The sequence below is a fragment of the Hibiscus syriacus genome, unplaced genomic scaffold (genome assembly GCF_006381635.1).
Source record: "Hibiscus syriacus cultivar Baekdansim isolate YM2019G1 unplaced genomic scaffold, ASM638163v2 tig00110783_pilon, whole genome shotgun sequence".
Lineage (NCBI taxonomy): Eukaryota > Viridiplantae > Streptophyta > Magnoliopsida > Malvales > Malvaceae > Hibiscus > Hibiscus syriacus.
Genome location: NW_024062861.1, coordinates 2,006,054 through 2,127,673, shown reverse-complemented (window position 1 = coordinate 2,127,673; position 121,620 = coordinate 2,006,054). Strand labels below are relative to the sequence as shown.

General features: G+C 33.2%; 9 protein-coding genes and 1 long non-coding RNA gene across 13 annotated transcripts; 2 read left to right on the top strand and 8 right to left on the bottom strand.

Moving 5' to 3' along the window:
* Nucleotides 1–20,405: 20,405 nt before the first annotated feature.
* Nucleotides 20,406–39,618, bottom strand: LOC120140286. The gene is made up of 3 exons (XR_005517716.1): nucleotides 39,469–39,618; nucleotides 36,031–36,033; nucleotides 20,406–20,415 (listed from the first exon to the last, which is right to left on the bottom strand). It is a non-coding gene; the product is annotated as an uncharacterized LOC120140286 (long non-coding RNA).
* On the top strand, nucleotides 36,416–41,373 carry LOC120140285 (cyclic nucleotide-gated ion channel 2-like). The gene is made up of 8 exons (XM_039155286.1): nucleotides 36,416–36,522; nucleotides 36,606–37,266; nucleotides 39,137–39,352; nucleotides 39,557–39,873; nucleotides 39,966–40,077; nucleotides 40,240–40,476; nucleotides 40,599–40,685; nucleotides 40,774–41,373. Exons 1-8 carry the CDS (start codon nucleotides 36,491–36,493, stop codon nucleotides 41,260–41,262), a joined length of 2,151 nt encoding a protein of 716 aa, XP_039011217.1. The 5' UTR covers nucleotides 36,416–36,490; the 3' UTR covers nucleotides 41,263–41,373.
* A 2,261-nt stretch (nucleotides 41,374–43,634) lies between these two features.
* LOC120140328 lies at nucleotides 43,635–53,778 on the bottom strand. The gene is made up of 2 exons (XM_039155312.1): nucleotides 53,300–53,778; nucleotides 43,635–46,461 (listed from the first exon to the last, which is right to left on the bottom strand). The coding sequence occupies exons 1-2, from the start codon at nucleotides 53,776–53,778 to the stop codon at nucleotides 43,635–43,637; spliced, it is 3,306 nt and encodes a 1,101-aa protein (XP_039011243.1).
* Nucleotides 53,779–55,074: 1,296 nt separating this feature from the next.
* Nucleotides 55,075–61,739, top strand: LOC120140268 (probable ubiquitin conjugation factor E4). The gene is made up of 17 exons (XM_039155265.1): nucleotides 55,075–55,097; nucleotides 55,252–56,142; nucleotides 57,472–57,676; nucleotides 57,875–58,026; nucleotides 58,145–58,427; nucleotides 58,511–58,663; nucleotides 59,147–59,350; nucleotides 59,453–59,565; nucleotides 59,653–59,767; nucleotides 59,857–59,946; nucleotides 60,060–60,263; nucleotides 60,363–60,458; nucleotides 60,592–60,714; nucleotides 60,847–60,939; nucleotides 61,069–61,233; nucleotides 61,347–61,436; nucleotides 61,518–61,739. The coding sequence occupies exons 2-17, from the start codon at nucleotides 55,271–55,273 to the stop codon at nucleotides 61,626–61,628; spliced, it is 3,069 nt and encodes a 1,022-aa protein (XP_039011196.1). The 5' UTR covers nucleotides 55,075–55,097; nucleotides 55,252–55,270; the 3' UTR covers nucleotides 61,629–61,739.
* Nucleotides 61,740–62,067: 328 nt separating this feature from the next.
* LOC120140374 (UPF0301 protein Plut_0637-like) lies at nucleotides 62,068–63,384 on the bottom strand. The gene is made up of 2 exons (XM_039155363.1): nucleotides 63,216–63,384; nucleotides 62,068–62,833 (listed from the first exon to the last, which is right to left on the bottom strand). Exons 1-2 carry the CDS (start codon nucleotides 63,358–63,360, stop codon nucleotides 62,103–62,105), a joined length of 876 nt encoding a protein of 291 aa, XP_039011294.1. The 5' UTR covers nucleotides 63,361–63,384; the 3' UTR covers nucleotides 62,068–62,102.
* Nucleotides 63,385–65,403: 2,019 nt separating this feature from the next.
* On the bottom strand, nucleotides 65,404–67,271 carry LOC120140372 (pentatricopeptide repeat-containing protein At3g29230-like). Its single transcript, XM_039155359.1, has one exon. The coding sequence runs from the start codon at nucleotides 67,269–67,271 to the stop codon at nucleotides 65,469–65,471; it is 1,803 nt and encodes a 600-aa protein (XP_039011290.1). The 3' UTR covers nucleotides 65,404–65,468.
* Nucleotides 67,272–71,861: 4,590 nt separating this feature from the next.
* LOC120140327 (protein IMPAIRED IN BABA-INDUCED STERILITY 1-like) lies at nucleotides 71,862–75,599 on the bottom strand. Its single transcript, XM_039155311.1, has 9 exons — nucleotides 74,974–75,599; nucleotides 74,563–74,847; nucleotides 74,066–74,383; nucleotides 73,766–73,993; nucleotides 73,521–73,618; nucleotides 73,297–73,409; nucleotides 72,766–73,208; nucleotides 72,539–72,653; nucleotides 71,862–71,869 (listed from the first exon to the last, which is right to left on the bottom strand). Exons 1-9 carry the CDS (start codon nucleotides 75,367–75,369, stop codon nucleotides 71,862–71,864), a joined length of 2,004 nt encoding a protein of 667 aa, XP_039011242.1. The 5' UTR covers nucleotides 75,370–75,599.
* Nucleotides 75,600–79,737: 4,138 nt separating this feature from the next.
* Nucleotides 79,738–82,936, bottom strand: LOC120140373 (probable WRKY transcription factor 3). Of its 3 annotated transcripts, XM_039155360.1 has the most exons (5): nucleotides 82,877–82,936; nucleotides 82,337–82,806; nucleotides 80,978–81,681; nucleotides 80,733–80,888; nucleotides 79,849–80,131 (listed from the first exon to the last, which is right to left on the bottom strand). In XM_039155360.1, exons 2-5 carry the CDS (start codon nucleotides 82,742–82,744, stop codon nucleotides 79,849–79,851), a joined length of 1,551 nt encoding a protein of 516 aa, XP_039011291.1. In that variant the 5' UTR covers nucleotides 82,745–82,806; nucleotides 82,877–82,936. The 3 variants fall into 3 exon arrangements, with proteins under 3 accessions (XP_039011292.1, XP_039011291.1, XP_039011293.1); XM_039155361.1 differs by lacking the exon at nucleotides 82,877–82,936 and having other exon boundaries at nucleotides 79,738–80,131; nucleotides 82,337–82,744; XM_039155362.1 differs by lacking the exons at nucleotides 79,849–80,131; nucleotides 82,877–82,936 and adding an exon at nucleotides 80,221–80,324 and having other exon boundaries at nucleotides 80,704–80,888; nucleotides 82,337–82,848.
* Nucleotides 82,937–94,341: 11,405 nt separating this feature from the next.
* On the bottom strand, nucleotides 94,342–95,552 carry LOC120140326. Its single transcript, XM_039155310.1, has 5 exons — nucleotides 95,544–95,552; nucleotides 95,342–95,470; nucleotides 95,043–95,237; nucleotides 94,675–94,797; nucleotides 94,342–94,543 (listed from the first exon to the last, which is right to left on the bottom strand). The coding sequence occupies exons 1-5, from the start codon at nucleotides 95,550–95,552 to the stop codon at nucleotides 94,418–94,420; spliced, it is 582 nt and encodes a 193-aa protein (XP_039011241.1). The 3' UTR covers nucleotides 94,342–94,417.
* Nucleotides 95,553–105,904: 10,352 nt separating this feature from the next.
* LOC120140195 (SNF1-related protein kinase catalytic subunit alpha KIN10-like) lies at nucleotides 105,905–110,184 on the bottom strand. Of its 2 annotated transcripts, none has more exons than XM_039155209.1 (11): nucleotides 110,046–110,184; nucleotides 109,758–109,964; nucleotides 108,772–108,956; nucleotides 108,516–108,698; nucleotides 108,244–108,375; nucleotides 107,853–108,038; nucleotides 107,312–107,401; nucleotides 107,129–107,212; nucleotides 106,815–106,946; nucleotides 106,280–106,522; nucleotides 105,905–106,158 (listed from the first exon to the last, which is right to left on the bottom strand). In XM_039155209.1, the coding sequence occupies exons 2-11, from the start codon at nucleotides 109,945–109,947 to the stop codon at nucleotides 106,045–106,047; spliced, it is 1,539 nt and encodes a 512-aa protein (XP_039011140.1). In that variant the 5' UTR covers nucleotides 109,948–109,964; nucleotides 110,046–110,184; the 3' UTR covers nucleotides 105,905–106,044. The 2 variants fall into 2 exon arrangements, with proteins under 2 accessions (XP_039011140.1, XP_039011139.1); XM_039155208.1 differs by having other exon boundaries at nucleotides 109,758–109,978; nucleotides 110,046–110,179.
* Nucleotides 110,185–121,620: the final 11,436 nt, after the last annotated feature.

The window sequence follows — 121,620 nt, the reverse complement described above, 5'->3', positions numbered from 1 at the left end:
TTTTAAGCCATACAAGCTCTTCTTCAACCTACATACCAGGTTTTTCTTGCCTGCCTCAATGAAGCCTTCTAGTTGTCTCATATAGATTTCTTCTTCCAAATCACCATGAAGGAATGCTGTCTTTACATCTAACTGCTCAAGATGTAAATTCTCTGCAGTTACAATTTTCAACACCAGTCTGATTGTAGACAGTTTCACGATTGGAGAGAAAATTTCATTGTAGTCAATACCTTCTTTTTGCTGAAAGCCTTTGACAACCAATCTTGCTTTGTAGCGTTTGCTCCTATAGTGCTCTTATTTGATCCTTTAAATCCACTTGTTATGGAGCGCTTTCTTGTCTGGTGGTAATTCATCTAATTCTCACGTCTGATTTGACATAAGCGAGTCCATCTCATCTTTCATGGAAGACTCCCACTTGACTAAATCCTCCACCTGCATTGCTTCATCATAACACTCTGGTTCACCATTGTCAGTCAGCAACAAGTAGTGCAAAGAAGGCGAATAACGCTGAGTTGGTTTAGGAATTCTGGAGGAACGTCTCAATTCTGGTGTGTCTGGTTCTTCTTGAACTGCTATAGGACTGATTTGAACATTATTTTCAGAAATCTCCTAAAACTTAGTAAATTCCTTTGTTTCAACTTTGGTATTGGTGCTACTTGATTCTATGGTTTCCCTGTCTTTGTACATCACATTCTCATTGAAAATAACATCTCTGCTTCTGATGATCTTCCGATTTTCATAGTCCCAAAATCGGTAACCGAACTCATCACCACCATAACCAACAAAGACACGTTTGTTGGACTTGGCATCAAGTTTACTTCTTTCAGCATAATCTATGTGTACATAAGAAATACAACCAAACACTCTTAAGTGTGAAAGGTTTATTTCTTTCTTGCTCTAAACTTCCTCTGGTATTCTGTCAACCAAAGGAACTGAGGGCCCATGGTTGATCAGGTAAGCTGCAGTGTTGATAGCTTCAGCCCATAGAAATTTGGGTAATCCGACATGTATCCTCATGCTTCTGGCACGTTCATTCAGAGTTTTGTTCATGCGCTCTACTACGCCATTCTACTGCGGTGTTATGGGAACTGTTGTCTCCATCTTGATCCCATTGTTTGCGCAGAAATCTCTGAATCTACGATTTCTGTACTCTTTTCCATTGTCAGACCTCAACCGCTTGACTTTCAGACCAGTCTCATTTTCCACCATGGCCTTCCATTTTCTGAAGTTATCAAAGACTTCTGATTTCTTCTTCAGAAAATAAACCCACGCCTTCCTTGTAGAATCATCGATGAAGGTGACATAATATAATGAGCCTACAATAGTTGGAACTGGAGATGATCCCCATACATCAGTATGAACCAACACTAACTTTTCAGCCTTGGGTGTCTTACCAATCTTTGCAAAGCTGACTTTCTTTTGTTTGCCAAAGATGCAATCCTCGCATAGTCCGACATCTACATTCTTTAGATCCGACAGCTTCCCTTTTGACAAAAGTGACTTCATCCCTTTCTCTCTCATATGACAAAGCCTTTGGTGCCATAGGTTTGATTTTCCATCAGCATCTGCTGCAACAATGATATTCTCTAAATTTGAGGTTACATAGAAAGTACCAGTCTTCTTACCATGAGCAATGACGAGTGCTCCTTTGGTAATCTTCCATTCACGGCCTGAAAAGGTTGTACTATAACCTTCTCCATCAAGTTGTCCTACAGAAATCAAATTTCTTTTGAGGCCAGGAATATGTCTCACTCCTATTAGCTTCCAGGTGGTCTGGTTTGACAACTTTAGTCAGATGTCTCCTTTTCCGACGATCTTCAAGGTTTCATCATCAGCTAGATGAACCTTCCCAAAATCACCACTGACATAGTTCTCCATGATTTCTCGGCATGAGGTGGAGTGGAAAGATGCCCCTGAATCCAAGATCCATGATTCAATCAGACTGTTAACGCTTAAAATCATGGCATCGTCTGTCTCCTCTATCACGTTGACAGATTCCTGTACGCCGGTATTTTTCTTCGGTGCTCGGCAATCTATTTTAAAGTGACCCTTCTTGCCGCAATTATAACAGGTAAAATCTTTCTTCCCCGTTCTTGATTTTTACCTTCTGGATTTGGATCTGCCACGATTTGAATTTCTTTCTGAAGTTCTCCCTCTATACTCCGTGTGCAAGGCTGAGGAGGTTGATGTTTCATTCGATTCTCTCCGTCGAATTTCTTCGCTCAGTACTAGATCCCGAACATCGTCGAATTTTAATTTATTGTTTCCTGACGAGCTGCTGATTGTTGTAACAGTAGCATTCCAATTGTCTGGTAGAGATGATAAGATAATTAAAGCTCGAACTTCATCATCGAATTCAATTTCCACTGAACTCAACTGGGATGTGATTGTGTTGAGTTCATTTAGGTGTTGAGCCACTGATGCCCCTTCGGTCATCCGTAAATTGAATAATCGCCTCATCAAATGAACTTTGTTTGAGGCCGATGGCTTCTCATACATACTGGAAAGAGCCGACATAAGACCCGCCATGGTCTTTTCTTTTGCTATGTTGAAAGCAACATTACGGCATAACGTCAGTCGGATAACTCCGATGGCTTGTATGTCGAGAAAGGCTCAGTCTTCATTCTTCATGCCCTCTGGTTGTTTTCCTGATAGAGGTTGATATAGATTTTTCTGGTACAGAAAATCTTCAATCTGCATCTTCTAAAAGCCAAAGTCCGCACCATCGAACTTTTCAATTTTTACCTTCCCTTCGTCTGCAGCCATCGCTCCCACTCGAATCTGGCTTCTTTGGATCGTTTCTGACAATTTGTGCAAACCACCGTGTATTATAACGCCTCCGTCGACAAACTCGTATCGCCGACAAAATTTTTACTATTCACGAAATTCACTATTCATGTGAATAGTAATGAATAGTAACGTAGCAAAAAATTGACAAAATTCACAACCAAAAGCTCTGATTACCAGTTGTTGGGAAATAAACCTAGTACAAGTAATTTTCCTATAACCAGATTAGTGAGAATGTAAAATAAAAGCGGAAAAATAATACCCGAAATTGATAACGGAGTTCAAACAATTTTTGCCTACGTCTCCGGACTGCTGCAGATCTTTTACTAAAGATAGAAAATTTACAGGTGTTTACAAAACACTCACTACTCACAAGAGAACTCTCTAAACTCTTTAGTATTGGGAGAAAGAAATTGATTTTGGGATGATTTTGAAACTAAATGGGTTAGGGTATTTATAGTTGAAGCTTAAGGGCTAATCTTGTAAATACCCTAAAATTCAATAATTTAATTTTGTAGTTATCCCTATTACAAAATAATAAAAAAATTAACAGCCCAAACTTGAAATTCAACACAGCCACCGGCTGCTTTGAATGCTTTTAATTTTCAACACAAGGCACGAACTTGAATGAAATAAGATAACATGGGTATGATTTGTAATGTGAGTTTGTATATACACACGTACATATGTATGTACATACGTACGTACATACATACATATATATATATATATATATAAGCTTCTAAGTTAGACTTAAGCCTAATCAATGCTGTGAAGGATGCAAGGTACAAAAAAGACGATGGCCTGAATGAAACAAGATGCAATATGTATACGTGTATGTTTTTTTGTACGTGTGTATACATACATACCTACATACATATATACGCTTAAGATAATGTAATTATGTTAGTGAAATCTTAAGATATATAATTACAACACTAGATTTACATACAAATTTGGGATGAAGATCAGAGTTCAAGTTCAATTTATCCTTTCATCATAAAACATCATTTTATATCAAATCTTTAGATGCCGGAGATTTCAAACAAATACCCAATTCCTGAAAATGGCAAATCATCTTAAATCGCATATTGAATATACCTCTTCCAGAATCATAAATCAATGTTTCTTGATCATTTTGAGGAACAACTAGAACTGAGATTGACAACTGATAAATATGAGAACCAAAATTATCTACACATTGAATCAGTATCCAATATATGTGTGTAGATAAAGAGATATAGAAATAGAAAGATATATGCAAGAAGAAGAAAAAACCCAGAAATGAAACACTTCAAATAAACATTTAACGTAAAATATAACGATCTTGGCAATTAAAAGCACCTTTGAACAGTGAATAATAGGAAAAGAAAATATAGAAATATGAAAATATGATCTTACAGAGTATTGGGTATACGATGATAACATAGAATTTCACCTCTCTTTTCCTCTATGGTTATTTTACTTTTCTTTTTCCAATGACTACAGAAACTGGAATAATGCTAAAAATTGGGTTTTCAGACTGTGTCGATGTAGATTTGTATTTAAAGAAAGCAAAAGAAAATAAAGGATCGTGGAACATGTAATTTTATTTTGGAAAGGGACTACGTTCGAGCGTAGCCTATTTCCAATCAGGAAAGACGTGGGCTTTTTCTTGATCTCTGGCATTCGAATCTATTTAGAGATTTTGATTATAAGTTTGGGTCATTTTGTGGAGGGTTGTAGTTAAAGATCGATCCATTTCGAGTCTTATCCAATCAGTCATAGGATCATCATATAACGGTCTGTAGAATCATCATTACTGCCGGTAACTATCAATTTACTCCATTTGTATAGATACAATAATAAAGGGATTGTCTCAGAAAATGAAACTAATATACTGTTAATATATAGTATTATCAGATATATTAAAAGATATTTAAAAAATTTGATTTAGCGCTATTTATTATGTTGACAGATTAATAATGTTTTAGGTAGAAAACATGAAAAACTATTAAAAAATTTGGTAACCGGTAAACTTTGGTTATCGGTAATTATCGGTACATATATATATAAGTGTTCATACTTATTTCACTGTGGAAAACATTAATTTAAGGTTATTTTTTAGTGAGTTTTAAGATATTAATTTAGTAATTATACACGTCTAATTGTTTATTTTTATATTACGATATATATTATTATTAAATTAAAAATAATAAACATAGATATTACATATTTATTATTAATTTTGGTTAAAATTGTTAAATTTAAATTCTAAATAATATTTTATAAAATATCAAAACAATCAAATAATTTTTTGTGTAAATGAAATTATTAAATTAATATTGTAGTTGGAAAACATGAAATACTATTAAAAATTTTTGAAACATAAATTACATAACTTTCAACAAAGTTATAATAGGTACCGCTTATATAATGTAATAGGTAGCGCTTATATAATATAATAGGCAGCGCTTATATAATAGAATAGGTTAATTACTGGAAACATTATCAAGCACTTCAACATATCCGGTAAATTTTATCGGCTTTGTCATAATGAAACTGGTTTTGCCATATTTTTACTTGTTATATTGTAAAGTATTAATATATTTTTATAAAGTATCGATATTTTATAGGCGCTATTACTGCTTTTCTTTTAAATTCTAAAAGTGTCGATACTTATTTAAATGGAATCGACACTTTCAACATATCTGGTAGGTAGTTTAATGTAATAGGTAGCGCCTATTTTTTTTACCGTTTACATTATTATACTTGATAATATTTCCAGTAAATAACCGGTTATGTTATCCTTGGTAATTCCAAAAGTATCGATACTTATTTAAATGGAATCGACACTTTCAACATATCTGGTAGGTAGTTTAATGTAATAGGTAGCGCCTATTTTTTTTACCGTTTATATTATTATACTTGATAATGTTTCCAGTAAATAACCGGTTATATTATCCTTGGTAATATTTTAGGAGTTTACCTATAATATATTGTAATAACAAATTAAATTATTAACATATTTTATTATATAAGCACTACCTATTACTTTATATAAGTGCTACATAATATGTTATTGTGCTTGATAATGTTTCCAGTAATTAACCTATTTTATTATATAAGCGCTACATATTATATTATATAAGTTTTACCTAATATGTTATTGTGCTTGATAATTGTCGCGACCGTCTTTCGGGTGGGCCTGGAATTTGGCTTCGACTTAAATAAAATATAGGAGTCACCACCGATCATTTATTTTTCGTAAAAAATTTGGTTGATCGGATACCATCTTACCTAATCTACGTTTTACCAGAAATATATCGAATTTGAGAGTCGGTTACAGTCAAGGAAGGATTAGCACCCTTGAATTGCCCTTTCGGTATCATTTAATTTGTCAGTTGTTTTAATTGCGAAAATTGAAATTAAAATTAAAATTTAGAGATTCGATTCAAATTACTTACCTTTGATTAATTAAAATTATCCTAAAAGATCATAAATAAAGTAAGAAAATAAAAAAAAAACAAACACAAAGAGTTAGTATTAATAAAAAGAGTAAATAAAAGAAATGAAAAAAATTCAAATTAAAAATTAAATTGGAAATAACTAAAATTTATGGATCGAATTAATTTTAGGAACGAGCTGCAAGAGAAAAACAGAAACTTAAGGGATTAAATAGCAAAAAAATAAAGTACTAAAATAATACAAACAGAAATTTAAAGGATTAAAATAGTATTAACATAAATTAGAAGGACAGTAGCTAAATTCAAATAAAAACATACCAATTTAATGACTAAATTAAAAATAAGTAAAATATAGAGTTCAAAATAAAAATAGGTACACATAATGACCATAATATTAAAACATGGCTAGACTAGGGGGATTTAGGGTGATTTGACCCTAAATCTAATGACTTAAATGTAACACATGGGAAAGAAAGGGATCTAAATAGGATTAAACTAAAATTAGTGACTAGAATGCAAAAAACTATGAAATAAGGAGGAGCTAAAGTGTGGTTTTCAAATAAAAGCAATTCCCTTTTCCCTTTTTATTCTTCTACCCGTAGATTTCTAGAACCCCATCTTCATTTTTTTCTTGCTCTGCTCAATACCTCATGGCAAACGACCAAATATCTTGGTGAATTCGAGAACCACACCGATCACTCGACTCTAGATCCGACGACGACGACACCCTTACTTCGACGAACACTGAAGCAAGGTAACCTAACTCCCTATATCTATTTTTATTATTTTTTAGAACTCATGGAATTTTCGTTAACTACGAACAAAATTACAAACTAAAATTCTTATTATTAGTTGCATTCGAATTGAACCAATAAATTAAAGAAACTGAAATACAAACTGAAGTACCTTATGATTGCTGGAAAAAAAATCTCTGTATTTTTATTGCCTCCCCTGAAAAACGAGAGTATGCCCTCCCTTACAATTGTTTCCCTTCGTCCTTGTTTCCCCTCTCTCTCTAAATTCATTCGGCTATTTATAACCATTTTCTTACATAGCTTTTACATAAAAAAATAGCAATTTGCAATGTGATCATACTTTGGATTAGATCTCACATGCATCTGTAGGTATTGGTAGGAAACAAGCATTAATGCTCTGGGGCAGCGATGGAAGCAAGTTGCTTAGAGTAGGGCCAGGGCGAAATGAAGTGTCTACAGTTGCCATTCTTTGCTCATTATCGTGTAACGAAAATAGGGCAAATATTAAAAGGCACAAATTTCGTCCATATCGAATATCCTTTGTCTTAGAGTTGAAATACAATGTTAAAACTGATTTATAATTACGAAATGATTCACTTATCATGAGGTTGAGTTGAACTAGTGCACGATATCCTTTGTTGCGAAGTTGAAACCGAACTCAAAGTTTTTGCAAGTATCTCTATGTATTGTCTTCTAGCTCAAGATACTTTTTCATGAAGCTGAAACTTGACATGAAGACTTCGATGTTGTTGTGATACAGATAACTCCTTCGTCGTGAAGTTGGGTCAATCTCTTGGGTACGATATCCTTCGTCGTGAAGTTGAAATCGTAGAGTGACTCCTTCGCTTTTAAGTTGAGCTTTAAATTGAATATCCTTCGTCGTGAAGTTGAAATCCAATCTAAAGATAAATGTGGGCACGATATCCTTTGTCGTGAAGTTGAAATCGTGAATGACCCCTTCGTTGTGAAGTTGAGCCTAGAAATTGGATATCCTTCTTCGTGAAGTTGAAATCCAATCTAAAGATGAATATTGTTTCGAGTCCAATATCCTTCGCCGTGAAGTTGAAATCCAAGCTTGTGCTATTTTGAGTCCAATATCCTTCGCCGTGAAGTTGAAATTGGCTCTGAAACTGGAAAGTTTATTGACAGACACTCATTCTTTGAGTTGGATGTCGTGAAGTTGAAATCCAATCTAGAGATGGATGTTGCTTGTGTATACGATTCCCTTCGTCGTGAAGTTGAAACCGTGGTTGTGTGGGCACGATATTCTCTGTTGTGGAGTTGAAATCATGGGTGACCCCTTCGTCGTGAAGTTGAGCCTTGACTTGAATATCCTTCGTCGTGAAGTTGAAATCCAAGTTATGGGTGGACACGATTCCCTTTATCGTGAAGTTGAAACTGTGGTTGTGTGGGCACGATATCTTCTGTCGTGGAGTTAAAATCGTGGATCCGTTGGTACGATATCCTCTGTCGTGGAGTTGAAATCGTGGATGTCCCATTCGTCGTGAAGTTGAGCCTTGACTTGAATATCCTTCATCGTGAAGTTGAAATCCAAGTATTGTATGTTGCGGGTGAACACGATTCCCTTCGTCGTGAAGTTGAAACCATGGATGACCCTTTCGTTGTGAAGTTTGGCTTCGAGTTAGATATCATTCGTCGTGAAGTTAAAATCTACTCTCGAGAATTTTGTCGTTTTGAGTTCAATATGCTTCAATGTGAAGTTAAAATTAACTCTGAAAGTTGGAAAGTTGTTTGTTGAGTCCAATATCCTTCGCTGTGAAGTTGAAATTGACTCTGAATGAAACTGGGAAGCCCTTTCGCTGTGAAGTTGAGCTTTGAGTTGGATATCCTTCATCGTGAAGTTGAAATCCAATCTTTTGCAAGTTGTTTCGAGTCCAATATCCTTTGCTGTAAAGTTTAAATGGGCTCTGAATGAAATTGAAAAGTTGTTTGTTGACAGACACTCCTTCGCTGTGAAGTTGAGCAACCATCATCAATTTCTGAATGTACTTTTGAATCGAGTATCTTTCTTCTTGAAGTTGAAACTTGACTCTAAAAGCTGCAAAAAATATGTATAAAAAATGATGAATGCGATGCTCTTAAGTATGTCTAAGATGCATACAACATGAATTAATTCCTGTTTTATCTCTTAAATGGGGCCTCATTCTTTGTTCCTGCTTATGGAGGAAAGTCCTTCAGAAGGTCTGATTGTTCGCATCAGGATGTTGAATCCCCAAAGATGCCCCAATATTTGATGTTGAATCTCGGAAGATGCCCCAACATTTGATATTGAATCTTTAAAGATGTTCTCTATTGCTTTAGCGCTGATTTTAAACATGAGCTTTGCGTCTGAGAACCACATATCAAATACCAAGATCCATTGTAGAGAGATTGTCTTGTTTGAAAAAGAATTTTCTTCTTTTATTTTCAAAAGTTCTGAAAATATCAATTAGAAGAATTTTGAAAAATGTTTAATCAAAAGTTTTTAAAAATATTGCCCCTTTCTTGGTTTCATAATTGAGACGAATCATAAAACTAGAGTTTATTGGACATCAAAGAATTAATTACACTGTTAATGCTTCAATAAATTATAGTTATTTGACAAGTGTCAAGATCAAAGCTATCTTTGGGAAATGGTTAAGAAAGGAAATAATAAGAAAGTCTCAGGTTATTGTGTTTGGTCAATGGTTTGGCCTTCTTATTTCTTTGATGTTCGCTGATCTGATGGGGTAGCTTGTATGCTCGTCTACTGGAAGTGTTCACCGGCTCCCAGCTCGCATGGTCACGCATTGTGTAATGCCTTATCAAGGAATTTGTGCGATCGCCTCAGCTGCACAATTTTTATATTCAAGCCGCCTTTTCAGGTTTTCAACTCGAATCCTCCTTTGGTTTCAAGACGTCATTCAGAATTTACGTCTTGAGCCCCCTTTATTATTTTTCTCTATCATGCATTAAATATTTTAGAAAACCTTTTGCAAATAAAGATTAATCCTGATGGGCGGAATGAAATCTGAAGATAATCTCTTTTGTTTAGAAATCCATGTATGATTAGAAGGGACTTTTTAAGGCACGTAATGTAGGCCATCGTTCATGGTTATGAAAGAAAATGATAAATAGGCCCAAACAAGTGTTTCAAGGTATTGAACCAAGGATCAATTCATTCTGATGCTTTCAATCCCGTCTTGCTCAATTTGAATATGTCCGTATGCCTCTCTCTCGATGCTCCATGAACTTTGTGTGAAGTGATTCTGGAATAATTGTGCTTGATCAATCTCATAATTTGAAGATTGGTGCGCCATTTGAGTCGATTATCATTTTTTTTCTTTTTTTTTCGATTAGATCGTCACACTTGGCATTTGGTTCTCCTTTAGATATCTCCTCTGATTTTATGTCTTCACTCATATGAGCAGATTTCTTCCACTTTTCCCCCCAGTATGGGGGTGATCCTTGGTTAGGGTTGAATCAGAAGAAAAAATATTATAGGCTCAAAAGGGGACAACAAGGGATATATATATACATATATAGATAAATGAAACAAATCAATTCATCATCTCTTACACAAAATTCCTCGCATAAGAGGTATCCCCAGGGGGATATATTTTCAGGATTAATTTTATTCACATGAAAAAATGCAATTAATCCTTTCTGCTTCTTGTTCCCAGCATGCCTCAATTGTACAAGCTCCTCTTCAGAAAATTGATACGAGATGCCCCAAGTTGTGTCTTCTGGTAAGAAGGTTCATGTTCAAGTAAACATCTTGTACTCGATGCCTTAGGTTTTATTGCTAAAAATTGTTGGGTTTACGTCTAAAAGAATGATGGTGTGACTTTATTGACTTAAAGGTATCGTTATGACTCTCCATGGATTATTCTGGGTAAAGAATCGAGGGATTTTTTTGTTTTTTTAACAGGATAAGAAAGGTATGATCTTGCCATATGTCAAAAATCTATAATTCTTTAAGAATTAAAACAATATTTAATTCATTTAATATTCAAAGAACTAAAGATTAAAATTTGCAATTATTTAACCTTAGAAGGTAGCATAAATTCAATCGTTTAAAGGATTAAGCAAACATGAAAGATCAAAAATCCCTTTAAGCAAACATGAAAGATCAAAATGTGTTCAAACAAAACAATGCTCTCAGTGCAAATGGTAGATGCAATGCCCCATTCTTCGATTGTCCATGCTCCTAAATCCATCAAGTTTTAAATCTTGCGCTTTAGTATCTTACAGTTCTTAGAGGAATGTCTGGAGCTTCCTATGTGGTAAGTGTACACAGCTTCAACATCATAGCCCTTAGAATATGGGGACTCTTTTCTCAGATTATCCTGGCAGGCTTGGCCATACAATCAGCTGATCAGGCTCCCACTGTACTGATTTCAGTTTTAATTGTTAAAATCTTTCTTCCATATGGTGTCACGTGATTAAGAACACTACATCGAATCCTCCATGAAGAAATTTCATGTTTATGAAAATGCTTAAAAATGAAATGTAGATGCAAAAATGCATGAAATGCTCGAGGCATTGATCCGAAAACATGTTTGTTATTATAAATAATCTTTATTAGGGACAAAAGTGTTTTATCTTTTAAGAAACAAAAATATCCTGACAGTTTCTAACTGGTTGACTAGCCTTCTACCTTCATCTGTCACCGGTTGAATAACCTGTTGAACCGCTCCGGTTTCTCTGGATGAATTGTGCAAATATTGAGTTACTTTTTGGTCCAAGAAGTCTCGAATGACTACATCTCTGGCATTTATCTTTTGTTGAACTTGTTCCCAACGAATACGTCATTGGAGCCCTCAATTGATAGGAATTATGTGAAGTTCATTTGTTTGTTTCTTGAATTTGTCAACAATGGTCTCCAATTTCATCCATCGTTTTGCCATTGTTTTCTTTGAAAGGACTCACAAGATCAGTAACCTTCATCTTGCCCTTGCAACCTCTGCCAGTCAGTTCTTCAAAGATAGACTTTTATTGTGCTTGATGTAGATATGGTTCATTCTGAGTCCTTTATAATACAACATAGTGATATACACTTCAATTGTGGGCACCACGTCTTCTGGATTGAATGTGACACATAGTCGCCTTGTAGACTATCCTCTGCATTTTCATCTATTGTATTACAACCCCATTGTCCATTAATGCAAATTATTTAGGTTTAACAAACACGTTTTAGTGGATCAATACCCCTTTTGAATGATGTAAATGATAAAAAATAAAATAGAATAATACAAAAAGGAAAATGAAATGAGAAAAAAAATTAGTGAGATAAGAATAATAAAATAATAATAATGAAAATAAAAAGTCTTACCCCACATGATATCTACCTCACATGCTTAGTATTCCTACTCGAATATGATCTATATCCCGCAAGTTGATTTTGAACAAGTCCTAACCGCATAAATTTCTAGTTCACATGTTTTAAACATAAAATAAGGCAGAAAATGAACTCAAAATAGCCTAGGGTTTGAAATGAGGTTTTGGGGTGACTATAATTTTATTTAGTCTCCCAGTTTAGGTTCTAAAAAGGTACTCGAGTTCTCCTTGCAGGTGCCCTCTTGAGCTTGCCAGACCCTTAGTCCTAAGCTCATTACAAGCTTGTGTGGACTAAGTTAAACTCGAGAGGATATATTCCCTTATGTCTGTGCGGTGAATAAATTCACACGAAGACATAAGATATATGAATCCCGAAGGTTACTTGCTAGGCCTGTGAGGAGAATAAATTCTCACGAAGGTGTCGCTTTCACCCCCACTTAAAATGGTCGGAGCTCGGTTATAGAGCCAGAGATAAAAACTTTTCAAAAATCTGAAATCATTGAAAGAATGTTAGTACAATTATTTATTTGAAAAATAATCAAAGGTAAATAATTGAAATCGAATAAATAAATTTAAATTTACTATTTTCGCATAAAAAAACAACCGAAAAATAATTCTGACCTGACTCACTTACATGTCCCCAGCGGAGTCACCAAGCTGTCGCGACCGTCTTTCGGGTGGGCCCGAAATTTAGCTTCGACTTAAATAAAATATAGGAGTCGCCATCGATCATTTATTTTTCATAAAAAATTTGGTTGATCGGATACCATCTTACCTGATCTACGTTTTACCAGAAATATGTCGAATTCGAGAGTCGGTTACAGTCAATGAAGGATTAGCACACTTGAATTGCCCTTTCGGTACCATTTAATTTGTCGGTTGTCTTAATTGTGAAAATTGAAATTAAAATTAAAATTTAGAGATTCGATTCAAAGTACTTACATTTGATTGATTAAAATTATCCTAAAAGATCATAAATAAAGTAAGAAAATAAAACAAACAAACACAAAGAGATAGTATTAATAAAAAGAGTAAATAAAAGAAATGAAAGAAAATTCAAATTAAAAATTAAATTGGAAATAACTAAAATTTATGTATCGAATTAATTTTAGGAACGAGCTGCAAGAGAAAAGAAACTTAAGGGATTAAATAGCAAAAAAAAAATAAAGTACTAAAATAATACAAACAGAAATTTAAAGGATTAAAATAGTATTAACATAAATTAGAAAGACAGTAGCTAAATTCAAATAAAAACATACCAATTTAATGACTAAATTAAAAATAAGTAAAATATAGAGTTCAAAATAAAAACAGGTACACATAATAATGACCATAATATTAAAACATGGCTAGACTAGGGAGATTTAGGGGTGATTTGACCCTAAATCTAATGACTTAAATGTAACACATGGGAAATAAAGGGATCTAAATAGGATTAAACTAAAATTAGTGACTAGAATGCAAAATACTATGAAATAAGGAGGAGCTAAAGTGTGGTTTTCCCAAATTTAAAATAAAAGCAATTCTCTTTGCCTTTTTCTTCTTCTACCCGTAGATTTCCAGAACTCCATCTTCATTTTTTTCTTGCTCTGCTTAATACCTCACGGCAAACGACCAAATATGTTATTATACTTGATAATGTTTCCGGTTAAATGATATAACATAACCGGTCTAAATTTTAACCGATCACTTATTTAACCGATCACGCCGTTTTTTAAACGCCGCACCGCATAACTTCCCAATAATCAATCATCAAAATTGATTGTCAAAATCACGTTAAAAACTAGTGAAGGGGAGCTCCTGGTGATCATTTGACTAGGGTGGTTCCTGATGTGGCTTATCGTTTCTACAAGGTGTTTGAGGGTTCTATTTGGTTGGGGATTTGGGTAGTAATTTTTGGACATATACTACCTTGTATAAGGGAGTGCAAAAAGATCTGATTTGATCCGTCAATCTGATCCGATAATTCGGATATCCCATCTATTTTCTTATTTTTGGATAATTCAGATCGAAAATATGAAAAAAAAATTAAATAATTGGATCGGATACGAATCTAATAAATAATAATTTCGGATTATCTAAAAATTTGGAAAAAAAAATTAGGCCTTTAGATTTTAGATAGTCATTAGCTCAAGTCCAATAAAAAATTAGGATATTTAATTATTTATTGTGTGTGAATAATTAAATGTATATAATATAGTAGAGACATCGAATAAGTTGCATTAAGTCTCAAAATGTAAAGTTTAAAATTAATTTTTTTGTCAAATTAAATTTTATATTCATTCTGGATATTCAGATATTTGATTTTTTTCGGATCGGATACTATCATTGTTTTAGGTATTTGAAATTTCGGATCAGATCAAATTCGATATCCGAATTTGCACACCCCTAAACTTATAATCATCATAACTATTCAAAAAAGAGTCTTAATCGGTAATTAGCAATATTTTTAAAACTGGACCGGACCTTAAACCGGTGAAGGTACTGGTTCACTGGTTCAACCGTAGTTTAACCGGGTTGAACCGGTTTATATAAAATAATATTTTTTTGAAATTTTACATAATTTTCAAAGCAATATTAATATATACATCACTACAGAAAAACGTCTAAAGAGCATAGAAGAGCAAAAATAGGAGAACAAAACAATCTCACGTGGCTAAGAAACATAGAAGAGCATCCCAAAAGTCTAAAGAGTAAAAATAGGAGAACAAAACGATCTCAAATAGCTAAGAAACATAGTAGAGCGTCCCAACTGACTTCTATAAATAATAGAGGTAATTTTGCATTCAAAATCACAGAGCCTTGTGGTGAGCACAGAGCGAACTATTCTTTCGCTTCAATCGAGCTCGAGTTTTGGGCTTCAATTGAGCTTCTGAAATTTTTTTGAGTTTGAGACTTTTCGAGTTTGAGTTTCAATATTATATTTTGAGTTCGAGTTGAGTTTGATAATTTTTAGCTCGCAAGTTTTTTAGTTGAGTTGAGCTTACTTTTAAAGTTTTCGAGTTCGAGCTCAGCAATACTCGAGTTTGACTTGGCTCGTTTAACAAACGATGTCGTTTGGTTTCATTTTTTAGAAAAAATAAAAGAGAAGCGGTGGTTCACATTGGTTTTGCCGGTTTTCAGCCGGTTCACACTGGTTTTATCGGTTCTCAGCCGGTGCTACCGGTTTTCAATCGGTTCATTGCAAAACTGGTTTTGGAAGTTGACTGGACCGGATAGGCCACTGGTTTCCGGTTCAACCGGCTGAACCGACCGGTCCGGTCCGGTTTTGATAACCATGGTAATTAGTTTCTATTCACAATTAGTGGCTTGATTGAAATTATTTTAATAGTTTAGTAACATAATTGAAAAATATCATAGTTTAGTGTCAAAATAGAAATGTACTAATAGTTTAGTTACCCATATGATAGTTTACCCAAAACAATTAGGTACCAAATTAAACCTTAAAGCCAAGGTCAAGTACTTAACTAGCCGGATCCAGACGGTCAAGGTTATTAACCAAAGTAACTCCGGTTCTCATGTAGTTCTTAATATGTTTTTTTAAAATAATTTATGATGATTACAAGATATTATTTATTTAGAATTTTTTTAATTTATTGATAAGGAAATCGATATTATCTTTTACTACTAAGACTACTTATTAATATGTTTATATGTGTTCGACTTATTAATCTATAGTATTTTTTGCATGCTTAATGTCTTAAACACATATATTCATAATTTTTCTTAATTATTAACAATGCACACACCCTTGTTGGATTCAAAAAGAGAATAAACTTTTTTAACAACCTTCGTAAATAGGTATAGGATTCGGATCAATTCTATTTGGTCCAAAGTATTATTTAATCATTTACAAAATATTATTATAAAATATTTTTTATTATTTTTATATACTTTAATATTTTTATATACTCAATTTTATTATCGAATCTACGATATAAAAATAATAAGGGTAAACTACACGTTTAATATCTAAATTATTATTTTATTTTGTTTTAGTATTGTATTTTGTTTAAACCATAAGTAACTTTTAGTTTAAGTTTTAATTTGATACTTCGTCGTCAAAAAATTAACAGATTTGCTGACATACACATTTTTAAAAATTTTGTGGGCACGTAGTATTATCTTATAGTAATACGTCAACATCACTGTTAAGTTTTTAGCAACAATGTACCAAATTGAAACATAAAGTAAATGTTACTTATAGTTTTGACAAAAAACAAAGTACTAAAACGGAACAGAAGTGATAATTTAAGTACTGAACATATAATTTACCCTAATAATAATAATAATAATATCATTTAAATAAAAACTCAGCCGACAGTCGATACTGAAGCTTAATTTTGGTTTAAAATGTTTCTTTCCCATCTTTATCTCCAATTTCGGCATTCACTATGAGGCCAAGACAACATTGATAGCAACCCTAAATGTTGTCCTTCACCGTCCTTCCAAGTAACTTTCGAAATCCTAAATAAAGTTTGTCTTTACCCCATTGCAATCGAGTTCGTTCCATTCCGTACAATTCAATCAACATCACCGAGAAAAATAATTATTTTCAATTTCTTTTAACCATTTTTATTTAGACGATGAGAATAAGACTTTTACTCTTGATAAGTGTTGAACCCATCAAATTAGAAAAAAGAGAGGTGTTAACTAAAATTTTTTAACCATATGTTATAGAAATTATTGACCACTATGTTTTAGTTTTCATATCGTCATCAAACATTATTTCGTAATTGTCATCATCAACTATATGTTAAAAGAACTTTTGAATATATTATATTCAAATCCATATTTTACAAATTCAAAACGATTAAATTAAGATGAGCAAGTAAATTTGATCTGTTAGGTAACCTATTTATCTTTATCTTCTCGTATTTCTTTAAGTTATGAATTCAAAACTTACTAAAAAAACATTCTCTTTCCTTATCCTAAAACCCCTTTTTCTCTCCTAAATAAAATTAGAATGAGACATTTATAACAAAAAGCGATTAAATTTAAATTAGACCTATAAATAAAATTCGGATCTTAAAATCGGATCATAATTGAAACCCGAGAGAACCAAATTCTCACCCTACACATTGTCCGCCTTAATTATAGGGGGCAGCAAATATATTATCTTTGAACAAGCCGTGATGTACTGTACATCTTTGATTACGACCTATACAGGGGTAGTTCTGTTGCGCGATGGTTAAAAAATAGTTAAAAAATAACGTGATTGGTTAAATAAATAACTGATTAAAATTTAGACCGGTTATATTATATCATTTAACCGAAAATATTATCAAGTAAAATAACAAATTAGGTAGTGTTTATATAATGTAATAGGTAGCGCTTATATAATAAAATAGGTTAATTACTATAAACATTATCAAGCTCAATAACATATTAGGTAGCGTTTATATAATGTAATAGGTAACGCTTATATAATAAAATAGGTTAATTACTGTAAATATTATCAAGTACAATAACATATTAGATAATGTTTATATAATGTAATAGGTAGCGCTTATATTGACATATTCTATCATAAAATCGGTATATTTATACCAGTAATATTACAAATTTACCTATTACATTATAATTATCTGTTTCGATGTTTTTGGGATCGATATAATTTTAAATGTATCGACACTTTATGCGTGCACCTCGTTGGGCATTCATTTTGGAAAAAAATATCGACACAAACTTAAAACGTGTTGATACATTATGTAGACCTATTTTCTCATAAAACCGATATATTTCTATCGGGTACATTGCAAATTTACCTATTACATTGTAATTATCGGTTTGGATTTTTTGGGATCGATACTTTTAATAAATGTATCGACACTTTATGTGTGCACCTCGTTGGACATTCATTCTGGGAAAAAGTATCGACACAAACTTAAAATGTGTCGATACATTATGTAGACCTATTTTCTCATAAAATCGATATATTTCTATCGAGTACATTGTAAATTTACCTATTACATTGTAATTATCGGTTTCTATGTTTTTGGGATCGATACTTTTAATAAATGTATCGACACTTTATACGTGCACCTCGTTTGGCATTCATTCTGGACAAAATGTATCGACACTTTTTAAATTTGTGTCGATACATTATGTAGACATATTCTCTCATAAAACCAGCATATTTATACTGGTTAGATTGTAAATTTACTTATTACATTATAATTATCGGTTTCGATGTAACATATGTGTCGATACTTTTAGAAAATGTATAGACACATATGTTTAGTTATTCTCTCATTATAATATAATTAATGATATATTATTCTTATTATAATAAATAATAAATATAATTTATAATAATTTTAATTTAATAAAATATAATAATCATAATTTTTTATTTATAAAATTATAGATATACTATTTTAATAATAATATTAACATAAATAATATTAAATAAATTATTCTAATATTTTAAAAATAATATTATTATTCTGTTAATAAATAATATTATTTTATTGTATTTGATGTTTATAATTATATTGTAATTATGATTATTTTTCATCATTTCATTATGATTATTTTTTAAAATTATATTGTAATTATATATATATATATATTATTTTATTATTTGAAAGTTAATATCGAAATAGAAATACCGTGTCCTTTTTTTCATTAGTTATATTGTGGCAACTTACAAACTAAAAAATTAAAATTAATTTGTATAATTTGTGTTTACTAATTTTATCATTAAAAAGTCTATTTTTACCGGTTTTGTTATTGTTGGGCATAACAAAACCGGTAAAAATTACCTAAAACATTATTATTTCTACCTAAAACATCAATGCTTTTTAACATTTTCGGTAAAATGCCCAACAATAACAAAACCAGTAAAAAAAATAACAAAACCGGTAGCACTTTACCAGTTTATTAAAATAATGATGTTTTCGGTAATTTTTACCTGTTTTGTTATTGTTGTATACAAGTTACATTGTAAATTTACCTATTACATTATAATTATAACATTCGTGTTGATACTTTTAGAAAATGTATCGACACATATGTTTAACTATTCTCTCATTATAATATAATTAATGATATATTATTCTTATTATAAAAAATAAAAAATATAATTTATAATAATTTTATTTTAATAAAATATAATAATCATATTTTTTTATTTAAAAAATTATAGATATAATATTTTAATAATAATATTGACATAAATAATATTAAATAAATTATTGTAATATTTTAAAAATAATAATATTATTTTGTTAATAAATAATATTATTTTATTGTATTTGATTTTTTATAATTATATTGTAATTATGATTATTTTTCATCAATTCATTATGATTATTTTTTAAAATTATATTGTAATTATATATATATATATATATGTATTTTTATTTTTTATTTGAAAGTTAATATCTAAATAGAAATACTGTGTCCTTTTTTTCCATTAGTTATATTGTGGCAACTTACAAACTAAAAAATTAAAATTAATTTGTATAATTTGTGTTTACTAATTTTATCATTAAAAGGTCTATTTTTACCGGTTTTGTTATTGTTGGGCATAACAAAACCGGTAAAAATGACCTAAAACATTATTATTTCTACCTAAAACATCAATGTTTTTTAATATTTTCAGTAAAATGCCCAACAATAACAAAACCGGTAAAAAAATAACAAAACCGCTAGCGTTTTACATTTTTTGTTAAAATAATGATGTTTTCGGTAATTTTTACTTGTTTTGTTATTGTTGTATACTAGTTACATTGTAAATTTACCTATTACATTATAATTATAACATATGTGTTGATACTTTTAGAAAATGTATCGACACATATGTTTAACTATTATCTCATTATAATATAATTAATGATATATTATTCTTATTATAAAAAATAAAATAAAAATATAATTTATAATAATTTTATTTTAATAAAATATAATAATCATAATTTTTTATTTATAAAATTATAGATATAATATTTTAATAATAATATTGACATAAATAATATTAAATAAATTATTCTAATATTTTAAAAATAAAAATATTATTTTGTTAATAAATAATATTGTTTTATTGTATTTGATGTTTATAGGCACTATTACTGCTTTTCTTTTCAATTTCAAAAGTATCGATACTTGTTTAAATGAAATCGATACTTTTAACATATCTAGTAGGTAGTTTAATGTAATACCTAGCGCCTATTTTTTTTACCGTTTACATTATTATACTTGATAATGTTTCTAGTAAATAATCGGTTATGTTATCATTGGTAATATTTTAGGCGTTTACCTAATATATTGTAATAAAAAATTAAATAATTAACCTATTTTATTATATAAGCGCTACCTATTACGTTATATAAGGGTTACCTAATATGTTATTGTGCTTGATAATGTTTTCAGTAATTAACCTATTTTATTATATAAGCGCTACCTATTACATTATATAAGCGCTACTTAATATGTTATTGTGTTTGATAATGTTTTCAGTAATTAACCTATTTTATTATATAAGCGCTACTTATTACATTATATAAGTGTTACCTATTACATTATATAAGCGATACCTATTACATTATATAAGCGGTACCTAATATGTTATTGTGCTTGATAATGTTTCCAGTAATTAACCTATTTTATTATATAAGTGCTACCTATTACATTATATAAGCGCTACCTATTACATTATATAAGCGCTACTTATTACATTATATAAGCGCTACCTATTACATCATATTTTTACCTTTTATATTGTAAAGTATCGATCCTTTTTATAAAAAGGATCGATACTTTCAACATATCAGGTAACATTATGATAAAACCGGTAAAATTTACTTGATATGTTGAAAGTATATATACTTTTTATAAAAATGTATCGATACTTTGTTGAAAGTTATGTAATCTATGTTTCAAAATTTTTTAATAGTGCTTCTTGTTTTCCACCTACAATATTAATTTAATAATTTCATTTACACAAAAAATTATTTGATTGTTTTGATATTTTATAAAATATTATCTAGAATTTAAATTTAATAATTTTAACATAAGATAATAATAAATATGTAATATCTATGTTTATTATTTTTAATTTAATAATAATATATACCGTAACATAAAAGTAAACCATTAGACGTGTATAATTACTAAATTAATATATTAAAACTCACTAAAAAACCCTTAAATTAATATTTTTTACAGTGAAATAAGTATGGACACTTATATATATGTATCGATACTTACCGATAATTAAAGTTTACCGGTTACTAAATTTTTTAATAGTTTTTCATGTTTTCTACCTAAAACATTATTAGTCTGTCAACATAATATGTAGCGCTAAACCGAATTTATTAAATATCTTTTAATATATCCGGTAATACCGTATATTAACCGTATATTAATCGTATTTCCTGAGACAATCTCCCTATGCAGCTATATATAGTACATTGCCGAAGTGATGTTTTATTTTTGGGTAAACTAAACATTTAGCATTTAAATTTTTACTTTTGTTCTATTTTAGTACCTAAATTTTATTTTTTTTCAAAATTATATCTAACGTTTAGTTTATGTTTCAATTTGATACTCCATTGTTAAAAAATTAACAAAACTGTTGACTTTCTATTTTTATTTTTTCAATAATGACATGATATTACCTTATGGTGACACATCGACACCACCGTTAAGTTTTTAAAGGAGTGATACAAAAATGAAACTTGAACTAAACGTTAGGTATGATTTTAAAATAAAATAATATTTAGGTAACGAAACGGAAAAAATAATAATTTAGGCATTGAACTTGTAGTTTTCCCTTAATATTTTTTTGTTGCAATCACCTGTAAATCACAATTCTTTTCTAAATTTTATGTTTGAAAGCGGAAGGTTCCTTCAAAGCTTAAAACAACCGTACATATCCTTCTTGTTTGTTTGCATATACTTGGTTTGATTGGAGTTGCTATAAGTTATTTTATTTTCTCTTTTAATATTCTAAGATAATAGGTGTTCAAAAAAATTTAATTATTGAAAACGCACTCTATTAAAAATTAAATTCCAATTTTAATATATTTCTGCTTTTTGCCCTTTTTCATATATATAATATGTTAATTTATTTTTAATTAAAATTAATAGGTTTCTTTTGAATCTCGTTGTGGATTCAACTTCTCCATAAATTTAAAACACGTGCATACATATTTAACAATGTTTACATGCCGGGTTAATCATGAAATGATTGATTTAAAGGAGAATACGACCGTATGTTGAAAATCTCAAAGGTCCAGAGCCTGTGATGAACCAATACCAATGGTGTTGTTTTCCTTAAGGGTTCAAGTTGTTGAGTATTCCCCAACTTTAGAATTTGGCCTCGGTTGGTGGAGGCGTCGGAATAAAAGCGCCACCGTGTGAAGGGGAAGGATTCGAGGGAATCTATTTTATAAATGAAATTTAAAGTTTAATGCATATTATATAAAGTGTTAATTACGTCATATATACTTAAACTACAACTTTCATTTTAAATTGATCCTTAAACTTTTTAATATCTCAATTTTATCCCCAAACTATGACTCTCATTCTATTAGTTCTTAAACTTTTGAAAATTCTAATTTCATGCCTAAACTATGGACCACTTTCTAAATTAGTCCCCAAACTTTTGAATATTCCAAAATCATCCAAATATGTAATTAGTTTCAACCATAATATAACCTGAATTTTGTTTTTTTCTCAAACATATAATGATATAACTTGGCCTAATGATTTTATTAACAAGAGATGTGATTAGTGCATACATATAGTTTGGGATGAAATTGAAATGTTCAAAAGTTTAAGGATTAATTTAGAATGATAGTCATGTTTAGGGATAAAAGTAGAATATTAAAAGTTTAGGGGCGAAATTAAAATAAGGGTCATACTTTTTTTTTAAAAAAAATTCTCAAAGTTTAGTGTGAATTTTTTTTTTTTGCCTTTCTGATTCCCCAAGGCTCTGTCCTGACTAATCTAGATTGACTTATGTTGCACACGTAGTTTTGGTGGGTGAGTCTCCCAGCGTTGCATATACATCGAGACCTTTTTAAGTGATACTAAGGTGCTTACCACTTGAACCAACTGTTGATGTGTAAAAAATATTTTAATATAGTTTAATGACTATTTAAGAATTTTATCCTATAAAATTAGTGGTGTATATCAATAAATGATATTCATTTTAGAATTTTCCAACCGAACATGTTAGATTTAGAGTACACTATACGTTTAGTACCTAAACTATTACTTCTGTTTCGTTTTGATATCAAAATTTTATATTTTTCAAAATCATACCTAACGTTTAGGTTATGTTTCGTTTTGGTACCTCATCGTTAAAAACTTAACAATGATATTGACGTATTACCATAAGGTAATACCACATAATCATTAAAAAATAAAAAAGTATCGCATCAGTTTACCCGTGCATTTATAAACTTTTAAAATATCACTAAAATAGTGATACTATATAAATTAAGATTTAATGGACATATTTAATTTTGTTTTAAAATGATTCTTTTCATCTTTATCTTCAGTTTCTACATTCACTATCAAATCAAGACAACATTGATAGCAACCCCAAGTGTTGTTCTTTACCATCTTTCCAACTGACTTTCTAAACCCTAAATGAAGCTTTATCCATCCCATTGCAATCAAATTCCTTCTCCATCGTACGATTCAATCATCGCCAAAAGTAAAATAATTGTTTTAAAATTTTCTATGTTGTTATCTTGTAATCGTCGTTATCGCTATTGTTATCACGACAAAAAGTGAGATAAAGATTTGAATTTGCCAAATTCCGATTTATCTTTTTTAAATTCGAGTCGAATAAATTTAGATCAAACTTATAAATAAAAAATCCGATGATAATCAAGACGGGAGACAAGTAAAATCTCTCCCAAATTATGGGGGCCAGAAAGTATATTATCTTTTGAACAAGACGTGATATACTACACATCTTTGATTACGACCTACGCAGATATACATAGTACATCACCGTTGTGATGCTTTTAATCACAAATTTCTCTCTTTCTTTTTTACTTTTGTGTTTGAAAGTGGAAGGTTCCTTCGAAGCTTAAAACAACCGTAAATATCCTTCTTGTTTGTTTGCAAATACATCATTTTTCAAATTCTCATATGATTATCATATCAACATGGACGAAGTTAGTGTGAGGTATTACTGTATCCTAATTGTTTATCATGTATAAGAATAAATACCTATTTACACCTTCAAATTTTGATTTGTTTTCATTTTTTATTGTAGTTTATACCTAGTTCCTTGAATCAGAATCCTTGTTCCGTCCTTGCATATGAATATATATATATGACTTGACTGAAGTTGCTATCTAAAATTCAAAGAAAATTCAGTTTACATTTTTAACAGATAACCCAGATTCAGAATTGTCACCAATTTGATCATGAATGATTTTTAACTGGAATTTCAACCAAGAAGCTTTTATTCCTTTGAACACGTAGATTAGATTTAAAAAGTTTGAGGGATACAAAATAGAAAAGTTTCGGTTTATCATGATATTTAGATTATTATCAAAATTTACAAAATGTTTCAGAATTTACCATACAAAGGTTATCCACTGATTGCATCAACTACAACATTTTATTTTTTTGGATGATAATCGATTATTAAGTCATATTCTTTTAAAAGTTAAATCCAACATCTTTTGTGGAGATTCATAATATAAATGGGGCTTTTATAATCAATGAATAGATGACACTTTTCATCATACAGAAACATCTCCAGTTTTTCAAACAAAACACAACTACAATAAGTTCAAGGTTGTGTGTTGGATAGTTTAATTTATGACATTTTAATTGAAGAGAGTCGTAAACTATGACTTTCCTTCTTGCATTAAGACACATCCTAATTTATGTCATAAATTTTTAATGTTGGATACCAAAATGAAACCTAAACTAAACGTTTGGTATGATTTAAAAAATAAATAAAGTGTCGGTATCAAAACATAACAAAAGTAATAGTTTAGGTACTAAATAAATAGTTTATCCTAATAATAATGATATTAATCTGTTTATTTTATTAAAAATAAATTCTAAAAAGTATTTTTCGAATTATATTTAGTAGTAACTCATGTCAAGGTGTCTAATTGGTCAAAACCTTCCTGCTTGAAGGGGTTTAACCTACCAATAGCCAAGATCTAAAGTGAATTGAATGAATTTATATTAATATATATTCACTCAAATAATGTTACGTGATTAAATTATTTTATTCGTAATTTCATAACCACATGTTTTGTGTAATAAATATTTGATATTTTTAGTATTATGATTTATGGAAAAATATAAATTGATGGTAGTTAAGAAATTGGCTTCTGTGCACCATAAATATGACCCATTGGCTTTTGCATGTCATAGTAATGATTTATACCTTACAAGAATGACATGATGCTATAATATAAGTATTAAGGATTTATATTTAATATATTATTAATATAATTATTATAAATAATTTCAGAAATATGATTGAATGGAATATATTTCAGTTCCAGATTGAAAATTGTAGATAAGAATAACTTATTTTTTCCAAAATCAATGCGTATCTAAATTCCTTAAATAATTGAATCCGACAACGTGCTTTATTTATGAAGTGGGCTCTTTTAATTGTTGTTCTGTCGCTTTCAATTTTTCCCTAACTCAATATATACATGTGTGTGTGAAAGAAGGGTTATGATCGACTTAATTATATATATATATATATATACACACACGCGAAAGAAGGGTTATGATCGACTTTCACAATATAAAATTCTTTTATTTTTGTATAGATTCAAGACAGTTATATGAGTGAAAATAGATAATTGAGATTAAATTATTTTTTACTGTTATTCTGATCAATCATCTATTTTCACCCATTCAACGGTCTTAAATTTGCATAAAATTAAAAGCTTTTTGCATCGTGTAATAGGATATACTATCCTGTGAAAAGGGTTATGATCCACTTACACAATGTAAAACTCTTTTAGTTTTACACAGATTTAAGACCGTTGGATGAGACGATTGAGATTAACTCTCTCTTTTTTTCTAGTGAATATATTATCGTTTTCTATTGTTAATCTCAACCATCTATTTTCACTCATTCAACAGTCTTAAATCCGTGTAAAACTAAAAGAGATTTACATTGTAAAATTAAAGAATTTTCACTCATTCAACGATCTTAAATATGTGTAAAACTAAAGAATTTTACATTGTGTAATATGATCTTATCTCGTGAAAACGGTTATGATCCACTTATACAATGTAAAATTCTTTTAGTTTTATACAGATTTAAGAATGTTGGATGAGTAAAAATAGATGAATAAAATTAGTTCTTTTTTTCAGTGAATATCTTCTTATTATATGCTGTTAATCTCGTTAATTTATTTTCACTAATCAAAAGGTATTAAATCTATGTAAAACTAAAAGAGTTTTATATTGTGAAATAGGATCATATCCCGTGAAAAGGGTTGTGATTCACTTCCACAATATAATTTTTTTAAAAATTTTACACAGAACATCGTTGGATGGGTGAAAACTATTATTATTAATCTATATATTTATGAATCGTCTAAATTGTTATTACAAGCATTTTTGCAAGGAGGTGTGATTTATTGAACTCACTTTGACTTGCAATTTAGGGATGCAAAGAGCTGAAGGACAAGTGATTGATTACAGTATTAGTCATAGGCATTTTCACTAAAAGATAAACAAATGATTATAGAATATTTTTTATTATCATTAATCATAGGTATGATTTATAGGTAGAAGATATTTGTCTCCGTTGTTGCCCAATATTAACTCAACTCACCAATCTTTTTGCAAAAACAATATACTATTTAATAATTTGAACTCTTTTTTCTTTATTCAAGTTAAAACGATTAGATATATAAATTACTATATTTTCTAATATTTTATACTAAATATTCAAATAAAATAATTATTGTTAAAAATAAAGCCATGTATATTATTATTCAGCTGAATCTACAATTTATAATACACTGTACAAGCAATAACACATGAACTGGAAAATAACTGCTTCTAACAAACTCCTAATAGCCTCTCAACTAACTTATAACAAACTAACAAATAATTTGCTATCTTAACACTTCCCCTCAAGTTGGTGGGTAGAAAACGTTTGAAACCCCCAACTTGGCTGTCAAATACTCGTGTTGTTGTGTTCCAAGTGCCTTTGTTAAGATGTCTGCAGGCTGCTCCCTTGAGGAAATGTGTTCAGTAGTGATAAACCCTTCTTGAATCTTGTCTCTAACAAAATGACAATCAATTTCAATGTGCTTCGTTCTTTCATGGAAGACTGGATTAGAGGCAATCTGCAATGCGGCTTTACTGTCACAAAACAACTTGGCTGGTTGATCCTGTTTTACTCCTAGTTCATTTAGCAATCCACTTAGCCAAACTAATTTTGCTGTAGTCATAGCCATACTTCTATACTCAGCTTCAGCTGAAGAACAAGCCACTGTGTTCTGCTTTTTTGACTTCCACAAAATCAGGGAATTACCAAGTTTAATACAATATCCTGTTACAGACTTCCTTGATATTGGGCAATTTGCCCAATCAAAATCACAAAAAGCAACAAGATCACATGTGCTTGAAGAGTCCAACAAAACTCCCTGGCCCGGATTCTTCTTAATATATCGAACAACTCTCAAGGCTATTTCCATATACTCCTTTCGAGGCTGATGTATGAACTGACTTAGATGCTGAGCCGAATAGGCTATGTCAGGCCTGGTGTGAGTTAAGTATATAAGCCTGCCTATGAGTCTTTGAAATTATGTCCTGTCTATCATACTTTCTTCATTCTGCTTCAAGCACTCTGTATCCAAAACAATATAAAGTTTATTATTTTATTCCAATGGCGTTAAAGCAGGCCTTGCTCCCCCTGTCCTACTATCTTTTATTAATTCTAGTGCGTATTTGCGTTGATTTAATACGATCCCCTTCTCTGACCTCAACACTTCAAGTTCAAGAAAGTATCTTAATTCACCCCAAGTCTTTCATTTTGAACTTAGAACTTAGTATACACTTGAGCTCCTCTATCATATCAGTATTACTTCCAGTGATTAGCAAATCGTCTACATAAACCACCACAATGACCAACTTGTCTGCTACTTGCCTTGTAAACAACGAGTAATCATGCTTGCTTTGTTGAAATCCTGATGATATAAGAGCTTCAGACAACTTCTTGTTCCATTATCTAGAAGCCTGCTTGAGTCCATATAGAGACTTTTGCAGCAGACAAACCATATGCTCCCCCTGGTTGGAAAAGCCCTCTGGCAACTGCATGTAGACTTCTTCAACCAAATCTCCTTGCAAAAAAGCATTATGAACATCCATTTCCCACAACGGCCAGTCAAAGATAGAAGCAAAAGCTAAAATCAGCCTTACAGTGGTGAGTTTAGCAATAGGAGAAAAAGTCTCCACATAGTCAACACCTTCCTTTTGATTGTACCCTTTGGCCACCAACCGAGCCTTGAATCTTTCCACCTCACCCGAAGCATGATACTTAATTTTATAGACCCACTTACAGCCAATGGGAACTTTACCAGTAGGCAAAGGTACCACAGTCCAAGTATTATTTGATTTCAATGCTTGAATCTCTTATCTCATGGCCTGCTGCCATTGCGGGCATTGACAAGCTTCATGATAAGTGGTGGGTTCATGGAGATGAGAGATAGAATCTAAAAAATGTTGAGTGGGCAAGGGCAAATGAGAGTAAGAAATATATTTAGAAATAGGGTAAGTAGTAGAGGATGAAGTGGATTGGCAAGTACAAACATAATCGTTTAACCAATTTGGAGGCTTAGAGACATGAGAGGAACGTCTAGAAACAACTGAATCCTGTGCTAAAGGAGGGATACTGGCCTGAGAAGAACTTGTGGAAACATCAGATGGACTACCAGATGCACCTATTGAGAAATCAGAAGGAAAAATTGAGGGAATAGGTGACATAGTATTAAATTCTTGGGAAGAATCAGGAATATTAGTTGGTAGTGAAGAATCAAGTATTAAAAATTCAGAATCAGGAATATGAGAATGTGAAGGAAAAAATGAGAAGATTCTGAAACAGGAAAATGAAAGGGAAAAATAAGTTCATGGAACACAACATCTCTACTCACAAGAAACTGTTTTGAGTGAAGATTAAAGAGAAGGTACCCCTTTTGAGTTGAAGAATAGCCCATGAAAACACAGGGAATAGCCTTAGAAGAAAACTTATCAAAATAGTTTAGTATGGTAGCATAACATAGACACCCAAAAACCCTTAGATGAGAAAGATCAGGAATTCTATGGTAAAGGGCTTCAAAAGGAGTTTTGAAACTTAAAACAGAAGAATGTAATCGGTTTATTATATAACAAGTTGTAGTAATACATTCTCCCCAAAACTTAATAGGAACTTTCAAGTGAAAACGAAGTGCCCTTGCAACTTCGAGAATATGCATGTGTTTGCGTTCAGCAACCCCATTTTGTTGGGGTATCTGAACGCAAGAGCTTTGACGAAGAATCCCAAGTGAACTAAAAAATTCAGAACATTGAGAATTAAAAAATTCAGTGCCATTATCACTACGAACGATTTGAACAATAGCTGAAAACTGAGTTTTTACAAAAGTGATGAATTTTTTAAGAGAGATAACATCGTCACTTTTCAATCTCAACAAGTGCACCCAAGTCATACGAGTAAAATCATCAATTATAGTTAAAAAATACCTATGACCACTATATATAGCAATTTGATAAGGACCCCATAAATCTATATGAATTAGACTAAAAGGAGTTAGAGAAGAAGTGAGGCTAACAGGGAATGGGAGTCTAGTTTGTTTTTCTAAAGGACAAATAGGACAATAGTGTAATAACTTGGAATCCAATTTAACAGAATGCAACACAGGTAGTTTATTCATGGTTGAAAGAGCAGCATGCCCCAAACGAAAATGCCAAAGACTTGTATTATTACCAGAAATAACAGTCATACATTCAGATACATGACTACAATCAAGCAATTTTGAATAACAAGACAAACTAGAGGAAACACTAAAAAACTGCACATTTGAAGAATGTGTAGGTGACAAACTAGTAGGTGAAGCTGATGATTAAAAAAAATAAAGCCCTCTAAACTCTTTACCAATCCCGTTCATCCTTCCACTTGAGAGATCTTGCAGAAGGAAAAAATCAGGATAAAAAACAACAGAACAGTGCAGATCACGGGTGAGCTTTGAAATGGAGAGTAAATTGTGAGTAAAATTTGTGATATATAACACATTAGACAGTTTTGTGTTTGAGTTTAGGAAACATGAACCAATATATTGAACTGAGACCGTTTTACCATTAGGCAATTGAACTGACCGGGAGGAACACAAGATAGGAGAATGTAAGCATTGCAAATCAGATAATATGTGATATGTAGCACCTGTATCTAAAATCCACGTTAGAGATTTACTGGAAGCAGGTAAACAATTATCACCAATACCTGCAAGATTCACAGCATAATCAACCGAAGCAGCAGAGGACAGAAGACTAACGATCTGGTTATACTGCTCCTGAGTAAAGGCAGGTGCCAAAAGAACCGATGAATGCATCTTATCAGAGGCACCAGCAGGGTCAGAGGCAGTAACAGGTTCAGAGAAAACTACGACAGCCTGGGCGTTCTTGCATTTAGAAAACTTGAAATCCGGTGGAAATCCTATAAGACGATAGTAACTATCTCGTTTGTGACCTTTGATCTTGCAATAGTCACAAACTCCTTGAAACCGACGACGATCAGGAGTCCCAGAGTTCTTAGAGTAAAACACTGATGAATCAAGACTGGAAGGTACAGCAGAGAGCTGAACTCGTTGAGACTCCTCTTGAGAAATCATGGAGTACGCCTGGTTCACCGAAGGAAGAGGCTGCATCAGTAGGACTTGGCTCCGAACCGAGGAACAAGTCTCATTTAAGCCCATCAAAAATTGAAGAAGTTGCTGCTGAGCAAGGTGCCTGGAGTATTGCTGCGAGCTGGCATACTCATACGATGGAATCGGCACAAGTGTAGCATATTCATCCCACAGTATCTTCGATCTAGTAAAGTAATTCGAAACAGTTAACTCACCTTGAGAGATGGTGGCTATTTCACGATGGAGGAAGAAAATTCTTGAACCATTAACTTTTTCAAAGCGCTCCTTCAAGTCGTTCCAAATGGAAGTCGCATTTGAGGAAAAAACTATGCCAGCCGAGAGCTCCCTACTCACGGCGTTGAGAATCCAAGACAATACAATGGCATTACACCTCTCCCACTGAGGATGTAAATCAGGATCATAAAGCTCCTTCTGGCAAGCACCATCAACGAAGCCGAGCTTGTTTTTCGCCAACAACGCGATGCGTATCGATCTGCTCCAGACGTTGTAGTTCTCCAATCCAACCAGTTGATGAGAGATTAGCGGTGTATCAGGAGTGTCTGACGGATGCAAGAAGAGAGGGTGATTGAAATCGATCGGAGACGTTTCGTTTATTGGAGGCATGGTAATGGAAATCGTTGAATGAAATCCCTAGAGAACTGATTTGGGGAAAGACGAGGGAGAAGAGAGCTGCTACGGAAACAATACCGAGCCATACTTACTTGGTTTAGAAATGGGCCAAGCATAGTAACCCAACAAGGAACGGCCTGTAAATTGATACCATGTTAAAAATAAAGCCATGTATATTATTATTCAGCTGAATCTACAATTTATAATACATTGTACAAGCAATAACACATGAACTGGAAAATAACTGCTTCTAACAAACTCCTAACAGCCTCTCAACTAACTTATAACAAACTAACAAATCATTTGCTATCTTAACAATTATTCAGACAAAGGCGTAATATTCCAACACACTCGATCTTATGCTTGTCAGAGCATCGAAGCTTATTATTCAGAATCTTTGGAGTTTTATCCAACTAGTATTTAGTTATCAATAGAAGCTCGTGACGCGAGGTCTGAGGGGAGTCGAAGGTTAATTCATCAATTTCATAAATCCTTTATCGTGTCGTTATATAAATTGTTATGTTAAAATAAGTTGATTATCACGTCAATATCATCAACTGTCACATTAATAATATAATATTCAATCATAATTTTCGTCAAAGATCACATTGATTATTTTTAATTTAAACAATATATAATTATTTTCCGAAGGTTAAAAGAGACTATTTCACCGTTAAAAAATATTATATACATATAAGTTAATGCAATGGGTCGCCGATACATGATATCACCCGTGACTGTAACTCTAAAAAAATAACATAAAGAATTTATTTTTGGTGATCGTTATTCCTTGATTTGTATACATATTTTTGAATTACAAAAATATGTGTGTTTTAATTAATCAAACTACCAATTTTCTTAGAATACATGCATAATTATTACTATCGTGAGGATGATTATTATAGGAGGAAGTGTTTCAAGCTTAGTCTATGCTTATCTACTTTGAAATAAGTAGTTTAAATTTAGGAAATTAATTATTATTGACTAGAACAAATAAAATAAATTGAGGAAGTTTAGAATATTCTTTTCAAGCCTTAATTTGATTTCATTTGCAAAATTCCTCATGCATCTCATGATTGTAATTGGTAGGGGACCAAATGAGTATTATCTTCTTCAAAGTATTCTTTTTGTAATTGGTAGGGGATCAAATGAGTATTATCTTCTTCAAAGTATTCTTTCTCTTTTTCTTATGAAATCATTAACTGTTCGTTACTCTTCATTCAAATTAAAAGAGATAATCGGCTGAAAGTTGTTGCAATCACAAAAATCATTGATATTTGAACCTCGAAGAACAGTGTTAGTCCTCACACGTGCCATTTGGAGCCTGGCTTGCAGTTAGGAACATTTTTCTCATGCTGCGATGCCATTTAAGAGAGCAGAGATCCAATGAATAGTATACGAGCAATTACACATTCATTCGCTTTAGGGTGGTGCGATTGATTAACGTCTCGATAAACTATTAAAATTCGAGTTTTATTAGTATATTAAACTTGAATCGTAACGTATATTAACCATTTCCTTTATCTTAATAATAAAAAGATTTAATTACATTATATATCCCCAAACTATGACCCTCATTTCAAATTGGTTATTAAACTTTAAATATTCCAAACCACCTCCCAACTAAGACTATCATTTTAAACCAGTCCTTAAAATTTGAACATTCCAATTCCACCCCTCAAACTATGATTCTCATTCTAAATTGGTTCCTAAACTTTTGAATCTTCCAAATTGAAATTGAAATGTTCAACAAGTTTAGGGACCAATTTAAGATGAAGATTATAGTTTGGGGATGAAAATGAAATATTTAAAAGTTTAAGGATTAATTTAAAATAATAGTCATAATTTAGGAACCAATTTAAAATGATGATAAAAATTTAAGTACATATAATATAATTAACTCTAATAAAAAAATAGATATTAAAATCTATGAGACATAACTATCTTATTAAATATAATATATATTTTAAAAAATATTAAAATTTCACCAATAATCGGTTGGTCTACTGGGATGATGCATTATATCCTTTAAGTAAGGCAAGTGGTTTGAATTATAGCGTTTGCGAATGGAGCAAATTAGGTTGAGAGTAAGGGTGTAAATGAACATAGTGTTTGGTGAATTATTTGTGAACCGTTCGTAAAAAGTTCATTTATTAAGCTAAATAAAAAAGTATGGAAAAATATGTCCATTTTAATAAATGAATGAACATGATCAAAGGTTTGATTGGTTTGTTTATGTTCACGAACGAGCTCGTTTATAAGCTTGTTTATTGGCTTGTTCGTTTATGTTTATGAACAAACTCATTTAATGACTCATTTATTTTTTACATTTTAAATATTGATGAATGTAGGGACTAAATTGAACAGATGGTAAGATTTAGAGTTTAAACTATGAAGCTTAAGGAGTTTAAGCACTAGTAGTGTAATTTTTCCATTTTTACCTTGCAAATTAATATTATCTCGAAGTCTAAACGAACATGTTCATGAACACTAAACAAACAAACAAACATGGATATATTCAAAAATAAATAAACGAACACGATATTAAAAAGGTAAACGAACACGAACTGAACATGAACACCTTTAAAAATAAGCAAACGAACATCAACACAACCTTATTCGTTAAAGTTCAGTTCATTTACACTCCTAGTTGAGAGGGATATCATCGCCTTTGCAATACTCGATCTAAATCAATCAATTAATAAATCGAAAACTAATCGTTATAAAAAAATAAAAAGATTTTAAAATTTAAATTTAAGACTTCAGTTAAATTAAAATAACTCATTAATAAATTATGTTAATAAGTGCTACAAACTCTATTGATGAGCAGAAAAACATTCTCTCCATGGAATATTATAAATGAGTTAAAAAGTAAAAACTGGCATACAAAAAGGTTTAAATTGTTGTAAGAAGAGAAATGGATTAGTATTATTGGGGGGATGGTGTAGTGTCCATTAATGAGGGTTTAATTGCACACAAACAAGGGTGTGGTGATGGTTCATCTGACTCACATTAGGTGTGGACCCAATGGCTGTAGACTGCAACCCCTAGCCCCACCACTTCTCACATTCTCATCACACACCACATCTACCCCTTTCATGTTCCGTGCTAGCTTTTGGCTTCTTCTCTACTTGGCAATACCATTAATTCTACTTATTATTCCATAAATAAATCAATTTATTCAAGCTTCTTTTTAATTTCATGTTATTCGAGTTACTCGAGTAGACTAGAATTTAAAATTCAAGTTTAGTTTGAATTTAATAACTTCAAGTCAATTGAGAATTTAGTTTAGTAATTTGATTCTTTTATGATTCAATCTCTGATTTCATTATTCATTTAATGTTTATTTTCAATTCATATTTTATCAAATTTGAACCATATGATCTTAAATCATTGTAAAATATCCATGTATTCCTCTTTTTTGATGACCTTAACTTTGCATAATTTTCTTATTCTTTTCAATTGTTCATTCATTTTAGGTTTTTTTTAATCAAATTTGAACTACATACTCTAATGCCACTATAGAACACATATGTAATTTCAATTTCTATATTTAACTACAAATTTACTCTCTTTTTTAATTTAGTCTATTATCTTTGTATTTTATTCAATTTGATCTATTTATTTATTTATTACAAATCTTTTCTTCTCATTAAATTTTTTGACTCCCATATAATACGTTATAAATATATTTTATAATTTTAGATTGTATTTGATTTATTAAATAACATTACAATATGAAAAAAATGAATATATATAATATGGTTAGAGAAATTCAATAAATTTATATTAATATGTATCAGAATATTATAAATATTTATAATTAAATTTAAATAAAAATTTTAACATCTCGATTTGATTTAATATTTTTAAATAAAATATAACTTGCTAATTTATTTTTTACACTCAATTCAACTCAAATATTTACACCTACTTATTATATCAGAATATATAAGATATTGACATTTTTTTTATATCTCTCATTTCTATTTTATTTTTGGATAAAATACACAAATGGTCCGCCGACTATATGATATTATTTTATTGAGTCATTCGACTATTAAAAGCTACAAATGATCCTCTGATTGTAGTATGTTGATTTGTTGAGTCACTCGATCATTAAAAGTTACAAAATATTCATTTAACTATTTATATATTCCAAACTCGTCATTTTCTATTAAAAAAACTGATAATAGTTTGTGATAATCGTTTGAGATGTACGTTAACATGCTAACTGATATATAATAAAATCTGATCTCAGAATTGTTTGAATTGTAAGTCATTTTATATTATGAAATCAGATGTTATCATATTTCGGTTAGCAGTTTAATATCCAACTCAGACGACTATCAATTTTCTAACAGAAAATGACAAGTTTAAAACATATGAATAGTCGGGTGACCATTTTATACCTTTTAATAGTTAAAGGACTAAACAAAATAACACCCTATAATTAATAAATTATTTTGTAAATTTTAATAGTAGAAATACTTAACAAATCAATAAATTTATATACATTACTTATTTTTTATTTTATGATTGAGGATTATGATTGTTTTTCTCATTATTAATACCTCCTAATCATATAATTCCATCGCTCCCCCCCCCCAAGTCCTTTCTTTCTTTCTTTCTCTGATCATTCTTCTTCTCCAATTCCTTTCTCTCCCATGGTTCCACTTTTCTCACCATGCCTTCTCAGTCCAACTTCTCCCTTTCAAGGTTTCACCCTCTTCTATTTTCTTTCAAAGTAATCACCGATTAATGTATAATGGTTTCATTGTATTATAACTCTGTTGTAACAGGTGGTTTGGACTTTGTCAGCAACGGAACACAATCCCAGATAATTCTAACCATGGCGGCGGCGGAGGTGGTGACATCAACGAAGAAAACCCAGTTCCCTACACTATAGAATGCTACGCTTGCACTCAAGTCGGTGTTCCAGTTTTCCACTCCACCAGCTGCGACCAAGCTCATCCGCCCGAATGGGAAGCCTCCGCCGGCTCCTCCCTCGTTCCCATTCAGGCTCGTACGAGGGCAGGTCAGAAGAAGGCTCAACAAGCCGCATCCGCCAATACCCGGCGACCTTATGGTCCGTTTGGACGGGTTCTTGATCCGAGAACGAAGCGGGTGCAGAACTGGAACCGGTTTTTTCTATTGGCTCGTGGAATGGCCTTAGCCATTGATCCTTTGTTCTTTTATGCTTTGTCGATAGGGAGAGGCGGTTCGCCGTGTCTATACATGGATGGAGGGCTGGCCGCCATAGTAACCGTCCTTCGCACGTGTGTGGACGCGGTGCATTTGTTCCATATCTGGCTTCAGTTCAGGCTGGCGTACGTGTCAAGGGAGTCGCTCGTCGTGGGTTGCGGTAAACTCGTGTGGGACGCGCGTGCCGTCGCCTCTCATTACCTTCGTTCCCTCAAAGGTTTCTGGTTTGATGCCTTTGTCATTCTGCCAGTTCCTCAGGTCACTTTTTAGTACTTTTTTTATTTTAATTTCTTTTATATGTATTTTCCAAATATAACACAAATGGTCATCGATAATAGGGTGTTGATCTATCAAATATTTGACTATTAAAAGTTATAAAATGGTTACACGACTATTTATATATTTTAAACTCGTCATTTTTTCTTTAAAAAATGACAATAGTCTGAGCTAGACTTTATTCTATTGACTGAAATATGTTAAAATATGATCTCAATATCTCAAACAACTATCATATCTCACTCAGCATGTTAAGGTCCAGTTCAGATGGTCGCTAATATTTTACAGAAAAATGACGAGTTTAGAACATATAAATATTAGTGTGACCATTTTATAACTTTTAATAGTCGATGAACTTAACAAAACAAAATCATATAAACAGATAATCATTTTGTAACTTTTAATAATCAGAATACTCAATAAAATGGTACCCTAAAATTGGGGTACCATTTGTATACTTTACCCTTATTTTTTATATTCTGAACAGGTAAATTTGAATTTTGGGCATAAAGAGAAACTTTTTGAATTTTTAAAAATTTGACTAAAATATTATAATTTTATTTTGTTTCCAAAAATCAAATAGAAATATATATTCTGATATTTATATTTAATTTTAAGGTTTAATTGTGGTAAAATTTTGTTTAGTTTAATTAAATACTTAAATTTAATTTTAAGGTTTAATTTAGTATTTAATTTTTTAGTTCATTAATTATTTGAATTTAATTTCATAATAGAAATTAATACTTACATTAAATATCTTATTTCAACTATGTGATTTTCCGTATCATTTGAATTAAAATGTATATTGGACAAAAGAATGTACGTACTAAAATGTATATTTACTCAACTCTCTAAAGTTTTTTGCCTGGGGCAGGAAAGAACCATAACTGTCAAAGACATGTGCAATATAATCATGCAAAAGATGGTTGAAATTTTGGATTTTTGCACCTCTGATTGAGTTAGGCTAAATTATTACTCTCTCTCTCTCTACCATAGGTGCCAAATTATCATAATTCATCCTATGTTTGAGTCATATTTTGTGTAATTAAATTAATAATTTCAAAAAAAATTTACAAGCATGGAACTTTAATAGTTAAGAAATTATTGCTATTTCTTGAGGTCTTTGATTTAAACATCACATATAGAAGTATATGAGCGTTTAATATCAAATATTTGATAGTCTTTAAACATATACTATCTACTATTCACCTCATATTAATAAAAAAAAAGAAATTACAATATATATATATATATATTAATTAGATTAAAGTCCAAAATATGAATAATGCAAAGTGGGTGCCACAAACCCCAGAAATAGATAATGTGTTTTGGTCTTTTTTGAATCTTACTTTTCAGTCTTTTTCTTTCTTGTGTTTGTTCTTCAACTCTCTCTCTCTAGTATGGAGTTTCCATAATGAACATAAAGCTAGTAGGCCTTTCTTTCCCCTATTGGACAATGAGATTGTTGACAATTACTTTGGTTGCTTCATAGAAACTGGATGTGGTGTTCATCTTGCATCGTTACAAACAATCTTGTTGGATATTTTGCCTACCTGTTTGCTTGTCTTTTGTTTTGTACTTACAAAACCCTCATTGCCTTTAATTTATGACCTACTCTTCATTTAAAACAATCTAATTATTGTGAAATAATTCCAGTGCTTGTACAACTTCAGTAGCATGATTTTTTGATGTTACGTGACACCAAACCTGTGTTCAAAAACGAATCAAAATGTGAAACTTTCGAATCAAAACGAATAATATCTTACATAATTACCGAGAATATTATGTGTTTTTTCTTCTGTTTTGAATATCTTGTATTGGAACATGTTATCAGTCAGCATTTTTTTTGCAGGCTGTATTTTGGTTAGTTGTACCAAAATTAATAAGGGAAGAGAAGATCAAGCTTATAATGACCATAATGTTGTTAATCTTCTTGTTCCAATTCCTCCCAAAGGTTTACCACAGCATTTGCTTAATGAGAAGGATGCAAAAGGTCACTGGTTACATCTTTGGCACCATTTGGTGGGGTTTTGGCCTTAACCTCATTGCCTACTTCATTGCCTCTCATGTAAGTCTTACCGATGAGCTGCATTCTCGCACAAGTTGTAACGACCAAGCTCTCGCATCGTCTTACGCATCGGGATTTGGTTGTTGCTCCCATGTGCCTTAGAACTCGGTCGTTACTCGTTACAACAAACATTTGCTCTTGTTCTTCTTTTTTCTATGTTGAATACTTGATATTGGAAATTGATGACTTTGAGCTGTGGTCCAGGTTGCTGGAGGGTGCTGGTATGTCCTTGCGATACAGAGGGTTGCCTCGTGTCTCAGGCAACAATGCGCAAGAAACACTCAGTGCAACCTCTCGTTGTCGTGCTCAGAGGAGGTGTGCTACCAGTTTTTATTTCCTGCTGAAACGGTCGGGAATTCTTGCGGTGGTAACTCAACCAAAGTTGTGCGGAAACCTTTATGTTTAGATGTTCATGGACCATTCAATTATGGGATTTATCAGTTGGCCCTCCCTGTTGTTTCTAGTAACTCTGTCGCTGTTAAGATCCTTTATCCCATATTTTGGGGATTAATGACTCTCAGGTAAATCACAACATGAAATTGTTAGCTTCGACTCTATCGCATTAGACGACGCGTACCTATACTCGATACTCACACCGTGCTTTCATTTGCAGCACCTTTGGGAATGATCTTGAGCCAACAAGTCACTGGTTAGAAGTGATGTTCAGTATCTTCATTGTGCTTGCTGGACTGATGCTCTTCACTCTACTGATTGGAAACATCCAGGTGAGAAATTTGATTTGTTCGGATTCGGATATTTTACAAAATCGGAACTAAACTGTTATCACCCTAGTGAGCATTAAGTTATTTTTACAGATTGTTGAATGTTGTTCAACTTTCCATAGCGAAGTTAACTGACAATTGGATCCTGCATTTATATTTATCAAGGTTTTCTTGCATGCTGTAATGGCCAAAAAAAGAAAAATGCAGCTAAGATGTCGAGATATGGAATGGTGGATGAAACGCCGGCAGTTACCATCACGTTTGAGACAACGAGTCCGTCACTTCGAACGTAAAAAATGGACAATATCGGGTGGAGAAGACGAAATGGAACTGATAAAAGACTTACCCGAAGGCCTCCGGAGAGACATTAAGCGCTATCTTTGCCTTGACCTTATCAAGAAGGTATCAACATAATTGAAACTTTAATATTGCATTGTAACTGGACCCTTAGATAAATCTTCGAGACATTGATTCGAGGGTTTTGTGCGACGAGTCTAATTCGGTTGCAATCTCATTCACTGCAGGTTCCTTTGTTTCAGAACTTGGATGATCTTATTCTCGATAACATCTGCGATCGAGTTAAGCCACTTGTATTCTCTAAAGACGAAAAGGTTCGATTATGAAGTTTAAACTAGAACCTACCATGTTGAACACGCTATTCTAAATTTGTTAAACTTGTAAACTATTCACATGAAACAGATAATCAGAGAAGGAGATCCAGTGCAGAGAATGGTGTTTATTGTTCACGGACGTATAAGACGTAACCAAAGCCTCAGCAAAGGCATGATCGCCACGAGTTTTATCGAGCCAGGAGGCTTCCTGGGTGATGAATTGTTGTCATGGTGTCTTCGCAGACCATTTATGGATCGTCTTCCTGCCTCGTCTGCAACATTCGTTTGCATAGAATCGATTGAAGCGTTTGGCCTCGAGGCAAACCATCTCAAATACATCACGGATCACTTCAGGTACAAGTTTGCCAATGAGAGGCTTAAGAGAACAGCTCGATACTATTCATCGAATTGGCGAACGTGGGCAGCCGTGAACATACAACTCGGTTGGCGGCGTTACAGAAGGAGGACTCGAGGTCTGATAGTTTCTGTTGCCGAAAATGGAAACAGCAGGGACCGCCGATTGCTACAATATGCTGCCATGTTTATGTCAATAAGGCCACATGATCATCTAGAATAAAAGAAAAGCCAATAGCCTTATGCAATTCTTTTGCTCATTATGTAATCCGTGTCATCTAATAAAGTTCTATGTTCCCCATGGAAACATTTGAACATTGTTCTTTACCAATTCTATATTTGATAAGTTGATTTCATCACATCTCCTCAAAGTATAATCTTCATTTTAAAGTCTCTAAACTTTTAAATGTTTTAATTTTATCCTTAAACCATGACTATCATTCTAAATTATTCCTTAAACTTTTGAATATTTCAATTTCATCCCCAAACTATGACCTTCATTCTAAATCAGTCCGCAAACTTTTTGAACATTCCAATTTTATCCCAAATTATATGTATATACTAACCGCATCCATTGTTAATAAAATCGATAGGTCAAGTTATATTATTATATGTTTGAAAAAAATTAGGTTAAACTATGGTTGAAACTAATTACATATTTGGATGAATTTGGGGATGAAATTGGAAGATTCAAAAGTTTGTGGACTAATTTAGAGAGAGGGTCATAGTTTAAGGATGAAATTAGATTGTTCAAAAGTTTAATGACTAATTTAAAATGAGAGTTATAGATGAAATTGAAATATTCAAAAGTTTAAAGACTTATTCAAAAGTTTAAAGACCGATTTAAAATAAAGGTCATAGGACATATGGTAGTATGATACAATTAACCCATTCTTGATCTACTTGAATCGAAACATTTTTTTTATAAATAGGAATAAATTTGATTGTATCAGCAAATGAATCACAAAAGGGAATAAAATTATTGAAAGACCACCGACATACCACAAATCATAATCCAACGATGTGAAAATACTATCCACAAACGCAAATCACGTATCCAAATTCAATCTGAAGGTCCATAGCAGAGAAAGTCATCTGTTATGGTTTAAGTCGATTAGAAGAGAAATAGAGAGAATTTTAGAAAGAATTAAGAGAGAAATAGCTAGTTCATTCATAACATCCCATTCAGATTGATTCTACAGCATTTTATTTAGTTACAGGGCTCCAATTGTCATTTAATAATGAGCCAACTGTCTGTACTATTAACAACCTATAACATACTAATATTCTTCTCTCCTTGCAGGTTGTTGGGCCACCAAGCTGGGCTGCTTCACTTTTCCCGTATGAAGACTTGGGCCGACCCACTTCTGCCAGCACCCTTATCAGGTAACTTCTCTTCATCAGGTAAACGCTTCAATTCTTTTTCTCCTCTTCCAATCCCTAAATTCCCTTTTTCAATTCCCTCTCGAGCCTCAATCCCTAACCCTAGATCGTTGTTTCCCCCAATTGTTTCCCCAATTTCTTCCTCTCTTCCCCGTTCATCTCCTCGTTCCTCTCCTCCAACTGTAACAATACCCGCCGCTAGAAAGGATCCTTGTCCCCAAGGATCAAATTCAGGAAATTGGCCTCGAAGAACCGTATAATCTTCCCATGTATCACTGGTTTCATCAAGGTTCTTCCAGCGCACTAGCCACTGTGTTACAGGTTTGTTTTGTCTATTTATGATTCTTCTTCCCATAATCTTATATGGCTCGATTTTAATCTGTCCGTCATCGTCCATGGCAGGGGGTTCCTTGAAGAGACAATTGAATCCCCGACGTGCTTCTTCAGGAGGCTCACGTGAAAGACATGATGTAATCTAGAAGAGTCTGGTAAGTCTAACTTATACGCAACTTCACTAATCTTCTCAATAACTTTATAAGGGCCGTAGAACTTAGCTGCTAACTTTAAATTCTTGCGCAGGGCCAACGAAGTCTGACGGTAAGGTTGCAATTTCAGGTAAACCGAATCTCCAACTGCAAATACTCTTTCTGTTCTTTTCTTGTCTGTTTGTTGTTTCATTCTATTACTTGCATGTTCAAGTTATAGCTTCACTAACTGTCTGATATCTTCTCTACTTCTCATTAAGTCATTAACAGACTGCACATTAGTTTCTACTTGCCAAACCATAGTAAGAGGCTTGTAGCCATACAATGCCTCAAATGGTGTAAGCTTAAGGGCAGTGTGGTAGGTAGTATTATACCACCACTCTGCATGTGGCAGCCATTTAGCCCACTGCTTCGGCTGAAAAAAACATAAACCCCTCAAATATTGTTCCACACACTGATTCACCCTTTCTGTCTGACCATCAGTCTCTGGATGGTATGCAGTACTAAATAGAGTTTTAGTGCCCAGTTGCCTCATCAGTTCTCTCCAAAAGAGACTGGTAAATGTCTTGTCTCTGTCAGAAATGGCCATTTTAGGCTGGCCATGAAGTTTATAAACAGTATCCAAATACAATCTGGCTATATCAGTAGCTGTATAAGGATGTGATAAGGCTAGGAAGTGGCTGTACTTAGTAAATTTATCAACTATCACCAAAATGCAATTTTTCTTCTAGGATGTAGGCAAGCCTTCTATGAAGTCCATAGTAATAATCTCCCAAGCCTGTTGAGGAATAGGCAATGGTTGTAGGAGCCCTGGTTTAGGAATATGTTCTACTTTAGTCTGTTGACAAACTGTACATCCTCTAATATAATTTGCCACCATAGCCTTTAACTTAGGCCAATAAAAATTAGCCTTAATCCTTTGATAAGTAGCATGTGTTCCATAATGTCCCCCATGAGGTGAATCATGTAAGAGTTGAAGAATTTGTAATCTTAATGTTCCAGTACCTCCAATATATACTTTGCCCTTGAATCTAAGAATACCCTTAGAGTATGTCCAGCAAGGGTTAGCAGTAGGACTTACTGGTAATATAGATAACCAGTCAGTTGCCATTTTATCCCCTTTATAGCTGTCTTCCACTTCTTGCACCCAACTAAGAATGATTAGGGTAGTACCCATAGCCATATACTGACCTTGATCTTCCCACTGTCTAGAAAGGGCATCAGCAACGACATTTGACTTACCCTTCCTATACTGAATAGAACAGTCGAGCCCCAATAATTTAGTCAGCCCTTTCTTCTGGATGGCAGTAGTTAATTTCTGCTCTAGCAAATATTTTAAAGGTTCATGGTCAGTTTTGATGATAAAAGGATTGCTTTCTAAATAATGCCTCCATTTAGATACTGCCATTAGAATAGCAAGATATTCTCTCTCATATATAGATAGGGCAGTATGTCTAGGGCTAAGAGCTTTACTAAGGTAGGCAATAGGTCTACCATCCTGAGATAAGACAGCCCCAATTCCTCCTGAACTGGCATCTGTTTCTAAATAAAAACTCTTCCCAAAATCTGGTAATGCTAGCACAGGGGCAACACACATAACATACTTCAGATTTTCAAAAGCAGTTAAAGCCTCAGTACTCCAATGAAAATTGTCTTTCTTAAGCATTTGAGTCAAAGGTTTACTGATGGTACCATAATTCTTAATAAACCTTCTGTAATAACCAGTCAATCCCAAAAAACCTCTCAAAGATTTTAAAGATTTTGGCACAGGCCAATTCTTCATAGCTGCTACTTTAGTAGGATCAGTAAAAACCCCAGAAGCTGAAATAATATGTCCCAAGTACTCAACTTGAGTCTTGAACTCGTAATGGCCTTGATGAGTTCTGAAAGCTGTCTTATAGATATCCGCAGGCTTAATTCTGATCTGCCAATAACCAGACCTTAAGTCAATTTTAGAAAAATAAACTGCTCCACATAATTCATCCAGTAGATCTTCCACAACAGGAATAGGAAATTTGTCCTTCACTGTCATACTGTTTAGTTTCCTGTAATCAACACAAAACCTCCAGGTACCATCATTTTTCTTAATTAAAAGACATGGAGAAGCAAAAGGACTTTTGCTTGGTTGAATCACAAAGGAGGAAAGCATATTAGCAATCTGCTTCTCTATCTCAGCTTTCTGAATATAGGGAAATCTGTAGGGTCTTAAGTTGATTGGGGCAGCTTCAGGTTTAAGAGGAATTGCATGGTCATGATTTCTTGTAGGAGGCAGTCCTGTAGGTTCAGCAAAAATAACTTGATATTGGTCCAGAAGAGACTGGATAGCTGTAGGAGTAGTCTTGGAATCTTCACACATATTGAATAACACTACATGTCCCAAAAGAGGAGAATCAGAAACTGTCATCTTCAATAGGGTAGCTCCTGAAATCTGCTGTAAGAAATTTGACTGTTGTTGACCTTGTATAGTGATTTGCTTCCCCTTATGCACAAAGCTCATTGTCATTTTATTAAAGTCCATCAATATTGGACTAAACAATCTCATCCAATCCACCCCTAACACCATATCACTGCCCCCCAATTGAAGTAGTCTGAAATCATGTATAAAAGAGTGCCCTTGCATCCTCCATTCCACTTCATTACACCTTGCTGAACTGTAGAGTTGCTGCCCATTAGCTACTGTAATAGCTAGAGGATGAAGAGTATTTATCTGTATGCCAACCTCAGCCCATTGAGGTGTTAAAAAACTGTAGGTACTCCCACTGTCAATTAGTATATTCAATGGTCTTCCCTGAATTGTTCCCTGAATCCTCAATGTATTATGACCAATACATCCAGTAATGGCATTCATAGATATTTCTAGATTCTCTCCCTCCTGTAAATTCTGCTGTTCTGGATCATTAGATAAAATTTCTGAAGGTAAGACACTTTCATCTTCAATCATCATATTCAACTGTTTTGTTTTACACTGATGGCCTGGAACAAACTTTTCACCACACTTAAAGCATAAATTGTTCTGTCTCCTGTAGTCTATCAGGTTCTGTTTTTGTGTTGTAGTGGATGTATTCTTCAGTGGTAGTGTTAGCTGATTAGGCTTAGAACCAGGTAGAGGAATTGAATGAGCTGGATTTTTTACAAAAGGTTTGAACCTCTTACTCTCAAATTCCACAGAGAGCTCATATAATTTAGCTTGCCTGCTTGCCTCAGACAATGTTTTAGGGTCTAGAGCTTTAACTCTGTGTTTAATGTCATCCCTTAGTCCACTAATAAACAAAGAGACAAAAAATTCTTCACCTAAAGTAGGATTCTGCAGAAGCATATGAGGTTGTAGTTCTTCAAATCTATCCTGATATTCTTCTACAGACCCTTTTTGGACCAGTTTTGTAAATTCCTCCACTATATCAACAAAGGCTTTATCACAAAACCTATGACATAAATCAGCCTCAAACTCATGCCAAGTCACATGATGTTTTTGCATAATATACCCATCAAACCAAATCTCTGCTTTACCTGTCAGGTACATTGTAGCTACTTCCACCTTCTGTTCATCAGCAATACTACATAATGAAAAATATTTTTGACATTTTTGTAACCAACCTCTGGGATTACTTCCATCAAAAAATGGTAGCTCAATTTTTGGTCTATGCAACATAATCCCTGACATACTAGAAGTGTAACACCCCCAACCCGTATCCGACCCGGATACGAGTCCGAAGTGTCACATTGACTTTTCAAACATTTATTCGTATAAAATAGTGAGTAATTTAAAAACTTTGATAACATTTAAATTATTTCAAAACGTTTACAAAATATATCAGAGTTCATACAATTTTTATCTTTAGACTACATGCCAACTACACTCTATATACAATACATATATTTTCTGATCTGACATTTGGTAAGAAGAACTGACCTGTCTTGCTCCCTCTTTATTTCTCTTTTCGCTTTCCATACCTACGTGTGAAACAATCACACGCTAAGTCGATGACTTAGTGAGGCATATAAAACATATAATATTTCATATAACATAAATCATACATAAACATATACCATCATTATCATTAAGAAACACACATAACATCATATGGTTCACGTAACACATTTCAAACCACTTATAAACCCATCGTATACATATCACATTCAGTATGCTTGTTTAATCACTTTATTAGCCCATGTACACTAGTGAGAACTTAAGGTATGTGAGTACATTGAGGTTGTGCACACATATGCTGTCACCACAGCTCGATCAATGTCCCGAAGGACCAGTCCATAGATTCCGAAGAACCTAGGTAAACAGTCCATATGTCCCGAAGAACATAGGTAAACAGTCCATATGTCCCGAAGAACATAGGTAAACAGTCTATATGTCCCGAAGAACATAGGTAAACAGTCCATATGTCCCGAAGAACATAGGTAAACAGTCCATATGTCCCGAAGAACATAGGTAACCCTCGACCCTTGGCATGCCAACTATACCCCTAGCTCTCATATCACATAACATGGGCATTATCATTTATGACCGTTCACATTACTTATTCATATTCTTTCTCTTATAAACACATATCTTTTCTTTTCAGTCACGTATCACATGTACGTGTAATCCTTGATATCATAATCACATGTTCCTTCTCTTCTATCACATATCAAATGTATGTGTAAGCACATATCTAATATCATATGTTGCATTTTCATGTAAGCATGTAAATCATGTAACATATAAACATACATCCATTTCTATGTACTAATGCACACAGAGTAATCACATAACATTATATAATTTACCTCTTACCATAGTAACTCTATCATTGACTCATCGCAAGCCAATGTTTGATCAATCACATAAGTACAATTTAAATTGCACTCACCTGGCCTCACTAGTCCCTTTCAATCTCTTATCTTCCCTTTTTATCGATCTTACTTGTCAATGATTCCGGAACTCGTTTAGGCTTTGAATCTACATAATTATACATTTTAAGACAATTATTAGATACCCACACCTTTTAATTGTATACTAGCAACTTAAACGAACTTATTAAACCAATATTAACATTTTCCTTTAGGGGGGAATCGATTCCCTCCTGTGGGGGTATCGGTTCCCCTCTGGCATTCTGGAATTCTGTCGTTTGAAGGGGTATCGGTTCCCCTTGAATGGGTACCGATTCCCCTTGCCTAGAAATCATATTTTTAGCTCGAAAATCACTTCAATTTCTCTCAAACACTTCATATATCATCCCATTTTCATTCTTAACTCTAGTACACATACTTAAACCAATCTATATTCATTTATTTCATCTTAAACCTTAGAATTCTATTCTCCATATAGAATTCAATAATCATATCAAATTTTTCATGTTATTCAAACATAATTCTAACACTTCTAACTTCTTAATCTCATAGATGACAAGTCAAATTCAACTTAAAATTCAACTTATCAATTCTATTTCAAGATTTGATTCAAGAACTCAAAATCTTTAATCTCTCATATACCTTTCATCTTGTTGTTTTAGAACAAATTAAGCTTTCCTTAAGCTTAATTATCATCTAATAATCAAAACCCAACCTTGAATTGAACAAATAATCAACTAATGAAGAAACTTACCTTTGCCCTTGCTCTTACGGGAGGGGAAGAGAAAGGAATAAGAAGATGAAATGCTTTCATCTTCTCATGTTTTTATCTCTTAATAAAGGGATAAAAATATCTTTCATGACAAATTACCCTTTTGCCCTTTAATTCTTTAGATAATTACTAACAACTTTCAGGAAATATCCTCAAATAAATCATTGAACTATTCAAGTATTCTACTTTTATTATCAAATTCTGAAATTTACGATTTAGTCACTAACCCGTAGTTTGGGATGTTACAAATCTCCCCTCCTTTTAATAAAAATTCGTCCTCGAATTTTCATTGCACACACTGATAAGAATATATCTTTGTTAAGCAGTTTCACTTATACAGAACCTCATTCTTTACCATCTCTTGTACTTTGTATTCTTTTTCCTCAAAGCTCCCTTTAAAACTTGTAAATACTCTTCTCTTTGTCTTCATCATATCAATATGATCCAAATATCTAACCATATTCAAATCCAGATCATACTTGATTAACTCACTTTATCTTTTCTTCCAATCTTATAACTCTATCACCTTTACTATCACAGTTAGTAAATATCAACTGTTCAATCTAGGGCACGAGCCCTAATTAATTAATCATATATTTTTTTCCCAACCATAATTATCTCAATAATAGTTTACTTAACTTGTCAAATCCATATTCATTCTTAAACTTTTCTATTACTCTTTCTTATACACAATATTATTTACACGTCTACTATTCCTTTTTACATATCATCTCTTCAATAAATCTTTCGTGCTATCATAAACTTCACTTCATTACTTTAATTCTTTCATTACATTTTTCCTTATGCTTTTACATTCCTTTCATATCATTTATACTTTTCCTTCTTTATCCTTTTCAACTTTTCTATCAATCCTTAGTTTCCGTCAAACATACAAATCCTTTAACTTAATACGCTCACTATCACACTACTTTATTATTCAACTAATTTCTTTCAATCAAAACATAAACCTTCATCAAACTATCCATATATTTATTATTCTCAATCAAAATAATTCATTCTCTATTTCCTTCACTTATCAAACCTTAATTCTCATTTGTCCATAATATAATTCCTTTGGTTCGAATTCAACCATTCCATTTACCTTTGTCTTATACATAACTAAACCATATCATGTCCTTCATACTCTCATGCTATTTTATATCACATATATTTATCCTTAACTATCACTCCTTATCACATTTTCATGACTTTGATAGTCAACTTTACTTGCACAAAACCTTATTCTTTATCATTCTTATACTTATGTTTTCTCCACTTGTTTCAACAATCACCAGATTTCAATACTCATCTAATCCATTTCAAATACTTTTTCTGCTTCGATTTACATAACTTCTAACAGGGCTTTTAACCCAATTCACAAAGGTTGTCTTTAACCTTGACTTATTATCAATTAACTCATTGATTAATCTTCCAATATCATACCCTACTGCTTTAGTCTGACTGACTCTCATCTAATTCGATTCTCTGACAGAGAATACAACTAATTCATATCGGGTTTAAAGTTGAAAATCAGAATCTCTATCTTTCTTTAATGGTGCTTAACTATATAAAGCACTAATTCTCTTAATCATATGAGATTTTTGTTCTCCAATCTCTTCATTCTGAGCTCTTTATAAAACTTTAACGCGATTAATAATTTCTTGAAATAAGAAAAATTTCGAAACCAGTAACACTCTTTTAATTTAAGGCGCAAGCCCTAAACAACCAATCATATGTTCTTACTTATCCTTTCTAATCAAAATCAACTCAACAATAAATCTGTTTAACTTATTAAACTTATACTCATACACATGCACGTATAATTCCCTTGCTTCAAGCTCATATATTCGAGCTTATTTGTTTTATGAACTGATCATTCATGTACTTATTCTTGAACTCTTCTACAAATGATAACCACATCACTTGATCTTTTAACATTCTTATGGTGACATTTGTTCACCATACTTTAGCTTGACCACATAGTAACGAAACTACTCAATTTAACTTCTCCACTTTGGAGAAATGACAATCTTCTAACATTATCTTCCTACCATTTGATCAATTTTCCGCAACAATGGAACATTTCTCACATTCACCCTTGAACTCGGGTGTTCTCAACTCTTTTCAATACATTCATTCTATGAATTATTGAAGTATAAAATTAAAATATATCATAATATCATTCCATATCATGAAACATTCTCTAATCTTGTACAGGCACGCCCTGAGGTTTTTCGCTCTTCTCCCTGCCTGGCCAGGGCAGGTGAATGCTATTACCTGCAGTCTATTGCCTTGTGCTTCACTTTAGAAGCTCTCATATATTCATGTACTAATATCATTTCTTCTATCACATATAACATGTGCATATGATCATCCAATTCATATAATTTAACATATGTCATTTGCATATGTTCACATATCATCTATCACATAAACATATATATCTCATAAATCATCATCATGTATTCACTTATCTTATATAACATAACAATTTAACTCTATTTACAAGACAGTATACTCCTTACACTATCAGATCAGAAAATTTTTCACTTTATGTTGGCATGTATACTTTTTAAAGCACTTTTGACTTCATTTTTAGCCTAGAATCGGCTAAACCGTAGCTCTGATACCATTAAATGTAACACCCCCAACCCGTATCCGACCCGGATACGAGTCCGAAGTGTCACATTGACTTTTCAAACATTTATTCGTATAAAATAGTGAGTAATTTAAAAACTTTGATAACATTTAAATTATTTCAAAACGTTTACAAAATATATCAGAGTTCATACAATTTTTATCTTTAGACTACATGCCAACTACACTCTATATACAATACATATATTTTCTGATCTGACATTTGGTAAGAAGAACTGACCTGTCTTGCTCCCTCTTTATTTCTCTTTTCGCTTTCCATACCTACGTGTGAAACAATCACACGCTAAGTCGATGACTTAGTGAGGCATATAAAACATATAATATTTCATATAACATAAATCATACATAAACATATACCATCATTATCATTAAGAAACACACATAACATCATATGGTTCACGTAACACATTTCAAACCACTTATAAACCCATCGTATACATATCACATTCAGTATGCTTGTTTAATCACTTTATTAGCCCATGTACACTAGTGAGAACTTAAGGTATGTGAGTACATTGAGGTTGTGCACACATATGCTGTCACCACAGCTCGATCAATGTCCCGAAGGACCAGTCCATAGATTCCGAAGAACCTAGGTAAACAGTCCATATGTCCCGAAGAACATAGGTAAACAGTCCATATGTCCCGAAGAACATAGGTAAACAGTCCATATGTCCCGAAGAACATAGGTAAACAGTCCATATGTCCCGAAGAACATAGGTAACCCTCGACCCTTGGCATGCCAACTATACCCCTAGCTCTCATATCACATAACATGGGCATTATCATTTATGACCGTTCACATTACTTATTCATATTCTTTCTCTTATAAACACATATCTTTTCTTTTCAGTCACGTATCACATGTACGTGTAATCCTTGATATCATAATCACATGTTCCTTCTCTTCTATCACATATCAAATGTATGTGTAAGCACATATCTAATATCATATGTTGCATTTTCATGTAAGCATGTAAATCATGTAACATATAAACATACATCCATTTCTATGTACTAATGCACACAGAGTAATCACATAACATTATATAATTTACCTCTTACCATAGTAACTCTATCATTGACTCATCGCAAGCCAATGTTTGATCAATCACATAAGTACAATTTAAATTGCACTCACCTGGCCTCACTAGTCCCTTTCAATCTCTTATCTTCCCTTTTTATCGATCTTACTTGTCAATGATTCCGGAACTCGTTTAGGCTTTGAATCTACATAATTATACATTTTAAGACAATTATTAGATACCCACACCTTTTAATTGTATACTAGCAACTTAAACGAACTTATTAAACCAATATTAACATTTTCCTTTAGGGGGGAATCGATTCCCTCCTGTGGGGGTATCGGTTCCCCTCTGGCATTCTGGAATTCTGTCGTTTGAAGGGGTATCGGTTCCCCTTGAATGGGTACCGATTCCCCTTGCCCAGAAATCATATTTTTAGCTCGAAAATCACTTCAATTTCTCTCAAACACTTCATATATCATCCCCTTTTCATTCTTAACTCTAGTACACATACTTAAACCAATCTATATTCATTTATTTCATCTTAAACCTTAGAATTCTATTCTCCATATATAATTCAATAATCATATCAAATTTTTCATGTTATTCAAACATAATTCTAACACTTCTAACTTCTTAATCTCATAGATGACAAGTCAAATTCAACTTAAAATTCAACTTATCAATTCTATTTCAAGATTTGATTCAAGAACTCAAAATCTTTAATCTCTCATATACCTTTCATCTTGTTGTTTTAGAACAAATTAAGCTTTCCTTAAGCTTAATTATCATCTAATAATCAAAACCCAACCTTGAATTGAACAAATAATCAACTAATGAAGAAACTTACCTTTGCCCTTGCTCTTACGGGAGGGGAAGAGAAAGGAATAAGAAGATGAAATGCTTTCATCTTCTCATGTTTTTATCTCTTAATAAAGGGATAAAAATATCTTTCATGACAAATTACCCTTTTGCCCTTTAATTCTTTAGATAATTACTAACAACTTTCAGGAAATATCCTCAAATAAATCATTGAACTATTCAAGTATTCTACTTTTATTATCAAATTCTGAAATTTACGATTTAGTCACTAACCCGTAGTTTGGGATGTTACAAGAAGACCCTCCTGTACCTCTTTTATCCACTTCTAAAGCCACTAACTGAGTTCTAGCAGCACTGTTCTCCCCCGTTTGGTTATCATTTTTGCAGCTAGCTATATGAGCAGGCAAGACATTTGGTTTAGACTTAAGAATACCAGGCTCATCCGGTTTATAAGTAAATCGAGTCTTATCATTGATTACTGTCACCTTAACAGGTTGTTTGTTACTCATATTGAATGAATCAAGGGTATGTACCTGATCCTCAAACTGATTTTGGTCCTCTTTTCTGCCAGTCAAAATCTTCAAGATTTCCTCCACATATCCATGATTTGTAGCCAATCTAGACTCCAGTGTAGAAATCCTCTCTTCCTGAGTCTCCCACCATTTAGGTGGATTAGACTCATCTCGTCCTTGTTTCACCAGTACTGTCAGTTCTTTCATCTGCTTCTGCAACCCAGCTAATTCTTCTGCCATATTCTGATTTTTCTTAGGCATACCACCAACTTGCCAGAAACCGAGGCTCTCGATACCAATTTGTTATGGTTTAAGTCGATTAGAAGAGAAATAGAGGAATAGATAAGAGAAATAGAGAGAATTTTAGAAAGAATTAAGAGAGGAATAGCTAGTTCATTCATAACATCCCATTCAGATTGATTCTACAACATTTTATTTAGTTACAGGGCTCCAATTGTCATTTAATAATGAGCCAGCTGTCTGTACTATTAACAACCTATAACAGACTAATATTCTTCTCTCCTTGCAGGTTGTTGGGCCACCAAGCTGGGCTGCTTCACTTTTCCCGTATGAAGACTTGGGCCGACCCACTTCTACCAGCACCCTTATCAGGTAACTTCTCTTCATCAGGTAAACGCTTCAATTCTTTTTCTCCTCTTCCAATCCCTAAATTCCCTTTTTCAATTCCCTCTCGAGCCTCAATCCCTAACCCTAGATCATTGTTTCCCCCAATTGTTTCCCCAATTTCTTCCTCTCTTCCCCGTTCATCTCCTCCAACTGTAACATCATCATGATAACAAATAAACGCTGTCTTGATCAGTCGTGACAATGTCAAATTCAACCCTGAAAAAATAAACGAAAACAACATTCAAACAACCGAAATCGTACTATAGAGACAGAAAAAAATGTGACAAAAAAGTAGAAGAATACGTGCTAAAAACGGGAGAATCTATTCTTTAGATACTTTAAATACTTGAATTGAAACTTAGATCTAATTTTCAATAAAAAAATAATAATCGAAACTTAGATTTAGGGTGCTCAATCAATTAATCTAAAAGTCATTTTTTTTTGCTTTAAGTATTACTTGAACCGAACTTTTTTTAAGAATATTAACCATACCAAATAGAGTTAGATTAATTTAAATTTAATAGAGGTATTTTTATCTAAGTTAATTTTAATTAAGTTTTAATAATTTAATGGGTCTAATATGATTAAAAAAAGCGAGTCTTAATGAGATTAAACTTATTTAATGTATATAATATTTAATGTTTTTGATTAATTCAGTTAAACGAATTAATCTTAACTGAATTGTGAAAAAAATTAACCATTAACCGATAGTCGACTGTTTTAATCAGATTAATTCGATTTGATTGGTTAATTTCGTCAAAACCAAAAAATGAATACCCCTAACCGAAATTATAATAAAAGAACTTACGTGGCACCCTCGTAGTGCACCGACAAGCGAAGTACTTAGGCCACAAAGACTTGGAGAAACTCTGCCAACATCATCGATTTCTCTGTATGTCTTCGCCGTAGTTTCCTTGAAAGCCCAAATTTTCCTTTTGTAAGAACAATATTGATGATTGAAGTAAATGAAAATTTGTAACCCAGCAGGAGTTCAACTCTAGCATATATTATAAAAATAGATTTCTCCCTCTCCATCTGTTTTCCCTGTAGTTTTCTTCAAAATTCTCATAGGAACAACCATTTTTTATCTCCTTTTTTCTAAACTATGGCTACCCCAAAACCCCAAAGAACCCCAGAAGAAATAGAGGATATAATCCTCAGGAAAATCTTCCTTGTGATCCTTAAAGAAAACCCAGAAAATCCATCGTCTTCTGATCCAAGGGTTATTTACCTAGAGATGACAGCAGCTGAGATCTTAAGTGAAGGCAAAAGTCTTTTACTTTCACGTGATCTAATGGAAAGGGTTTTAATCGATCGTCTTTCTGGCGAATTCCCCAAATCGGAACCCCCTTTTAATTATCTCATTGGTTGTTACAAGCGAGCCCAGGAAGAAGTCAAGAAGATTTCCAACATGAAGGACAAAACGCTTCGTTCTGAGATGGATTCTGCCGCTAAACAGGCTAAGAAGTTGGCCGTTTCGTATGCTAGGATTCATCTGGGGAATCCTGGTTTGTTTTCTAATGGTAATTTAAGGGATAATAACCCGGAATCGGGTTCTTCTTATTCCCCTTTGCTTCCATTACTTTTTTCTGAAGTTTCGAATGGAGTGATGCTTGATGGATTTGGAGGTAATGATTTTGGAAGAGGGGTGGATTGCCCACCTGGGATTTTGGAAGACTTCTTCAAGGATTCGGATTTCGATACTTTAGACCCGATCTTAAAAGGGTTGTACGAGGATTTAAGAGGGAGTGTTTTGAAAGTTTCAGCTTTGGGAAATTTTCAGCAACCTTTGCGGGCTTTGTCGTATTTGGTTAAACTCCCCGTTGGTGCTAAGAGCTTGGTTAATCATCCATGGTGGATTCCTAAAGGGGTTTACTTGAATGGGCGTGTCATTGAAATGACTAGCATTTTGGGTCCCTTTTTCCATGTTAGTGCTCTGCCTGATCATACCATTTTCAAGAGCCAGCCTGATGCTGGGTGAGTTTGGATGGTGATTTTGTGTTGGCGGTAATTCTTCTTTTAGCTGAGTGGTGTTAACTGAGAACGAGTATTACCTCATTTTGTAAATATTTAACTATTATTTTAATCTGGTTCTTGATTTCTAGTGGCTATTGGAGCAGATATAAGAATTTATCAAAAGCATTGCCAGCATGGTTGAATGCAATTTTGCTTTGCAAAATAGATTAAATGATTGAAGTATTTGGATATCTGGTGAAAAAATTTATGGAGTTCAAACTAATGTTTAGTATATTTTGGGTAATGCTTGTTTTAGTTCTAGATTTGTAGTGGGAATGAACAGATACAAGTAGTTATTGGAAACATAACTGGCATTGTTGAATGCAGCTTTGCTTTTGCACAATGGATTGAATGATTTCTTTGAGTATCTGCTGCTAAAATTTATGTTCAAATAAATAGTTGTTTTGTATGTTCATTTTACTAGGGTAACTAAACTTAGGGCGGTTATAATACATTAGTATTAGGAGACTTTTATATCAGGCTTTCTCATTCGAGCAAACATTGAAGCCTGTGCATTTGTAGGTACTTGTAAAAGGGAAGGATTACTCAGTTTTGGGCTGAATGACTTCTTAAACCCATGGTTTAGTTACCTTGTCTGGCCTTCTTGGTGCTGTTGCTTAATATAGATATGCTGGTGGTATAGTGGGCTAGCAATGGCAGTCAATCGTTGCGTTTATTTTTTATGATGCCAACTATTGGAGTCTTTGTTGAGGGTTGGTCCTAAGTTTTGTTGCTTGTTTGCTGTTATTGTCTACCAGTCTTGATTGCTCCTCTCAAATTTTTTTGAGTGACCGTTTTCTAATTAAAGGTCTACCTCCTAAACTTGGATTGATACTTTGCATTTGTTGAGTTGCATAGTTTTGTTCAATGTTTGTACTAAATTGAGTTATTTATACATCCATGTAATCAACTAAGTTGAGTTTCAAAGTTTTTTCAATGGTTTGCTGTAATTTTTTTCTACTAGTAAGAAGATCTCTTTTGCATCTGAGAGAGACTCAAAGATGATGTGCTTGAGTGTATTTCATACAATGATGTTTGATGCCGATCTTTATTTATTTGGAAGCTACTTTATTCTTAAAGTTGCATTGCAGTAGTGAATCACTGAAGTTTCTTTCTGTTAGTATAATTACAGAAATTTTAAGTTGTTATCGAAGATTCACGCCTTTGTGTGTGTCTCATAGTATAGTTTTTCTCATGTACAATAGTTTTTATTTAATTATTGTCATTTATATGGCTTTTTCCTTCTATTAGCTTTTGTCTACTGATGGGTATTAATTCTTGAAATTACAGCCAGCAGTGCTTCTCAGACGCATCAACTAGACGAGCAGCTGACTTGTTATCTTCATTCACCACAATCAAGACTCTCATGAATACTTTATACAATAATCTGGCAGATGTTCTTCTCTGTCTCCTTAGAAACCCTGAGACTCGTGACAGTGTCCTCGGGTATCTTGCAGAAGTCATCAATAAAAATGCATCAAGGGCCCATTTACAGGTTTCCCTTCTAATTGTCTTTTTGAGTTTAAGTTGGATTGCAGCGAGAACATAACTATTGCTTCAAGAACTTGTTCTTTGGTTTATTCCACTTAAGAATGTTTTTACTTTAAAGGTTGATTTGTTCCTTAATTGTAAATCTGGTTATGTAGCTACTCTCGAGCCTCTTTGACACTGTTTATGTGGACCTGTATGACAGGTGGATCCTATATCTTGTGCTAGTTCCGGCATGTTTGTCAATCTCAGTGCTGTTATGCTCCGGCTTGCAGAGCCATTTTTGGATGCAAATTTAAAAAAAAGAGATAAAATCGATCCAACCTATGTCTTCAACAGTAATTGTTTGGATTTGAGGTGAGGTGGCCGACTTTTTTTTCGTTCTTTTTCAATGGGGAGCATGATACTTTTTCTTCAAACTGTTAGATGCTTTGAATTCCTTTCCTTTTAAGTATTGATAGTGAACCGATTCTAGGGGGCTAACTGCTTTGCATGCTACCTCGGAAGAAGTTGCTGAATGGATTGATAAGGTTAATCCCGTTAAAACTGATGGGAGTGGACTAAATCGTGACGGTGAAAATGGTTTAAGGCAAATACAAGAAGCCTCCAGTTCAGGAAGTACCCTCAATGTGAAGCCAACCCCAAGTAGTGGTGAAAAGGCTAAATACCCGTTTATTTGTGAATGCTTCTTTATGACGGCTAGGGTACTCAACTTGGGCCTTCTAAAGGCATTTTCAGACTTTAAGCATCTTGTCCAGGTAATGCATCACTGATTCCCATGCTTTTTCTGTTCTTGTTTCTTCTACTGACGAGTCAATATATTTGATATGCTGTCGCCCAGGACATTTCGAGAAGTGAAGATTCACTTGCCACTTTAAAAGATATGCAAGGACAGACACCTTCTCCACAACTGGAGCTCGAAATATCAAGGCTTGAGAAGGAAATTGAATTGTATTCACAGGAAAAGTTCTGTTACGAAGCTCAAATTTTGAGGGTACATCTTATCTCTTCCACCTTAAGTGTGTTTGCACGTGTTGCTCCAATTCTTTTGTTTTCTTGAAGACACACGTGTCCTATGCATATTTGGACATTGTATGTGGACATAAATCTGCAAGGATCATCCAAAGTAACGGAGAACTTGTAAAAATTCAAAGATGCCCATATTAGACACTGACGCTCAAATCTAAATAACATAGGTGTCTGCACACATGCATGTGGATTTGCTTGTCTATTGAACTTCGAATTGAATAGAAGCCTTTGTTGTTAATTAGAAGCTTTTAGGCTATATTGTAGATTGTGGAGCAATCTCTTCGTTGTTTTCCCTCTTATTCCTTATTAGCATTCTATTTGTGTCGATAGTAGTTTTCCTGTTTATATAATTATACTTGCACATTATAGCTTTGCTTTTGATATATTGAGGAAAGGAAATATATGAACTTGGTAGAATTTTGAATTGTTGCTTTCTTCTTTTCATTAGGATGGGGTGCTCATTCAACGTGCGCTTTCATTTTATCGACTAATGGTGGTTTGGTTAGTTGGCTTGGTTGGTGGATTCAAGATGCCCCTGTCGTCTACGTGTCCAATGGAATTTGCTTCAATGCCAGAGCACTTTGTGGAAGATGCTATGGAACTATTAATATTTGCCTCCCGGATTCCAAAAGCTCTTGATGGGATTATACTGGTAAGGCTTTAGATTTAGATAGCCGTGTGCTTTATCATACCACAATTTCATTTTGTATCGTTACAATTATATTAATTTATGCTTTCGCCTTTTGCTTTTCAGGATGATTTTATGAATTTTATTATTATGTTTATGGGAAGTCCGCAATTTATCAAGAACCCGTATCTCAGAGCAAAAATGGTTGAAGTTTTGAACTGTTGGATGCCACGTAGAAGGTTATTCAATCTCATTTGAAAAATATATACCGTTGCCCCATGTTTCTTGCATGTAAGTTCACGCTTTATTTATTGCTCTATTTCTAGTGGTTCATCTGCAACATCGACACTATTTGAAGGGCATGAACTGTCTTTGGAATATCTTGTGCGCAATCTTTTGAAGCTATATGTTGATATCGAGTTCACAGGTTCTCATACACAGGTAATTTGCTACGAATTTTTACTTTCTTTTCAATATAATTTCTTCAAGTTTTCATTGGCGACCATCACTCGTTGCTTCTCTTTGTGCAGTTCTATGATAAGTTCAACATCCGCCATAACATTGCCGAACTTCTTGAATATCTTTGGCAAGTTCCTAGTCACCGTAATGCTTGGAAACAGGTAGGGTCTTCTTCACAGGCACATAATGATACATGTGGACTTTCTACAGTTTGTTTTAAATTTAACAATCAATGCATATCTGAATTTTATTGAAATGTAATATGCTCTATCAGATTGCGAAGGAAGAAGAAAAGGGTGTTTATCTGAATTTCTTGAATTTCCTGATCAACGATAGCATCTACCTCCTTGATGAAAGTCTTAACAAAATCCTTGAACTCAAAGAGCTCGAGGCTGAGATGTCGAATACTGCAGAATGGGAACGCAGGCCCGCTCAGGAGAGGCAAGAGAGAACTCGGCTGTTCCACTCTCAGGAGAACGTCAGTTTCCCTTTCTGGCCCTCCCCCGCACATGTTTATGTATGATTTGTGTTTTTGAATTTAGACTTCAATTAAACATTTCTTATAGAGTTTTTTCAGATTATACGAATTGATATGAAGTTGGCAAATGAGGATGTTAGCATGCTAGCATTTACATCCGAGCAGATTACAGCTCCTTTTCTACTCCCTGAGATGGTAACATCTTTTCCTCTTTACCAATGCTCGTCATCTGTCATTTATGCCGCCAAGTTTCCGCTTTTTGATAAAATTATACTTTCTTGTCACAATTCTTCTAAGCTTCGGTTCATTGTTATTTTTTTCTTTCCAGGTCGAAAGAGTGGCGAATATGCTCAACTACTTTTTATTGCAATTAGTTGGCCCTCAAAGAAAATCTCTTACTCTGAAAGACCCTGAAAAGTATGAATTCCGTCCGAAAGAGTTACTAAAGCAGGTTAGCAAAATGTAGAATTTTAATTCCAGTAAATACTAAAATAATGAGGAAGTAAGAAGTTAACGATTTATTCAGAAAGTTACTTTGAATTGAACCGATATTTTATGTAATATGGATTGTTTGTATTTGAAGATTGTCCGCGTATATGTTCATCTGGCAAAGGGTGATGCTAAAAACATATTTCCGGCCGCCATCTCCAGTGATGGCCGATCATACAATGAACAGGTATTTGTTATCCGTGTACACCCATTCATTCCCATTCGTTAGATTAAGTAATGAAATGATTGTCATATCTGTTCTCATTGAGTTCTAAAAGTCCTTAAAGCACAATATGATAACTCGGGTTTTCTCTAGTTATTTAGTGCTGCAGCTGATGTTCTTCGAAGAATCGGTGAGGATGGGAGGATTATACAAGATTTTATCCATCTAGGTGCAAAGGCCAAGGCTGCTGCTTCAGAGGCCATGGACACCGAAGCTGCACTTGGAGATATACCGGATGAATTCCTTGATCCAATTCAAGTATGTATATTTACTTTCCAACTATATTTTGTTTAGTTTCAGGCTTTTCATCAAAACCAAAAAGATGGAAAAAGAAGTCGGCAACCATAAACATAAATTTTCCTTTCCGGCAGTATACCTTGATGAAGGATCCTGTGATCTTACCATCTTCGAGAATCACGTTAGACAGACCTGTTATCCAGAGACATCTTCTAAGTGATAGTGTAAGTCCATCCTCACGGATTCTGTTCTTATAACGATAATGCTTCCTAGAATGTTGTGTGCTAATTCGACATGATTTGCAGACTGATCCTTTCAACCGATCTCATCTTACCGCGGAAATGTTGATTCCGAACACGGAATTGAAGGCAAGAATTAAAGAGTTTATCAGGTCCCAGGAACTGAAGAAGGGTTGAACAAGCAAAGCTCCAAAGGAACGGTATTAATTGATTAGGGTGAATTATAGTAGGGTCCATCATAGTTTTCTCAAATGGCTTATTTATTTCATCTCTTCATTAAGTACTCATGTTCGACATCTGTGTTCAACACAATACTCGAGCATGATGAAAGGTATAGATGTCATGCAAGTATTTTGTGAAATTAAATGTCTTAGAATCTGATATTCGAGTTTTACACGAAAATATGCAATTTTTTGTTGTTGCTCTCCCGATTCTCATGGATTTTGTTCTGATTAATGTAGACTGACATGTGTCATATAATTGACTTTAGTGGGTGAATATCTCAGCAAAGATTTATTACATATATAAATATTCAACTCGAGACATACTTAAGCGATATCAAATTTCTTACTACTTAATCAACTTTGTTGTTAAAAATATGCATCTTTAATGATTATTCAAGAAAATAACTTTTTTATTTTATTATTATTATTATTGACTTATTAGCTCAAGAATCTCTTTCCAAAGCCCAACATTTCCAACACATCCAAGAGCAATTACACTTGGGCTACAGGCCACAACTGTCCAATAACCAGCCTTTATTTCTTCATCTAGTTGTTCCTTGTCCCACAAGCAATACCCGTCAAAGAACCTAAAATCTCCTGCTTTCACCACATTTCTCATCACCATCTCAGATGCACGCCCCACACTCTCTCTAGTCCCATAATATACCCCTTTCATCACTTCTTCAAAAACCCCACTGTTCTTCACACTATCTTCATCATTTGTTGGACTCACCAGAAAGAACCCATCTTCCAACGGCCCACCAAAGTATAACGACTGATCCGAGAATTCTACAGAATCATTCAGGATTGTTGATCTCATTTCTCTGATAGACATGAGTGACGGTCGGTTGAGTATGATCCCAGACGGGCCTATTGGTCCTGCCGTTAAGAGGAGGATCACTGTCCGTTCGAAAATGTGGACGCCGTCGAGCTTCTTGGTAGCGATAAGTAAACAACCCTTTTCAGGCTCATGGATGGTGTGAGCCCATTTATCACCAATCGTAACGAGTAGAGGAGGATGGTCCAAATCAGGATCGACCCATGCTGAAGAAGAGTCCTTGGAGCTTGATTCTTTCTCATTTGCCACTAATTTTGCTCTAAATGAACGCCAATCAGACTCAAAGGAAGGCTTGTTGTCATCTTCATTCAAATGGCAGCCTACCATTTTTAAACACAAAAATCTTAATCCTATGATTTAGAAGAAAAAAAATCACATTCTAGAAATTTAGAAGAAAAAAATCTCACAACCCAAATTATTAGATGTAATTCCTTAAACAATGATCATATGAATCAGTTGAATTGAACTTCGAGTTAGTGTAACGACGAACGTTGAATTTTATATTAAGGAACGATCTTCTAAAATCTAAAATTTTAGTAGGGAATGGACTTATAAATTATTCAGGGAAGTAAATACATATTTTTAAAAAAAAATACATAAAAAAATAAAATATATAATAATTTTAAATTTTTAAGGAAAGATTGATTTATTCGTCCCCTCATTCCATCCCTGAATGTAACGTATGAGAATCGAAGAACTTACATGTTATAGAACTTGGAGAAGCAACTTTTCTCGAGAAAAATAATTTGGATTTTTTCTTGGGAAAATGGAGTGGTTTAGGTTTGATTGAGGGCTCAAACTCGATAGTTTTGGTGAAGGAATTTGAGGAGAGAAGGCAAGCTTCCATGCTTTTCCGGGAAATGTAAGGATAAGAGAGCTCAAACTTTGATCATTTATGCTTGGAAACGAGAGTGAATTTCCACCGCAGGTTGATTTTGTTATCACCCTATTCAATCCAAAGTTGAACGGTATTTTTGTAATAAAAAATAACTAAAATATCATATAAAATATAAAATTGGGTAAAATATATAAATGGTCCCCTGATGATAGAGTATTGCTTTGTTGAATCTCTGATTATTAAAAGTTACAAAATGATCTTCTGACTATTATGATGTTGCTTTGTTGAGTCTCTTGATTATTAGAAGTTATAAAATGATCACTCGACTATTTATATATTCTAAACTCCATTTTTTTTTATAAAATTAACGATCGTCTGAATTGGACGTTAACTCACTGATTAATATATAATAAAACGTAAAATTTAGGGTTTAAGGCAAAAAAAGTAATTGAAAGTGTATCTAAAAAGTTGATAATAAAACAGAGTATTTAAAGGTGTATCTAAAAAGTTTATATTATCCTAAATAAAAGTTGATCAACTTATTTAAACAGGATTCTCGACTTAAGAAATCCTCCTCCTCGGAAGAATTTGTTAAACAAAGCAAATGAGTTATCAAATCTCTGAGATATCAAGATACTCCTCATCATCTATGAACAAGATAAATAAAAATCTGTGATTTGGTCCGGATTATGAGGAAGTGATCACTACTCTGAGAATCAACTTGAAAACTTTATTTTTGATCTGGATGCAAAGATTGCTGCAACTTTCGTTAGTATCTTTCTCATGTGAACTGATTTTTCTTTGGTATTTTATGTTCATTAAGTACTACTATTATTGTTGGGTATTTTAGTTGCTTCTGCTGCACAGCATTATATTGAAGAAAAATATATTATGATTTTCATCAAGTATTTTCTTTTATAAGATGAACTTACATCGTGTTGACATTATATCAAACACCTGGGCTGCAACTCTGACGATAACCAGAAAACTAGATACTTTTTTATTATATATTACAAGGTTAAATTGTTAAAATTATTTATCTTCACATTAAAAAAATTGATATCACATCTTTCAATTGTTTTTTAATAAATAAAATTAATTAAATTAGAATTTTAGAATATTTTTAGATTTCGTTAGATTATCATCAGGGATGTAAATGAACAGAACGTATATGTAATGTTTATCTGTTAAGCTAAATAAACGAGTATGAATAAAAATTTTATGTTCGTTTAATAAAGGAATGAACATGAATAGAAGTGTGTTCGATTCCTTTATGTTTATGAACCAGCTCGTTTATCAACTCATTTGCTTATGTTCATGAATAAACTCATTTAGAAGCTTGTTTACTTTTTATTTTTTTACATTTTAAATATTGGTAAACGTAGGATTGAATCGAACACATTGGTGAATTTTGGAGTTTAAACTATGAAACTTAAGAAGTTTATGATTAGTGACATAATTTTACCATTTTTTAACTTGCAAATGAACATATGTTCGCGAATGCTAAATGAACATGTTCGCGAACACATAAACGAACATGTTCATGAAAATTTCAAAAAACAATTAAACGAACATGAACACAATATTAAAAAATCAAACGAACATGAATTAAACATAAACACCTTTAGAAATAAACAAACAAACACGAACATATCCTTTTTTTTATTCAAACTCGATTCATTTACTCCCCTAAATTTGTTATCTCAACAATGAATAGACTTTCTTAACACCTCAATGAATTTTGTTCCCACAATTTTAATATGAAAAATATGGGATTCAAAAAGCTATATTGATGTTATACTTTTGTTTTCTTTTACAAATAATTTTGTTATTTTGATCCTCTAAATTATCAATATTCGTTATTAATATTTGTTACAAGTGAATGTAATAATTACAGATGACAAAAGAACACGTTAGTATCATATATTGGTCTAATCATATAAGATTATTTTTAAATATTTTATATAATGAGATTTGTAATGTTTAAGTCCTTGAATTTATATAAAAAAATATTTTTAATATTTAATATTAAATTTATTTATTGATTAAATAGCTTTTAAAACAATCAATTGAACCGATAATTGAGAGCCGAACCGAACCAAACTCCGATTCGGTTTTTAAAACATTGCTTCTACCAGCAAGGTTGCATCTTTGGGATGTATAACTAGCTTAAGGTCCTGAGCCAACCTGTGAACCATCTGATATATGCTATCAAAATTAGGATGGGATCTATCAAATACTGTGAACTCATGGACCTCATTGTCTATTTCAATAGAGCTTGCTCCCGATGGTTTTCGGACCCCGACGCTCTTCATCCGAAGCCTCACCATCGAAACGCCATCCCAATTCCCTGCTGCGGCGAAAATATTTGCTAACATGGAGAAATTTCCGGGATCCGAGCAGTCCAATTTATGGTGATCGCGCACTTTCTCCTCAAGTTCCATAGCACCATGCAATCGACATGCCCCCAAAAGGGTACCCCAAATAATGGCATTGGGTTCGAAAGGCATGGTATGCACAAGCATAAAAGCTTCCTTCAAACGCCCTCCACGGCCTAAAAGGTCGATCAGGCAACCATAATGCTCGATTTCGGGTACAACTCCGTAATCCTTTTCCATATTGTAGAAGCATCGTATGCCCTCGTCGATTAAGCCTGCATGGGAACAGGCACACAAGACGCCAACGAAAGTAACTCTATCTGGATTGAATCCTTCTTTCTTCATTCTTTCGAAAACATGAAGGGCTTCTCTGCCACGGCCGTGCATGGCAAACGCCTGTAGCATGACATTCCATGAAACAACGTTTCGTTTCGACATTCCATTGAAAACACTACATGCCCTGTCGAGACTACCACACTTTGCATACATATTAACAAATGCATTACACACCGCCACGCTCTGTCGAAACTTACGCCTCTCGACGGAATCGTGCACTTTTACACCCACTGCTAACGAACCAGACTCGGCACAAGCAGCCAATATACTAATAATGGCTCCATCATCCAACTCAAAGGCGTCTCGCACCATTTGATCATACAAAGCAATGGCCTCCTTTGCAAATCCCTTCTCAGCATATTCGGAGATAATTATAGTCCAAGGAACCGATGTCTTAACCGGTATCATATCAAACAAACGTCTAGCCATGTCCATATCGCCCGCCTTACTATAACCCATTACCATCGTTGACCACGACACAATATCCCTTTGAGGCATATTTTCAAACAACTCAAAGGCTTCCTCCATTTTTCCTTCTTTAACATAACCATTCAAGATGGTATTCCAACTCACAATATTTCTCTCAGGCATTTCATCGAACAACTTCCTAGCTTTCCTAAACTCCCCAACTCTCACTAACCCTCCCATCATAGAATTCCAAGAAACAACATCTCTATCTCCCATCACCATAAACAGCCTCAAAGCTGCTTTAAGACCCAAACCTCCAAACTTGGAATAATTATCGATGAGAGCGTTCGGTGCAAAAACATCACTAAAAAAACCATTCTTTTCAATCTGGGTATGAATCATTTCCACCATTTTTAAACAATTACAAGCCTTTAAAAGGAAAGGGTAGGTGAGGGTATTAGCCAGAATCCCATTCCACCGCATTTCAAAGAAAAATGCAAAAGCTTGGATTGGCTGTGAGTTTTGGACGTAGGCTCTGATCAAAGTGTTGTACAAATGAACATTGGGGTGTTGGATTTGGTTAAAAACGTTCAGAGCTAAGGTTATTCGGCGGCAACGTGAGAAAGCTGAGATTAACTTGGGAGCAATGGAATGGTGTTCGTGAAGATTTTGTTTGATTAATTGGGCATGAAGTTGTTTGATATGGGATAAGTTGGTGAGTTTATGGAGGTTTTGGAGTCGTTGTTCAAAGAGTCTTCTTGTTGAAAACCAAGATTGGGATTTACATGGAACCGGCATGGATTAAACTTGCATAAATTTTGTTTTTAGCAGTACCTGAAGTTGAAACTTGACAGCGTTCAATGACTTGAAGGAGAAAAGATGTAGTTTTTCTGGGTAAAATACTGAAATGCTCACTTACTTTTATATTTGTACAATTTTGGTAACTAAATTAAAAAATAATAAATTTTGATAACTTGTGTTATCGTTTATTAAGTTGTAATCGTTAGGACATTGATTGTTTGATGACTTGACACGTTAATAAAATAGTTTAATTTTTATTTTAACCCATATATTTTAGATAAGATATTAATATATACCTTTTTGTAAATTAAAAGCAGATAAAGGATACATTTTAAATTTACCCTTTTCTAATTGTTACATTTTATAGATTAATTAATCGAATCGTTAGATCTAAACGGTTTTGATTAATCGGATCGCTAAAAATGTCAATTAATAATTACAGTTGTAATTATAAATTTTGATAAATGATTAATCATCCGTTAACGTTAATAAATTATAATTAATTAATTATATTTTAGCAAAAATAGAGTTAGAAATAAAATCTGAATGTTTCTTCCCTATTTTTTAGTTTTTATGTTTATTTGTCTATATGTTTTTAGGTTCAGGCTTCATTAAAGTTCTTTGACACTATTAATGAACTCGAAAAACTGAAGATGAAGATACTTAGTTTGAAAAATCTAAATAAGATGCAATTTTTATAAACTAATTCAACAATTTTAAATAGTAGGATAAAGTACACAAATGAGCTTATGATTATATGACGTTGTTTTGTTGATTATAGGGTGTCAGTTTATTGAGTTCATAGATTATTAAAAATTACAAAATGATCCCCCGGCTATTCATATATTCCAAACTCGCCATTTTTCGTTAAAAAAATCAACGGTTGTCTGAACTGGACGTTAACATACTGACTGAGATATGATAGTTGTTTGAGACTCTAGGATTATATTTTATCAAATCTCAATCAACAAGTTAACGTCCAGCTCAAATTGTCGTTAATTGTTTTAACAAAAAATGACGAGTTTGGAACATACGAATAGTCGGGTGACCATTTTGTAACTTTTAATAGTAAAGGGACTCAAGAAAACAATGTCTTATAGTCGATTGATTATTTTGTAACTTTTAATAGTTGAGAGACTCAACAAAGCAATACTATGTAATCAAGAGACCAGTTGTATACTTTATCCTAAATAATATTAACTTCAAGTACTATAATAATATACAAAATGATGATTAAAGTATTATATTAGATATTTTTATCAAAATATAAATATCAAATGTGATATTTCTCTAATTAAATGTATTCATTACATTATAATATGGGATTAAAAGTAAAATGAGAAGGTTTAAAAAAATTCAAACTACACATTTTTGTGGTGCCTACACATTTTTTGACAGTGAATACATGTATCTAACGTTACAGACGTTATCACTTTAGGTGTCCCAACCGTAATGGCCGTTAAAAAACTTCGTTAAGTGAAAAGTGTCACGTTCTGGTAATTTTGATTTTTTTTAAAAAAAATTAAAAATATCATTATATTAAAAAAAATACAATTTTCTAAAATTACATAAAAATCCAAATACCTAAAAACCCTAACTCAATCTCATCATTTCCCTTTCCGGCCATGACCATCACCAACGCCATCGCAATGGCCTTCTCCCTTTTCAGCCGTCAACACTCATATCATTTCTCGTGTCGTCAGGTCTATGGGGTCGCGAATTATCACGATTTTTTCTGTCACATTTGTGGATTGAAATTGCAATTAGGGTTCTCTGATGACTATTTGTCAGGTGGTTGGTCGTTAACTTGAGGTGAGGTTGAAGGTAGGTTTGGTCGACGACAACAGCGGCAACAAAGGGAAGCATGCGACGTGGGTATAATGATTGAAGTTAGAGTTTTCAAAGTTTTGGAGTTTTTAAAAAATTGAAAAACTTGGGTTTTTTTTAATATAATAATGTTTTTAAGTTTTCTTTTAAAAAAATAAAATTTCCAAAATTATCATAACATGACACATGTTACTTAACAAAATTTTTTAACAGTCATTACGGTTAGGGAACCTAAAGTGGTAACATTTATAGCATTAGGCACCTGAATTGACCGAAAAAATTAAACACCACTTTAGGAAAAACGGTATAGTTTGCACTGTAACATCCAAATCATTGGGTCAGTGACCAAAATGTAAGAACTTCTAAATTCAGTGGTTGAATTAGAATAATGTGATAATTCAATACTTTATGGAGGAATTTTTTGATAGGTATTATAATAAATATGAATGTTTAATAAGGGCAAAATGGTAATTAGCAGGGGAATGATATTTTAGGATAAATATGGGGTAAAGATAGAAGTGTTCAACTCTTTCTCTTCTCTTCTTCTTCCTCTTCTTCTTCCTCTTACCGTGGACTCTTCAACAAAGGTGAGAATCTAAATTTTTGGTTGTTCCTTTAATTTTTGGGTTGGTAATGAAAGTTTAGGTATTATATAAGCTTAAGGAAAGTTTATATAGCATTAAAACAACAAGATGAGTATTTTAGAGATGAATTTGTAAAATAGGGTTTTAGATGAAATTTTGTTATGGATGAGTTTTTGAAGTTTGAGTAAGATTTTTGACTTGTCAAGGATTAAACTTAAGAGTTAGAAGTGTTAGATATGTCAAAGAAAATGTTAGAAAATTTGGTTTGATTTTGAGATTCAAGTGTTCAAACTGGAATTTGGATAGTTAAGAGTGGTTAATGAATATTAGTGGGTGTGGAAGTATCAAGGTGAGTTCAAAGGCTTAAGATATGTGTTTATGAAAGTTTTGGGAGGATTTTTGAGGTGATTTTCGGGATGAAAATGACCATTTTGGGCTTAGGGCATCGATACCCTTATGAGCAGTACCAAGACCTCATGGGTTGAAAATGCGTATTTGTAAAGAGTGTATCGATACCTGATGAGAGTGGTATCGATACCTTAAGGGATGGGTATTGGTACCTTAAGGATGATATCGATACCCTTTAAACATCGAATGCCAGATTGGTATCGGTACCTTGAGGAGGTATCGATACCCTTGAAACATCGAACCTTATTTCGGTATTGGTACATGCAAAGGTATCGATACCCCTGAAAGGTGGTATCAGTACCCTTAGGGTGGTACCAATACTTCCAAGCATTAAATGAAAAGGTAAGGTTTCTTGTATCCCAAGTTATTATGATTTGATATAATTGAGTTAAGAATGAAATTGATTTTAGATTATTTTGTGTAGCGGTTGAACGTAATTGATTTCTACTTAGCTTGGCATTTTGAGTATCGATTCAAAAGGATTCAGATTAGACTATAGTGAGGCAAAGGTGAGTGCAACTTCTCTTTCTTGTAATAGAGTTGAGGAAGGCTTGCGATAAGCCAACCTCCGTATTTTCGATCGAAAACTTTATATTTATTTTATGTTTTATTTCAATGTTTTATTCAATTTCCATTATACAAACTATGTTTTATGATTATATGTTATGGAAATGTGGACCTTGAACAAGTGCATGTGAACAAACTCTATGAGATAGAAACTATGTGAATAAGAAACACTTCGACTATGGATTGAACATAATTATGTGATTAATAGCCCAAAGTATATGTATGAGGATTAGAGGTATAGTTGGTATGCCAAGAGTCGAGGGTCTATGTGATCATTCGGGACAAATAGGTGACACTTCGGTACAAATTACGAGTTGTGGTGACAACATTAGTGCACAACCTTATAGTACTCAAATACCTAGCGTTCTCAGTAGTATACTTGGGCAAAGACATACTAAGTGAAACTAATAATAAGTATATTTTGATATGAAAAACAATGGAAACTCTTTGTAAAATATTTTGAATAAAACAAATAAGATTTTGCATAATAAGTTAGCACTAATAGTATTGTCTCACTAAGTCATCGACTTAGCGTGTGTTTTCTCACGCTAAGGTTTGAAGAAAGTTGAAGATTGATTGGGTGGAGGATAGCATAGTCCACTGAATATCAGATCAATACAAATTAAATGTAGGTTTGCTCATTTTGTAAAATGTTGGCATGTATTATACGTTTAACTTGAAATGCTCTGATCGATTTTGTAAACTTATATATTTTGTATTTTGTAAACTCTTACTTTTGATTATCTATGTACATTATTAAGATTTTATGTGAAATGATTTTCCATTTAGAATGGTTATATTTTCTTATTCTTGATTTGGACAATAAACTTTAAATTTATTACTATTTGTAAATTTTGTGTATTTTGAAAAGTCAAATGTGACACTTCGGATTCGTATCTGAGTCGGGTACGGGTCAGGGGTGTTACATGCAGACTGTTTTTTATATTAATCCAAATGAGAATCTATAAAACACTCGAATCTAAAACCTTAAAATTAAGGTTGATAGAGCATAAGGAGAAGAATTTCATCTCCTTACTATACACTTCAAGTTATCATATCAAAATTTATTGGTAAACTTGTGGGATTGATATACAAATTTCCTTCATTTCCTTTTCATACAACTAATGTTGGGCATATAATGTTAGCTTTGAAACCCTCCTTTCTTTGCCAAAGGGATATTTGAAAATGGTAACTCTTTGCCTCATTTCCCTGCCAAAAACCCAAATTTTCTGTAACTTATATTAATTCAGTTTGAGTTTTGATCTTTTATTTTTACAATATTAAACTAGATTTTCTCAAACTCAAACCGAATTGAATTACATGTTATAATACTCGATTTCGGTTTATTCAATAACCTGAACTATTCGAGCATAAACACAATATGAATCATCACATAATGTAATGGTTAACAATTTTAGTCATTGAACAACTTTTCGGGTAAACTATACGTTTAGTACTGAAATATCACTTTAGTTCTGTTTTTGTCATCAAAGTGTATTTTTCTCTTCAAAATCATACTTAACGTTACATTTTGGTTTCATGTTAGTCACTCACCATTAAAAAATAACAGAAATGCTGGCATTGTATTATCTTATGGTGACACATCATCATCACCGTTAATTTTTTAACGTCAATTGACCAAAATGAAACCAAAACTACACGTTAGGTATGATTTTAAAAAATAGTTAGGTGATCAAAAAGGAACAAAATTGATAGTTAGAATATTAAACATGTAGTTTACCCTAACTTTTTTGAGTTTAAATTTTTATTTAAATAAAAAATTAGGATTAAATTATTTTTTAAAAAAATTGAGGGACTAAAATACCGAATTCAGAATAACTTCTGGGCACAAGTGCCTTTTTTCATGCCCTAAATTACCTTTACCCAAGCTTGTTCGTCGAGCTGCTTGCCGGATATGGTCTTCATTCCTTTGCAGGAGTACATCAACTTGATCCGATTCAAAGACTAACGGTCCCGAATACCTAACTTTTAACTGATGATTGGAAACCTAGATTAATTAAAGAGCAATAATAATCAAACAAAATATGAAATTTTGATAACATTTTTATGATGAATTATACAGATTGTTGAAACTGATTTCTTACCTTGTTTTTGTGTTTAGTCATCAGGTCATCAAGAGGAAACACCTCAATGGCGTCAAAGAAATCTGCTTTCTCAAGCTTGTTTTGCTCTTCTTGATCAATTCCACCTTCAGAAACATCTTGATTTTCTTGTTTTGATGAACGGAAGATTTTATCTGCATTTCTGAAAATGAAGCTCGATGAATCTGGATCAGTTATTTCACTGATCGAACTCGGTTGGTTATAAGAAAGCGTAGATTTCACATCTCTTTGCTTCTTTGCCCACGAAAAGCTGTTCGATCCCGTCGCCGGTGGCGGAGCGGTGTAAATATCGCCTTGAGACACCGTTTTCACTTGCGACATCTCCGATCTCGTATCGAACGGTTGATTCAGACCTTTGGGTTTCGGATTACTTGCAGTAACTTCATTGTTTTTGCCACCGAATCGTGCATTGTTCTGCTGATCTTGCATGTACAGAATATGAAAAATACATGGTCATTAGGTGTTTGTGCTAATGCAATAGTGGATCAACATCAGTTTTGGGGGTTGCAGAGACCTCTATCGCCACTGTTTTATCGACATTGTTCGCTTCTTGCATCGTATTACGAGGTCGTCTTGCTTTTCTTGTTACTCCTACTGGATCTCGAAGTTTAGCTCCAAACTTCTTCCTGAATAAGACACGATATTAGACGCCGAGAAGCCAACAATGAAGCGAACTAACATGGCATCCGAGCTCAATTATAAGCATGCAATGAACTAAATTCAGCCGAGAAGTTCACCTTCGCAAATCATCTCGCTGTTTGGCGTCGATTTCTTTATTAGGCGAATACTTGGGCATGCTTGAAGGGTCGCTGGGGTACGGCTTCGTGTGGAAATACTGAAACAATCGAGAATTTGAAACGGATCATGACCCCGAACATAGACCGCGCCAAAAAAACAGATCATGAACATGAAATAATCGAGAACTGAAAGCAGAATCTATTAGTGGCGGTGGGACATTTATATTTTTCTTCTTTTTTGTTACCTCGGACACAAGCGAAGAAGATGCAGACCCACGCTTGTGGGGTTCAACGGAAAGCATAGTTTCCAACAAGTTCAATGCAGTTGTCGGGATTTCTTTGCACCTTTGTCGGAGACTGCTTTCGTACGGATGTTGGGGCTTAAACATTGTGGAATGAGGAAGTTTGAGCTTTTTCCAATACTCATCTGGTGGCGAACCACATAGTTTGAAGATTTTGTGGAGTTGTTCAACCTGCCAAAAATCACATCAGTATGTTTGATTATTAGTATTCGACACTAGTATTTTCATTGTCCTTTAAGTCACCTCAGTTCTTCCTTTAAGAATAGGTTTGCCCATAAGAACTTCAGCAAAAACACAGCCAACACTCCATAGATCCACCGAGACGTCATAGCTTGTGGATCCCATCAAAAGCTCGGGAGGGCGATACCAGAGAGTGATTACTCGGCTGGTCAATTGCTGTTTGTTCTTCGAGGTTAAGATGTTTGCCAATCCGAAATCCCCCAACTTCAAAACACCTTCGTTGTTCACCAGAATGTTGGATGCTTTGATGTCTCTATGCATTACACCTCGCATATGGCAATGCTCAAGCCCCATCAATAGCTGCTTCATATAGCACTTCACCTACACAATTAAGAGAAATCTGAACTGAGCTTCTTAAACATTCAAGATATCGTTAATCATATTCCCGTACTCATGCCGGATCGGAGTATGTGTTAGACGAGGATATTGTAAGGAAAATGAAGAATCGAAGAAAAATCTATGGTTTCCATGTATGTATATCAAGAGTTGCAGAATCAAACCTGAGCCTCGCTGAAGTTGATATCAGAACAAGATGTTAGACCCGAAAGATCATGTTCCATGTACTCGAATACAAGGTATATAGTGCTTGAAAACCTTGATGTGATCACCCCTTCCAATTTCATGATATTCGGATGGTTCAGCCTGCGGAGGATCATTATTTCTCGAGCCATAAACCGAATGCTTTCGGGTTGAAAGTTATTGAACCGCACCTTCTTCAAGGCAACCATCCTCCCCGTTTCGATTTCGCGTGCTTTGAACACACTACTGTACGTGCCTTGTCCGATCTGCAAAATACAAAGGGTGTGATTGAGTTCATATTTTGACACTGCAAACACATCCATTTATGCAATGTTTGTAATTAATATATATATATATATATATATATATGGAATGGCGAAAATATTAAAAACCTTGTCCAGCTTCTCAAAAGAATCAGCCTGCAAAGGAATCCAACCATGAACAGCTTCAGCAGCGGCCGAGCTAAGCCAAGAAGGCCAACCGGCGGCGACATGTTCAGCCTCCAGAAGCCTCTGAGAAAAGCTCAATTTGAAGCTAAAGGAGCCGCTCTTCCTTGCGGAACCCTCCCTCTTTGATTTCTTCAACTCCCGGTTTCTCTTCTGGTTGACGATCCTACCGTTTTCCTCCAATTTCTCATCATCTCCATCGACCTCTACCCTCCCAGATTGTTGCTTGTATGATGAAGAAAATGTGAAGCCATGGCTGTTTTTGTGGACCAATGGAGCAGGGGAGGCTGCCACCATCCTGTCATCGCCACCATCGCCATGTTTGGAGCTAATGCAACCCATTGTCCAGCTCGAGAAACCAAGATTGACCCAGATCAAGAAAACAGGTCTGGGTCAAAAATGGAAAATCATCCCCTCATCAGAACAAAAGTGGAACCATTTTTAACCCGAGGGGAAAGAAAACAAAGAGAGAAGCGGGACGAAAACAGAGTTACCGGGAAGAAACAAAAACAGAGGGAAAACAGGGGAAATTGAAAGGAAAAAAAAACAGATTTTGTTTGCGAAATCTGCGGAGGGAACATAAGAATTAGCAAAGGAAAAGAAATGAAAAACGGGATAGATTAGAGAGATTCGTGGGTCCATAATAGAATTTTCGGGTTTTCTTGTTCTTGCAAAAACTTTGACGACATGAATTTACGTGCAATTTGATATTCAATCTTGCTTTTTTTAGACTATCACGGACACATATAGGATATCGATCATGCGTCGGATCGTTAATGAAATGTAATACCATATAGTTAATTTTTAAACGGTATATCGTTTAAATCAATGGGTATTTATTTTCTCTTATTGTAGCATTAAATTTTAGTTTTAACTTTAATTATATGCTATTAAATTTTAACTGCTTGGTAACATGAATGAATCTTTTTGTCACTGTGATGATGTGAAAAATATAAAATAATTTTGGCGTGATTATCGTTGTACGAAATGACATTATCTTAGGCACTGAAAATTAGGTGTATATCAATTTTGCAGCTAAACTTTTAAAGGACTCAAACTTTTGCACTAAACTTTTTCAATCACCATTTGCAACCAATCGTCGCTCATCATCGTTTTTCTTTTGCAACAAGATCGATATCAGAATGTTCACATTTCACCCTCTTTCTTCTACTAGGATTGGTTTTAACGAAACCCACTCAGAATCGACGAAAATCTATTTAAAAGTTCAACTTGCTAATACTTTGATCTCCTCGATGATCGTCTGATGAATCTAATTCTGAGGTATGTTGTTGATATTCTCGAAATAATATTTCACATCGTTTGAATTTTTGAAATAACACCCAAAATCTTTCAAATCTAATAAAACCCTCAAACCTATAAAAATGATAATTTTCAATTTTATTCAAAATTTCAGTTCAGTAATCAAATTTGAATCAAAATCAGATTTAATGACAATTATGTATTGACATTAGCCTAATTTTTTGGATAAAATTGAAATTTTAATTTGTTTATTAGAAAAATAAAATTTTTAAAAAGGAAAAGAATTTTACATAATTTTCACACATATGACTTATACTAAGTTGTACCTTGAATAGTTTGCATAATTTGATGAAAATAGTCATTTTCATAAAACAATTTACATCAACTTAATAAAAATAATTTTATATGAATTTAAAATATTTTATGCATATTTTGATAAAACAATTAGTTTGCTAAAACTAATTTTTTATTAAATTGACATAATTATTTTTATCGAATTAAATCAACCGATAAAAACAAACTATAAAATTGATATTAGTTCTTTTAAGTTTCCACTAATATCGATGTCAACTATTTTATTTTTTTTTTCTCAAAAGATAAAAAAAATATACTTTAAAATATCATAAAATATTTAAAAATCATATATACGTATTATCAAAAACTGTAAAATTCATAAAAGAATGTTAAATACTTATACATAAAATATAGAAAAAAAGTAAAATAACTAACTTCGGTTTAATAAATTACAGAATATATATAATATTTACATGTTCATATATTTTAATTTATTTTTTATGTGCGTTTGTATCGTATCTTAACTCGACCTATATTTTATGTAGTTTATAATTAAATATAGATTATTCACTTAAAAATGAATTATTGTATGTATTATACAGAGATTAATATAAATGTTATATTTAAAATTTCAATGTAATCTTTTTAAGCGTTGCGAATAATAAAATTGCTCAAAACTTTTTATTTATAAAAAAATAAATTCAAATCTTGATATCTATAATATAATATTATTATTTCTCTTTTTTATCTTCCCCGTTCGAAGGATAAAAGGGTAAAGTACACAAGAGGACCATAAACTATTCTCAAATGTTGTTTTAGTCATTGAACTTTCATTACCAAATGATCATTAAATCTATCTAATTGTTATAAAACTGTCATTTGATGTTTTATAATAATTTGATAAATTTAATAACTATTTAATGATATTTTCTTTAATATGTGGTGACAATTCATAACAGTTCGATAATTATAATAATTATTTTATAATTTTTAAAAATTTAATGGTTAAAAATATAATTTAGGTATAATTTAAGTTCCTCTTATGTATTTTACCGGAAAGAAATGCTAGGTAGAACAACTTTTGATTGACTAGGTGAATAGAGATGGGATCTACTTTGGAATTGCTTATTATGGATGTGGTAGGCCAACTGTTTAATTGATTTTAATGATTGATTAATTAATCTTTTAATCATTTAGTGGATTAAGATATTATTATTATTATTATCATCGTTGTTGTTATTATTATTATTGAAGCGATTTTAAAGTGTTTGGGTTGAAGTTTTGATATCAAGGATTTGTTGTTACATCTCTCGATGGGTCCATGAATGCTTTACTATAAAGAAAATATAATTAAAATACTCATAAAATAGATTAAAAATATTTCCACTCCTAATTTCAAAACTCTTTTTTAGCTATGTTATAATGACACATTTTACTCTATTTTTGTGGTACGTTTCATCTGTTTTATGATAGATATGCGATTATGTAAAGATTCTTATGTCACGTGTATATGATTTGCGATTGTTGGTAACTTTTCAGTGGTTAGATTCCCTTTTGTAGTCGTTTGTTGGTGTATTCAGATCTATTTTGAGAAGCAACCTATAAATTTGCTTTGGTTCACTTGCCACTCCATCATCTCTAAAGTGTCTGGTTGAATAGAGACAAAGAAATAATATTGATGATTACTGGGTTACTATAAATGATGTACGTCAAATTCAAAAGAAGGCTTCAAGTGTTATTGCGCCTTTGGATTTTTATTTTATTTTATTTTATTTTATGTTTGATTTCTTTTTGGTGAAAATAGTCCCTAAAATTCTCAATTTGATTGGTTGTATTGCTAAGATTGTATTTTCTTTTGTTTCAATAAAATCCATTATTGTTTCAAGATTTTTTTAAAAAAAAAAACTTTGTTAGGACTTTATAAATAAATAAGGAAAAAATACATTAAAAGTCATTAATTTTTCTCAAATGAATTGTTGATTATTAAACTTTCAAAAATTATAAAATCTTTATTAAATTTTAAAGTGTTACAAAATGGTCACTTTAAGGTTATAATAATTGCAAATTTTCAATAAATTATCATTATGTAACAATTTGGTAAATTCAATGACCATTTTGTATCAGTTTAATAAATTTATCAAACAATTGCATAATGATCATTTTGTAACTGTTTGATAAATTTAATAATCATTTTTTGTAAATTGTGAAAGTTTGGTGACTAAAACAATCATTTGAGCACAATTCATTGTTCTCTAATGTACTTTGCCCAATAAATAAACACTTAGACTTTCATATAAATACTAGGTTAAACTATGTATTTAGTCAACCACCTACTCTCGCGGTTTCATTTTGGTCACCCAATTATTTTTTTTCTCAAAATTATACCCAACATTATGTTTTGGCCACCATTCGTTAAAAACTAACGGCGATATTGATGTGTCACCATAAAATAATGCAATGTCATCATTGAAAATTCAAAAAAATTGTCTCGTCAATATTTACGTTCATTTTTTAACGATAGGTGACCAAAACAAAACCAAAATGTAATGTTATGTATGATTTTGAAAAAGAAATAATTGAATGACCAAAACAAAATCGAGAGAAAAGGTGGATGACTAAATACATAGTTTACCCTAATCAACTTTAAAATATTTTCAGATTTAATTTTTAAAAGAAAACGATTTATTTTTCTAAACCGATATAATTACCCAAAACAATCGACCCAGTTTTCATGAGGTCATTAAACTCACAATTTAATGCTCTCAATGGCTCCAAACATATAGGAATCTATCAGAGCATGTGAAAAGGGTCTTGGAAGAACATTAAGAAAGCAATTACAATTATCCTATAGCAAAAATATTTCTATTTTTTGGTTGAAAATTATCTTTGTTCTTTATTATATAATAACAGTTTCATATTCAAAAGTAGTAGTTTTGATCGGAAATAAGCATCAAGTATATCCATTGCCACAAGCCTGCAGGAAAACCTGGCCAATTACAAACAAACAAGCCCAGAAACTTCCACCGAATATGCGTTTTGCATCTCAGTATCTACAATCCCTTCTTTTATTCGTCAACCATCCAAGAACACAATACATATTACACCATTACTTATGAATCACAACATGCAAAACTGGGTTATTATCATTTGATTTCCTTTCGTGATTGTTTGACCCTTTTTTGTCAATATACTTGTTCATTTCATAATCGAGTTAGCCGGCTGTGATCGGCAGCCAAACTTCCTATTAATAACTTTTAGTAGAGGAGTTCACACTCTTACTTGCTCCTCTTTTAGCCTTAAAACTGCTGGCCCCTGGACATTTTTTCCAAATTCCATCTCTTGAAGCAATGAATGCTTCTCGGAGACCACATCGTGTTGTTTCGGGGGAGGCAAACTGTTGTTAACTGTGTTGTGGCTGCTGTTTCTGGCCGCTGGGACATCGTGATTGTGTTTCCCCTCGTATGTTGTGATGACAGCTTTGGGATCGGAATAAGCTCTTTCCACGTGCTTCCTAACTTTGCACCCTGGACTCGTGCATTTGTAATAGCTCCTGTAGGAACAACATAGATGCATCAGAAATACCCCAAAGAAGAAAAAGGAAAATGAGCAATTGCAAGTACAGCAGCTTGAAAGCAAAAAGAATATAACTAGAAGGACAATGAAGCGGATCATGGGCATATGAATTAACTGGACCGGACATACTCGATCAACTCATAATACCACAGGCAAAAATGATTCAAAAGGGTTCCTCACCACAATGTAAAGCAACCATCGAGTATGTACCAATAATAGTTGGCCCGATCATTGAAATGATTCACGAAATTAGATCAAACCTTTTCTGGAGGTCGATACCCAGATATATCAAACAATCAGTTTGACATTATATAGCACTAGGAAGTTTATACCAGGAGTAAAAGATATATGTAAGATTTAGTGTATCTTCAAACGATCGAAGAGTTCAAGATTGCCAATAGAATGGTTTTCCGGGAGAAAAACGCTTTATGAACTAACAAGATGTTGAACAGAGAGGCAACTGTAACTTAAATAAATCGAGAATATGTTCATCAAGGGAATTCATGCAATGATGTGATTATTCGAACCGTAGACAAATAAACATATATATACAGGCATGCAAATATAGTCCATAGTACCTTGGATGAGGGTTCCCTTTGACAACTTTCTGTCCATATTTGCGCCACCGATAACCATCATCTAAAAGGTCAACTTCACTTCTTGTTTGCACTATAATTTTTGAGTCCATGACCGTCTTGTGTGACAACATCACTGCAGCTTCTCCTGAAGAATTCCTGCAGTCAAAAAGTACAAAACTCTCAAAACTACAAAGATTGAAAAACTGAAAATTTCCAAACCAGTTTCAAATAGATCTGAAACTTGCCTTCTTTTCAGATTTGGTTCATCATCGTCTCTTTCTTCTCGACTCTCTTCATCACATCCTTCCTCACCATCACTAAATCCAGATAATTCCACAGATTGAGTAGATTCATGATTTTCCCCCGGTATGGAATGAGCTGGTACAATTTCTCTTAAGCTGTTCAAATTTCCAGCTACACCCTGAGAACCTAGTTCCAGATTAGCCTGTGAATTTGTGTTTCCATCACCTCCACCCTTTGCTTGCCTATTCGGTTGAGGCTTTTCATGATTATGAACGCTCTTGTAAACAATTTCAGTTATGTGGCCCTCAGCAGATCGCTCGACTATCTTTTTGACGGGACAATGCAGATGTGTACATTTATAGTAGCTTCGTGGGTACTCGCAGCCTTTAATATGCTTCTGCCCGTACTTACGCCAGTTGTATCCATCTTCAGCCGGTTTATCAACAGCAATAGATGGCTGATTTTTTTTATCGAATTGAGAAGCTTCTGAGTATTCCATTGCCAAACTTTGAGGGTCAGAGACCGAAAGAGGCATCTTCTGTGATGTTTCTTCAGTATTAATTGATGGATGAGGGTTTGATGGTTCCAAAGGCGCTGCTACTGATAAAGTTTGGTATTCCGGTTGTGTACGCACATGAGATTGGACTAGGGCAGCTTCAGCTGTAACTTGTGCCAATGCTTGCTGGTGCGATATTCCGAAAGGACTCTGCAAATATTATCAAATGAAAAAGTCCGATTAACCCATCCTCATGAAAAGAAGAATACAAAGAGTTATGATAGATCGCTAGTTATCAAATGAAAAAGTTCGATTAACCCATCCTCATCAAAAGAAGAATACAAAGAGTTATGATAGATCGCTAGCGATTAACAAGGAAACAAGTCACAAAGTAAACTATGATTGTAATGAAAATAATCCCTTTTTAAAGCTTCCATGTTCAATAGCTGTAATTGACATAATACTATGAGTTCTATATTGATCGCCGAAGCAAAATGAAGATACCGACATCTAAGGGTCGTGAATTCAAATCCAAATTTAGACCACAGTAATCGATCCGAACAAGTTACAGTGAAAGAATATAAGATTCAGTATTAACATCTCAAGCAACATTTGACCCAACAAAGGAGTTCACAATTCTCAACTGTTCAGCATGTAATCTAGATGCAGGCCATAACAAGTCATCATAAAATAAGATTAATCCCCATATTACTCAGATTCGTGTTTGACTGTCGGATACATACAAAAACCCAAATCATTTGCCTTAATTAAAGCAATTAAACTTACCTTTCCCTCTAATTTCCATTATCACACACAAAGAAAAAGAAAACCCATAATCAAAACATCAAAAGCGAACTTAAATTACCTGAGGAGAAAGGCAAAAGAAGCCAGGAGAGGTGAGCAAACCAGAAGGGCTTAAACCGGGAGGCACGGTGAACAAAGGAGAATTACCAACAGTAAAATTCAAAGGTCTACTTTGCTTAAACCCAGTGTTTTTTTCACCTCCACTTTCAAAACCCATTTCCATAAACGAGCTGTCCATTGGATTGTAAGGAAGTTTAGCCCCGGGTGAAGCCATGGCACCTGCTAAAAGCTGAGAGAAAGGCCTATTTGTTGAGTCAGGGTCCGAGAAAAAAGATGAAACAAGAGTCATAGGCCCCGGACTTAGCCCCGAACCAGCTGGAAATAACCCATCAATGGCTGGTCTTGGTGGTAAAGTTATTGTGGGATATGTTGGAGCTGATAGCTTTGATCTTTTCCCTTGCTCCGCCATTTTCCCTCTGTGTTTCTTCTTCCCTTGTTTTTCTCAGTTCATAAATCAAGGGTAAATTTTGTACTTTTTGCTTTCTTTTGCTTCTCTCTGATTATTTAACGTCTTGTTTTTTTTTCCGTTTTCTTCTTCTTCTTTCCTTTGTAAGTGGTTGGTTCATCTGATAGTTTCGTGTTATCTTCATCTTTGAGTGCAGAAAGTCTAAAGATGAGAATTGAAAATGACATTTTAAAATAATAATTACTAATTTTTTATATGGGTATAAATCATTTATACGATATAAAAATAAAAAAGAATTTTTTATTTAAAAAAGTAAAAAGAATTTATATTAATTTAAAATTATTAAATAAATTTTTTTATAATTAATATAGGATAATATAAAATAATATATATTTAAATATAATTCTCAACTATTTATAATTAAATGATATTCATGGTTCCCAAATGAGGTCACTTTATTATATAAGTTTAAATTTATAATTAGGTTTAAATGCATCATTACCCCTAAAGTATGTCACTCATATCAAGTTGTCCCATAAAATTGAATTCTCAACTATTTATAATTAAATGATATTCAGGGTTCTCAAATTGAATTTGAATATGCGATTTGTGTTCGTAGATAGTATTTTCATATCGTTCGATTCTGATTTATAGTATTTCGATGTTATTTCAATAATTTTATTACCTTTTGCGGTTCGTTTGCCGATTTATTCAGATCTATTTATATTTATCTATTTTTCGAGTTTATTTAGTAAGATTTTTTAACTTATGGTCCTTATGTGATCTTAAGTGGTTAGTTTTCTTATGTTTAAGAAAATATTCTTATTATATGTTTAGTCTGTTGTAAACCTTTATTGTAATTTAAATATTTTCTATTTTTAATTCTATTGAAAAAAATAACATAATTCATATTATAAGTAGGGATGGTAGTGGTCCGGTTGGGTTTTTTGGCCATCCAAACTTGACCTGAAATTTGTACTCTTAAAATCCTATCGGATTCAAGTTTGGCGAGACTTCGCCAGACCTGAAATCCAATCAAATATTCAGAATAAAAATCCGCACTCGACCTGAAACAAGTATATATTCTAAAAACTTTATCCAAAATAAAGGAAACCTGGAGAGTGGATATCAGACATCTAAAGAGGAAGATCAATAGAATAGCATATGGCGTAGTCAAACAAGCGTGGTCACTCCCTCAAGGCTTGCAAGAAGTAGCTGAACCTCCCGAAGAAGTACGACGGTGCCTTCGGGAAGAAGAAGTTACATAAGATAGTTTATCCTCTCCTCCTCTTGTAAACAAATATATAGAAAGAGAGACCAATGTTGTTGTAATTATCTTTAAATATGTAAAAGATAATTATATATATTTTTTGACTAGGTTGGATTGTATTTTTTCACCCTAAATATAAACTCGACTCAACTATATCCTTAAAAAACTGATCAAATCGGATTCAAAACTGAATCTTAAAAAATTGGTTCTATCAAATAAGACCATATCAAAATTTTCAAATTCAAATCAAATGATCCTCCTTAATTATAAGGTAGGCAAAAAAGGAAAAGGAAAAAGAAAAAGAAATTATTTTAAACAATTTAAAAATAATGCACATGTAAGTAACAATTACTGAAAAGAAATTATTCTAAAATGTAATTAAAGTCTTAATTATATTGGGATTAAATTTGTATCCTAAGAATATTTTATTACAAAAATAGAATGTCCAAACGTGTCAAATACATGAATCAATTAATTATAATAACGACAATTCAGCAACATATGTGCACTTGGTTTTATTGTGTTAAATTTATAGTTAAAATGATATTTTATATTTATAGAAGTTTTAGTATATTATTAATCCTTTTTATTTTGTTCCTACGGATTATGTGTTTATGTTCGCATTATCAACTTATGATAATATATTATAGTAATTATTTTTATTTTTCATATCGTATGATATGAGTTATATTAAACATTAAAAATATTTTTTAAATTTTGTATCATAATTATATTTATGTACTTTTATATAAATAAAAAATTATAAAAAATTAATAATTAATGTTATATAAATTTTAATATAATTATATTCATTATTCAATAAAAATCTTTCATAAGTTATACCAAGTTACACTAAACATAATCTATATATTTTTTAAATATTTAAATTATATGTAAATTAAATGGAATTCATTTTTTAGTTTATTTTAATTTTATTGCTCATTTTATTATTAAAGAAATATATGGGTAAATACTAAATTAGGACTTCAAATTTTAGTTTATTTTAATTTTACCCTCTCATTTTCTATAAATAATTATATTTTATCTCATCATATTTTATAATTAATTATATTTAACCCCTTTTAAGTTGAAATCCTGGCTCCCTCCCTAACTTGATCCATCCACAAGTGTAGTTGAAATGTGGAAAGGCAACCAAGAAAAGAGGCAGGTAGAGAGTGGACTTGTTGCCCTCCAAGACCGGCATGTATAGTCTTTTTATTAATCAGAGGATGTTAAATGTCAACCACTTGGAAAATTTAACTTCAAAAGTGGTATTTTTCAATTTTAAAACTTTGTATTTATTATTTTAGGATAAGTTACAAATTCAATACTTAAATTATTACTCTTGTTTTGTTTTAGTATCCAAACTTATTTTTTTTAAATCATACGTAACGATTAATTTATGTTTCAATTTGGTACCAGTCGTTAAAAACTTAATAGAATTACTAACGTCATCACGTTAGTAATTCTATTAAGTTTTTATTAGTAATTCTATTAAGTTTTTAACGATAAGAGCAAGAAAGATTTGGTTCTATGGTGAGCTACGAAAGTTATGGGTTACTTGAAAATTGAAGTAACACACTTTAACTATTCCCAACTACTTGTAGCTCATTGTATTTAGTTTTGCTTGCTTGTATGGGGTGATAAAGCATGTTGGGTAACTTGAGTGCTTGTGAATATCATGGGATAGATTTGAATGCTACAAATGCATGAAAATGATGTTTTATGATCTCTTAATACTTCCATAGGCTTTAATAAGCATCTGAAGGATTAAAATAAGTATTTAGAATGAGTTTAAAGGTTATTTACAAGTGAAATAGGACATTTATGGGTTTGGATATTGATACTTGTTGAAAGTTCAAAGCACATGGGCTGCTAAATTAATAAAGTGGCAGCCGACTGATTAAAAAAAATGGGGAAAGTTTTTTTAGTCATTGCACTTTAGGGTATTTTCAAAGATTAGTCCTTAAGCTTCAACTATAAATACCCTAATTCATTTAGCTTCAAAATCATCCCAAAATCATTTCTTTCTCTCAATACTAAAGAGTTTAGAGAGTTCTCTTGTAAGTTGTGAGTGTTTTGTAAACACTTGTAAATTTTCTCTCTTTAGTAAAATATCTGCAGCAGGCCGGAGATGTAGGCAAAATTGGCTGAACTCCATTATCAATTTCGGGTATTATTTTTTCGCTTTTATTTCGCATTCTCACTAATCTGGTTATAGGGAAATTACTCTTTTATTTCCCAACAACTGGTAATCAGAGCTTTTGGTTGTGAATTTTGTCAATTTTTTGTGAGGTTACTATTTATTACTATTCATGTGAATAGTGAAGTTCGTGAATAGTAAAAAAAATTCGGCGATACAAGTTTGTCGACGGATGTGTTATAATACACGGCGGTTCGTAGAAATTGTCAGAAACGATCCAAAGAAGCCATATTCGAGTGGGAGCGATGGCTGCAGACGAAGGGAAGGTGAAAATTGAAAAGTTCGATGGTGCAGACTTTGACTTTTGGAAGATGCAGATTGAAGATTTTTTGTACCAGAAAAATCTATATCAACCTCTCTCAGGAAAGCAACCAGAGGGCATGAAGAATGAAGACTGGGCTCTTCTCGACAGACAAGCCCTTGGAGTTATCCGACTAACTTTGTCCCGAAATGTTGCTTTCAACATAGCAAAGGAAAAGACCACGGTGGGTCTTATGGCGGCTCTCTCCAGTATGTATGGGAAGTCATCGGCCTCAAATAAAGTTCACTTGATGAGGCGATTATTCAATTTACGGATAGCGGAAGGGGTATCAGTGGCTCAACACCGAGATGTAATTTTCAATGAAAATGTGATGTATAAAGACAGGGCAACCATAGAATCAAGTAGCTCCAATACCGAAGCTGAAACAAAGGAATTTGTTGAGTTCGATGAGATTTCTGGAAATGATGTTCAAATCAGTCCTGAAGCAGTTCAAGAAGAACCAGGCACACCGGAACTAAGAAGCTCCTCCAGAATTCCTAAACCAACCCAACGCTATTCGCCTTCTTTGCACTACTTATTGCTGACAGACAATGGTGAACCAGAGTGCTATGATGAAGCAATGTAGGTGGAGGATTCAGTCAAGTGTGAGTCTTCCATGAAAGATGAGATGGACTCGCTTATGTCAAATCAGACGTGGGAATTAGCTGAATTACCACCAGACAAGAAAGCGCTTCATAACAAGTGGATTTACAGGATCAAAGAAGAGCACGATGGGAGTAAAAGCTACAAAGCAAGATTGGTTGTCAAAGGTTTTCAGCAAAAAGAATGTATTGACTTCAATGAAATTTTCTCTTCAGTCGTAAAACTGTCTACAATCAGACTGGTGTTGAAAATTGTAGCTACAGAAAGTCTACATCTTGAGCAGTTAGATGTAAAGACAACTTTCCTTCATGGTGATTTGGAGGAAGAAATCTATATGAGGCAACCAGAAGGCTTCATAGAGACAGGCAAGAAAAACCTGGTATGCAGGTTGAAGAATAGTTTGTATGGTTTAAAACAAGCTCCTAGACAGTGGTACAAGAAGTTCGATAGTTTCATGAGTAGTAGTGGTTTTACCAGTTGCCAAGCAGATCATTGTTGCTACATCAAGAGGTTCGACAACAACTTTATTATTTTATTATTTTACGTTGATGACATGCTCGTTGCAGGCTCAGACATGCAAGAGATTATAAACTTGAAGCAAAAATTGTCGAAACAGTTTGCTATGAAGGATCTGGGTGCTGCGAAGCAGATTCTTGGGATGAGGATTAAGAGAGACACAAAGTCGGGGACTTTGATGTTATCACAGGCGGAGTACATCAACAAAGTACTCTCCAGTTTCAACATGCAAAATGTTAAACCAGTAAGTACACCTTTAGGTGTTCATTTTAGACTCTCCAAAGAACAATCACCAAAGACGGAGGAAGAACGTACACACATGGTGAAGGTGTCATATGCCTCAACAATTGGAAGTCTGATGTATGCCATGGTTTGTACTAGACCATACATTGATCAAGCTGTGAAGACAGATTAAAATCAGTCTTCAAGTGGGAGATTGTTGAAAATTCAAAGCACATGGGCTGCTAAATAAATAAAGTGGCAGCCGGCTGTTTAAAAAAATGGGGAAAGTTTTTTTAGTCATTGCACTTTAGGGTATTTTCAAAGATTAGTCCCTAAGCTTCAACTATAAATACCCTAGCCCATTTAGCTTCAAAATCATCCCAAACTCATTTCTTCTTCTCAATACTAAAGAGTTTAGATAGTTCTCTTGTAAGTTATGAGTGTTTTGTAAACACTTGTAAATTTTCTCTCTTTAGTAAAAGATCTACAGTAGTCCGGAGACGTATGCAAAATTGGCTTTACTTCGTTATCAATTTCGGGTATTATTTTTCTGCTTTTATTTCGTATTCTCACTAATCTGGTTATAAGGAAATTACTCGTTTATTTCCCAACAATACTAGATGATCTGGTATCAATATTATTCTCCATACAACAAAATATAGGCATTTTACAAGGAGATTATTGATACTCTAATTATATGGTATCGATATTGTACATCCTATATCGATACCGAGGACTTAATATTGATACTAGGTAATTTAGGTAACATCGGGGTTTAGATTGGTATTGATACTTATGAGGAGTATCGATACCCTATAGGTTGGTATCGATACTGAGGACTTAGTATTGATACTAGGTAATTTTAGGTAACATCAGGGCTTAGATTGGCACCGATACCCTATAGGCTGGTATCGATAACGAGGTTTATTAAGTGGACTTTGATGGCATTTTTTATACCTATACTCAAGGAGAGTATCGTTACCCATGTATAAATATTGATGCCATTAGTGTGAAATGAATAATGAATCTTTGTAATAACTAATAGGACTTAGGAGTAAGGAGTCTAGTAATGATAGAGATCGAATAAATAATTAATAAGTGGGAGCTTGATAATAAAAACTCGATAATATGTGAATGATTAATAAATCTTGTGATTAAAGATATGTGTGTTGACAAGCATATGAAAAACATTATGAGAGATTTCATAAAACTTATACCTTTGTTTTCCACTCAGTAAACGACTAGGACACATGAGTTACTTGCATATGATAATAATCTATTATATTTAATGGGTTATCTGAATATCCTAATGTTGAGGCACTTAATATATATTAGTCAAATATTTATCGATTGCTCTTATAACCAAAACTCATCTGTATAGTCTAGAAGAGTAGGTTATTGGAATGTATGTTCTTGATACATATGTGACTCAAGTCTCATATTACATATCTTAATGTCCAAAAGTTAGATAGCATGGCCTTTATGTAAGGATTATATTGCTCTCAATTTTTATAAAATACAAGACGCTCATTGTATAATAAGAAACTAGATTACAACTTCGAATATTTAAGGAATATTTGTACACTCTTCTAGCTCAAACAATTGAGGTTTTATTCATATTCTTATAGATTAATTAAAAAAGAAATAAAAGACAATACATTACTGAGGCTCTCAATTTTGGAAGAGATTTTTTATTGTATTTCGGATGAGTCGAGACAATACGATGAAGAATAGGAATTATGTATTGTGAACTTTATCACGTACATCACTTAGATGAATCTTAAAGAGTCGCATAATAAAGAATAAATAAATAAATTATGAAATAGAATACAAATAAATAAATGAAAGGAGATTGAATTTTATTTGTACTCCAGAGAAGCAAAGAACAATAAAACTTGATTTTATTCACACATTGTTTTCATGTATTCAACTCTAACTGTAATATCCCAAAATCGGGGTTAGTGACTAAATTGAAAGATTCTAAAATTTAGTACCAATCTCAGAAAAGATTAAAAGGTTAGAGACTTAAATGAAAAGTGTTGATGTTGGATTTAATAACAAAGTTTGAAAGTAATAAGGGTAAAATGATCTTTTCTATGGAAGGATTTTATTTCTCCCTTTATATAGGAGAACAACACGTGGTATAGAGAGAAAGGAAAGAAAATTCTGGAGCTTGTTTTCTCTTCTTCCTCTTCTCTTCTCGTAAGCTCCATGGCAAAGGTAACTTGGTTTCAAGTTGATTAATTCTTTCATTTTAAAGTTGGTTTTGATTCTTAGAGTGATACAAAAGATTAAGGAAAGCTTAAGATGAATTAAAAATCAAAGATTATCAAGTTATGAGAGATTGAAAATAAGAGGTTTCAAATTGAAATCTTGGAAAAGAGTTAGGAATTGAAGTTGGAAGTTAAATTTGACTTGTAATCTATGAGAATAAAAAGTTATAAGAATTAAAATTAAGTTTAGATAACATGGAAAATGTGGTAAAATTCTTGGTTTTAAGAATTTGGGAAATATATGGAAGAAAATAAGGTGTTGGAATGATAGAAGTTGGTTAAAGTGATCATAGTTAAGTTTGGTAGCATAACTAGGGATTAATATTGGAAAATTTGGATGAAGTGTTGATAATTTTCGGGTAAAAACAACCTATTCTGGGAAGGTGCATTGATGCACTATGAATGTGTACCGATGCACTAAGAATAATTTTGAATATGCATCGATGCACACTGAAAGGCATCGATGCATGGTAATTTTGAAGCTATTTTGTGTATCGATGCACCTATAGTGCATCGGTACACCCCTAAAGGAAAAAGTGAATATTGGCCTGTTAAATTCATTCAAGTTATTAGCATCAAATTACAAGGTGTAGATATCTGATAATTACCTTAAAATGTGTATTTAAGTAGATATCGAGCACGAACAAGTTCCAGAACGATTATCAAGTTAAGATTCGATCGAAAGAAAGGAAATTATAATAGTGGATTGGAACTTAGTGAGGCCAAGGTGAGTGCATATTAGATAGCATATGATGTTTAATGGAAATAAGACTTGCAATAAGTCTATTTCCTATAGTGTTATGCATGAATTCATGAACCTAAGCATGTATTTGCTATGAGTGTCTGAGCTATATGTTATTGTATGTGTGTGACATGATTTGAATGAATGATATGAATATGAGATATACGCGTATAAGAGATTAAGTGAATGAACCTAGATGATAAACATGATAATATATATATATATATATATATATACACATATATGTTTTTGCAATCCATGCAAAGTAATATGAGCTATGGGATATATGAATATAAAATCATATGAGAAGTGAACTATGTGATATGAGATATATGAAAGAGAAAGTACATATGATAGGTGAATCATATAAAAATGTTCTACGTGTAAGTGAACCATGTGTCTATATGTATATGTGATATATGATTTATATGACAGTGGGCTATATGAAAGAACTATGAGACTACGTGTACATGTGAATGTGTGATAACATAACTATTAATTCCCATGTTATGTGACATGAGAGCTAGAGTTATAGTTGGCATGCCAAGAGTCGAGGGTCTACGCGGTTCTTTGGGACATATATGTATTCTTTGGGACATATATGTATTCTTTGGAACATGTGTGAGGTCTTTTGAGACACATACTTGATCCTTGACATATGTATATGGTTCATAAGGAATTTTCTACGTGGTCCTTAAGGACAATCTTATAGGGCACTTTGGTGCATTTCTACGTATCACTACGGTGCAATTCTATGTGGCACTTAGGTGCATTTATACGAGCTGTGGTGACAACATAGTGCACAACCTCACAGTACTCACATACCTTAAGTTCTCAGTAATGTACATGGGCTAATAAAGAGATAATAGAAATAAATTTGATATGATTGTTATGTAATTGTGTGCTTGAATATGAGTGTAATGGTTGTATGTATTGCATATGTTATTATCTATGTTAAAAATTATGTATGTTTGATATGTTGGAATATAAGAGATTATAATGAACTTATATGATATGTTTCAAATAATTACATGAGAAATGTTATGAATTCCATAAGTATAGTTATGATTGTATAGTGAGAATATACTTTGTAGATGAACTAGTATAATAGAATTATACTTGGAAATGAGAATTTAGATAAATTAATGGAGATAAATAAATAGTACATCAAATAGGAAATATATATAGAAATAGGTTGTATAGAAAATTTCCATATGTTCCAATGAAATGATGATTTAAAACTGGTTCAATTCTTAAGTGATATAAAACATAGTACAAAGATCTAGGAAATGAAATCATATGAGAACATTATAGAAATTAAAATTGTAACAGGTTATGATAATATGTTTATATGACAAATTGTGTGAAAAATGAACTAATAGAATATAAAGAATTAGTACACAAAGATATGATATAGAATATGTAGCAAGAGTCTATGAGTTATATGATAAATAGAAGTAATTGGAAATAAGAAATAAGATAGATGACTATATTATAGTTATTATATGACTAAGAATTATGAAAAAGGGAATGAGTTAAAGGATAACAAGTGAATGTGTTATAAGCTGAGTAAGGTAAAATAAATGATTTTATGAATATGAAACAGTACAGAATACTATATGATACGATGATATAATTGTATGTACATATTTGTTACATGAGTGTGTATATGGGGTTTTATGATTTGATTGTATGGAGTATGCATTAATTGTTAAGAGTTATAGTTACCTTGTACGTTTTATATGTCTCACTGTGTGAGTGTTTCACACGTAGGTTTCTAGAAGCAAATAGAGAAGTGAAGCAGTGATAGTCAAGGAAAGGTAGGTCAGCCTCTAATTTCCTATGATCAGATCAGAAAAGAGTTTAGAATTATTTGTATTTGGTTATTGAAAATAGTTGGCATGTAATTAATGTTTTGAATTATATACACTCTGATCAGTTTTGAAGATACTTTTATTTTAATGATATGAATTATGAGCTTATATTGAATAAAAGTGGAATTTTTCATATTGATATACAAATATAAGTTTTGAAAAGTCAATGTGACAAATCGTACTCAGATTCGGGTCGAATACGAGTTGGGGTGTTACACTAACATTTATATAACCTTTTATAAAGCTCAACCTAAACCTATGGCCCAATGATAATATTTATTTATTTACAAAATTCAATTTAAAAAAGTATTTTGATTTTTTTTGACTTCTCGATTTTCGACGATTGCAAGTCCTCTTCTCTCCATTTTTTAATCGCCACCCAATAAAATCCTCCTCTTGGTTTCTGATTTTTGCAAGCTATAGAGGCACGAATAACGCGTTGTCGAGATGATTTCTAGCGGTGGTTGAAACCTTTGTTTATGTTGGAAGTTAATTAACTCTGGGTCGGTATAATTTAGTAGGTACATAAGTTTTGAAACCTTCCTCTTGAAAGCTGGTTGCTAGCAAATTTACGTACGTTTTGCCTCTTTCAAGGAACGAGTATTCCTTGGAACAAGCTGTTCGCTTCCATAACATGGCAATTGTGGAAGAGGAGGAATCCTTTCATCTTCTCTGGTACAAGTACATCAAGAAACAATCTTCTTCTTTTCAGCATTCACTGGGCAAGTTTTTATGAAAATCCCAATACCCCTGCTATAAACTCTTTTCCTGCTGCCTCCACTATTATTTGGCATAAACCCCCACCTGGTTGGATTGCTCTCAAGTCTGATGGAGCTGTCTCCATCTCATCTTCTCTTGGTTCCGCTGGTGGACTCCTTCGAGATGATCAAGGAAACTGGCTGGGAAATTTCTCCAAATCCCTCGGTATTACAACAGTCACTCAAGCTAAGTTATGCGGTTTATTTGAAGGTTTAAATCTTGCATGGTCCCAGGGTTTCGAAACAGTTCAGTGCCAGCTTGACAGCAGCGATGTTTACCACATGGTCACGTCTACAAATGCTCATTCTAGTCCTTCCTCGCTGGTTAGGGTCATCGCCTCCCTTCATGATCTTGCTTGGCTCGTAGACTATATTCTCATTCCTCGTGAAGCCAACTCTACTGCAGATTTGCTTACAAAATATTCTCTTTGTCAAGGACCTGATCATTACTTTGTTAGCTCTGTCTCGTCCTTCATCAATGAAGTTTTAGCTCGTGATTCCAATGGCCGCAGCAGAGCTGTTTTCTAAGTTGTAAAGCTTTAGCTTCTTTTTCCACTCAAAAAAAAAAAAATCCAACTGAACTGAAATAATATATTAATAAATTATATTAATATTAATGTTCTTATAATTAAATTTAAATAATCACTAACTGAAAACAATTTTCGTGTGATTATTGATTACATTTATTTACAAAACAAGTAAATACACAGGCTACGATCCATACAAAAACATTGTTATTTGTTTGGTTTCAAACATAATATTTACCAAATATACAGCTTTGTAATTTTATTGCCAGAATTAAACATTTAATTCGATATACATATCTTTGCCATACAAGAGTTTCACAATCTTTGTGAAGCCCTTTCCGGCACCATCGACCACCATCGTCGATTTATCGGCCATTTCCAGCACCATCACTGATCGTCATCAATTATCTTGCCAGTCGTAAGCATCGGTATCTGCCCGTCATCGCAAAAATCAATCTTGTTCAACCTCAAACAGCACAAGACTTGCTCTGGCAATTCTTCTTGTTTCTGTGCCTATTAGATTGAGAAAAAGATTATGGGAGGTATTTAGAGTTCGGATTTTCGATTCTGTTTCTATCATCTATGCAACCGGAAACATTGATAATCGACTAATGATTCTACGAGAAATCAGATTCGTGTCATACCTGGATGGTTAAACCTACATCGAGTATTCCTTCCTTCAAACGATCTCGGAACGACTCGAGTCCCTTCCTTGATATGTAACTGAAGCGATGAATGTCCAAATCAATCTCGAAGTAATTAGGGCCCTGCATGAGAAAAACAATGAACAACTTCGTGACAGATCGTATGCAGTTCAAGTGTCATGATATATTATTGTATCAAGCGGACAAATCAGGAGAAACTAGCTAATAGGCCAATGCCTGCATTGACGGAGCGGTTCATCCAAGTTCTCTCACGAATAAAAACTTCGTGAACCGTCTGAAAATTGTACCTAAACCATCTCATTTAACACTGATCTACCTAAAGAACCAAGTGGAAACTTAAGTTATACCTTGTAAAAGTCATGCTGAGGACGTGAGAGAACCGGCTTTTCATTATAAGCATTTACGAGTTTCTTTTCGGTAGAATTCAGATTGAGATCATCGGAATTAACCAATCCAACCATGAACTTTAGCCTTTCCCGGAATGGAACCACGGACTCTTTTGTGAACCCTTTAATCTTCTCCATCTCATCGTCGACAAATTTCTAGAGCAAAAACAGAAAAGTCGTCAACACTTGAGTCTGGTATGGGGAATGTTATTCAATCGAATAAAGATGATCATTCAGGAAGTGAAATCTTATGATCTAACCTTGATGGTCTCCTGATACTGCGGAGAGATAACGGTTTCGTAATTCTCGGACACTTTGAAATAAAGAACAAGGCTCATTCCTTCACCGTCAGCGTCACCGAGGAACATTGTTGCTGGATAAGTAGGCAACTGCAGCGGGACTAGCAAGACGGTTGTAAGATCCAATATACAGAATTACTATTGAGAAATTAGTTATGGTAACCTCAAACATGCCTGAATGTTAACAACTAGAAGAGGAGGGATTGTCCCATCTTGTTTTATGTTAGGAAGCTCGATATGTTTTGCGATGTGATTTATCTTTCTTGGGCAGATAAATAAGTCGACGCCTATCGGAGTATAGGGAGAAGGAACCGGAGCTGGACACTTCTGTTTATCTCTGCATGACAGACAAATCAACAAATCAAAAGAATCAAAACTTCAGTAGAATGAATAGTTCAACGAAAACAAAAACTATGAAGGGTGAGAATCAGTAGCATACTTGAAATAAGACTCGCCTCGAAGTTTAAAAGTCGAGGGCAGAATCTTGGACCAGCATCCGTGATCCATATCACCCTTGTAGGATGGAATTGTACATCCTGCTTTGGGACGAAATAGAATCTGCTTCGATGGATCTGTTATACATATAAAACAAGAGGATTACTGGAAGATCTATCGATTTCGATAAATTGGAGAAGAAGTAACTCAAAATTACTTACATTCATCGAATTTTTCTTCTGCCTCACATAATCTTTGCGTGACTGATAGCCTATAAACTGATAATGTTTTCTTCTCTTCGGAAGCACTACGCCTATCCTCTTTTGAACCTTGAAAGCTTCCATTAGGATGATCCAATATCTTTTTCTTCATACTATTACAAATATCATTGACCTTTCCGAATTGCGAAAGCTCATGACCCTGGTTACTAAGCAGAGCAAGCCGGTTCGAGTCATTAAATTCATCCTTGCTCATTCTACCTCCATCAAATCTTAAAAAGCTTTCGCGGTATTCTTTGTATTTACACTTTCCATCCACGATGCACGAAGAACCTTCATACTGAATCACCTTACCACTTGACGAAACACGATCTGGAAAAGAAAAAACTCACAAGAAATTGAATAGATTAGATTACAGTATACGGTACGATCCAGTGGCTCCAACACCTCATTTAGCCTTGGACTAACCATATCGACATGAGTACTAAATGACCCTCAAAGGACCTTACAAATATAATCAAGAAAAGGTTGAATATTTTGTTACCTCCAACGCTAATGAAATCGTCATCCGAATCTGATTCCAGCCTACTGTACGAATCAAACCAAGAATCGTCTTGGGGACCTGCAGAAAGAATTAAACTCCTCTGATTCACAACACCAGGGAAAGCATGACCGTAACAAGGCTTCAAAGACATCCGTTGCATTGAATAAAATGACGCAGTTGATGCATACAATCACGCAACCATTCCATTATGCATATATGATGAAAAGAAAGAGTGTACCATTTGTTTTAGCATCGAGTTGGCCTCGGTGCCACTGCATTTGGGTGACACGATATGTGGAGTTTGAAACCTCAGATCTTCTACGAGTCATGGTTGAAGTTGCACCCTTCTCGAAATCCATATGTACATATCCAGTAACAGCAATATCTGTTACGCGGGCATTACTATTCCTCTCCTTTGATCCTTCGGCGACAGCACCGGAATGCTTCCGGTGGGATTGTCGAGACCTACGGTGGTGCCTTCTCTGCGTTGAGATTCTTGTAGCCGGAATTGAAGCACAACTCCCCATTACTACTGCTTAATTTTGCAGAACATCATTAAGAGCAAAACAATATAGATATACGTAGATGGACACATACGTGTATGCATCCATGCATATGCAATCATCATGGTTCATGATCATCAGAGTTATAAAAACTTGTCAAGTTAAATCTTGCCGTAATTAAATTTTGAATTAAATAATTATTAATCCATGTTCACTTTGAAATTAAGCGATTTAACCTCTACCATTGTCTAATTCTTAGCTGATCTTGATCATAATTGTGGAAACCCTTAGCTAACAGAAAGCACACGTGATCAAACAGAACAATGCAGCCAATATAAACAAAACCCAGAAAATATAAACATAAATACAAGAATTTAAAACTAAAAAACCCAGAAAAAGTTGAGAAAAAAGGATCAAAATGAAATACCTTGAGAAGGAAGAAACCAAGAAAAAGAGAAAGAGCGAAGCCCTGTTGTATTCACGGCAATGAAGGATCTAAAGCTATCTCTCTCTTCTCTCCCCCTCTCATCTAAGATTCTGTGCAGGGAAAAGGAGAGAGCCAAAAACAAACGAAATAAAAATAAAAGATGAATTATTTTATAAGTTGGGAATTTCGATATTTCTGGATTTTTGGCTCCAAAAATTTAGCTTCTTTTTCCTCGTTGTTTTATAATAAAAGATGAATTATTTTATTTTAGTTCGATATTTAAATATTGTCTTTTTATTTTCTATTTCTTAATTTTATATTTTTTTAAAGTAATTCTAGTTTTAGACTATTTCTCTCGTTCGATTGATGATTCGAAGATTTCAAAATACAACCACTTTATTTAATTTGTAAAATTATCGATGAGATAATAATAAGATTATTAATAACAATTTTTTAAAAAATTACATAGTTAATCTTCAAAACATCAAGTATTTAAGATTCTTTAAGAATTATTAATATAACATTTCCTCTATTAAGAGATAATTATTTTTAAATAATTTTTTATATTATTAGATCATCATCTTCTTCGATGATATCGATTTTTAGTTATGTTATTTTTGTACCCGAGAGAAGTATTATCACCATTTAGATCTTAGTCTAAGTGTTCAATTTCTCACACCCTTGATTCAATGGCCGACCATGAGATCTTTGAAATCAGTTTAAAGGTTGGTCCATCTCACGTACTCATAAATGATTTCCCTCTTAATGCCATCACATGTCGTTGTTTGAATGGGAACAACTATCTTTCATGGTCGCAAATCATGAAGCATTACACCACTCGTATAGGAAAAGAGGGCTATCTTTCGAGCAGTATGAAGACTCCAGCAATCACTAGACGTCTAGACCCACATACCGAACCTAGTTGAACGAGAATTATATGATAATTTATTGGCTCCTCAACTCTATTATGCTCTAACACTAGTGTAGTAGAAATTTAGAAAGCATTTTCTGATACATACTTTGATTTGGAAAATAATGTGGAACTTTTCGGTATTGAGAATGAGATCAACAACTTCAAACAAGAAGAGATGTCGGTCACGTAGTTCTGCAATATCATGTGCATGTATTAGCAACAACTCGATATGTTTGAATCTAATGACTGGTAGTGTGTTACAGATGCATTCGTGTATAAGAAACCGATCACAAAAAAAAGGAGAATCTTTCAATTTTTTTCTGGCCTCAATAAAGATCTTGATATGGTGAGAGGAAGAGTTCTTATGATTAAACCTCTTTCGTCTCTCCAAAAACATTTTTTAGAAGTTAGACAAGAAGAAAACACGAGTTTGATGATGTTAGATTCAAGGATGGACCGAGAGGGGTGCTAGGTACGGTTGTACCTCTAGAAATTTTAAATTCTCTTATATTTTATGTATTTTTTATTAATTATCTAATTTCGCTCCCCTTGAAATTTTATAACTTTGCACCCCTAAAATTTTTAGCATAATTTCTTTTCACCCTTGACCTGAATTTTTGCATCCGTCACTGGATAGATTCCTTGAAGTTGATTATTCTGGTTCGATCTTGTTCACTCATTCGACACCTCATGGTAGCAAACAGAGGAAGGCTAGACCAGTTTGCGATTTCTACAAGAAATCAGGTCATCTCAAAGATCAGCTCTGGAACATCCATGACAAACCTACTAATTGAAGTCGTCCAAATCATGGCCGTAGAGAGAGAACCAAGCCAATCTGGTTACCTCAGGGAGCAGTAAAAATGGTCAGTTTAACAAACAACAACTTGAAGAGTTGCAACAACTTATTACTAAAATGACTGCATCTTCTGATTCTCAGAAGGTTTTTATTGCACACGAAGATAGTAATCTCGTTTTCTAATATCGTTGATAATGATTTTGCTAATTAGATTGTCGACATTGGAGCCTCTGATCACATAACAGGAGATTTGAGCTTGTTTACAGAATTTAGTACTCGTGATACCAAGTCCAATGTCAAAATAGCTGATGGTTCATTGGTAGCCATTGAAAGGATTGGAACAATTATAGTCAATAAGGATATTGTATTAAAATATGCACTTCAAGTTTCACATTTAGCTTGCAATTTGCTATTTGTTGGTAAATTATCTCGTGACTTGAGATGTTTTACTGAGTTTGATCTTTGTTTATGTGTGTTTCAGATATTGAAATTTAGGTACAGTCATTTTACAGCCTTCAACATTTGATAGGTTTGCCTTTCAATCCTACATCTCAACTGATAGTATCTTTTGAACCTTCTCCTTCACCTATACGACATTTTCCAATTCATTCTTCTGTTCAATCAGGTATTCCTTTTATGACTCCACAATGAATCAATGCCTTGCATTTTGAAACATCTCAAAAAAAAAAAGAAAAAAAAAAAGAACTTTAATATCTACAAAAAGAAAGAAAAGTTCACTCTACAACCTAGAAGTTGCTGAAAGTTGAACTTGAATCTTATCATGGGAAATCTGGAAGGTATGAAATTTTCTTCTAGTAAAAATCCTATTCTGCATTTTATTATTGATGATTTGCCGATTGCTCAAAGGAACGGTGTAAGGACATATATTGCTCATCCTATACAAAAGTCTATTGCCTTTAGTCGTTTGATGTATGCTTTTAAGGCTTTCACAGCAAGCGTTGATAGTACTCCTATTTCAAACACAATAGAAGAGATTGTAGGTGATCCTAGATGGAGGAAGAGATGACGGCCCTTGAAAATAATGGAACTTGGTTTTTGATAGATTTACCTCAATGAAAGAAACCAGTGTGCTGCAAATGTGTATTTACTGTGAAATACAATCTAGATTACACCATAGAGAGATTTAAAGTAATGTTAGTGGCAAAGGGATTCACGCAGTCCTATGGTATAGATTACCTAGGGACCTTTGCTCCCGCTACGAAGCTACACACAGTGATGGTCTTAATATCCTTAGTCGTGAACCTAGATTGGCCACTTCATCAATTAAACATAAGAAGTGCCTTCTTGAACGGCAACTTGTGTGAAGAAATGTACATAGAAATTCCTCCCGACATGAAGAAAGACACGACAGCCCACAAAGTGTGCAAGTTATTAAAATTATTGTATGGTTTAAAGCAGTCTCCTAAGGCTTGGTTCGATAGGTTTTCCAAAGTGATAATTGGAAATGGTTACAAACAATGTCAAATCGATCACATTTTATTCATCGAGGTAAATGAAAACGGAAAAAAGAATCATTCTAGTTGTGTACATGGATGACATAATAGTAATCGGTGATGATGTAGAGAAAATAAAGAAACTAAAAATAATCTTCCTTTCGTAATGTACTAATATTTAGCAATGACAAAAGGCAAAAGGATCAATGACTTACTTGCAATACAGTGAGGGCCTATTTATCCAAGGTAACTCTCTTGGCATGGCAAACACATTCCGGAGTTTTTGAATTTTGTATTTACTTCATAAAAATAATGTATGTATTTATTTATTATTCAATATATTATAAATAAAAATAATTTTACAAGTAGTATTCAGATAATATTAAATATCTTTTAAATATATTTATTTCCATTAAAATATAAATAATCAAACAGTTAACCTCATTTGATCGCTACTGTTCAAATTATATTTTTTCCACTAATAATATATCATATAATAATGAAAATAACTTCGTCCATGATTGTACGAACTAAACGACCTCAATGATTAAGTAATTATTGTTATTATTTAAGGTCTCGAGTTTAAGCATTACCTATGCAAGAGTATGAGCGTTTAACGTCAAATAATTAAATTTTTTTGAACATATATTATCTATTATTCACCCGAGGTTAATTAAAAAATTTATCTATGATTTGATATTTATTTTACTTTTAAAATAATCATATTTATTTATTTTTATGTGATTTAATTTAAAATAACATATATTTTAAAATAATCTGCAATTTCGATATTTATGGTAGATATATATTTGAAAATTATATATATTATTGGAAATTTTAAAATTTAAGCAAAAGACTATATTAACCAAGTTGCAAGTGGATATAGTTGCTATTTTTCCTGCATTGTTTAGGATATCATTTTCACTGGTTTTCCAAGACAGACAACAAAAAAGGTACAAATTAGTCTTTTTTCAAGACAGTAATGAATTCTATGTTTCACACTTAAAGGCATTATTTGATTGTCTGATGAAGAATGTCTGTTCAATCATACAGTATAAGAATGTCTGTTTAATCATACAGTATAATCTTATGTATTATTAACAAATTTAATAATAATATCAATGAAAATATTAAAAATATTATAATATTTTTTAATATCTAATCGTTGATGTATAAAATATTTTTTCGAATTATAAAGTTAAATTATTATATTATCAAAAAGTAATGTTACTCAATCAATTAACAATTGATTTATTAACATGATATATTAAATTTCTTAAATAAGGTTATGATTGGATTTATGATGCTATGAATGAAAATAAAAATTAAATTAAGAGAGTTATTATATAATATTTTTTTTATAATATTTTATTTGAATTATTAATTGACGAATAAATCAGATATTGAGGTTACATATATATATGAATGAACGAAAATAGACGGTTGAGATTAACTTATTGTGTTTTTTCTTAGTGCATATCTTCTCATATCTTACGGTTAATCTAATCGTCTATATTTCTCTAACCCAACGGTTCTAAATGTGTAAAACTAAAAAAGTTTTACACTATGTAATTGGATTTTATCTACATCTATTATTTTTTTAGTTTTACACATATTTAAGACCATTAGATGAGTGAAAATAGACTGCTGAAATTAACCTTAGCAAATGGAAAGATATTCACTGAAAAAAACAATGAGTTAATCTTAACAGTCTATTTTTACTCATCCAATGTTATCAAATCTATGTAAAATAATAATAAAAATTATGTTGTGTTATTGAATCATAACTCATATATATATATATATATATATATATATATATATATATATGGATAAGATCTTATTATATTGTGTAAAATTCTTTTAGTTTTACATAGATTTATAATCGTTGAATGAGTGAAAATATATGATTGAGACTAGCGATAGAAAATGAGAAGATATTCACTGAAAAAAGAGAAAAAACAAGTTAATCTTAACAATCTATATTTACTCATTCAACCATCCTAAATCTGTTTAAAACAAAAAAAAAATTACACATTATAAATGAATCTTAACATAAATAAGTTTATGATTCACTTGCACATAGTGTAAAGTTTTACACCTTTTAAGGATCTGGATGTCAAAGGTTGAGATTAACTCTTTATTTTTTTCACAGTGAATATTTGTTCATTTCATATTTAATTTCAACCTTTAATTTTTTTTTTTATTTCAAACGGTGTGTAACATGATATAATTGAATCTTGTCACACGCGTGTGTGTGTATATAACAATGCTTGTTTAGAACATACCAAATGGAAGCAAAGACCTTATTTGACCTTGTCAAATCTTCTGTTCCATTTGACAGTATCTTCTCTTTGTTTCCATATAAATACAGTTTATAAAGCACCAAATTCTCCATCCGCCATAGCTGAAACAAAAAGAAAGCTTAAGTCGATAAACCAAATGGGTAGGAAAAGAAAGGGTGTGGAAACGGCGAAAGAAGAAACAATGGGTTGGGATGAAATGGTGAAACAAGCTGCCGGGCTCGGCGGCGTTAGGAGAACCAGGAAGCGATTCGTGGGCGTGAGGCAAAGGCCGTCGGGGAGATGGGTTGCGGAGATCAAAGACACGATACAGAAGATAAGGGTTTGGTTAGGCACTTTCGATACGGCGGAGGAAGCGGCGAGGGCCTATGATGAAGCCGCTTGCCTGCTTCGAGGTGCGAATACGAGGACCAACTTCTGGCCTTGTTCTTCGACGTCAATTCCGGCACTTTCTTCCAAGATCAGCAACCGTCTTCTTCAAAGGATCAAAGCCAACAATAATTCGTGTTTTCCATTGCCACTGCCAACTTCTCCGTCACCAGCAGCGCCTGTTACTATCAGCCAGCAACAGCAGCAGCAGCAGACATGGTCGCAGCAAGTCGAATATACTCATGGTTTCCTCGAGGATTTCTCGACGTCAAACGATGAAAATCTCAATGCGGCGGCGAGTGTTGTTGAACCGTGTTTAAGCACCGATAATGAACATTGTTACATGAGAGAATCGGATTCCGATTCGGGAGACGGAGGAGCATTGGACTTCCGGTTCTTGAATGAGATTGGGTTCGAGTCGTCATGCTATTGCACTCCTTTCCAGATTGCCGAAGAGATTCAAGTAGCAACAACAACGGCGGACGAAGAGTCGATGATATCGTACGAAAGGAAATTCTCAGCTTCAATGCACGCATTCAATGGGATGTTGAAAAGAAAGGTGGGAACAGAAGCTGGCATGGCGGAACGAAGATCAGAGCAATTAACAAAGCTTTCAAATGCATGCAAAGAGAAGAAGATGAAAGAAGATAATGCCGATGGCGAATCTCTTTGGAGCTCACTTGATCTTCCACCCATTATTGCTTTGTTAACCAACTAATATACTATTTCCAAGACGTGATTTTGTGTCCGTACGATTTTTTTAAATTATATATATATATTTGGTTACAAATAAACACTGCAAAAGCAGTGGACAAACTCATGCTTCTCCTATCCTGTCATGAGACAATTTGCTTTGAATTTCATGCGGTGGGGCGGTTAAAATCCTCAACCCCATGCTTCCATTTCGTCCTGGATGTGCCATGGCATCTGCAATCTCATTTGGTTCTCTTCGAATGAAGAATAACTTAATGTTCCACGGTTTATTGAGAAGCTTGCGGATTCGTCTAATGGCTGAACTCTCGTACATATGTGGGTAGCTATTGAGAGTCTCCGCTGCTTCTTTATTATATTTAAATTATATAAAAGTTTAATTTTTTAGAAAATAAGAGTTTATTTAAATCATATGGTACTTCCAAAGTGTCATACGCCACCCTATCCTTTGTTTATTAGTTTGATTCTTTTTGCTAACATAAAAATTCGATTGCATTTTGATTCATAAAGGTTGGGAACATTTTTTTTTTCACATGGACTCAATAAACTTTTTCATTTTTCACTAAATGTCCTTTAAAACTCCTTAACCTAAATAAAACAAATATAAATGTCGTTAAATATTTTTTCTGAAAAATATATATATTTTTAAACAAACTAATAAACAACTCTTTCATAAATATAAACAAATCGAATATAATTTCATTTAAATTATTTCATTTAATTAATAAATAAATAATAAAAAGATATTTATATTTATTTATTTAACTTAATAAATAAATAATATACGAACAATTTACGAGTAAGTCATGGTACGAATTATATTTACACATTTCGAATTAAAATACCCAATTTGGTTTTTGTATAAAATAAAGATGATTTCAATCAATAACAGATTCAAAATCTAACATCATTGGAACTGATTTTAATCCAAATTCTTGCAGATAGTACACTGTACACCTCGTTACTGTCGCAAATGATATGCAAACCCTGTCTTACTTGTTAAGATGAGGTTTTTAAAATATTTTATAATAAGAATTAATTTGTCAAATTTAAAATTATGAGAAATCTATGATATCATTTTATTAAAATTCATCATAGAAAACAATTAAAGATACTATCAAAATTTTCGTTTGTAATTTTTTCTACCATTTTCCTGAAAACCAAATAGAAAATTTATTTTCCTTTTAAACGAAAATATCATTAGGCCACAAAAGTTATACATGTCCTAAATGACATTTATGTATGAAGTTCCAAAATTTTAAAAGCCTGTAACGTGTGATATGCCACACTTATGTATGAACACACTTGTACAAGGACACCCTAGTAAACCTAATCTTCAAAAACAAAACATTATCCGAATCCTAAACACATCCCAACTGGTAAAAGTCAAACCATACACAACAAGCGATCATTTATATGATGCATAAACTTAAACCTGATAACTTCACAGGTATATTCTTCATATCCATCCGGTCAAAAAAAACCTAAGCCAAGAAACAACAGACCCAAGCACGTGGAAAACACGGTCATACTACAGCATCAGCAGTGGAGTGGGAATCAGCAGAGATAGGAGAGGCGAAATTATAAAATTTTAGGAGGCTAAAATAGATTATCAATAGAAACTATAAAGAAAAAAAATCTAAAATATACGAGAATTTGAAAATTTTAGGGGGTGACCACCCCCACCCTATTCTTCCTCTGTCCATCCCAGGGAGTGAAGGAACAAAAAAAATATCATCAAAAATGGAAATAATCCAGAAGACCAAGGTAAATTCTATCATGATAATGCATAAAAATCCCCCTTAGGTTCATGGACCAAGTAATATTGCCTTGGCCAACCCTATTGTTTGAGGACCGGCTCCACAGTTACCCTAAAATACAGGGTCGTAACCCCCCCCCAAAAAAAAATGTTATATACATAGAATGTAGTTATTCACATGCATCATAGGAGATTCATGGAGAAGGATCCTTGAAAATATAGCATACTAATTTTAGAGGACCTGAAGCTGTGCGAGGAATGCGGCACAAAGATCCAAGAAGAGAAATTGCGGCCCCTGAACCCTTTGAAGATCCAGCAGGTACTTCTCCTCCCGAGTTTTATAAAGCTGTCGATATCCATTGCAGAAAAAAAGTGTTGGCTTTTTTATTGAGGTCATTCAATATTCTACAACTAGACAGCACAGTAAAACTCTCACGTTCTCTCACGATAAGCAGTTAAGACATTACCTGCACTTCGAATTTGACAACATTCAGCAACTTGGTAACACCATTGTTTTCTATAACAGTTGATTTGTCGCCAAAATAGTGATTGGTGTGCATGGGATTGCTAAGCATGTCTTCATTAAGACCAGGAATGCTAGGAAGCCACCTGCACTTCATGTTGTAATGCCCTATCTTCTTCCAACAGACATTGAGTGCTTGCAAAGCTTTGAGAACTTCTGTCATGATTTCACGAGGATGGGCCTGAGACTGTAATGTAAATACAAAAACTGAAGTCAAACTCAGGGACATAAAAGGAGTTAGTCCCACTAATGGTCCTCCACATGTGCTGCATACCAAATCTACTCTTAATTGTCTGAACTTAAGTAGTAAGTATCAACCATACTTATACTGCTGCTTATAGTTCATTTTTCACCATAGTAAGTCATTATCAGAAATAAAAACAGACATTAAAATGCCTATGATTGAAGCCTAGTCACCAAATTGACTACAATACAAAGTCATCAGTGAGGGAAAACAGCTTGAGACTCAGAAATTCAACCTGAAGCCCAAGAGCCCATTTCCTCTCGAGGCCTCTTAAACCCATTGCTTGATAATCAGCATATCCTGGAAGGCGGTGTCCGACACCTGGAGATGTAGGTTCACTAGGATGTAAGCGGTTGAAGCCAGATTCCTAAAATATGAATTGAAAAGGAATCAGAGTGCAAACTCGATAAGAGAGTGAATGAAGAAGAAAGACGAAGTCAATTAACTTGTGAAACAGAAATTGGTCCTAAATGGTGGATTTCATAACCATAAGGCAGCTTTAGATAAGCAATGTCAGCAATAAGTAGAAAAATGACAAATAAAACACACCATAGTTTCTTGAAACTCAGCTCCAAGATAGCCGCTTGAGACTCGGAATCGATTGTCCAATAGTAAGTAGTAAGCAACAGTTCCCTGGAAGATAACACAATAAGCAATAGGCAACAGTTCCCAGGAAGATACTCAGCAGTAGTAAACAGTTCCATCAAGACAATGAGTTGGAGAAATTGAAACCTCATTCTGAATTCTATTGCGAAGAGATTCGACCAGATGGTTCCTTTCAAATCCCATTCTGATCACTTCCTGAAGGATCTCCTCATCAATCTGTAGTTATGTTTCAATCAGGAACTAAAACTAGACAAGGCATGATATCAAGTATTGAAATTAAAATATCTAATATAGCCGAATTCTGAACTTCTCAGGCACTACCAAGTCGCAGGCTAAATCTCATTATATGATCCAGAAAGCATTTAATCGAGGCTTGTGTAAGGAAATGGCTTATTGGAGTAAATCTATTTCCAGGAGTCCAATAACAAGCACGAAAACTTATGGTATTCAGTATTCAATGTGCCAAAACTACATCTAGAAGCCGACAAGAGTTCTAAATTTCACAAGAAAGTGCACTCTAGGACCCTAGGTATACTTGTCCGATCCTGATGCTTACTTTAAGTGATCATATCACGTCAATGCCTTTCAGTGTTTAATATAGCATTATATAAGCATATTTACAACTGAAGCTGAACACTTGAAATCAGGAGAAAACAAAATCAACAACCTTTCTTGCTTGTTGCATTGTATCTGGTGGGGGGACAGCTAAATATCTTGGAAGATGTGCTTGAAACCATGGATGCTGGCGGATCTCAGGAACGGTCATTCTTTTCATTGGATCTACTACAAGCATCCGTGGAATCAAATCTCTAGCAGCAGGAGATAAATGGCTTGGAAGAGTGTATATGCCTCCCTGACAGAAAAATAATGCCAATTACAAGGTATTAGTTCTTTAAGGGTTTAAGTAGGTAATAAACGTGATTAAAAATGAAAATCTGATTCAGAAATTATTAACAGGATATAAAACGAACACAGTGAAAATAAAATGAGCGTAAGCATACCATTAACTAATACTTATTTTTGAGATACCTACGAGAGATCTTGGACTAAAATATTACCTTTATTTTCTTAAAAAGGTTGGGAATGTTTTCATCATCAAAAGGAAGGGTGCCACAAAGAAGGGCATATAAAATAACACCACAGCTCCATACATCCACTTCAGGTCCGGCATACAGTTTCCCAGAAATAACCTATAACAATGGAGACCCATATACGTTAGGGAACGCCATCATGACAAGATACAAAATTTCAATTAAATAAAAGAAAACCAAAACAATATGACAATACATGTACGAAGTCCACCGTTATTTTCAAATTCACATACTCCTACCTCAGGGGCAGCATAGTTTGGGCTACCACAACTTGTCTTTAGAAAATGACCATCTCTCATTATGTTGCTCAAGCCAAAATCAGCAATCTTCACATTGCATTTAGAATCCAGAAGCAAATTTTCTGGCTTCAGGTCTCGATGAACCACCATATTTCTATGGCAGTACTCCACCCCAGAAATTATCTGCTAAAAGATTTCATACGTAATTTCTAAGAAGAAAAAGATAATAGTAATAAAAAAGAAATTCCAAGCAGACCTGCTGAAAAAAGTTGCGAGCCTCATCTTCCTGCAATCTTCCTTTCTCCACGATATAATCAAAGAGTTCTCCAGACTTCACATATTCCATAACAACAAAGATATCTGTTGCTGTCTCTATGACCTCATAGAGCCGTATGATGTGAGGATGCATAAACAATCTCAAAATTTTAATCTCCCTTCTAACTGCACCAAAGATTAAGCCTTCCTCATTCAATAATTCTGTAGAATTTGACAACCACATGCAATAATCCATGCAAACCGTGATTCATGCACACAAAACATGGGCCGAGATACGAGAAATCTACTAAAGGTCCTCTTTTTGTTTCATTCAATGATTTTTTCCCCTCTTAACAGCGATAAAGAATCAAGAGAGTTTATAAAGTTTGGATTAATAACTATAAATTTCAGTTCCGAAAGCAAGATAGCATGCAGAAAAAGTAACAATCAAACTCAACCTAAGAAATTCAATCCTTCAAAATAAAAAAAACTTTTAAAAAATCATAATTCATAATCAGTAGTAGACTTAAGGTGAGCTAGATCGAGCAAAAAAGCGGAAAGTGAAAATAAAATAAAATTTTGAGTGCTCTTGGTAGGAAGGAGAAATGTGAGTGAACAAAGAAGAAGAAAAGATTGACATTTTCCATCCCAATGCATTTAAAATAATATTAGTATATTACAAATTGGAAACATCAGAGAAAGATGAAAGTTAAGAGTGCAATTTACAATATTATGTATTTTTATTATTTTTAAGCTTTATTATTTAATTTTTCAACTATCAATCTATGATTTGGAATAAAATTATTTGTTCTTTAATAATTTTTTTTAAAAAAATATGTATTTTCTTTCAATTTTCTCCCCTCCAATTTTTCTACCAAACAAAGCATACTAATGTCGTTTTTTTATACTAAATTCTTAATTCTCAAGCTTGTTTCTTACTTCAACAACTAAACAAAACCTAAAATCCAATCTCGAAAAAGAATTTACCTTTTTCCTCCATCTCCATATTCTTAATCTTTTTACGATTAAGAATCTTAATAGCAACTTTATAACCTGTGGAACAATGTTCAGCAATTTTAACCTTTCCAAAGGAGCCAATTCCAAGCGTTTTTCCAAGCTTGTAATTCGATAATACATTATCCGCTCCACTTCCTCCTCTTCCTCCTGATCCTTCCATTTTCTTACCTTTTTTCCCTGAAAAAAAAACAATATATTTAAAAAGATCAATTCAAATCAAAGCTGCTAGAAAATCTAGATAATTAAGTGTAAGTTTACCTGATTCGAGTCGGAACTGCCTCCGCTTGATTTTGCTTTGATGGAGAATCCAATCGGAGAAGAGCTAGCGAGCGAGTTTCTTTCTTATTGGCTAAAAATCTGACTTTTCCCCCCTTCTTTTCTTGCCCTTTGGTTTCTATAGAATAACAGTGATGCCCCCTCCAGTTTGAGGGATTTTTTTTTAATTAAAAGAAGGGATAATATCTTGTTTGGCCCATTTATTTTGACAAATATTAATATTAATATGATATTTTTATTTTTAAAATATTCAATATGATAATTATATCTTAAAAAAATTAATATGGTATATATATTTTTAAAATGTTTAATATTTTATCCTACGTTGCTTTATTTTTTCCATCTAAGGTGAATGTGACGATGCTTTATAAAAGACTTTTAGAAGACATATCGACTTCTAGAAGACGTCCAAAAGACATGGTATATTCAGTGTCTCCTGGGAAGACGCAGTTTCATGGGCATGCATGGAATTCTAAGAAGAAATCGTATCTTTTGGGTGTCTTCCATTTAGCACTGTAGCATTCACCATACAAAAAAAATAATCACTTTATCTCCTTATATGAGAAAAATATTTTTCTAAAGTATTATCTGACTAATTTTCCCCTATACACAGATTAATAACTTTAAATTTTTTAAAAAATACATGGATAAATAATAAGATAAATTATATCGGACACTATAAAATTTTATGTGTTGTATTGTTTATACCACTACATCTTTATTTTCATCAATTACAAAATTAAACTTTTATTTTCGTTTTAATTATACCATTGGGTCGTTAACGATATATTCCATCTATTTTGATGTTTAAAAGGCCCAAAAATGATGTCATTTTGTGGGGGAGAATTTGTTGAAGTTGATTTGGAGAGATTCAAACTCTTAATCCTTTTTTGAAAATAAAGGATAGAGTTTAGTCATTGGGTTGAACTTTTATTATATTTTAACAAAGTTAATATAGATATCAAATTATACTTAAGATTATATATAAAAATATATTTTAAATAATCTCAAGTTGAAAAAAATAATATAGATATCAAACTAAATTTGAGAATATAATATAGATTATAATTTTAGAACATAAATTATAAATAATTTCAAGTGTAATTTGATATATATATATATATTATTTTTGTTACAATATAACAAAGGTTTAAATTGGTTTAATGGTTAAGTTATAGCCTTTGTTTTCAAAGGATTATAATTTGAATCATTTAAATGCAACCTTTGACAAATTTGCTCCAGTAAAAAGATATTATGTTGGGCCTTTTAGACATTAAAATAGCCGGTGATGGATCCTACTTAGCATCAAATTTCTCCATCAGATGCTCACATCATGAACGTTCTTCAATGATGATTCTAAGAGAGTTGTACCTTATTTTATTTTCTATTTACTTGTTTATACATTACATGTTGTTATGAACATGCTCTCATCTATTAGAATATGCTTGAATCTTTATATGTTGTCATTCATTTGTATAACATATGATATTTACGCATAACCTATGAACTCACATTCCTTACTCATTCCTTACTCATGTTATCATATCATTTAAGGATTATATTAGGCATGGGAAACATGTATTGCATTAAAATGTTGTTTATTTTATTAAGTGTTACATATTTCAAGAATTTGTGCATGTGTGAAATTCTAATCATAAGACTTATATACATGTGTTTGGTGCAATGTACACTTCAAAGGACGTCATTCAGATTGTTCGCCATTTTTTAATAGGATACAATCATATTTGGGTTTTGAAGCCTTCTTAGAACTTTGTCCCCTATCTCTTAGCTTTCCAACGCACTTTGAATCGCAACAATATGATATTGGGAGCTTTAGATATGCCTAGATTACCAAAGATAGTGCATGTGAAATTCATATGGGATTTACAACCATTCGTCACCTTCCTTAAATTATGGATGGGTGGATTTGATGATGAGATGCATGGACCAGAATTGACTATCCAAATAGCATCATATTCAGACATGTAAGGTGTACACAACCCAAGAGTCTTGTTCACGCCCAAGAGAATGAATGTTATCATTCATGAATTAACATTCAAGAACCAAACATGAATGGCGTGTACATTCAAAGAACGAGGAGGATGAATTCATTTAATTCAATAACATTCATCAAACATGTGCATTCATCCAAATGAGTGGATCCAAGTTCATGCAAGGAAGCCAAACCATCTTGTTCACTCCAAGGAGAACAGATTCGGCCAAGAGATGCATTCACATTAAAAAATTGAATATTTATTCATCTAATTCTTCAAACATTCACCCTAAGTTGTGCATTGTACTTCATTAAGGAGTGAATATTCATTCATCCATGAATACACATTTATCCTTTAAAGTTCACATAGTGTAATGTATTTTAGACATCCTTAAGCTTATAAATAACCAAGTCTTTTGTAATTCATTCAACTTTATTTTATCAAATATTTGTGAGTTAAATCTATATTCAAGTTCTTAAGTGCACTATATTGACTTATCAAGCTTAATGTCCTCATTTTTGTGAGTACTAAACATGGACGCGAAGTATGTGCAAGTATACACAATTGAACAAATAATAAAGTGATGAGTGAGTATCGTCTCCACAGGGATTGGAGGAAATTTATAAGTTCAATCAAAGCAAAGAACCATTTTATCTAAGTATAGTTAGAGTGATGATATGTACTAATGAGAATGATGAGGCAATGTGAAATGTATGTTAGTGTGGACGGAATGATAATGTGATGTGGTAACAAATGGGGATGTCATGGAAAAAAGTATGGAAATGTCGTGGCAAACTAAATTATTTGTAGTGAAATCAAATGAAAATGTAAAGGCAAAACAAACTGTAAACATTGGATTTAAATAAAATGACTTCGGGAATGAATGATAGGGATCACTTAGGAAACTTAACTCTATCTTCTCAGGTTGGTCTTACTTATATTCCTTACTTGCCCGACATAGTTTACTAAAGGTGCCCTATGCTATCTCTAGTCAAAGGACTCGATAGGTTGAGAATGTCATGATAATACCTCTCTGTGTTAACAGGTGCATGGATCTCATCAATTCAAATCAATAGAATATGTCACGACAATACCACTCAGCGTTAGCATTGTCATCTAACCTTTCAATCGAGCACTACTCCTTTTAGTCGATTGAAATCCTAGCCTTATATCTAAGGATGAATTAGATCTAGTTACTATCTAAAACCCATTGATTATGTTAATCCTCCTTAGTTTCTCTCGAACACTAAAGATGAGTTACTTAGTTTCTCTCGAACACTAAGTAGTGTCCTAAGGAATGATTATTCTCATAGCTCCTACAACCTTAAGCCATTAAGCACCATAAGCAAAACAAATAAAAACATAAAGAAAAATAACCATCCATTAAAGAAAAACTTAAGCATCCATAGTGAAATCCCACCAAATAAAGCTAGTTCATAATGGGATTCGAATATTCCATGAAACAAAAACATGAAATTTATCATTCCCATACAACCCAAATATGATAAATGATAAAGAAAAATAGCAAAGTGATGGAGGAAAAGCCTTCGACAAGTGCTGTCGAAGCTCCCCTCGGCCACCACGAACTGCCCTAGCTCACTAGCTCTTCTCGGACACATAGCTCGCCACTCCTTCAAGTTTGCTAATGGAGGAACACAAAAAAAAGGTGAAGGAAAGGAAAAAGGTGGAAGCTTTTTCTTCCAACCTCCTTTTCTCATTTTTCTCAAGAATTTAAGCTCAAAAGGTCTAAAATCAAGTCTCCAGAATTTGGTGACCTTATTTCCTATTTATAGTGGGGAATAAACCTAGGGATTTGTGTCAAAATTCCCATGTACCCCAAGGTTCATTCCCTTCACGTGATGGGTGGTACAAAGGTTGCAGTGGTCTCCTCCTAGGTGGCTGACAGTTGAGAGCACGTGAAGACAAAGACAACTGGCTTTTTATAAAAAGATATTTTTTGTCTTTTCTGCTTTAGAAATGTCGTCTGAGTTGCCGCAACATTCACATTCTGCTCAACATTCCCAATTTTTCACGACAATTTTCCTCGTGCATCCTCGCTCCTAAATCTGGCACATCATCAAACAAAGCACATTCCCCATAAGGCAACACCATTTTCAAAATGCAACGACAAAATATATATATCCACCACATGCAACTATATGCTCCTAAATGCATCTATATGATCCTATATGAGCTTTTAGACAATCAATAACTTAAGTTAAAATGCCCTAAATATAGTCTCTTTACGGAGTTATCACCCCCAAACTTAAGCTATTGCTTGTCCTCAAGCAATGGATAGTAGTAAGCAAAATGAAAAAACCATGGCAAAGTTCATGTTCAATATAGTCATATAAGATAGAATCTTAGCCCTCAAAATAGTTGGCTTTAACACGCTAGACTAGTTTGAGAAATCAAGTATTATTCCGTAGGGCAAGATCCTTTGTGTGTGTGTGTGATTGTATCTAGTCCATGCTTAATAAATCTAGAAAATTTATAGGCAATCTCTCTTGTTTTGATACAACATTTATTAGTCACTTAAATACAAGTTTACTCCCACAATGTTTTCTTTTTCTCTTTTTTTACACTTCTATGACGGGTGTCAACTCATCACACCTACCATTTTAGACTTGACAATGAGGTGGAGCAAACACTCCATTCCCTAGCCTATTGGGCAGAGTCATCCCGTGAATACTTTCATTCACTCATATGTCGGGGCTGCCATTTATTTAAATGCAGCGGAGTGTCCCTCTACAGTTATGCCAAAGCATTTATTCACAATTTCATTCTTTTCATCATTTTTTTATTTTTAGGAACATGTGGGATTTTCATTATTCAAGGTCATTGTCAAAGTTTTATGCCAAGACATGCAATAGTTCTCTTATAAAAAATTTCTAAATTCCTTAAGAATAGAAAACATACAATCGTGTATCAAAAAGTTACAAAGAAACAAGTCATAGAGTTGATTTTATCATTCTCAACAGTCATGTGCATTCAATTATAGCCATAAAGAGTTCATTATCATTGGGCACCATTAATTTATTCCAAAAAACTAACTTGAACACTTACTAATGTCATGGCATATTCATTCTACTAATACTATCATGCAATGACTTATTAAGAACCCTACCTCCCCCAAACTTGAGAGAAGCATTGTCCTCAATGCTAAATAAAAACTAAGTTAAAATTAGACTACATGCTATGCAATGTAATGCAACACAAGGTACATTGACTATTTATAGTGGTGGTGGTGTGGCGGCTGTGCGATGCGGGCACTTGTGCAATGGTGTGGGGCTGGACTGTTCGGAGTCCGATGGTGGTGCAATAGGGGGTCCTAAGTAAAAAAATTGTCCGTCAATTTTGTTTTCTTGCCGCCCACTCCAAATAAGCTAGGGTTTGTCCTTAGTCATCCTCTCCCTTACCTACCATCTACGTGGGTCCTAAAAAAATTAAAAGTAAATTACTTAACTAAAAAGTAACTAAATATATAATAAAATAAAATAAACTACACGTGTTATTTATACATAGAAGTAAATCTAAAATGTTGTGGCATCTTTAAAATATTTAACATGTAGACTCATGTATCCTGTAAAAATAACGTCAATTTGTCACACAAGGGTAGGGTTCATTTGTAAACTTTCAAATGCTGACCATTGACTTTGAAGATGGTTTCATCATCTATATTCTTTATGTCAACATCGCTATGAGGGTAGACATGGTTTGCTTCAAAAGGTCTTGACCATTGTGACTTTAGTTTTTCGGGAAAGAACTTCAACCTCGAGTTATAGAGAAGCACCTGCTGGCCAACATGAAAATGCCTTGGCAAAAGCATTCAATCATGCCACTTCTTGGTCTTTTCCTTGTAAAACTTGGTATTTTCATATGCTTGTGCTCTAAACTCTTTTATTTCATTTAGGTTTAGTAATCTTTGCTCCCCACCTAGTTGCACATCAAAATTAAAATTCTTGATAGCCTAATATGCCTTATGCTCTAACTCCACAGGTAGGTGGCATGCTTTCTCATACACCATCTTAAAAGGTAACATGCCCAAGGGCGTTTTGAATGTCGTTCTATAAGCCTAAAGTGATTCATCAAGCTTCGAAGACCAATCCTTCCTCCTAGGATTCACCACCTTCTCCAAGATTTTCTTAATCTCACTGTTGAACACTTTAGCTTGCCCATTGGTTTGTGGGTGATATGCCATGGCAATTTTGTGTTGCCCACTTGGACACATAGTCCACAAAAAATATATACAAGTTTCCAAAAGAAGATGGAAATAATCCCATGAAATCAAATGCCCCACACATCAAAGAACTCGATCTCCAGAATATTTTACAATTGTATTTCATGTCGTCTGAAAATATTTCCAGTGCACTGCATCTATCACATGCTTTGCAAAATTCATGAGCATCATTGAACAGTGAAAACCAATAAAATCATGATTGAATGACCTTAGCAGCGATCCTCGCACCTCTAAAATGGCCTTCACATGGGGTTGTGTGACAATGGTGTAGAATGTCACTCTGCTCCTCCTTAGGGACACAACGTCGAATCATTTGGTCTGCGCATTGCTTGAATAAATATGACTCATCCCAAAAATAGAACTTGGCATTATGCTTGAAATTCTTCTTGCCCTGGTTGTTCAATTCATAAGGAAAATACCACTAACAAGAAAATTGACTATGTCAGCGTACACGAAATTTCCATGGCATATAAAATTTTCTCATCAGGGAATTCTTCTTGAAAATGTAAATTATCATGACATTTTGAAATGTTCTATAGCCTAGAGAGATTATTTACAACCTAGTTCTCTGTACATTTTCTATTTATCATCACCAAGTCAAATTCTTGCAGTAGTATCCATCTAATGAGTCTAGGCTTGACATCCTTCTTGTTCACTAAGTATTTTATAGTTGAGTAATCAGTGTGAACAATAACTTTGGTGCCTATAAAGTATGACCTAAACTTGTCAAATGCAAATACTACGGCAGGTAATTCATTCTCAGTGGTAGTATAGTTCAATTGTGCTTCATTCATGGTACGAATAGCATAATATATAACATGGAAAATTTTACCTCGACGTTGCCCAAGCACATCTCTCACAATATAATTGCTCGCATCACACATTAGTTTAAATGGTGACGTCCAATTGGGGGAACCACATGCAGAGATAAGTCTTCGTTTTAGCTTAGTGAACGTGCCATGGCAAAATTTATCAAACATAAAGGGCTGATTTTGTTGAAATAGGGTGCATAAGGGCTTGGATATCGTGGAGAAATCCTTTATGAATCTTCTATAGAACCTAACATGTCTAAGGAAACTCTTAATGCCCTTGACAGATGTTGGTGGGGGTAGCTTCTAAATCACCTTGATTTTGGTTTTATCCACTTCAATGCCCTTATGAGAGATCTTATGGTCGAGCACAATGCTTTTGGTCACCATGAAGTGGCACTTTTCCCAATTCAATATGAGGTCAGCCTCCTTAAATCGCTTGAATACCTTTTCTAGATTGCCTAGGCATTTCTCAAAGTCATCTCCAGAATCAAAGAAATCATTCATAAAGATTTCTAGAAAATCCTTAACCATGTTGAAAAGTTGTCGGGGCATTACAAAATCCAAAAGACATCCTTTTGAAAGCATAAGTACTATAGGGAAACGTGAAAGTTGTATTCTCTTGGTCTTATAGTGCGATGACAATTTGATTATACCCAGAATATCCATCTAAGAAGCAATAAAATGCCTTGCTCTCAATTTAATCCAACATTTAATCGATGAAGAGTATAGGAAAATGATCATTCTTAGTAGCCTTGTTTAGATTAAGGTAGTCCATTCATATCATCCATCTGGTGACGGTGCGCATTAGTATTAGCTCATTATCTTAATTTCTCACTACGGTCATGCCTCCTTTCGTGGGCACACATTGGATATGACTCACCCATGAACTATTAGTTATGGGGTAAATCACTCCAGCATCAAGCCATTTGATGATTCTTTTATCATCACATTCTTAATGATTGGGTTGAGTCTTCTTTGTGGCTCTATAAAATTGCCATGTCATTCTTCCAGCATAATCTTGTGCATGCAAATAGTGGGATTTATCTCCTTCAAATTTGCCATAGTCCATCCTAACGTTTTTTTTACTGCGAAAAAATACTTAGTAAACTACATTTTTGGTTAGGAGTAAGGGCAAAGGAGATAATAACATGTAAAGTTTTATCATTACCCAAGTAATCATATTTAAGATGCAGTGGCAAAAAAATTTTTGTTCTAGGGTTGGTGTATACTGTAATAATGGCTTGGGAGGAACATACTCATCAAAATCAAGAGGTTCAAAGCGTATACCTAGGCTAGTTATGAGTAAGTTAGCATGCTGCACCTCCAAAGAAAAGTTATATGCTCCTCAACGCTTTTCTCTTCAATAAGTCTCTCATAATTTTCCAGCTGAATGAAATTGTAATAGCAAAATTGTTCAGTTTCTCCTGCTATCAATGAGTCCATTTCATGAATGCTCTAACATTCTTCAGACTCATCCACATACTTGAGATTACAGAAGACATTCACCATCACACATTGGTCGGCCATTCTCATGGTGAGCTCGCCCTTCTAATAATCAATAAGAATACACCAGTAGCTAGGAAGGGTATCCTCAAAATTATTGGTGTCGTGGCATCAGCCTCGCAATCAAGTATAAGGAAGTCTACTGGGAACACAAATTTTTCCACCCTCACAATGACATCCTCAACTCGTTCCTTAGGACGTGCATGGGAGCAGTCGACTAGTTGCAAAATAACAGAGGTGGGTTTTGTATTTCCCATTCTAAACTTCAAGAAGCCTAACTTTAGCATTAAGGTCACACTTGAGCCAATGTCACATAGTGTCTTCCCAACATAGTTTTTTCTTATATAACATGGAATAATAAAGATGCCTGAATCTTTTCGCTTTGGCGACAACCTACTCAAGGCATGGTAGAATGCTTTTACCGTGGCAATGGTCTAGTACTTCTCAACTTTTCTTTTCTTGGTAACAATCTTCTTGAGAAATTTAGCAAATATGGGCATTTGTTCTATAGCTTTAAGATAAGGAACATTAATGTAGAGTTGGTCAAAAATATCGATAAACTTCTTGAATTGAATGTCATCGTTATGTTTCTTCAGTCTTTGTGGGAAGGGTGGTGGGGCCTGACTTCTTATAATAAAGGGGTGATAACAACATTTGTCGTGGCATTTTTGTTTGCTCCTCAATAGTTTGACTAGTGGGCTAGCGGGTTGACTAGCATTGCTGGTTCCTTGATTTCCCCAAGAAAAATTTAGATGTTGACGCCATCCAGGGTTATAGGCATTATAATAGAGGTTCTTATTGCCTCGATTGTAGTTCTCTACATAGTTGATAGACTCCTGATTGGTCAGACACTCGCTCTTATAGTGAGTGTTATGGAATAATATACATGCTGAGTTGGATGCTTCACTTCTTTCACCTCACTTGATCGTTGTAAATTCTTCAACATATTAGCGATGGCAGAAAGTTTGGCGGACACGAAATCCTTAGTATCCAACTCGAATGTCCTAAGTGCTTTTTACCCAACTCTAACCTTTGAAGATGAGAACTAATAATCATTGTTGGCAATCCTATCCATGATTTGAAATACCTCTGTAGGTGATTTATCGAGTAATGTCCCATTTATCAAGGTATCTATTATCGTCCTCGTAGGTGAATTTGCGAATCAATCCTTAATGTTGATCCCAACATTCATACGTTGACTCGTCATTAGCTTAATGAAAGAAAGCAATGTCATTCCTCAGTTGACTGTTCATTTTTTTGGGGATTATACTGCAACAAAAAAACTTTTACACAGATCAGTCCAAGACTCCATCGTGCCAGCTGGAACACCACTCTACCAAGCCCTTTTTCGGTCACTCAAAGAATATGGAAATAGTTTTAACTTTAGTACATCCTCGTGCACTCCTTGTTTTCAGAAATAATCACAAACCTCCAAGAAGTTACAAATGTGTTGTCTGGTATCTTTATGAGGCATGCCTCTAAACTGCCTTATAGAATTCAGCACATTGAACATGACTAGTTTAAGTTCAAAATGGGTTGCCTGAATCTCGGGTGCCACAATTCCAGGATTTAGGTCGCCCAAGCTAGGGTTTAAGTGATCTCGAATAGCATGAGGCCTAGCTGCATTCCCAGCATTCGGAATTGCTTCAACATTCTGATCTTCTTCTCGACCAATACCTTGATTTTCAATTTGATACATGTTTTCCTGAGCAGGTAGAGTACTTCTCCTTTGTTTAAAAAGTCATTCAATTTCAGGTTCAATGGGAAGTAGTGGTCCTTTGGGATTGTTGGGATTTTCGGAAGCTCGAATCGACAACCGAAACGGTTTGCAAGGAGGGGTCGGAATGGTTTTGTGTTTAGGGAGTAAGGAGATTGAAAGATAGAGAATTGCACAGTGATTTATAGTGGTTCGACTTTATCAACCAAAGTCTACGTCCACTACCTTAGCTCCTCACCAAGGATTTTCCAACAAATTCACTAATTTGTTCTTTCTTTTGAGGATAAAGAGTAACCTTACAAACTCCCTAGTTTTTCCGGGCTAAAGTAGAACCTTTCCCTAGCTTTTACACGGGCTAAGCTAGAACCTTTCCCCTTTACAAAAGGATAATAAATGTAAACAAGAAAACCTCTCTAAGGTAGGTGTTTACAAGATTGAGCTCACAAGAACAAAATATTTACAAGAGAAAGATGAAATAAGAATGAAAAATTCTTCTCTTGTGTTTGATTGCTTGGATAGTTGTTCTCTTCCTTCTTCAAGTGTCCTCAGCTTGTATTTATAGCTTGGAATGAGTTTGAAGTCGTATATAGCCGTTGGGGATGTTTTGGAGCCGTTTGGGGATGATTTTTATACTCAAAAAGGTTGCCCAGAATGGGGGGAATCGGTACCCCTTCATAGGGAATCGATACCCCTTCATAATATTCAAATATTATGACCGTTGGGCTGATGAACAGTGAGGGAATCGGTACCCCCTTGGGGGGAATCGGTTCCCCTTTTACAAACTGGAATTTTTGAGCCTCGGGTTACTGTTCAAACAGTGATTTACTGTTCAAATAGTAATTTACTGTTCAAATAGTAAATTACTATTCATAAAAACATTTTTGTGCTCAATTTTAAATTAAAAGAACTTTGAATTATTTTTGTAAATTTTGAATAAATTCAATTAAGTCTAAAAACATTTTGTAAATTCAATTCAAGTCCAAAAACCATTTTGCCTTAAATTGTTATATCGAAACATAGTTTAACAGGGATGTTCTCGGATCATACACCAACAAAGACCTGGAAAAATAAGGAAAATAACAAGTAAAACTATACAAAAAATGAAGAAGTAAAATAAAAATTCTATGACACAACTAATTAACTTCCACTGTCAACCCCCGACAACGTGATGAGTGAGAATATTTTCCATATGGATTAGAGGAAATTTATAGGTTCAATCAAAGCAAAGAACCACTTTATCTAAGTATAGTTAGTGTGATAGTATGTACTAATGAAAATGTTGAGACAATGT

What these genes read in the sequence shown, in the direction of transcription:
- LOC120140372 (XM_039155359.1), bottom strand. Translation starts at nt 67,271, where the DNA reads ATGCCGGTTCCATGTAAATCCCAATCTTGGTTTTCAACAAGAAGACTC.
- LOC120140327 (XM_039155311.1), bottom strand. Translation starts at nt 75,369, where the DNA reads ATGGGTTGCATTAGCTCCAAACATGGCGATGGTGGCGATGACAGGATG. An exon ending in TTCTTAAAGGAAGAACTGAG is followed by an intron (nt 73,994 to 74,065) that starts GTGACTTAAAGG and finishes GATTTTTGGCAG; the next exon opens with GTTGAACAACTCCACAAAAT. An exon ending in TGACTAAACACAAAAACAAG is followed by an intron (nt 72,654 to 72,765) that starts GTAAGAAATCAG and finishes TCCAATCATCAG; the next exon opens with TTAAAAGTTAGGTATTCGGG.
- LOC120140268 (XM_039155265.1), top strand. Translation starts at nt 55,271, where the DNA reads ATGGCTACCCCAAAACCCCAAAGAACCCCAGAAGAAATAGAGGATATA. An exon ending in ACGAAGCTCAAATTTTGAGG is followed by an intron (nt 58,664 to 59,146) that starts GTACATCTTATC and finishes TCTTTTCATTAG; the next exon opens with GATGGGGTGCTCATTCAACG. An exon ending in ACCGTAATGCTTGGAAACAG is followed by an intron (nt 59,947 to 60,059) that starts GTAGGGTCTTCT and finishes ATGCTCTATCAG; the next exon opens with ATTGCGAAGGAAGAAGAAAA.
- LOC120140195 (XM_039155209.1), bottom strand. Translation starts at nt 109,947, where the DNA reads ATGGAAGGATCAGGAGGAAGAGGAGGAAGTGGAGCGGATAATGTATTA. An exon ending in TATGGAGATGGAGGAAAAAG is followed by an intron (nt 108,957 to 109,757) that starts GTAAATTCTTTT and finishes TCTTTGGTGCAG; the next exon opens with TTAGAAGGGAGATTAAAATT. An exon ending in CAAACTATGCTGCCCCTGAG is followed by an intron (nt 108,376 to 108,515) that starts GTAGGAGTATGT and finishes CCATTGTTATAG; the next exon opens with GTTATTTCTGGGAAACTGTA.
- LOC120140285 (XM_039155286.1), top strand. Translation starts at nt 36,491, where the DNA reads ATGCCTTCTCAGTCCAACTTCTCCCTTTCAAG. An exon ending in TCCAACTTCTCCCTTTCAAG is followed by an intron (nt 36,523 to 36,605) that starts GTTTCACCCTCT and finishes CTGTTGTAACAG; the next exon opens with GTGGTTTGGACTTTGTCAGC. An exon ending in CCTACTTCATTGCCTCTCAT is followed by an intron (nt 39,353 to 39,556) that starts GTAAGTCTTACC and finishes GCTGTGGTCCAG; the next exon opens with GTTGCTGGAGGGTGCTGGTA.
- LOC120140326 (XM_039155310.1), bottom strand. An exon ending in AGTATCAGGAGACCATCAAG is followed by an intron (nt 95,238 to 95,341) that starts GTTAGATCATAA and finishes TTTTTGCTCTAG; the next exon opens with AAATTTGTCGACGATGAGAT. An exon ending in ATGTAGGTTTAACCATCCAG is followed by an intron (nt 94,544 to 94,674) that starts GTATGACACGAA and finishes TCAATCTAATAG; the next exon opens with GCACAGAAACAAGAAGAATT.
- LOC120140373 (XM_039155360.1), bottom strand. Translation starts at nt 82,744, where the DNA reads ATGGCGGAGCAAGGGAAAAGATCAAAGCTATCAGCTCCAACATATCCC. An exon ending in GAACCAAATCTGAAAAGAAG is followed by an intron (nt 80,889 to 80,977) that starts GCAAGTTTCAGA and finishes TTTTGACTGCAG; the next exon opens with GAATTCTTCAGGAGAAGCTG. An exon ending in AAAGGGAACCCTCATCCAAG is followed by an intron (nt 80,132 to 80,732) that starts GTACTATGGACT and finishes TTGTTCCTACAG; the next exon opens with GAGCTATTACAAATGCACGA.
- LOC120140328 (XM_039155312.1), bottom strand. Translation starts at nt 53,778, where the DNA reads ATGGCAGAAGAATTAGCTGGGTTGCAGAAGCAGATGAAAGAACTGACA. An exon ending in TGTAACATCCCAAACTACGG is followed by an intron (nt 46,462 to 53,299) that starts GTTAGTGACTAA and finishes TTCATTATGTAG; the next exon opens with TATTGCTGATGAACAGAAGG.
- LOC120140374 (XM_039155363.1), bottom strand. Translation starts at nt 63,360, where the DNA reads ATGGAAGCTTGCCTTCTCTCCTCAAATTCCTTCACCAAAACTATCGAG. An exon ending in TTCTCCAAGTTCTATAACAT is followed by an intron (nt 62,834 to 63,215) that starts GTAAGTTCTTCG and finishes TAAAAATGGTAG; the next exon opens with GCTGCCATTTGAATGAAGAT.